The sequence below is a fragment of the Pieris brassicae genome, chromosome 11 (genome assembly GCF_905147105.1).
Source record: "Pieris brassicae chromosome 11, ilPieBrab1.1, whole genome shotgun sequence".
Lineage (NCBI taxonomy): Eukaryota > Metazoa > Arthropoda > Insecta > Lepidoptera > Pieridae > Pieris > Pieris brassicae.
This window is the reverse complement of record NC_059675.1, coordinates 7,708,589-7,831,505: the sequence shown is the minus strand read 5'-3', so window position 1 is coordinate 7,831,505 and position 122,917 is coordinate 7,708,589. Positions and strand designations below refer to the sequence as shown.

At 32.4% G+C, this 122,917-nt stretch overlaps 8 protein-coding genes and 1 long non-coding RNA gene across 13 annotated transcripts; 4 read left to right on the top strand and 5 right to left on the bottom strand.

Annotated features, from left to right (window-relative positions):
- Nucleotides 1–2,715: 2,715 nt before the first annotated feature.
- Nucleotides 2,716–8,675, bottom strand: LOC123716402. The gene is made up of 3 exons (XR_006754563.1): nt 8,375–8,675; nt 7,822–7,882; nt 2,716–3,083 (listed from the first exon to the last, which is right to left on the bottom strand). It is a non-coding gene; the product is annotated as an uncharacterized LOC123716402 (long non-coding RNA).
- A 1,448-nt stretch (nt 8,676–10,123) lies between these two features.
- On the top strand, nt 10,124–12,988 carry LOC123716401 (dynein regulatory complex subunit 5). Its single transcript, XM_045672130.1, has 6 exons — nt 10,124–10,462; nt 10,526–10,693; nt 10,857–11,412; nt 11,618–11,745; nt 12,338–12,479; nt 12,733–12,988. Exons 1-6 carry the CDS (start codon nt 10,178–10,180, stop codon nt 12,927–12,929), a joined length of 1,476 nt encoding a protein of 491 aa, XP_045528086.1. The 5' UTR covers nt 10,124–10,177; the 3' UTR covers nt 12,930–12,988.
- A 5,156-nt stretch (nt 12,989–18,144) lies between these two features.
- Nucleotides 18,145–43,557, bottom strand: LOC123716288 (neuronal acetylcholine receptor subunit alpha-10-like). The gene is made up of 11 exons (XM_045671950.1): nt 43,423–43,557; nt 36,542–36,681; nt 33,850–34,004; nt 33,074–33,257; nt 25,584–25,800; nt 24,862–24,996; nt 24,374–24,452; nt 23,121–23,220; nt 21,401–21,533; nt 20,564–20,745; nt 18,145–18,551 (listed from the first exon to the last, which is right to left on the bottom strand). Exons 1-11 carry the CDS (start codon nt 43,487–43,489, stop codon nt 18,420–18,422), a joined length of 1,524 nt encoding a protein of 507 aa, XP_045527906.1. The 5' UTR covers nt 43,490–43,557; the 3' UTR covers nt 18,145–18,419.
- Nucleotides 43,558–50,088: 6,531 nt separating this feature from the next.
- LOC123716198 (zinc finger protein weckle-like) lies at nt 50,089–52,015 on the top strand. Of its 2 annotated transcripts, XM_045671817.1 has the most exons (6): nt 50,089–50,377; nt 50,459–50,847; nt 51,070–51,204; nt 51,274–51,462; nt 51,553–51,661; nt 51,753–52,015. In XM_045671817.1, the coding sequence occupies exons 1-6, from the start codon at nt 50,240–50,242 to the stop codon at nt 51,858–51,860; spliced, it is 1,068 nt and encodes a 355-aa protein (XP_045527773.1). In that variant the 5' UTR covers nt 50,089–50,239; the 3' UTR covers nt 51,861–52,015. The 2 variants fall into 2 exon arrangements, with proteins under 2 accessions (XP_045527773.1, XP_045527772.1); XM_045671816.1 differs by having other exon boundaries at nt 50,459–51,204.
- Nucleotides 52,016–52,548: 533 nt separating this feature from the next.
- On the bottom strand, nt 52,549–58,150 carry LOC123716430 (cyclin-dependent kinase 10). Its single transcript, XM_045672176.1, has 8 exons — nt 57,993–58,150; nt 57,801–57,919; nt 57,316–57,388; nt 57,069–57,243; nt 54,512–54,714; nt 53,818–54,045; nt 53,428–53,646; nt 52,549–52,763 (listed from the first exon to the last, which is right to left on the bottom strand). Exons 1-8 carry the CDS (start codon nt 58,000–58,002, stop codon nt 52,579–52,581), a joined length of 1,212 nt encoding a protein of 403 aa, XP_045528132.1. The 5' UTR covers nt 58,003–58,150; the 3' UTR covers nt 52,549–52,578.
- An 8,372-nt stretch (nt 58,151–66,522) lies between these two features.
- Nucleotides 66,523–68,958, top strand: LOC123716228 (methionine aminopeptidase 1D, mitochondrial). Of its 3 annotated transcripts, none has more exons than XM_045671861.1 (6): nt 66,523–67,103; nt 67,404–67,617; nt 67,691–67,882; nt 68,012–68,119; nt 68,186–68,339; nt 68,583–68,958. In XM_045671861.1, exons 1-6 carry the CDS (start codon nt 67,051–67,053, stop codon nt 68,771–68,773), a joined length of 912 nt encoding a protein of 303 aa, XP_045527817.1. In that variant the 5' UTR covers nt 66,523–67,050; the 3' UTR covers nt 68,774–68,958. The 3 variants fall into 3 exon arrangements, with proteins under 3 accessions (XP_045527817.1, XP_045527818.1, XP_045527819.1); XM_045671862.1 differs by having other exon boundaries at nt 66,523–67,245; XM_045671863.1 differs by having other exon boundaries at nt 66,523–67,305.
- Nucleotides 68,959–68,961: 3 nt separating this feature from the next.
- Nucleotides 68,962–74,058, bottom strand: LOC123716229 (protein N-terminal glutamine amidohydrolase). Its single transcript, XM_045671864.1, has 5 exons — nt 73,432–74,058; nt 73,184–73,337; nt 72,819–72,967; nt 72,622–72,746; nt 68,962–71,406 (listed from the first exon to the last, which is right to left on the bottom strand). Exons 1-5 carry the CDS (start codon nt 73,539–73,541, stop codon nt 71,297–71,299), a joined length of 648 nt encoding a protein of 215 aa, XP_045527820.1. The 5' UTR covers nt 73,542–74,058; the 3' UTR covers nt 68,962–71,296.
- Nucleotides 74,059–75,039: 981 nt separating this feature from the next.
- On the bottom strand, nt 75,040–78,860 carry LOC123716230 (5'-deoxynucleotidase HDDC2). The gene is made up of 4 exons (XM_045671865.1): nt 78,531–78,860; nt 78,128–78,275; nt 77,418–77,572; nt 75,040–77,333 (listed from the first exon to the last, which is right to left on the bottom strand). Exons 1-4 carry the CDS (start codon nt 78,588–78,590, stop codon nt 77,097–77,099), a joined length of 600 nt encoding a protein of 199 aa, XP_045527821.1. The 5' UTR covers nt 78,591–78,860; the 3' UTR covers nt 75,040–77,096.
- A 4,917-nt stretch (nt 78,861–83,777) lies between these two features.
- LOC123716188 (pancreatic lipase-related protein 2-like) lies at nt 83,778–89,611 on the top strand. Of its 2 annotated transcripts, XR_006754524.1 has the most exons (8): nt 83,778–83,926; nt 84,953–85,103; nt 85,457–85,605; nt 85,916–86,161; nt 86,414–86,602; nt 87,459–87,624; nt 88,008–88,101; nt 88,925–88,970. XR_006754524.1 is itself a non-coding variant. In XM_045671798.1 (7 exons), exons 1-7 carry the CDS (start codon nt 83,896–83,898, stop codon nt 89,532–89,534), a joined length of 999 nt encoding a protein of 332 aa, XP_045527754.1. In that variant the 5' UTR covers nt 83,778–83,895; the 3' UTR covers nt 89,535–89,611. The 2 variants fall into 2 exon arrangements, 1 of the variants encoding a protein (XP_045527754.1); XM_045671798.1 differs by lacking the exons at nt 88,008–88,101; nt 88,925–88,970 and adding an exon at nt 89,468–89,611.
- Nucleotides 89,612–122,917: the final 33,306 nt, after the last annotated feature.

The window sequence follows — 122,917 nt, the reverse complement described above, 5'->3', positions numbered from 1 at the left end:
ATTACATTTTGAAAAGATTACTATTTTATTTTATAATTATCTATTATTACTATTTTTAACCACATTACTAGAGTCTAAATGTCGATAACAAAATAATTATTGTTTTAAAGCTCAGCACAAAGTAAATCCGCAGACTATTCCATTTTTATCATAGGGTTAGCTAAGGTTTTATCATCAGTGAAAATGTATTTCTACAGTTAAACATAACAATAATTATTTTATTTATATATATTTATTATTTACTACTAACTCTATCCCTATACTACAGAAATATATAAATCTGAAGCGACAAAATGTAATTAAAGCATTTCTACTATAGATTTAATTTAAGTGATATGAATAGAATGCAAATGTTGTTTTTATTTTTTACTAGCTGACCCTGCAAACATCGTTTTTCCACCTATATTATTTCCAGGAAACATTATTTTTAGTTTAATAAAAATAACCTATCTACTATAATAAAAAATAGTGGCTGATCGTAGAGGGTGATATTTAAGGGTTGTATGTATGCTGTATCTTAAAAAAATAAAAGCAAAAAAAAATCAATCCAATTGCAAGCATAAATATCATAAGCATCGGTCAAGCGGCGGAGTATGGGAACAAACATTGTGACACGAGAATTTTATAAATATAGAAATATTATGTTATTATATAATCCATATAAGTTATTGAAAGGTATCAGTTAACATTCATTCGACGTTATCCAAGTGTTATCTTCTATAATTTTATTGGGGTTAAGAACTCATAACATGTTATACTAGTTACAGGATTCCCTACTGATGGAAAATTTTATATTTTTTGCTCGGATAGTATATTAGCGACCTACTTCGTTATTAGTATTTCTAACTGTCAACATTTTAATAGTTCCTTTGGTCAATTCATGTCAATATTTATAGCCTATTGGATATTCGAATGTTTTTAGTCGTTTTCACACAGCTAACAGAAATTTAAAAAAAAATAAAGTTTAGGTACATACGTATAGTCAAGAAATAAAAATTACTTTCATTATTTATTTAGCCTACAGCTTATATAAAAGTTACAAATATTATCCTAAAAATAATAAACTCTCAAGGTATGTAATTAATTCGTTGAATGATGTCACTAATTAGTGAAATACAAAATGTTTAAACGCGTATTTTCTATTCGAAGATTCTTTAAATAGAGCACAAATTTGCAACAATACGACCGTCATTGTCAGTCGACATCCTATACATAGCCAAAGCACTCCGCTTTGTTCCGTCGAAGATATCTTGAGAGGCTTGTACTTCCATCAAAGATAGTTGAGTTGGCAAGATTTTACTGACCTTGAACTGAGAATGTCTATGAACGCGGAAATGTTAATGACTTTATTGTTTTACCGAAGCGCACGTTCGTTTTCTAACTGTTTTAGGTACCACAATCAACAAAGACAGATCTATGTCTGTGTTGTGTTTTTAAACAAGTACGTATGTTATAGGGAAATTGACCGGAAATAGAACCCATAACTTCCGTACCACGCCATGATCGTTACCCACTAAACTGCGATAGTATAATTTTTCTTTAAACATGCTGTATTCAAATTTAAGTTACAAACATCAATTATGTTACTATACATGAAGTAGGTTTTCTACTAGTTTCCCATATTGAACCGTTTCTTGAGTTCTAAACCAGATCTAAATATATTTGCGACAGGTTTAGGAAGACGGAGAGACGAATGGATTATGTATTTATTTTTTAAATAGTTCTAAAATTTGTTAGTATAAGTTTATGTATATTATTATAATTGTTGTTTGGCATTTTTATGGTGTAAAAGAAAACTAACTAAACTAAGGCTTTGATAACATTACATAGCGTACTTATTTAGCGCTAGATTTCAATCTCATTGTTTGTAAATATGTATACATGTAAATCTATAAGAAGGTCTTCAGTTTTAATTAAGTTGTTATTTAGTACAATTAAATTAAATTAAACAAACAACTATTAAATTGTCATTTGTAATCAGACAATTTGCACTATGAACCTCTCAATTACTGTAAATTGAACTGTGTACTTATTTTCGCTGTTAGCCTGTTTATATAGGCGTATCATAACAAGAAGTCATGTGTATATTTTGAGCTGAAATATATAAATCCTTCATTTTTTAAAAAGAAAATATATGTATACTGAATATTCTCCTATTGTTAAGATTTGTATAAGTTGGAATCAATAAAATTGCGACTTACAGTGCTATGAATGTCGCGTCAAAAAACTACGTTCAAATCTGTGGTTACACACTTCCAATTAGATATTGGAATATATTTGTCTTTCTTTTTTTGTCACCTTTATTAAATATCTCATTTTGAACAGCAAGATTTAATTTTACGTAGAAATTTATTTGCTATTATGTAAATTATTGTCAACGCGAGTAACAATGTTAAATGGGCACGTGTACATTTAACTTAGTTTATAAATTTAGCAGTATAAACCACTAATTATATTAGTATAAAAGTTCGGTGCCGTGACAAACGTTTTTGAATATAAATAAACCCACTAATCTTATCTGCATCACATTGGAATTTATATATTCATAGCTTTCTCAAATCACTAAGTTATTTATAATCCTTACAATATAACTTTTTTAAACTATTAACGAACTGTAAAACTTATTGAAAGTTGATATCGAAAATACCATGTTTAAACAGGAAAAGTCTCATTAATGTATTAATTAACCAATTCTTCAATAAAAAAACAACCCAAAATGGACAAATATGTATTTAAATCCATAACTTATTTACTATTTACACGCTATTTACATATAATTAAAATAAAACCTCACATTAAATATATTCAAAGGGTATGTAACATAATCTCCGTACTACTAAAAGTGGAAGTTGGGGAAGGCAAAACACTAAAAATATTGCGAAGGGGCTAAAAAGAATGAATGACCCGAGCCACGCCATCAAAAGCCATGTCGGAAGGAAAACCATTTGTTCCATGCTTATCGTCGGTACCCACAGCTCATTTTGGGATACACTTTAACAGTTTATAACCAGCAGGAAACATCTATCACTTTTGAAATTGAAACCCTTTGCAGCACTCGATCCACGTGCGGTTAAGAACGCCATCTGAAAGCATAAAAAGTTAATGTAACTTCAATAAAATTCAGCATTCATTTGATTAATGTTGGTAAATAAATAAATAAAATAAACTGTTTCTACCCATGTCGCGGATAGTAGCCAGCTCCTGACGCTCGTTAAAACATACCAAAGTAAAAACAACCTATCACAAACGAAACGTCAAAGAAATTACACTCATAATCATATAAATTTTTAAGTTTGAGCCACAATTTTGAAATATACTCATATTCATACTAATAACAAGCGATCATTGCCCGTGCCCGGGGCTGGTCGCTACCCGCAAAACTTGAAAAATTTAATACCTTCACTGTTTCTTTCACAATTACAGAAAAAGTAAACTGACTTTTAAGTCACTGTACATTTTTTTATAAAAACCTCCCTTAGAGTTCGATGAAAATTGGAATTGGTCTAGCCGTCTTCGAGTTATGCGTTTTTTAACATATTTTGAGAATCATTATTTATATAGATTAATATAATCGTAGCTACGAATCAATGTTATTAGATCATCATATCTAAGTTTGACATAATTTCATGTACACACAACTGTTTTACGATAGTATTCAATATAAGATATCACTTGTTCTAGATTTTTTATGTTTGGAAAAATCTACACAAAGAAAAATAACTTAGTAACAACATTTTCTTCTTGGACTCTAAAAAGTACTTATTTTTAATTTTGTCGCCAAAATGTTGCAAAATATTTTAATTACTTTATATTAGGGTATCTTATTATTAGTAATTTAGCCCAAAGGAATACTGCAATACTTAGAGTCGTATTTGGAGTGACCAGGTTTTTTCGATTCAATGCCTCCAAAGTCTTATATTACACATTGAAACTTCAACAAGTTTGGAATCGTACAAAATCTCTAAGTACTGCATAATAATCAATATACAATAACGAATATTACATTTTAAATGTGATTTGTGGATTGAAGCCAAAATCAAAAATCTATTTCTAACGTTTGGCATAAAAAAAATATCGATTGACATTGCACAAAGACATCGCCACAATTATTAATGTGCAATTAGGACTATCTTTTGATATACATTTATTACTTCTATGAAGTGGTTAAAAATAACTTTATTACGCGTGATTGGTTTTTAATGCAACATGATATACTACGCAATATACATTACTCATACAATATTAATTACATATGCATATGTTAATAGTTCTTTTTTAAAAACACATATTTTTGATAGTTTTGTTTGTAACTGTTGTTAAGACAAAATTATTTGAAAAGCTTAAAATTTCATTATTCTTTCGCGATTCTTTGTTTCTTTTCATATTATCGAATTCATAATACATTGCACAAAAAAACTTAACTCGATTAGAGTTATGGTATCAAGCTATTTATTGCTTTATTTAACATCAATTCAGCATCATTTGAATATGTATTTGTGGGAATGACGCGGTAGTGACTGGTTTCCTAATGGTTGTCGCCTTGTGATAACAAAATATTTTTGAATAAAAATATAATTAGTTTAGTATTTAACTTTAATTTGGCGGCATATAACCGAACTTATCAGTTTTACTCCAAGAGCTGATAACCCTTAATAAGACATATCAATGTTTTGATTATTGTAACAAAATAACCTCTTAGTCTATATAAACAAAATAAATTATGCTAACCGATGCATGCAGGTTCGTTGGTATTCAGAGGTCATGCAACACGTGCTCAATTCAAATTATCACTGTCACTTTCAGATCACTAAGTTATTTTCTTGTGTTCTAAATGTATACTGCGTTGTAAACCGAACTGGCATAGCGTGCGCGAGCGCAACCAAAGGTTTCGACATCATAAGGCGAGGGTCGTCAGCCTTATTCAGTGTATCTCGTTTACACGTGTATAATGCGTATAAGTTGGACAGAGCACGGTGTATTATTCAATGCAACTCAACCAATAGTGGTTGACCTTCTTGCAGCACCATTACTGCTAAGCTCGTGTTTTGCAATCAATTCCTTGAGCCACATTTTGAGTGTATGATTTATGTATGTAAACATATTTAAGGCTGAGCATGGTTTCCTAAACTTTTTATCATCATAGATTTGATCCTTGAACTGCTGATTTATGATATAAACAATAATCGCAATAATATTAAATGTTTATAATAATTTACTTTTATATTTTTTTTATAAAATTAAAATACGTAAATGCGGATATAAAGTTTTAAAAGTTGTTTTAATAAGAACAAAATAAAGTGTTTCGAATCTTGTTCTTTGTCTGGCTGCAACTCGTAACATAACGCAATTTAATTGTATAATTTTCTAAGAATGGATATTGTTTAAAAAGATTTTATATTCAATAATCAGTAAATATTTCTTTTTGTACATATATTTTAAGACTTTCAAACAAGATAAAATTATAGTTGATCGATGTTGTAACAATAGGAACTAGGTAAGTAGGTGAACTTTGTGAAACAAAATAACAATAAGCATTGACGTAATGACTAGGTTCTTGTTTGTTTCTATTTTTTTATGTATTTCATCTCTTAATTATAGAAATGAGGCTTTGCTCCAGGTTCTGTCTTACTCATACATAAATATAACTTATTACTATTTGCTGTTTTGCTTATATTTTTGTTCCTTGCTTGTTAGTTTATTTTCTAACATTAATGTATAACAATTTATGTATAAGTTATCCCTGAATAGTTTGTAAAATCGCTATAAGCGCTAGTTTTTCTATAATGAAAATGAATTTATATAAACTATTACTTCAATAAGTTTAAAAGTTCACGTTCTATATATAACCTCAAGATTGCGAAAATCTATATGAAATATCGAATGGCATTAATAACACACAGATATGGAGTATTTACAATGTTTTTCTTTTTAAACTAATATAATTGATTTGTATGTTTGTCAAATTTATAAAGTTATATTTTCGTGTATTTTTTATTTGTTGTAACTTAAATAACTATATTTATATCAATTTATGCATGTAGATTATTTTTAAGTCTATTAAACTGCCAAAAGACTATGCCTTTTTGCATAGTAACAAAACTGGTTAAAATGTTTGAAAGAAGAGGTCGTTTGATAGAATAGGTTTTATGAAGTAAATTATATATTGTTGTTATTGATAAATATTACGCTGATATATAGTTATCACTAGTCAGATACAAGATACTGCATACAGTTGAACGCGTCACGCTTTTAATTTTTAGATAAGAAAAGTCAAAACAACGAAATATATCTTTTCACTAGAGGATGAACAGTGCCATTATATAAGCCATATTTTTGTAAAGATGATTCTATACAATTGATTTTTGGAAGAAGAAAAAAAATGACTTATGCTTCCGCAAAGCAGTCGTTAACTAATCGGGTAATATAATCTATCGAGATAATTTTTTTAAAATAAATGTTATCATATTTTTTCCATAATTGCATATATGTTGCTGTGTTTGCTTCTTAATATGCAAAGAATCATTTATAAATAGTTATTGTTTCTTTATTTTATTATAATGCCTGTTGGCAGACCTTTCATTAAATTAACAAATAATGTATAGGCGATTCATTTGAATGGCATATGCTTTTGGCAGTTTTGCAAGCATTACCGAAAACATTAGTAGGTTATTAAATTTCCTCTTCCGTAGAAAAGCTTTAGATAAGCTGTCAAAAGCAAGAAGGGTATAAATAACTTGGATACAAGATGATACTTATCCTAACTCGAATCCTAGCTTGATTTATGAAAGGAGTAGTATCGTAATGGGTGTGTAAATTTCTTCATTCTTTTTGCAGCGTTATAGTATATGTTCGCGATATTATGTGAAAACTCTATCAGTATTTTACCGATGTATCGGATAAAAATCTATGGATTCCTGTTTGATCTGCTTGAAATACATATAAAGATTTTCCATCAATGTAATATTTATATTTTGGCAACGTCACATTAGTGCTAAATCGGCAAATTATTATTTAGATATACAAAGCCTTATTATTGCCTTATAACCTCTTAGGTTTTGGGTGCCTCCCGTTAACCGGAGTATAAACAAGTCGATGATCAAGCCTTAAGTAAATATATTATTTCAACCTAAGATAGATTATATATAATATTAACCCAGGCACTAAGGTGGAATATATATATATATATATATAATAATAATAATAATTTGCCGATTTAGCAATAAGGTGACGTTGCCAAAATATAAATATTACATTGCTGAAAAAAAAGTATATGTACATATACATACTGTACGAGCATCCTCTTTGTTTAAACATTTATGAGTTAAATCGACCGACAGACAGACGAACAGACTAATATTTATATATATATAATTTAGAAAGGTATAAAATACATATTCAAATACCAGTTTCATTGTCGTTGCTTAAGCCTTGAAATATTTCTCATTAAATGCTAGCAAAGTCCTTTACCTGACCTTATAACAAAGCAAAGTTAAATCAATAATTAAAACCTGTCCATGAAAGTGGAAAGTAGAAAAACCAAGTGAGTACTTTTTTGAATAAATTGAATTATAGTAAAAAAGTTGCGAACCATAAATTAATGGAGATATATTTAAATTATATCGTATAAAATATTGTTTGTAAAACATTTTATTGCGTATTTATTTAAGTTTTTTGAGCATCATTCTAATAAGCTTACAGTTATCGCTAACTATGTATGAAGGTTAAAGGTGTTGCGACTAATAATTATTATTTTTATTACAAGGTTGTTGGCCAATGGCATCTATAAACATAATAAGGAAATCTACCATAACTGATACTTACATCATCCAAAGATAATCCTCCGTCTTTGTATTCTGCTTCTGAACTGTACCAAATTGAGATCCTAAAATATAAAAAAGGTCACGTTTTCGTATCATTAAAGTTTTAACTTTACTGTACACAGGGAGAGAGATCCTCTTTTCATTAGATGTTTCTTTCAAGATACATTTTGAACACAAGATTTCTTTCAGTATGTTAATTATTGTTTTGGTCGGACTAAAAATTTATATACAAAGAAAATATTTTTATATGTACAAAGAAAATGGACGATACACAGAGCGTGACTTCATTCACGCATTCTACAAAATATAAAAGAAGTAATTTTAGATTAGGTACTTTAGATGTTAAGTGCTATACTATGCAAACTTATTGCTTCTAGTTCACACTTGTTTACTACGCAAATTGGCATTCTTTTTATAAATTGTAAATGTGGAATAATTATAAAATATGTATAAAAAATTTGCTTTGAAAGTCGCTTTCTACTTGGCGATGTATGAGATTTGATAGTATGGTTGTAATAAAGAAACTAGATAATAAAAAGATGTTGTTAACTCACCAGACTCAGTTGAAGTAAAAGAACAATTTGATGTTACACTATTCTCACTGTTTGTTCTTTGCCTTGAATTAAAAAATACATTCCAAGGATTATAGTTATTATTAACCTTACTTTCATTCTTAGCCTGTACTTCTTTGTTTGACGAATCCATCACGATTTTATTATAATTATTATTTTAAGGGAAAATCACAAGTATTATGAAGTTCTACAAAAAATTTAGAAACTGTCATATGTCTACGCCAAGCGGACACCAGCCGGCAAAGCGAGCCAGCAAGACATTGTTTTGATACGATAGCGCACGATGTTGTACGGAAATAAACGAAGTTCTGTTTACTAACAATGGACTTTGCACCACCGGCTGATACCAACTCAGCGCTTCTACAGCTAGATTTAGGGGAATATTGGATCTGTTAGCGCTAAATTTTTTAGCGCAAAGCACATTTAATAATTTATTTGGATTTAAAAATTGGTGCTTTGTATTATATTCCTAATTGGTTTCAAATTCCTTATTAGATTCGAAAGAGATGAGAGAAATATTGAGTCAAATTTAAAAACACTACGGCGTTTTTTTTTACAAGAAAACGGTAACTTATAGCGCTTAGTTTATTTTTTAACGCACTTTCGTAATCAAGAGTTGGCAACACCGACACCACTGCCATGTCTCGACGTAGCGTAACAGGTACACCGTACAAGCCACCGTGACCGTCATGGTTTATAGATCGTATCCTGCTTATACGTTATAATAATTTTATTATGATGGTTACCAAGGATTTTTGTTTCAAAATAACACTTTAAACTTTTTAAATTTTTTTTTCCAAAATACGTTAATGGCTTTTGCAAATATTTAGTACAAAATGTATAACAAATATTAGTACTTTGCTTTTAAATTTATACTGGTGACTTTTTTTATATAACATATAGTCTGGACATAAGTTTTGTTACAAATGAAAATGCATTTTGTTTTTCAACTTTTTAATTATTTTGTATTTGTAACACGTATATTATTTTAAAAACTTCTTTCGATTTTTCGAGTTAAAAAAATTAGCTACAGTGTATCAAGATACAGTCTTGGATCATGTTGTGAAACCGCTTCCTCTGCAATACACTTTTTAAAAATATACCTTGGACTTTCCAGCAGGATTCTGCACCTGTTCATAAGGCACGAACTTTTTTGTTTCCCCAGGACTGGCTTGAAGTCAACGTTCCGGACTTTATAAAAGCTGAAAACTGGCCCTCATCTAGCCCAGACCTCAAGCCTTTAAACTTCAAATTATGGTCAGTTTCAGAGGAGATGGCCTGCTCTAAACGACACGGCGATATTGATTCTCTTAAAGAATCTTTGGAGCAAGCAGTGGCGAACTCACAATGCCAGAAAGCTCCCAAGTGCGTTGCCAGCCGTTCTTGAAGGACTTTATGTCGAATTAGTTCGAAAATACTTCAGTGGGTAGCTGGCTCCACATAGTGGTGGTGCACGGCTAAAACCGCCTTAAGAGTTGAGATTTAGTCTGCAAATATAATTGTTTTCGTTAAAAAAACAATAGTATCTAAAATCTATAAAAGATTTTCAATAATACAATATATGGTAGAGAGATCCATGCGTCGTGGCTTGATCGCACAATTGATCATTTCCTGAATGCTTGTATCATAGAGTAGAATAAATTCTGTGATTGGGCGACGACATAAGATTTTATTAAAGTTGTCATACTTGTCTTTACTTATGACAGAAGTTGTCATTGAGTTTCAAATTACTGTCTTTGTTTTTAAAGCTTGAACGAAGCCCTTTTTTATTTAACTAATAAAAACATGAAGATCCCATACGTCGTTTCTTCAAATACCCGTAATGCCTATGCCACTGCTCCCCTGCTGCATACATCATTGGGTGAAAGCGGTCGCAAGTTGGTTCCTGAAGACTTTGAATGGGACGACGGTTTTACACCGGCACCTCTAACATTCTACGCAGCTTTGGCACTTTCACGAATCTTTCACCGAATTAACCCTCTTCACAGAATCCTTCAAAAAGACATCGATATACTTATGGATTTATATCCGGCAACTATACCTTTAAAATTTAGTGTCCGTTACATAAAGGTGAATACTGAACCAAGAAAGTTAGTAATAGTTATGTATGCTTCAATTTGGAACTTTTTCCAGGATGAACAATACTGGAAGCGATCATTTTATTCAAAATTCCCGGAACGCAAAGAAATTGGTGTAACTTTTTGGAAAGGAAAATATTTGTCTGCTTGTCTTCAAGATTATCTTGAAAATATAAAGCCTGATATTTTTATTGAAGAAGATGCGGTGGTACTGGCTTCTCTGGTAAATTAGCATTAAAGTTCTTCTTAGTCCTAATTATTTCTAGAAACAAGCAGAGTATTAGTTTGCTCTGTTTGAGGCTACCCTACTATTTAATCCAATACAGTCTTCTATAGCACCTCCTAAATTAATATAAAGTTATACAAACATTAAAATGCTTTTTTAGGTGAGTCCGTACATTTATGAATTAAGTCTCAATCAACTGCAAATGATAAGGCAACCTAAACCGGCCTTGCCATCAGAGGAAGTAGAAGATACGTGCGAGTTTAGTGTTTCTAAAATATACGATCATATACCTTTGGAACCAGTTCTAATGAAATTATATAACCTTCAAGAAATATCTTTAGTATTTGGCATCAATAACTTAGCTGAAGAGTATCTGACAAGGTATTTCGAGTTCTCACTCGCCGACTGTGAGTCTCTTTGTCGAGGTCTGGAGTACCTAATGAATTTAAAAATATTCCGCATTAATCGGAGTAATCTAGATTGTTCCAAAGTTAAACTGATTCTTCAGAATCTAGTGAAAAAAGACTGTATAGAAGAATTAGACTTTAATCACTGTAAAATCGGTGACTACGGTATGAAAGCTTTGGGTGGTTTTATTTTCATACATAAAAACGTGAAGAGAGTAAGAATTGCAAACAATAGATTTAAAGAAGTTGGTGTGCAAGGAATTGCGTACGCTTTGCAGATGAATCCAGCTGCGCCAATTGAACTTTTAGGTAAACTATTAAAAATATTAATAAAATAAGACAATGCATCATGGATGTAAAATAATACATTTTATCGATTCTATATTTTAAGTTTAACTAACAAAATTATATGTGGTAGACACTAAAGTGATATTAAATGTATATTTATTAATTTTATAATATTATGAACAACATGTTAAATATAGGAGTGTAAACTACCATCTTTTTTTTTCAGATTTTAGCTTAAATCCCATGTCTTTGGAATGTGCAACAATTTTTGCGGCAGCTTTCGTCCGATGCAAAGAAAAACCGCAGACGTTAATTGTCAATTCCTGTGGATTCTCTGGAGCTTCGGCCGAGAAGGTCAGACAGTACAGTTTGGTATCTTTGAACCTTATGTGTTGTTGACCACCAGAGTGTCTTCCCCTTAATAGAGACTGCAAGTAGTATTATTGGACACTATCTTAGGTTAATTTTAAATGATGTATTTTATGCACACAATTTATTTAAAAAATGCACTAACCCTCTAAATTAACTGCTTTTGTGAGTTCATAACTATAACATGATAATGTAGCATAATTTTTACCCACGCATCGCACGCTTTAATTTTGATTTCGGCACACTGATATATTGGTAAAAGAACCACAATATACAATTTTTAATGTGACAATAATACAAATATTAAACAAAACTATTAAAATGACAAAAACTAAACGAAAATCGTTTTTAAAGTGTGTAAGTTCATAAAACATAAAAAAGTAATGAAAAATAATGAAAATACAGTTAATTTATAAAATTTTAGTTTAGTTTCTATTTATAGTATTAGTAGCAAATTATCAATGCGTCTCAATAATATTCAATTACTCTCATTTATAAATTATTATCAAGTCCAATCGATAAAAATATTCCTGATCTCTTTTACATTGATTTTATCGTGGTAGACCTCTATTTTCAGATGGCTGGTATTTTAAGTCTTAACCGAGGTCTCACCAGATTGGATATGGCTGCCAATAATTTATGTGGGCAAGCCGAAACAACACTTATAAGTGCCTTGGAACAAAACAAGAAAGTGCTGAGGGTCGATCTACGAAGAACACGTAAGTGTCAATCAAACTTCTGAAGAAGGAAAAATTTACAATGACATTATAAACTTTAAACGTCAAAGTTTTGCAAGAGGCGAGAGCAATCCGAAAAATTTAATGATATTTATTTCAATTTGAAAAATGATAAAAGTTCGCTTATTGAAAGTGAGACTTTTTTTTAAGTTCTAAATAAGTTATTATTTTTTCATTTATTACTATAGATTTATTTGCTTCTTTCATTCATTACTTTTTTTGAAAATTTCTTAAGATATATCTGACGAAACTCAAAGAAAAGTCGACGAGCTGCTGGAACGCAACAGAAATCTAGTTGGGCAAGAAACTGAAGCGAGTGATGAAATACCACCACTGTTTCTTAATGAACCCGAGTACCTTATATGGGAATACAATCCAAATAATCCTGATTACATTCCTGGCAGGTACCCAACGCGAGTTCCTGAGATATAGGTATTAAAATATCATGGATATATTAGTTTTTTCAGCCCTTTAATATTTGATTTTATTTCATGTGCTTTTAGAAAAATATACAATAATTTTTATATAATTTTTTCTTTTACAAAAAGAACAAAAGTTAAAGGAGTCCATTCGTTTACTTATTACTACTATATAATATAATTAAGAAAAAATACGTAATTTGATAGAATGTAACTGTCGGATAGTCTGATCACGTAGACATCTAATAAAATAATTGGTTAAAAACTAAATGCTTTTTTGTAATTAATGTTGTTTGCAAAACAATTTACAGATTCACTAATTATAATAAATGGCTGGTCAGGTTCTGATGATAAATTAACGCCTAAAGATAATTATAACTAATGTTGCGTCTACGATAATTTATCATTTCACTTCTATTTGATCTGTAGTGATAACTAAAATGTATAAAATAGTAGGTAAGATATAAAAATAATACGATAATTTATTTAACTGGGTTCTGAAAGGTTCAGAAGGAGAACCCCCAAATGTAAAACCAGGTACAAGTTGCCTTTATAACGCGTTGGACATAATAGTAATATCTTAACTTGAACGTTTTAACTAGTACCTGGTCAGGTTAAAAATATACATAAATACGCTTTTGATAGTATTTATTTGCATGTTGATGTAGATGCAAGTTGCTTTACACATCAACCGCGTTAAAAAATTTGCGAAGCTCATTCGAAAGACGACCATATTAATTGTGATTTGATTAATATATATATATATATATATATATATATATATATATATAAAATGGCACCTATCGCACTTAGGAAATATCATTAACTACGACAGACGTGAGGGTGTGATGAATTGAAATAAAAATACGAGAAGTGTAGTTCTTTATGGAACATATCTATTTATATATATAAGATTTTACATTTTCGTTTATTTTCCAAAGGCAATTACTGACACAGGTGAAATCGCATATTTTGGTCTTATATATAACCACATATTGGCTGTAATTCATCAAAAACAGATAAAAGGTCCTATCTTATTGCGTTGTAACCGATTTAGTAGATTGCGGCCATTACCCAAGGAGGCTTGAATTGTACGGATTTGAAATTAGTTGTCATAAAAAAATCTGCAAAATTCTACCTTTATTTTACAAAATGTATTATATTTGAAGACATTTTGAACACATGACAAATATTAGTGTTATTGAAATTATAATGATTTTGGTAAAATCTTTCGCTTCATTAATCAGTCACGAAACCCTATTCTGATTACCTAGGACAGGTAAATAAGGAACGGAACATGGGTTACGGAAATTAAATTCAGATAAATTATATGTTATTGATTACTTTATTGATAATTGTTAATATATAAAAATAGGTACACATAGACCACGTAGCGTCAGATCAATGCTAACATATCTTAAGTATATGGAAACCATCCATCCCCTTTACTTTGACATGATAAACTTTGAACGTTAGCTGTCTCAATAGTTTTTTATGCTTTAGATATGTATCTCAAGGATTACAAATTTTAAAACCCAAAGGAGTGGGAACCAGATTTTATGTGTCTTAATTCATTTTTTATATTTCTCCAATTCGTAAAACACACGTTTGAGATCCCTTGAGTAATAAAAGTGTTGCAACTATGTTCTTAATATCTCCGCTTATGTTTACCCGAGCAGTTAATATACTCACTTCCACTTGAAAAATGTTACAATCTGTCGAGCTAGCGTGTGAGTCACACGATCTGATATAATTAATACAGTGTATTAAGGCTTGATTGGAAAGAGAACTTGGTTAAGCTATCTTTAATAGTTGGATAATAAAATATTTCTCAGGAGAAATGTAGTCTTTAACGAGTAATGGTGGTAACATTTCTTCGTTCAGCGTGAAAACTATTTAGTTTTAATTTATTTTTATTAAGCCAGTTTCCTATATTACATATCAATTGGTGTTAATTTTGTTATGATGCTCTTAATCTACGTTAGTTATTGTTATTTCCGTTTCTTTGTTTTCTGCAGTATGGACCCCGTTTTGTTAAAAGCATCCTTCTGAACTTTCCACTTGGATCTATTGTTAGCTTCCTCCATCCAATTCTCCCCAGAAACCATAACTAAATCATCAGCCCATCGCTTTCGTGGTCTTCTTATGCTTCTTTTTCCTGAAGGCACCCTAAAGGGTGACTTCGGCGGTCCATCTTTTAACTGTGAACCTTGCAATGATGTTATGGGCCATCCAATTCCACTTCGAATTTACTTTATGGGTTAATTTAATATTATTATTTTATAAGCTAACTGTTAATTATCATTGTGAACACAGTTTGTAGATCATACCGAAATAATTTAGTATACAAATAAATAATTAACTGTATGAAAATGTATGAAATATTTACTACGCCCTTTTTATAAGGTTTTTGTAAACTGTCTTGTTGCCGATAACTGTTTATCCTTATTTCAACATTATGAATATTTATAAGATGTGGTAAATTGTTCTTGTACTGGTAATTGATAATGAGTTCAAGTTATAATAGGCAAAACTTTGCCATTTATTGACATACCTACGTAAATTAATCAAATTGTTCATACATAAAGAGATGTACACATACCAAAGCAAATTTGATATTCAACATTTACTATGTAGTGTATATCATATATTAAAATAGTATTTCCAAACGTAATACGTAAATAAAAGATTTATAAAATAAATATCTGTAGAAGTAATTAAAAATCCCTTTAGAAATTATAATGCTGTGCAACTAAAAAATGATTCACGAAGAATTAATATAGAGAAACTGCCTTCCGTCAAATCTTTTATAAACACGGCATCATTATTTCATGCGCCCGTCGAATATCTCCCCCAGTAATAAAAACCTGTAATGTAGTTGGCACACAGTTTTCTTTTTTCGATATTACATGGGTGGAGAGTGTGCTTAGTCTTTTTCAATATAATGTAAGGTGCTGCATAAAGGAATAAGTAATAAAGCCTACGTAAAAACCGTATAGACATAAGATACATTTTACAATATCCTTACATATTATAAAATGGCCGGCCCCGTTTGTGTAGAAGCAGATTTTTATACGGTTTTCACCATCAAAATAATATAATATTATGATAATAATTTTTTTGTCTAGCTCTAGGCCTTTTATCAACTAGATAATTGTTAACTTTGTAGTAAGCTTTTCTAGACAGCTTTTCTTCAATACATTTATTAAATTTATTAAAAGGCAGAGATAAAAGAGCCTTTGGAATTTTGTTAAAGAAGAGTATCACTTTTCCAAATCTATCTATCATCTATCTAAATTATCTATCAGAGATTCCCTACATTTTAAATTATAGATTGCATGACTAGCCCTCTTCTGCAGGATGAAAATTGTTTCGACATCAGCAGCATGACCCCATAATAATAAGCCATTAGCTGTGAAAGTAACTAAAATAAATCTAGCTGTATAGACATCGATTAGTGCATCAATTTTCGATATCAAATAAGCGCATTCACAAAGTCTTAACACCTCATCATCAAAGTATACGCGCAGTTGTTACAATTTTTTTTGCAAACAATTTATTCGCAATTCTACGGAACCTTCGTAAATCCAGGGAGAATTTGCTGTAGAATTTCATCATTTGTAATCTGGTATCGTGACCAAGTTTACGAGGCATAAAATGAAATATTCTGCAATTACAAGTAATGTTTTATGCGTAGGTATTTCTAGGCTTTGATAAAACAGTTTTGTTAGTAATTATCACAATTACTCCATAATTCTAATTGGGGATTCTTAATTGAGTTAACTCGAGCTACTCTTGCCTGAAACGGGTAAACATTTGCTTTTTAAGAGTAATGTGGATAATTAAGAATAATTTCAAGTATAGTTAAAATACCATTAGCAGAGCGTACCAATTCTAGAAAGTCCCGCAACGCACACGCGAGTCTTCTGACATTATGAATATAATCAGAAGAGGAGAAAATTCTAATCGGGAGGCGATTAGAATTTGTAGAAATTGTATCCTTTTTTTGGGGTAAACAGCAGTAAAGACTTTGATCCACTTCTTCATTTCATTTGGCATTTTTCATCAGCAGCAATAGTTACCATTGGCATATTCTTCCAACTAAATATGGAATCGCCTTTTATTATAATACCATTACTTTCTAAAAGAAAATTATGAAAGCTAAATTAACAAATCGAGGAAAAGAGTTTTATCAAGTTTTTATGCTCTGAGCATAATCGCATTATGACGTTCAAAGGGAGAAAAACGTCTCTCATTACATAGGAGATTATTCTAATGAAAGGTACGCTTAATATCCTCCAATCTATTATGTGATCCACAATAGTATGTGATACGAGCTATTCAGTTTGTCACGATTGTGACAGTGGGCGAATAAAGCTTTGTAATTAAGGATTAATCAGTACTTGGAGGGTTATCTGAATAAAGAAATCGCATCCAGTTTTCGCTTGCCCTTGCGTTGAACATGTTTAAACCCCGACAAATATTTAAGATAATTGGTTTTGAGAAGACACATATGTTAAAAAAGCGTCCATCATGAACAGTTAGGACTAGTAGCGGATTTGCAGTCTCGGCCCCCATAGGTCACCGGCCATGTAGTGACAACTGGCCATGTCAGACCGATTACATGTATAATGTAATAATCGATATCCGAAATAATTACTGCTGGTTCGTAATGTTTTATAGGTTTTCTATACAAATGACTTTTTGGTTTTGTTTTAGAAATCATTAAAGTACTGTCATGGCTAGCAATAATGCGCGCGAGACTTTGGAATGTTTCAGTACTTTGACTTATGTATTTATTTTATATCTTCAGGTTTGTCACGATTAGGCAAAACAATATGTGTCCACCTTAGGAATGTGATTTGGCAAATTCGCTGCGAATATAATAAAGATTTTTGTGATTAGCACCGAATGAAATAGTAATAATACTTAAGAGATACATAAATGTTACAGTCTACTTTAAACTTTACTAAATCTATTTTGAAGGTCATATAGAAGAAGCCTTTAATGATAACGTTGATTTCGAGAAACTTTGGGTCTCTGTGAAAATAGCAAAACACTAAAATATTTTAATTTTATACTTTATTTCTTATACACGTAAATTTTATTGTTTAACAGCACATTTAACATTTATACTAAACAATATGTATTTACACCTTAAAATATTGAAAAATATTTGTATAATACATACTTTGTTTAAACTCATATAAAATATTTTGAACGCTCCTTGTCTGTTAAAATTTTTTTTTGCGAAAAATAAAAATCACTGGAAACCGATATCGTTTTAAATCAATGCTATTTATTTATTAGGTACTACCATATCATTAGAATATCTTTATACAAATAACACAATCTTTCAATTGACTTAAGAATTTACTAACAATATTACACTTATAACTAACATTAACAGTTGGCACGCGTTCGGCACATTGAAAAAAATAATTAACTCAGATTTCTCGCGGGCTTTCACACAGAAGCATGATGTATGGAACCATAGTAAGCCCTAAGCTGGGTGTTTTAAGGGTGTATTTCCGACGTGTAAATTCTTGAGTTGCGGCAATAGTATTGCACCCGTAGCGAGAGTGGTTACCAAAACGAAAACTGCAAGCAACGCTCGGTCCGCTACGACGGCCACCTGAGAAATTAAAAGCTTTATGTTACTCTTCATTTCATTTTAATCCATTTAGTTGTTTAAGTGAAGATAAACTGTACTGAATTAACTAATTATAAGTTAAGGGTATACGTTTTATTAATATTTTTATTTACCCACAATAAGTAGATATTTACTGTTATATATAACAAAGTTTTAGAAGAGCTCTAAAATTTAAAGGTACATAATAACTTTTTCGATTAAATTATTTAATTATCAACCAACTACCAAATATTTGTGTTAGAATCGTATAATGTAAAATGACCTAACATTTCGTGTGCTTTCGGCTGCTTGGTCTGGCTTTGACTGGTATAGTATCAGCGTTAGCTGAAATTTTCAAGTTCATTGGCTTGTTCTGTAGTTTATATTTATACTTTATTAATAACTTCGAGGAGTTGATTACACGGAATTTTTAATGTTTCTTTAATTTAATTAAGAAACAAATACTTATATGAATTTATAAATGTGAAGACGGGTGAGCTGATAAATAGTTCTCAGTATATTTCCCTTTAATAACGGTTGGCGACGTAAAATATTTTTTATTATGAAATATAAGATGCAGGTATCACTTATTCGTCGTCATTAAATTTGTATCGGTAGACATCCTTACTCATCAGCAAAGAAGACAGAGGGTGTAGGCCGAGAAAAAAGTCGGCTTAAAACTCCCGGTTAATATATCAAATCGTCATACAAAATGACTTTGACAAACATAGATAGAAGAAACCAGAAAGGAAGGAGATACGTCCGGGAGATCCGCTCTTTATTTGTACTGAATTACAAAACTGATCAGAAACCTCGCAGTCCAGTTTCCGGAAGAGGCACCTGTTCGCAAGCATGACGTGTGAGCCAGCCATCGTTTTATCATCGGTTATTTATGTATAGCATTAAGATTCAAATTCTTTGTGAGATTTTTGGTGAGCATTGTCTGGTTTAGAGTAGTCGTCCTAATAAATTTTTTTAATTTAATAAAAAGTTTCCTTAAGGAAAAGTGAAAATTTGATAATGAGATTTCTCAATAAGAGCTGTGTGTACCCTTCTAAATCTTCAATGTGTTGTTGAGTTATATTTTTAGCTCGATTTAAGTTTAAAAATTTTTTTTTTTAAATCTGCTTACAACTCTAATATGCCAAGTTTTTAATAGTTGTGCTTAAAGGCCTAGCTAAGCTAAAAAGCTATCGAGGTTTGTATCATTGGTTGAGATAACGTATTTATAATAAGAAAATTATCAACATTTATGTATCACTCACACACCTTTTTAGGTCTGGGCCTCAGATTTCTGTATCTGTTTCATGATCATTTGTTAATCTATTAAGCAAGTAAGTGATCAACCTTCTGTGCCTGACGCAAGCCGTCGACTTTTTGGGTCTAAGGCAAGCCTTGTTTACGATGTTTTCCTTCACCGTTCGAGCGATTGTTAAATGCGCACATAGAGAGTGAGAGTTGCACGCTGAAGCCACTAGGCCAACACTGTTTGACTTTGTGTAACTATTGATAAATCATTAGATAGAGTTTTAAGTAGTCTTTGTTTACCGTGTAGGTAACCTAAATATCCATGTATTAGGAGGGAATTATCGTTTCGATACAAGATAAAGTGAAGTGTTCGTTAAGGGTTCAATTGGATTAGCTGCCAAGTGCCGATAACCCTAATTAGGGCCGCTGCATTGGAAAAACCTTTCGCTATTTCCCTTAAATTGCTTTTTGCGGCATTTCACATACTAACAAAGCATATTTGTATTTTACTTATGATTTTACATTTCCATCGTCCACGTTTATAAAATCTACACATCTAAATCTACCTTACAAACATTTTATTCAACCATATTTTCATTCTATCATGAGAGAATATTGACATCATTAAAACTAATCAATTAATGATTATTTAAAATATTCTTTAATTTGTTAAAGTTGAGGTCGCAACTTGGTAGAAATGCTAAAAAATATATAAATTGAAAATTTTAGAGTCGGATAGTTAGATAGGTTTTTGAAAACTAACACACCTGCTTCCACTCAAGGTTTGCACGTTCCAGTCTCTCATTCGCTGCCACGCGCTGCTCGTGCCTTGTGGTTGCCTCCCGTATAGTGCAGCCACAGCACACGCAGCGTGGACAGGCGCCGATACAACCCATGGGAACTACGTCCCCCGTGATTCGCCCAGGAGCTGGACCCAGGTTCCCGCAATCTGAGATTAACAAACATTATAATGCTTTTACATTAGATGATAATACTAGGCCGCAGTTTCAAATTACAGTAACTTTTTAGCTCTTAACTTATAGATTAAGTCAGTCATCTTTCTGCATATGTATCATAAATTACTTTTGTTTATAGACAAGTAAGTGATCAGCGTTTTATGTTTTGTTCACAGTATTGTTTGGGCACAAGTTTACAAATTTGAGTGAGATAATTCTATTGCGAAACTATAATTTTGTTTAAGTTATTCCTATATTAACAAAAAGTAATACACGAGTCTTAATACATAATAAATATAATTTTATAAATTATTGGCTAAGGAAATTGTTTCGATTTCTGTTTGTATTTATGTTCCAACTGCCGGTAAGAATTTGTTTAAACAAAGCTAGATTTGAATGGAACAATTCCGTATTAACCTTTATAAATGAAGTCATAAAGAGCAAACTTGAGCTTATTCTGTAGACACTTTAATTATTCCTTATTATCCTAATATTAAATATCCATTACTTTGTGGAGAAGGTTTATATTTGATCAACTTGAGAAATTAACGAGTTAATGTCTGGAAAGGTAATTTGCTTTAGTTTATGTGCTTCGAATTAAAGAAATAGATGAAAATCATTTATTTATTACATATAACTCACTGAGACGGTTGTGATTGTGCCGAGAAAACCGTGGAGACGATGAAGGAGCAGGACCCTCGCAATTCACTTCTGCCTTCAGCCTGGATCCCGTTCTCGGGTTCACTTGCACCCCACCACCCGTTGTTACCATGCTATCCGACTGTAAATCAACAAACTCCTTAAAACATGAAGTACACTGTAATGTAATGTGCACTTTATAATGGTTTAGGGTATGAGAGATAATTACGAACCTTTTTTCAAATGTTAGTACTATAATATATGATTCCATAGTTCTACATCACAATAAGGTATAGTCCTAATTACTTTGTCTATGCTTCCCTTGTCTCAGTAGATAGTGTAGTTTAAATATTTAACAACGTGACATGAGAAAGCGAATTCATTAACATACCTTGTTTATTTTGATCGTATTTGGGTCGTTAGGAGATAATTGTGTTATTCGAAATACAGTGTATACTCTATATAACGACACTGAAGGGACCGTATATTTTATGGCGTTGTAGAGAGATGTCGTTAAATGGAGAGAAGAAAAACGTATAGATAGTTGACCATGACAAATAAGTAGGAGTCATGGATTATCTTATATACTACGGGTGCAAGCGCAATCCCAAGTGTTAAACAAAAGAACGAATTTCTTAGAAAGTTCGTATGCATGATGCCGACAGTCGAGTTTGTTGGTTACTAGAATAATAAAGCAACAAAAGAACACACCTGCACAGTTTTCACTCATTTTAGCAACTTAATAAGTACTTTATTACTCAATTGTTGTCGTTATTGAGAGAGGGTGTATGGAAGGCAAAAAAACCAACCAAAGCCAATTGATTGCAACGCTTTAGGGAGTTCGGCGTTAAAGCGAGTTTACCCTGTATATCTAGTATTTTCAATTCAATAGGCTTTAATGATGCGACAATAATGCTCATCTGTATGAAAATTGCTGTAGGCTGTACAAAGTTTCTAATATAACGAATTAAGCATGTGATTATAATTTTAGTTTCTCTAGATATTCATTTTCTCACATATTAAAATATTTTTTGTAAACGCCCTAGAGATTATCGTAAGTAGATGTCCGTGTATGACCCGAAAAATTAAAATACTTATTCAAAGTAGTCGGATTTGCTAAGTGAGATAGGAAACGGTCAAACGAAAACGTTTCTTACAAACTCTGCCTTAAAAATAAGAGTACTTGTATGTTTGAGTTCTAGAGCTTGATAGTGACTATTAAAAAGTCAACGACAATTGTACTTAATGTTTATAATTAAGCAACAAAAAGTGGACATTCAAAGTGGGCTCGGGTCATCTAGTCGAAATGTATAATGATTTTGAAGTCGCAGTATACAAAACTTTAGTCTTATATGATTAATTTATAACAATATATGACATCTGTCGGGTAACCCTAAAAGACAATTCAAAATAAACATAGCAATGGTGGTTGACACGAAGTTATGGACTATGAAAATCTTCAATCAATACCGCAAAGTTCGCAGGTATTGCTGGTAGATTTTTCCATTGCAAACTTCAGACAAATTTACATATTTATGTTAAATTCAACCTTCAGAGTGATTTAATTAAACAATTTGCTTCGTACTTCAAAATTTTATACAATTGATGTACTTTATTTAATTGGGATGGCCGAGGTTTTCTTGCGGAAATAACACAATTTATTATTTTTAGGCGTAAACGTGGGATTGATCAAACAAATCATAGCTAATATTAAATATATATGCGTAACCTTTAGAGAGTCTGTGTCGAAGTTGATACACAGCATGCGCGCGAGTCGTTGTAGAACCAGCTCTCGTATCACAGCAGGCACCGGTTGCCCTCTCACTCCTCTACGAACAACACTACTATTTACAAACTCTATTCATGTCATTATTACAAACAAATTGTTTCTAAAAAGTTATTAAATAAATCGATCAATGGCGATGTATCTGTTTCAATGCTTTCTGTATCTGTTTCATGATCATTTGTTAAACTAATAGGCAAGTAGGTGATCAGCCATCTGTGCCTGACGCACACCGTCGACTTTTTTGGGTTTAAGGTAAGCCGGTTCCCACACGATGTTTTCCTTCACCGTTCGAACTAATGTTAAATGCGCACATAGAAAGAAAATCCATTGGTGCACAGTCGGGGATCGAACCTACGCACTCAGGGATGAGAGTCGCACGCTGAATCCACTAGGCACTAGGATCAGTGTTTGTAAAAAGTTAGTATTAAAAATAATGTTCACTGAAATGCAATCGAACTGAACTCAAGTCGAATTTGTTTATTTATTCTTCAATTCATCCAATATCGCTTGTAATTTTCCTAAGATTTTCTTACTAAATAAATCGTGTTAAAAAAATCATTCCTTAAAGATAAGGTCTCGCATGTTGTTAATATTTTTTATAATAAGGAAGTATCCAATTTAAAGCGATGCTTTTATAAAACTGAAAATGTAGAATCAATACAAAATTCAAAGCATTATCAATTGCAAAATCTGTCATGCGGCTCAGTCTCGAATAAAACTAAGAACGCTTTTATCCACGACAATTGAATTATATGATAACCTTGAATTTAATAGCGATGAATAAAATGAATAAGCATAATATATGATCTCTTAAAGAGGCAAATCAAAGCACGTCAAACCTTTTAAAGTGACGAAATTTCTAGTAAAAAGATTTTTTGTATGAACTGCTTATTAAAAAACTTATCAGTAAAGAACTTAAATTCTGACGAGAAAAATGTTCGTGAATTCGGGATGTGTTTTATTTATTATTTATCCCTGTAGGCGTGAGGTCGTTGGCATTTAAAAGATGTAGGTACTATTCTGGGATCGCATTTAGCACTTAGTTCCAATACTATGGACTACCCAAACATAAATATATGATTGAATTCAATATGTACCCAGCTTTGTGTATGAAGTGAAGAAGTCTCCCAGAGACTATAACTATAGGTAAAGTTTAATTAAATACTTATTAAAAGTAGTATATAAAATAGTCTTACCTGTATGATATGTTAAGAGTAACAACTGAAAGGGAAGCTGAAAAGGAAACCAAACATGTGCTTACTCCATAGTACAGACCTGTTGGAAAGGTTTGGACGAATTAATAACGAATAATTATTCATTGCATTACTATATTAAATATTGGATTTTGTACAGGGAGATTGTACAGGGAGGTCTAGTCCTTCAGATTTCTGTATCTGTTCCGTGATAATTTCTAATAGGCAAGTAGACGTGCCTGACACACACATCGACCTAAGGTAAGCCGGTTTCCTCACACGGTTTTACTTCATATCGTACGAGCGAATGTTAAATGCGCACATTCCGCATGGACTTTCTGTCCATTGGTGGTTCAGGCCGGTCCAGAGCCGAGGGTGAGAGCTGCGCGTAGTAACCACTAGTATAACAGTGCAGTTTTATTTAGTACCTATACTTAATTTAAAAAAACTTTATTATATTAATAATAATGAAATATGTTCACAAAACTTACTGATTAGAGGTGTTTTCTCCGTTGGAGGTAAAGTATCTCTTATGGTCATAAGAAAGACTGTCATCGAGAGTAAAGCGCTTATGCCCAGTGTGACTTTTTCTCCTGACTCCGAGGGAACGTAGAACACTAGCAGAGCTGAAAATATTCAACAAAGTCAACCACTTACATAAAAAAATATTAGCTTAGAATCGTTTTTATTTACCAAAAGCTATCATCATTGTTCTTGAACTTTATTTTTATTGCTAACATGCTTAATATACATATAAATTAAAAATATATGACCGATTTCAAATGCACTAAAAACGCTAAAATATTCTGAGTGGTTAAATATTAAAGGACCACGTTCAACTAAAGCCCTAAACTACGTACTACAGACGTAATACAGTACAGTACACACAGTGCACGTTCCAAACCAATTTGTAGGCTTCGAAGTTTGTAGGATTTTGTTAGCGATATTCAAGTGCTACACACTGCATTTTGCATGATATTATTATAGATACTATATTATAGATAGATACTATAAAACATTTGTATTTTTATGTTAGAAATTTCATACATAAATGAATAAATAGATGAAGTAATAAATACTCCTTTTTCCGTCAGAACGAAATCAATGTATTGATATTTGTTTTTGCCTTATAAATAATTATACTAGAAATGGTACTATTACCTATTACTAAGTCAATTAAACGCAATTTCCTGAAGATAAGTTAACGACTTACCTATACCATTTATGAGAAGGCAGGGCAGTATGAGGTTGAATACGTAGAACATCGGTCTTCTGCGTAGTTTAATGACGTAGGTGATGTCAGGATATGGCTCCACACAGCAAGAGTAATATTGGTTGTGTTTAATGGCATCGAAGCTAACGAGATCGAACTCACCGTTGGTCTGATAATTCGTAGTATCGCCTGCATCAAATTGTTTCTGGATATCCAGCTAAAATTCATACGCATACATGGTTATTATGATTATGTGAATGTGTGAAACTATTATAACATTTTCCTTAACGAAAGATATTTGTTTTTATATCTTATAATGTAATCTTCAAAGTAAGTCCTAATCTTAATTATTTGAAAATCGAAAAGAACTCTTTGGTAACCTGATGTAGTATATTGCATTCATTTGTCATTTGTTTTTTGTGAATTGGCGGCAAATCTAAAACGCGAGAAAATTTTTGGTCAATGATTTATTATGACTTTCGTTGTGGGCTTACTCAACAACAAAGCTATGATAGGATGCGATTAGTATTTCTTAATAAAGCCCCATCTCGTGCCACTATTTACAATTGGTTTAACAAGTTTAAGCGTGGACGTTGCAATCTCAATGATGATCCGCGTGAGGGACGTCCTTTAATAGGGACTACTGAAGATAACATCAGTGCTTTGCCACGCATGATAGAAAGGATAAGAGAGTGACCTATCAGCAGAGACGGGCAAGCCTAGGCATTGGTATGAGTCAAGTTCTAAAAATATTACATGAACATTTAGCATCAGGAAGCTTTGTACTAGATGGATTCCCTACACTTTAACCGACGACAACAAACACTTTCGCGTGGACTGGTGTCGCCAAATGTTAGATAAGTTCAACGGCGGTGACTCAAATGCTGACATCGTAACAGTTGATGAAAGCTGGATATATTGCTACGAACCCGAAACCAAAAGATAATCAGCTCTTTGGGTGTTTCCTTTCGAAGATCGGCCAACAAAGGTAGAGAAAGGATGAAGTCAAGGAAAAAAGATGATTGCCTCATTCTTTGGTCGGAAAGGTCATTTCGCGTCAGTTGTGCTAGAAGATGGAAGAACAGTTACTGCAGACTGGTATGTCGATCGCTGTTTGCCTGTTGTCTTGAAAAAAATTGACAGCAGCTCCCTCGAAGCAGGATCCTTCTTCACCACGAAAGCTTCTGCGCACTCCGCAAAACCTGTGCAATATTTGACTATGGCAGGTGTCGAGATAATGAGTCATACGCCATACCTGACCTGACCTGGCGCCCTGCGACTTTCATTTAATCCCAAGAACCCCATTTTATCTTTAAAATTCGAGATATTCGCTTTACGAGCCCTGAAGATACGGTGAAAGCGTACGAAAATGCCATAGAAGAGGGGTCCTACATTAAGGAAGAATAGGTCCACTGCCTTTCTAAGTGGTTCCATCGAATGCGACGATGTATGGAGAGTAACGGGGATTACTTCAAAAAACAATAAAAGTATTGGCAACTTTCTACATTAAGCCGTTTTTCATTTTCTAAACATTTTCTGTGTTAAGTAATTAAAATTTAAACATTACCACCTAGGTAATGTTTAAATTTTAATAACTTCTAACCATGAGTTAATAATGCAAATGTTTTGAAAACTATAAAAGCTTTTGAAACTGTTTTAAAATCTGAAATTCATTAAGAAGTTTACTGACCGCATCAAGTAATTTAAATGTGTTGTGTAAAAACTTTCTACATTCAGTATTAAAGGAATAAAACTGGATGATGCAAAAAAAAAAAACATATACTTTTTCATCTATACACGATACAACGAAAATAACGGACGCCAACCGACATTTTGACATGAAACATAATAATTATTATAAATTAACAATATAGTATATAATATATGCTTAAATAAATTGAAACTTTGTGCTTTAGCACTGGGCCGACGGTAGAGGAAACTACCAAAGTTAGTGTATGTACTAGTTAAGTCACGCCTAATAAATTTTCTTAATTAAAAGAAAAACTAGACCCCAAATCAAATAAATAATGTAGAATATTGTATTGTATACTAGATGAAACGGTAAACTTCGTATCTCCTACATATATTTGTGTTAAAACTTTATGAAGCACACATTTTAAAAGGCATGTATAAATACATATATGACATCCAAGTGACATAAAACATCGTACACCTAGGAACATCTTTTATTGGAAAATTCAACTGTCGTTTTTAGTATTTTCCCATACATACATCTAAATAATTCACTTCGCTTTTTGTCCAAAAAATTAAATACTACAATTCAAATTTTCTAAAAAGAAATTATAGTATAAAAAAATTCGTATATCTTGTGACCTTTTCTTCTAATAAGCCAAAAATATCCCGGGGATGTGTACTTACTTATAAACTGAGTTTACAAACGGACTGTTAGTATTTCGTAGACTTGAGATGATCTCTTCAGAAATACATTTGGAAATATATCTGCAGTTAATTTAAGTTATCGAGTAATCCCAGTTATCAGCGTAAAACACATTTATTCAGTAATTAAATAAAATATAAATCAATGACGTGAGTAACATAAGAGAAAAGTGATAACAAATTAAATTGCGTTAACATCACAATTATACATTGAACTTTACACTATAAAACTGTCCCGATGCTTCGAGTAAAGTCCTCCCGAGACCTTGCTGGCGCGAAGCACTTGAAACGAAAACTAACTATGGGTCAAATGGTTTAATATTTAAGTCTTTGCATGACACTGATAATCCAAATTGATCACTAACGTTCTAATAACATAATTACAACAAAACGTGCAATGCCATGACGATCATCGAAAACGGTATTATTTGCACTTTATTGTTATTTTAATAGATGGAACTTTAAACTTTACTCATAATATAAGTTTTTTGCACAGGTTGATTAAGAATAATCTAATATATAGTTTTTGACATATTAGTGAACCTCTCCGTTTTAAGTAAATGAATAATTTAGTAAGTGAGCGTAGTTCTTTTACTGTCCATTCGTCTTTTTAATTAAAAAAGCAACAGTTAATTCATTCATTAAAGAAAGCTGCGCACATAAATTAGTATAGCTTTAAATTTATGTGCATTAACTTCTTAGAGTCTTATAAGGGTTATTCTTTAGATTCTCAATGGAATGGTAGCTAGTCTCGTTGAGGATAAATCGCTATACCTTAAATTACTTCCTAAGATAAAATGGAAATCATTTTCGTCAATTACAAATTTTATATTTATATATAAAATGTTTTCCGATTAAGACAGCGGTCTTTCAGGTGACAAATGTATTCCTTATGTATAGGAATTAGACCGAAATTAGTCATGTTAGTTAGTAATCGTTAAACTGAACTAAATAAAAACAATATTGAATCGGGAAAATATTTAATCTCTTGGCTCTTTTACATATTTACTTTACTTATTAAGATGGCAAAAGTACATAGAAAGCAATGGTATATACTTTGATTAATTGAATAATAAAAAATATCGACCTGGTTCGTCCCAAACAAAACACCAATTTTATGTATGTACATATATTGGGTCCTTACATATGAAATTGGCGTATTTCGTACTGGCCACTTTAATCACGATGTTCTCCTCTTTGGTAAGGAATTCCATATTCAAAATTTTACAGCTATTTACTCATGTATTTGTGCTTTGATAACCGTCATTCATTTGTTTTTTTCTGTTTGCGTCACTCATTTTACAAAATGGAAAACTTAAAGTATCGCATTATTTACGAGTACGAGTTCCGCCGTGGCACTAGTGCTGCGGAAACGACTCGAAGGGTGAATGATGTGTATGGAGGTCATGTTGCAAAAGAAAACACAGTTCGTTTTTGGTTCCAACGTTTTCGTTATGGAAATTTCGACCTGCAGAACACGCCCCGTGGACGGCCTGAGACCCAAGTTGATAATGAGGTATTGAAGGCTATTGTGGAAGCGGATCCATCGCAAACCACGTCCGAGTTAGCTACAGGCTGCGGTGTTAGTGATAAAACTGTTTTAATTCACTTGACGCTAATTGGGAAGATTAAAAAGCTTCAAAGGTACCTTACGAATTGACTGATGCAAACCGGCAAACGCGCGTCGACTGCTGCGTTACATTACTGTACTGTTGAACCTGTGATAAAAAATGGATTCTTTACGATAATCGGAAGCGCTCAGCGCAATGGTTGGATCCTGGCCGGCCAGCCAAATCCTGCCCCAAGCGAAAATTAACCCCAAAAAAGTTACTTGTAAGCGTTTGGTGGACTAGTGCCGGTATTGTTAATTGCAGTTTTCTCAAATCTGGCCAGACTATTACGGCTGATGTCTATTGTCAGCAATTGCAAACCATGATGGAAAAGCTAGCGGCTAAACAACCTAGGCTGGCCAATCGCTCCACGCCACTGCTACTTCACGATAACGCTAGACCACACACTGCACAATAGACGGCTACCAAATTAGAAGAGCTTCAATTGGAATGTCTAAGACATCCTCCGTACTCCCCGGACCTTGCTCCAACAGATTACCATTCGAAATTTGGACAACTTCTTGCAAGGGAAAAAATTTAACTCTGATGGGGCAGTCCAAATCACCTTCACAGATTTTTTTGATTCCCGTCCGACTGTTTTTTTTAGTGAAGGGATCAATGAACTACCAATGAGATGGCAAAAGTGCATAGAAAACAAGGGTTCATACTTTGATTAATTAAATATTGATTATTTAAAAACATTCGACTTTTTGTTCCTCCCATACAAAACGCCAATTTCATATGTAAGGACCTAATATTATGATTGTTTTACCTTTCTACTATTTGTTTGTTTATTTGGTTTACTAAAAGGAAATATATAACTGACAAAGCCACCAAAAGCATACTGTTTTACTTGAAATTAACTAGTTATTTTCCAACTTGTAAATAACAAATGGAAAATCTCCATTATTCTTGAAGGAAAATTCTAGCCCATTGTTAAATTGCAGCGTCATTCATTGTCGTCATTGCTGTTTTCACGTAGTTACGTCACAACCTTCCATTAAATATGGATGTTTTTATTGGGCTTCGTTTAATCACTTCCATTTATACCTCGTTCAATTAATAATCCAATTACACAAAATTATAATTAACATTTTTTTTAGCGTAACAGTTTAGGTTTAATTATCTACAAATTCTTCCACAAGTATTATTTTACTAATTCAGTGAACTTAGTTTTGCAATCGCGCATGCAAAGCTTATTTTGGCATAATTATTTAGGAACATTAAAAAACCAGTGGCACTACAACTCTTGGTGGCCTCAGATTTCTGTGTCTGTTTCCTAATCCTTTTATTATAGGCAAGTAGGTTATCAGTCATTAAAGGCTGATAACATACTAGTTTCCTCACCAAGCGAGCGAGTTTCATATGCGCACTTAAAAATTAAGTCAATTAGTGCGGGATTCATACCTCATAGATCTCAGAAATGAGTGTCACACGCTCAAGCCACAAACACTGCGCTTCAGAAACCAACTATGATATGTATTTAGTTAACCTATAGTAACTAGGTTACTGCATTTTTTTACGAATTTTTAAAACTATCGATGTTTAATATAACATAAAACTGATTCTCTTTATACTTAATACTCTACGCCTAAACTAATTTAAGAAAAAACGAAATTAAAAATTCTTTTAGAGTTTATAATTATTACAATATTTTCTTCATTAAAGACAAAGGCTGTTTTACTACAAATACAATTCAAGCTTTTGTTTTAATTACCTACATTTTCTGTAAACATTTCACTGATTACTGTTATAACAAGAAAATATTTAATATTTTTCTACTTTCTTTTTGTTATAATTTTAATTGAACACTGCTATTTAATCAACTTAAGTATATTACATTATGTGGTGAATTTTTATATCCATATAGGTACTAGGGTAAGATAAGTCAGGGCTAAGCGTTGAGTAAGCATCCTGTACATCAAAAACGTATTAGATTTTGATATACGAAAGTCATATATGTTATATCATGTATTTTTGTTAAGTTTTTTCTTGACAAGAGTAGACGCGACAGGTGTTGATTGTTGAGAAGTCTGGCTTCTCCTGCCAACAATCAAACAAATATAATTAAATGGACGAGCCATTTAATTATATTTAATATTAAAATAATTGTGTATCAAAAAAGCTCAGTTGGTTAAAACATTAATGTTAATATGTAAGAACAAAGCAGATCAAATTGATTCCATAAAAAAATCATACACATTGACAGTAAGTACTAAAGAACTTTACTGATCCGGGCGTGTAAAACTAAAGACTAAATAACATTTGAATTTTCTAGAAACGTCAAGATGTTTGAAATTATTACCTACATAATATAATTGAAATAAACAAACAATCACCAAAATGTTTTTATATGGTATGATATTTCTGACCAAATATACAAATTATATTTAGTATCATTATGAATTTATTTCTAATAAGAAGAAGAAATTATTATTAAAAATGTTCAAATCGTTCGCGCTTTATGCATAAAATCATAACACAGCTAATAAAGCTTTTACGTTATTGGCACGTAAAAGTTCTAAAGCTATTCTAATCCTGTATGAAAAACAATTATTATTTGGATATAAAACAGTTCACATTCGGAATTCAATGTGGAATTGTGTGCTAAGCCCCTACGTCAATAACGTGTTTCAATACTCGGCAAATATGAACCACACACATGTAACATATTCTAATACAATATGATTTTAACAAAGGCAAAACGACATGTACTATTAAAACTCTGTTTATTATCGAGTGTTTAAAGTGAGTTACAAAGTCCCTCCCAAAAACGTTTAGAAACTAATGAATTTTTAATTTACATTTCGGTCGAAAAGTAGTAAAAATTTTATTTATGAGTATGAAATATATGCTGTGTGCTATAAAATGTTACTGTATATTACTTGAAAAAGTAAAATTCTAACTAGGAAAGAGCAGTAACGTGTTATTTCCGTGAAAGTTTAGTCAAATTTTTACGAATATAAGATTTCCTTCAATCAAGATAAACATAACGGTAATTTCTCAGACGTGTCTTTCTGTATGATAAAATTCATAAATATAACTTCATCATTTTGTTTTTTTATTTTTGATTGATTGATTAGTTCTATGCGGAAAAATAATAGCACAATTTTGTCTTCCCCTGACGGAGACTGTAAATATTCAACACATTGATGTGTTAAATGTTTTCATTTGACATAAGAAGACATATATTAGAAATCTATAGTAGAATTAAATTAGGCTATATTATTATGTCGGATGATATCTCACTCAACAATTCTTTCAACAAAAATGATAGTATTCACGTAAACAAGCTTTGTATAAAAATACATTTAAATTCCTTATGTGAACCACGTAAATACGTAATATGAACTATTATTAACAAACATTAAACATACGCTTTAGTATCTAGTTTCATAAGATTATTAATTATCTCCTGAGAACATAAACCTTGTAATTCTCAGAAGTAATAAATAGTTCTAATTATTAGTATATATACTTTACCTGAAAACCATCGTAAGTCCACGAAGCCCACTTCATGGTACACAACTGTATATCAAATGGAAACTGTTCAACATTGATGTCGCATACAGATACGTAGATCCCATGACTGAGCCATGTTACCTCACCTGTGTACTTCACTATCACGTTGGTATTAATGACAGCGGATCTGTAGTTTGGATCCGCACTAAAAGAAATTGTCATTACCTTAGAAACCAAACCAAAAAGAACCTTCCGAATATGAATTTAACAATAATATAGGAATTAGTTTTCTCAATATTTCGACAAATCCAACAGTTGGTACACAAGGCATGCCTTAAGCCTTACACAACCTTGCCAAGAATGTAAGAATATCTAGAAACTGCACTTATTATCTTTAAAAACCTAAAATCAAATCCAAAAAGTAAAATTTTAATTAAGAGAACATTAAACTTAATGACATTAACATGGTACTAATGATGTAATTTGATATTGTTATTATATAATTGCTTGATTTTATGTCATTACATTTGACGTTACGGACCTATTTCATAACAGTCTTAACTAGCATAACGGGCAAGGGCCGCAGTCTATACTCAAAAATGCGAGCACACATTTTTCTGAGTATGTATAATCAAGGCAATTTAAATAGAAATTGATTTAAAAAAAATATCCGTTACTTTAATTCATTATTGCTATTAAAACGTTCAAACATGATAATTGGTACGTCTTTGATCGGTACATGATTGGAATTTACCTAATTATTTTGTAAACGTCTTGTTAATATATAATCTACTTACTTATTGTATAATATAATATCTGGTTTCCAAACTCTTTCGTACGGTATTCTTATAACACTAATGCCATCAAAGTCACTAATGTTCCACCTGAGATGATGATCTGTCCATATTTGGGTGATCCAGCAATTGGTCGTCAAAAGTTGATCCTTTTCCTCCTAAATGTAAAATACGCTTTCACAAATGTACAATGTACATAGTTATAAAACATATAAGTGCTTTATTAGCCGAAATCTCTGCTTTTGTTGGTGCAAACTGAGAAACAACGTTTAAAAATGATCGACAAAACAAAAAAAATATTTAAACGTATATAAAATTAATATGTAAGAATAGATGCGTACTACGTGCGAACAAAAACGATCGAAAAAGCTTTTTAAACGAAAAGTGAGAGTGATAAACTATTAAGCTACAATTTGAGACCTAGGCCTTTGATCTTTGCTTAAAAAGTATGACGTATTTAAGCTTAAGCTTAAGCTTTCTTTATTAGTCTTTTTATGCCTCTTGACATGGAAATGCTTACATAATGTTCTCTCTGACAAATACTTTGAGCTGTCGTTTAAGATGATCACGAGCTCGTAGATATAAATCTAGATTAAACAAAGTTTAAAACATTTAGAGACAAAATATTGTCAATAATAGTAATAATTTATTACTAAAAGGGAATGACTGCTAAAACATTTATAAAACCCTCTTCATATCCATTCCATTTGTTCCATTCTAAAAGAATCCCTGAATAAATGTTTTATGTGGTAAAATATTTCTGTTTCAACAAATTAAAGTCGCACATTGCTCAGTTTGAAGTAAAACTTATGCACTACAACAAATCGTTAAATTAAAATAAGAGTGTTCCAATCACAAACTATGCTGAGACACACCACACACACCAAAGGTGAACTATTTAGACAAAGATATAATATACATTTCAGTCACCAACTTAAAATCTTACCTTTTTTTGACACAGCTTATGGATTATATTAAATATATATCTACGTAATTTAAATTCATATTTCAGAGAATCTACCGTTTGTATTTATAATATAGCACAAACGATATAATGTTGTATATTGTAATACCATTTTGGGCCTGAAACTAAATAAGGGAGGGCTTAAACGAAATGCAGGCTCATTAATAAAATCAACTCACGTTTTTCTAATTTAAAACTAATACGTTTGAACCAAAATACAGAATTTAGATAGGAAATGTTTATAGTGATTCCGAGTTTATTGCGTTGCGTGTAGAAAATGAAATTTCCGGCGGTTTCTATGAAATTAAGCAGGCCGGAGACGGAAATTCGTAATATCCTTGAAATATTTGACATGAGTGAATGCTGCGCAAATGGATTCATTCTCGAATAGTTCCACGCTTTTTCGTTGAATACATTTTTTCGATTGTCGATTTCATATTCTGTAGAAAATTTCCGTGTCATTATAATATAAGTTTCACTTAAGTAATAACTGCGTAGGTTTTTGTAGGAATTATTTAAGAAGCAGTTACTTCTAGTTTGAGTAATAGTACCAAAATGTAAAACAATATTTGAAATTAAATTAGTTTATTGAAAGGGCACTACACTAACACTACACAGATATGTTAAGTCTAATATGCCAGCAAATTATTTGCAGGTAAAACAAATAATGAAACATATATAATAGAATAAATTTTATAGTATGAGGGACTCTAACCAAACCTGTGTATTAAATTTAAATTCAATTTATATATATGTGTGGACATGTTAGCTTGTCTCACGTTCCTCAGACTAGCACAAAAGCTGGCGCAGAGTGGAAGGAAAACAATAAACGGCTACAATATTTATTATTAAGCCAAGAACCAACTCTTGGTTCAAGTGCACAGGCGGTAATTAAATATTTAAATTGGTGACTGGTAGATGCCGATGACCCCAGAGCTGGTCCTTGCCTCGCTCAACAAATAAGTATCACAATATAGCGAGGAAATGCTGCCAGCATTAAAGGTACACTGCCACAGGGACCAAACGTTTAAAATTTATTTTAGTTTTCCATTTATTCGTTATTATTTCATTGTAGGATAAGAATATTGTAAATACTGTATATATGTGTGAAATTAGAAATAGGCATATCTCCATTAAAAATCCATGAAAGAAAGAGCCTCAGATGTTTCATGATTATTTGGTAATCTAATAGGCTAGTAAGTGATCAGCCTCCTGTGCCTGACGCACGTTGTCGACTTTTTGGGTCTCAGGCAAGCCGGTTTCCTCGCGATGTTTTCCTTCACCGTTCGAGTGAATGTTAAATGCGCACATAGAATGAAAGTCCATTGGTATTGAGGAGATCGAACCTACGACCTCAGGGATGAGAATCATCAACCCTGAAGCTACTAGGCCACACTGCCCTAAAGAGATTTTATCGTCGTAGAGATCGTGGCATTGATAATTTTGCTTTCTACTCCTAAATTTTGAATCTATATTACGATTCAAACGTTACACTAAAACTTGTCAAATTGGTACTAATTAGAAATTAAAATTAAAGAATTTAAATACAACAGTAAATACACTCTAGTACCACCTAAATATATCCGCTAGAGCAGCGATATGGTAGTAACTTAATATCAATATTGTTATATGGTTCTGTGTTGAAACAATTCACTAATTACAATTGCTTTCCACCAATCGTCAATCGTTTGCTCTGTGAATATAGTTAGAAACCAAGTAAATAATACTCACAACATCAATGATATGGTGCAAAGAAACCCCAAACGTGACCAAGAGAGGATGAGACGAGTTTTCCACTGGACGCACTGAAGGATCGTACTTGTCCATGAGATGTCGAACTAGTTGATACTCTTCATCACATGAAAATACACCTGTTAAAATTATATAAGACTTTGAGTTCGTTTGAAATAATATAAACCGTAATTTGTCAATAATAATTTAATGTTTTTTTTTTTAAATAGGCCTTTATGCAAAACTACTTAATACATTATTACGACCATTACAAAATGCATAAATTTTTAGATTTTTGTAATTGATGCTGCGGAATAAGTGCAATAAGCGAAAGTCATACCATTTTTTTTCATACTCTCTATCTGTTGTAATGTTTTCATTTCATTTTTTGTATTCAGTCTATTTCTTTTTAACTCTTTCGTTTAAGGAGTTTGAATTTGTACTGTGTTGTAGCCCTTCAGGTACCAAAGTTAATTCCCTTAGTGTTTTTTTTTTTTGGTGTTTTACTTAGGTACTTTTAGTTTATTTATATACATATATGTATATTAAGAAAAAAATAGATAATAATAATTGTATATGCCATAGAGATAACGTACTCTATATCCTATATATGTATGTACTGTTTTCCTAAAAAATAATCTCTTTAATGACAAAATTTTCTTGAATTTGTCTTTAGACCGATTATAAAAAAAAACAGTATCTAACATTTTATTTGATAAGTGTTACATAAGTTTCGGTATACTGTTTTTTCGGTGATTCCAACAAAATTTAAAGCCACATTTGCTCACAACTGCTATGGCCTAAGCAAACAGCAACTGATACTAAACCTACCTAAGTGTTTGCATTTACGAGACAAACGACAGCTACCTATCGGCTTACTTCCACGCAACAAATACTTGCGGTCATAGTTTATAAGCACGATTAGTTTAGATTAGTTTTTCTCTCTAAGCGCCAAATAACTAAATTATTGAAAACGAAAAGTTCATTATTATTTCCTTAATAAAATTGTTTAAATAACTAAGCATAAGCTAACAAATAAAATTCTTTAAAGTAAAACCTATATTACCACTTCTCACTCACAGAGTAATCACTGTTGGACTCAAGAAGACAAATGTTTTCGATTAAGATTTTTAAAGATTTTGTTTTTTATCGAAACAAAATAAAAAAGAAAAGTAGAATGAAGACAGTATTTAACAAGTGAGCCTTGATCTATACGCTGCTGTAAAAAAACTGTAAACTAACTGGAATAACGAACCTAGTAGCTCAGGGCTAACGTCATGTGTTAACCACTAAGCTCTAGAACTTAAATTACAATATATAGAATATCTGTTCATACAATTTTATACGGACTTAAACAAAAGCTTTTACAGAAACATAAATACATATATACAAAGACGAATAATAATGTTTATGTTTGTTTAAAGAACTTTATTTCTCATTACAAAAAATGTAATTATTCAACTCCAACTTCAGTCTACTAGGCTTATCGATATGTATCTTTAATGCCCTTTTGAACTGGTTATTTATATATATATATATAAATAACCATAGTACACGTTATATTAATTTTATGATGGCACAGTGGTACTCTCGGTAAGATTACTGCTTAGGGCCTATCCAGTAAACTCCAAAAAAGTACATTGTTTCTTTCCGTTTATTGTCGTCGTTTCATGAAGTAGGGCGAATGGAAAAAATATATGGTGGAGTTGAGTAGATTATGCATCCATTTGGAAATATCAATACATGATTTACATAACTGTTAACGATTTAAAAATCCAAACATAGCCAATTTTTGACACTCTGATTTCTTTTACGAAAATGTAAACATGAAATGTGAACATGATTTTGAAATTTACACGATATAATTTATCGTAAGCCGTTATTTATCCATTCCAGAAAAAATTGATAAAATTACATTAATTTAATGTTTGACATAACTAATTGTAATTACGGGCCAGCGCGCCTCAGTGTTCCAGCTCTCCACTGTGCACCGCAGGTCACCCCGAAACACTGACACTGCAATTCGTGCTGGGATAGGGCCTTAAGCCGCACTAGTTTTTCTCTAATAGGAACTTTACAAAATCTACCACCTATGCTTATCGCTAAGAGAAGTGTCGTCATGTATCATGCCTAGTGCCCTATGCGTAACAAGCCAATTATAATTTTGGTCAGTTTTACTATTTGAAAAGTGACCCATGACATTGCTAATAATTAAATCATTAAATCCGCCTAAACCTGTTTTTCATAAAAAATATTAAATAATCATAATTCATCGTTTCTCTTAATTCCTGTATATTTACGCAAAAAATGTATTCAATTAAGTGATCGACATTTATTAATCTCAAAAATACATTTTTATAAAATAAAGGATGACAAGGTACAATTTTGAATTTTTTGTTTAAGGCGGTAAATTATTATGTATTTTAAAAAACAATTCAATGCAATATATCCTATTATTGCGTACACATATTAATTAAAACGATTTATGGCGAAAGCCCCTTGTAGGTTTTCTGGTTGCCTGTGGGTGACAACTCTGAATGAGGTGTGAGGTCGACAAACATAACATCAAAGACAAATTAATTTACGTCCAAACATTAATTATAAATCATTTAATAAAGGGATCTTTAATAAATAACTTTATTTACTTCTAAATGCAAACACACATATCTTTATTGCCTATACATACATATAATAATAATAATAAAACCTACATATATTAATGTGAAATTTTAAAACCAGTCTAACGAATACAGAAAACGATTTTCCTTTGACATCACAGCACTTGAAAATGTTAAAAATTTAAAATAATTCAAGGGTTTGAAAATAAAGCAAACGTTGTGTCTTTAATTCTATAAAAACAAGCGTAAACCTCGACTAGATTTTCAAAGTACCACTGAAGAAACTAATTGAAACCCGAGCCACGGCTGAACAATCTCTCGAAAGTAAGGATTCAATAGACGAAGAAATTACTTCGCACAATGTAAATGCTTTTAAATTTCCTTTATTCGGTAATGAAACGAAATCTACGGTGTACCATTGCCCAGCAACAGTAATTCAATTACGTTTTCTTTGTATTATTTAAAAAACTCAAAAATAATTAAATAATGTGATTTTCACAATCGAAGAACACAATAAGCAAAATGATAAACTGTACGCTCACAGTTCTAAAGAAGTTACTCGGAAAGGTACAACGTGGTCATCCTCCTCTGTCAGTGATGGTTGGCATGGCGTGGTGGTGGGGCATGTCTTATTAACAAGTCACCAAACTATAATACTTTCTATACTTTTAGTGAAAAAGGAGTGAAAACTTCAGCCAAAGTGTATCAAGACACAGTCTTGGATCATATTGTGAAACCTTTCAGCAATACGCTTTAAAAAAATATACTGTGTATCAGGATTCTGCACCTGGTCACACTCAAACTTGGCTTGAAAACAACGTTCCGGATTTTATAAGAGCTGAAGACTGGCTCTCATCTAGCCCAGACATCAACCCTCTAGACTTCAAATTATGGTCAGTTTTAGAGGACCTGGCCTGCTCTAAACGACATGGCGACATTGTGCGTCTTAAAAAATCTTTGGAGCAAGCAGTTCCAAATTTCCCTTGGAAACACTGCGTAAATGCATAGATTCGTGCCTAAACAGATTAAAGGCTTGTATAAAAGCCAAAGATGGTCATTTCGAATAGAATATTTTTAGCTGACATTTTAATAAATATGTAGAATATTACATTACTTTATTAAAAAAATGCATTTTAATTTGTAACAGAACTTATGGCTAGATTAGGTACCAGTTAGTAGCTATGTCAATACTTTTTTCTATTAATACATTCGGTATATACCAAATATAATGAATATTTATAATTATGTAACAAACCATTCTAGCAGGTACCACACGCAACTACACTCTTTGAAATATTAAATTTCTAACAAAAGAAATCTTAATTTCAAAGTTATAAACAACTTTAAATCCACAAAGCGGTACTTATACTGCATCTGAAGCGGTACAAAGCGTTCTTTGAAAATGTACCGTAATGCAGCCGTTTTTTTTCTCCTTTAAGCATCTTTACACATGAAGAATCATTGAGGACCTCTAAGAAGGTCCACAGGAAAAGGCGCTTCAATAGCAATTCATTAAAGCCAAGTTTTAGAAAAATATGTGAATTTTGATTATTTTAATTCGTAAAATATTATCTTAAATATTTGAAATTCCTTTTTAACAACATTACCGCGTTTACTCGTACATTTTTAAAGATATTACAATTTATAGATTTTATATAATACAAAATGTTTTTCTTTCCTACATAAGTAATACAAGAGTTTTATTTAATAAGTAAGTAAGATAAAAAGTTTTAAATTAATAAGATTTCTATTTCCAGTAGTCGTATTTCATTCTCGATACAGACCAAGTATTAAAGTTGTATTTAAGTTTTCTTCTTAGAGTTTGCAAGGTACCTCCACCATTTGTTACTCTAAACAAGGTTGTAAAACAATAAAGGCAAGTAGCTAAGACTACTTTAAAATTTAAACCTTTTAAGGTCACTCCAGTGATCAAAGCTTTATTTAATGGTGACTCAATGTTATAACATTGAATAACAGTGTTATTGATTTAACAACTAACACACGGAGTTACAAGAAAATTAACTATTTAGGCAGTTGTGTGAAATATTAAAATCAACAAATCGATCATCCTGGAGATTACTATTTTTAAGAAGTATATCCGTTTGTTTATAGAAGGTCTTATATATTTAGATAAAAATCAAATGTAAATATTAGGTCCTTACATATGAAATTGGCGTATTTCGTACTGGCCACTTTAATCACGATGTTCTCCTCTTTGGTAAGGAATTCCATATTCAAAATTGTACAGCTATTTACTCATGTATTTGTGCTTTGATAACCGTCATTCATTTGTTTTTTCTTCTGTTTTTTTCTGTTTGCGTCACTCATTTTACAAAATGGAAAACTTAAAGTATCGCATTATTTACGAGTACGAGTTCCGCCGTGGCACTAGTGCTGCGGAAACGACTCGAAGGGTGAATGAAGTGTATGGCGGTCATGTTGCAAAAGAAAACACAGTTCGTTTTTGGTTCCAACGTTTTCGTTCTGGAAATTTCGACCTGCAGAACAAGCCCCGTGGACGGCCTGAGACCCAAGTTGATAATGAAGTATTGAAGGCTATTGTGGAAGCGGATCCATCGCAAACCACGTTACCGTTAACCGAGTTAGCTGCAGGCTGCGGTGTTAGTGATAAAACTGTTTTAATTCACTTGAAGCAAATTGGGAAGATTAAAAAGCTTGAAAGGTGGGTACCTCACGAATTGACTGAAGCAAACCGGCAAACGCGCGTCGACTGCTGCGTTACATTACTGATCCGGCACAATAATGAAGGTATTTTAAACCGAATAATTACCTGTGATGAATAATAGATTCTTTACGATAATCGGAAGATTATCGTAAAGAATCCATTTTTCATGCGCTCAGCGCAATGGTTGGATCCTGGCCAGCCAGCCAAATCCTGCCCCAAGCGAAAATTAACCCCAAAAAAGTTACTTGTAAGCGTTTGGTGGACTAGTGCCGGTATTGTTCTATTACGGCTGATGTCTATTGTCAGCAATTGCAAACCATGATGGAAAAGCTAGCGGCTAAGCAACCTAGGCTGGTCAATCGCTCCACGCCACTGCTACTTCACGACAACGCTAGACCACACACTGCGCAACAGACGGCTACCAAATTAGAAGAGCTTCAATTGGAATGTCTAAGACATCCTTCGTACTCCCCGGACCTTGCTCCAACAGATTACCATTTTTTTCGAAATTTGGACAACTTCTTGCAAGGAAAAAATTTAACTCTGATGGGGCAGTCCAAATCGCCTTCACAGATTTTATTGATTCCCGTCCGACTGGTTTTTTTAGTAAAGGGATCAATGAACTACCTATGAGATGGCAAAAGTACATAGAAAACAATGGTTCATACTTTGATTAATTAAATATACTATATTTAAAAATATTCGACTTTTTGTTCCTCCCATACAAAACGCCAATTTCATATGTAAGGACCTAATATATACTTATAACAACGGGGTATTTTTTAATTTTAAGTAAAAAATTCATCTAAATATACGTAATATGTTTTCTGTAGAAACAGTTCTTTTTATCAAATATGTGATAAATTAATTTGATACATCTAACCATTACTAAATGTGGTACGAAATATTAATGGATTCAATTTATATAACTTCTCAAGTTGAAATTCTGTTCCTAATTGTTGGGACATTCATTTTCATAGAAGCGTCAAATTGATAAATGTGTTCTGATGGAAAAATTTGGTCGCTTTTCATGGATATATATTTCTTTCTTTGCCTTTTTAAGTTAAAGCTGTATTTTTCAAAGCTCTCAGTTCTGTAAATTGTCAACGCCAAGTGATGGAAAAACTGATTACCTACATACATAAAATATTAAAGATATTCAATAAAGTTGCGTAATAATTAGGAATAGTTTTGGTGAAAATATTAAGATATAGACTTAAAATCACTCTTTACTAAACTGTGTTTAAATTGATAATCTACTTCGTTTTTTTTAAAGTATATTAAAAATAAAATCAATGCTTTGGATAATAAATGCGATATAAACATTTAATTACATTGGTCGTAGTAATAATCGTTTTCTATATTCAATTCATGAAATGAATTTCTGTTTACACGGTTTGCCTGTCTTTTAACCTGAAACTTCTCGATTTCATATTTTAAAATACATCTAATTATATATATATATATATATATATATATATATATATATATTTAGCTTATAGACATGAAATGAAAAAAAATGTACATTTCACGATTATGCAATCTAAGAAAGTTGTCTAGAATTATACAATATTTACCTGTCATAATTAATGACGAAATCATCCAAATAATAATCCACTTATACTGTGACATATTCATAAACATAATTGCAACTTAATTAAATCGTAACAGTGCACATTCTTATAATCGATACTTTAAATCACTCAAAACTTTTTTAAGAAACATTTTCTATAAATTCAGTATAGGTTTTTGTTTTATAAATAAGTAAGCACAAAAAAATAGATTAAACATTAAATGTTGTTTGTAATAAATAGTTTATGGCGTCCGTAAAATTACCGAAGCGTTTCAAAGTTTGGGCGGGCGGTTTGCGCGCGTAGTCCGGGGCGGCACACGTTGTACTGACTGACGACACATGCTCACATGCATGCAGTAATCTCCGAGGTCTCAACATTGTCAAACGCGAATGAAATGCCATTTTATTTATCTTACCCTCTCGCCAATATTGACCAACCTTCTAATGAAAACAAGAAATAAATAAACGTTTAGTGTTTATACACACTAGATAAAACTGTTTCTAAAAAAACCTACCTAAACAAAGTTTACTTTTAAACCAAGATAAGAAAAAATATTAGGTCACTAAGGTAATTTTGTCATTGAAATCAACATTTTATTCTCCAAATACGATACGCTGATTAAATTGTATACTATCTGAATTGAATATAACATACACTAGCTGATAATATTAGGATATTCGATCCAATATATGACTTATAAATATCGCTTAGCCTTAAAAGCTTAAGTAAAATGTTTCTATGATATGCGGCTAGGCTAGGTTTGTACAAACTGGATTGTTTTTTTTTTTAATTTTGCACATATCGTTATTTTATTCAATATTTATTTAACCTCGTTATAAAATATATTAAAAAACGAGTTAATTTAATAACGTACCTTGTAATGTTCATATAATAATAGGAATCATTAATATAACTCTGTATATAAATATAAATTATTGACAATAACTATAACTACCTTAAAACAAAACCTTTTAAATTAGGAAAACACTTAATATAGATGTATTTTATTTTCTAAGCCACAACTGACGAAGTAGTTTCATGTACTACCTTTTAAGTTAAATTAGCCTACGAACAGTTGGTCGCTACGGACGCTCGACGTAGCATGAATAGCCACATCAATTTATTGCTACTTCGACTGCAATATTCATTATTTAATTTAAGTTAGTATCTCAGGCTGCTCAGCCTGGTGTGCTCAGCAAGGCGAGACGGTACTTCACCCCGGGCCATCGCTTGCAACTCTATAAAGCGCAAATTCGGCCCCACATGGGTACTGTACTGTTGTACTGTTCACACCTCAGATGGAAGCTCCCCAGTACCTTCCGCTCCTTCCGCTTGTATTCAACGAAGAGCGATTCGAATCGTCGACGACCAGTCACATTCCGAGCGGCTTGATCCCTTGGCGTAGCGCAGAGATGTGGGATCTCTATGCATGTTCTCCTGCATTTACCATGGAGAGTGTTCAGAGGAGGTGTCCGGACTAATACCTGTATCTGAGTTTTATCTTTGGACGTCAAGGCAGAATACAAAATACCATCCGTATCACCTTGACGTCCGTCATTCCACAACTGAACGTTGCATAAGGCAACTTCTGCCGCGCACCACCACCATGTGGAACCAGCTGTCCACTGAAGTATTTCCATACCAATTCCACTAAGACTCATGAAAAGAGCATACCAATTCTTTAAAGGCCGGCAGCGCGCTTGTGAGCCTTCTGGCAGTGTGAGTGTCCATGGTCGGCGGTATCACTAAACACTAGGTGAACCTACTACCCGTTTGCCTCCTGTAACATAATATATATATATTACATCTTAAACTAGTATGATAGTTATTTTTTAAATGTATCTTTAGCCAGCATACTTTCTGAAATATCTACGGTTGGTTACAAAAGACCTGTTAATTGAATAAGTTTAATTAGGTCATTATTTAAACAATAAAAAGATGTACCACAAGGAGTAGTTCGTTTATGATGTCACCGCCTCACTAGATAGATTATATATACCTAGCTCAGAGCGTAAAAAGGATTTTAACTTATATGTGAATACATTCTTCTATTGTTCCTATTGCGTGATAAAGGCAATGGTAACGTTTCTTAAATAACAGGAACCCTCAATAGGAACGTAAAGTATACTATATAGGTGTATATATACTATATATATAGGAGGAAATATACTATTCTATACTAGGAGTTATTTTGGTTTTTGTATCAGTTCTACGGTCTTGTGTTCAAATTGTTTATATCTTCTCTTTTACTGAAATAATATATGACAAATATTTGATTTTATCAAATTTCCACCTAATCTTGTTGACAATAAATATGGCACGAACCTAATTGTAATGCTAATCGCACACGAAAGCTATAAAGAAGATATAAAATGATGTCTCTTGTATTTTTTAAGTACCCATGCTACTCAACAACTTAATAGGCTGACTTTATGACACTTAAATATATTTTAAGTAGGATCGTAATGTAAAGGCTACCAAATATTTATGATAAATTTCTCCCCGCGTCATTGCCTGAAATGATTACAGTTTTATTTAAATAATCACGCCACAGAGACTACGGATTTCCACTTGCTACGGTCTTGACATACTTCTCTCGCTTAATCCACTTTCATGACATTCACTATGCATGATCATCGGTTATGGGGAATATTAAGTTGTTCCTTCTCTAGAACCTTCTGGATTCAATTTGAGGTGATAAGACCTACCCAACCCAATTTTACTTTCCCAACGCTTCTCATTCTTCCGTTCTACATGGCCAAGCCACCTAAGCATTACGCTGGGATATGAAGTCCTCTATGTAGGGCCACGATTTTATTAACAAGACATTTTAAGGTTAGGCATTGTTCTGTTATTGTTCGGCAAGCGACTCCTGTACCTACTTACGTAACATCTGTCTACGGGTATCAACCCTGGGATCGGCAGGTTTTGCGCTGTAACAACAAAGCCATGGAGATGGTAGCAGTAAGTAAAACTATGTTTTCATGAATATGGATTGACACATTGTCTATATGTATCTAGTCATTGATTTGATAGCAAATCAACTATTTATTGAAAGAAAATACGGCGCAAATCTATGGGTAACAATGTGATTGCTAAAAAATAAGTAGAAAAAACTAATGGTCATATAAGTAGATATGGTTAGTTACCTCCTAGTAGCTAAGTTTTGGAAAACCAATTACAACGACAGTTGAAACTGTGAAAATTAAATATAGCATATTGGTTTCTTTTGAAGGTATTTTAGGGATTAATAAAGAACTCTCTGAATGTAACTGAGCATTATTATTTAACTTCAAATCCCCATACTTACATTTGCCACAGATGTTTTTATCCAAGAGTACTTCTCAAAGTTTGATCAGACAAAAACATTCTCGAAATATTTGAAAATCATTTTACAACTTTAAGGTTCTTGAACGCTTTAAGCCAGAAAACTGCACGTAACTTTCAAGCACACTTAAGTTATTTATGTTATAAATCACAATAACAGAGCACCTCACGCACCCTACAGAATATATATAGGTTCGGACGTGATCGCCTATTCTTGACGTATAAAAACTATATTTAACTACATACAAACTATATTTGTAAGCGAGGGGGGTGGGGCGAACAGGAGATAAAACATTGCAAGGTTGCACATTTAATGCAAATTTAGCTACGATCCTCTGTAATAGCTTTAGAGAAAAAGTAAGTTAGTCACGAATCTCGAAAGCCCATAAACCTCATTACAACACAACCCGTATTTAGTTTATCCGTAGTTGGTAACAGTCGCGGCAGTCCGCTCAGAAATATTATGGAGATCCGTTTGAAAGCTCTTTTCAACAGAAATCTTCCTCATTACATTGAAATTGTTGTTGAAGATAATATTTTATCTTAGAACTTAAATGAATATTGAAGCCCATACAACGCTACTGCGTTGAATAATCTTTTAGTACAATTTTCCTGCTTTCGTGGCTGAATAAATAATGCAAATTGCTTATGTGATTCCTAAAACTACGATTCTATGAACCATTATCAAATATAATACATATTCAAAAATAATTATATTACTAAGGGAAAATACTGCTCGAATACCAAAGTGTTTGACTAAGTTTGCAGATTTACGAAGGATGTTCAAAGGCCGATAAACCCCATTAGAGCGTATGAAACGCGAATGCAGTACGCGTCTTTGATATTTCATTAGACATATAGTTAATTGATTTGTGGACTAAAAAACGTCGGTTTCCTCGGCATTCAGGTTTTTTTATGTCCTCTTCCGGCAGTAGCGTAAAAGTATAACGCCGGCGACGTTAATTCAAATTCTAGTAAAATTAAAGTTTGTTTCGTACGCTTTATTGGTTTTCGGTTTCCAGTTTTGAGAATCACCCGTTCTACCACTAAGTTGTTCAAGGATATATATATACAATTTACTAAATGTTGAAACATTTTAAAACCTTTTGAAACCATATAGTAAAATATTATTATTATAAGGTTTTATATCTTCAAATAAAATAACCTTTTTAAACCTTCGCAAGCTAATTTACACAGAGCCAATACCGAGTTACACCAAATTAGTTTACAAAACACAAAAACCAGTTAAATCGGTATTTGCAAAGTTAAGTACTATCACGGCTCACCGAACTTATTCGTCACATTGGAATTGGAACTTTGTGTGTTAAAATACCTACATGAGACTGTGACTTGCTTGATTGGTTTAACCTATCTCTCATTAACTTCACTCCGATGTATTGTAAAATACAGAGGTAAAAATATTGTATATATAAATTCATTGTTTTTATTCCCAACTCCTATATACAAAAAAAGAAAATTATGGAATGGTTCGAAACTGGCTATATTCACAATTTTCCATATTGTAAGCTAAAAAATACCCAGTATGTGTTACAATTATGGCAAATGCAACTGTAGCAAAAAAAAAGCTATTATTGATTCTTTACATTGTATATATTTCTTCATTAAAATTCCCCACATCATATAAAATGCTATATCTACAGCATATGTAACATGCTATATTTTGTAAAATACATGATAATTATGGTCAACATAGGTTAAAAAAAAATTACACATCCATTTTAAGATTTGACTAGAAATTAAACCATGTAAAACAATTGTTAGATTATATCAATGAAATATACTATATAGACTGTAACTATAATACAACGAGAGGCGTTGAACTACTTAATAATACTGTCTGCTGCACTGTGCATTTCGCTTTGGCTATCTACATAAGTTTAACATTTATATAAATTACAGAAAGCTTCTTTTGAAAGCTCCTGTTTCTTCACACTCACTCACCTAAGTTATTTGTAAGTAAGGAATGCTGTGTATAAAAACAAATACCGAAAATGGAAAAATACGAGTAACCGATTATATATTCCGAGTAATTGTTTGCGAGCTTTGATCCGGAGCTAATTATAATATTCATATCATATTAATGTATAACTTCATAAATATCTCTATTTTAAAATGTTCACAACCACTTCCATCGAATAAATTTCACAAGATATAAAGGATTTATTAACGACCGAACGGGCAATTGCTTATGGCTTATTAAACATTCTTTGAAAACGATATTACGAATGGAAGGATTTAAATTATCTTTTTTTTATATATGATAGCGCACACTGACGAAGCAATTATTTATTTTGAGAATGTAATAGTGTGAGCGTGTTTTTTATTTTTATTTCATTGTAAATGTATGCAAGTTTCGTCACATTTCCTTCACCTAAAAGCTAGCGAATAGATGATGAATGCATTGAGATATTATTTTCTATGGAAAAATGCAATACGCATTGGGCTCGCGTGGGGACTACAAACCATTCCCTCTCTTAGGCGAGAGGAGTTATTATTGTGGCATTAGTGGGACATATACAACGTGTAATTAAGTGCGCTGAAAATAAGTTTATTAAAATTAAACTGAGTACAACGTGACGATTTTTACTGACCCATCAAAAGAAATTGCCACGGGCCCCAGATGGTATAGTTACACAATATATATATATATATATACACTGCAATCGACCAAGCATCATCTAAATGATAAAAAATCTATTATCTATGTCAAAATTTAACATTCTGTAATCACACTGAGTAATAACTCATATTTCATAAATTCATTAGAATATAGTAAATCCCTCTAAAACTAAATCAACTGAACGAAACTTTGTTCACGCGTTTACTTTACTACTTGTTTGTAGCCTTATACATACGGTTTACGTAATAAAAGAATATCTAAGACTATAATTGATTTAAAATAGTGAAACATAAAAATCGACTCTCAATTTCAATATCGCAGAAACGTCTGATGAAAAAAAAGGATTTCTACCAATTATATTTTTTTGTAAATTTTCAATATATAATCTAAGCTATTATTGAATGCATTTAAATTAATCGTTGTGGGCGTCCGGAACGTATATATTTATGTTTTATATTTAATATTTTATTTTAACCAATTAATAGGCATCCGGCTTTGTCAAAGAATTTTATAATAATAAATTTTACTTAAATCATAGTTCGTAGTTTTGATAATTCGCGGTTTATTTCTATGTTTATTTTAAACGACTTTGGTGAATGCTATATATATATAAGCTACTTATTTATTTTCATCTGTGATGACTTTAATATGAATTATAGCTAGTATCGGTACTGGCAGTTTTTTGGCATTAGGATTTTTACAAAGGCTATTGGGATGATTTGAAATGTTGTCACCTTTTATCTAAATTATTTAAGTTAAATCCGTTTTGCAATGGACGCATATTAAAATACAATAGAAACCGATCAACATTTTTGCTAAACTTTTTACAACAGATTTAAGAATTTAGGAGGTATGAACGACTTTGCAACATTAGAAAAAACGATAGTACGTGAATTATCTTGTAGATTGTGTCTTTGCAACGATGTTATCAAGCTGAAACCACTAAGTGCCGAAGTAAAGCGCAAAATTAAAAAACTATACGATATCGTTGTAAGTATATATTTTTTATTTGAATATCTTAGATGTACATACTTCATCTAAAATCACTAATAGTAATATATCTTTTCATAGATCCATACAGATGACTGCCTTCCAAAAGCTATTTGTCATGATTGCCTGCAACAAATTAGTAACGCATATATCTATGCAGTGAAAGTGGAAAGAACGCAAAAATTCTTAGAATTCCACAGAAACAAGAAGAATGAAGACAAGCAGCCAAATGAAATAAAAAATTATTCGCTTATAAATGAGTTATCAGCCCGAAATCTCGAACATGCCAGTACAGAGCTAAAGACAGTTTCTAATTCTACTACTCCGCCAAAACCAGCTGAAATTACGACAACAGAATTACAACAAGGTGACACGAAACTAGCAAAACCAAAACAAGTTAAGAAACAGTCGCCTTCTGATATGAAATATTTAGAAGCTATGCCGCTAGAAGAATTTGCTGAAGTGGAAAAGTTAGATAAATCCTTACTTAATAGCACCACGTCTGCTAATAAAAGTCCATCGCCGACTCATGAAAAACGAATAGTTGAAGATGAACTAGAGCAAGATGTTTTAGATCCAATAGTTATAATCGACGGTCGCCCAGCCAAGCAAGGCCATGCTTTAGATATGCAAATCACGCTTTTCTACAAGATGGAATGTTGCATTTGTCATGAAACTGGATTTCATTTTAGGTCCCTAATGAAACATTATAAAGACAGACACGGCGTCCCTGGCTATGTAACTTGCTGTGATAAAAAGTTTCACTACTTCTACCCGAAAAAAATTATTGAACACATGGCGTTCCATTTGCAGCCGAACATATTTATGTGTGTATTAACGTTTATTTTTAAAGATGAGAGTATTGCAGAACCTAAAAACTACACACCTTATTTCAGGTGCAAAAGCTGTCATCAGAATTTCCAGACGTCACAGGAACTTACAGAACATCAAACAAACGGGGGACGATCGGAAGGAAAGATATTGTGCCCGCGGTGTTCGGAACGTTACCCCACTTACAGAGAATTGGGCGCGCATCTTCTTACGCATCGGGCGGATAAACTTCAGTGTGACTATTGTGGGAAAACGTACGTTATTCATTCAATAAATTTCTCCAAATGTACTTGTAAGTTTACGCCTCAATTGCGAATAGGATTTCAGTAACATTTTTCTTTCAGATTAAAACATCACCACCGCAAGAAAACTGTAAACCATATGGAAGACGTCATTTTGTGTTCTCAGTGTGTGCGAACTTTAAAAAATATAGAAAAACAAGAAAGAGATATTGTGAGTGTAAATACGTATAAGCGTTTCATTGAATAATTAAACACAAAACATAGGCATTTTAATGATATTCCTAAAAATACTTTTTTTTTAGAAAGAAAAAGTGAAAGCGAAAAGTGTTGATACTTTAACGTTACAGAAGTATCAAAAATTTCGTCAAGCTATGGGACTATCCGCTGATGAAGAAGCGTCCTCAGATTAGAGCCGATGTTCACACAAAATTGCTTCTTAAACTGTCTATTACTCCCAAGATGAACCCGTTTTATACAAAACGAGCTATTCTCAAAGTTAGGCACGAATTTTATTTCCATAAAAATTGTAACACTTATAAATGTAAAATGTCAAAGTTAATATGAAAATAAATTATAATTAATGAGCATTTTTTCTATTAACACTGATAACATAATCAATCTATCAGAAGGCTGATCACCTTCTTGCCTATTCAATTTACAAATGCTCATGGAACAGATACAGAAATCTGAGGCCCAGACCTAAAAAGGTTGTAGGTATTGATTTATTTTTAACATAATCTATCGCTTAACGATTCTTCTAATATTCTTATGTAATCATACTAGTTTGGTTTAAATCGGCACTGAAATCACACTTTTACGTGAATATAATTAATTTTTTCAATTTTTTACAATTTCAATGCTTTTTTAATGAGTACAATTCCAATTTTTTTCTACTAATTTATCGCCTAAACGATATCTTCTACTATTAGTTCTTATGTTCATTTGTATAGTGAAATGCGTCAATCTCAGACTCAAAGAGAACCAGGAGCGATTTCAAAACATATTTTTGTTTTGGATAGTACTTGACGAAGGCGATAGGTTATCCAGTTGTTTATAATATTAGCGACAACATTCGACTTTGGAAATAAAACGTTTTGTTAAAATCAAAAGTTTAATAAATGCTAAAATTTAATCTAGCCGCCGTTTTTTAACCAATGATCCTAAGAGATCAGAAATAGCAGGGAGATTGTTTGTCTGATCGTTGGCACCAGTGTTTAGGTTGGATAAGGGTATGTTCAGTTGATTTGATGTTCCCTTTTGGCCTTTCATATTCCTGTGTTGAGGGAAGCTGGGCATCAACTTCGGATCACAGGCTGAAAAAAAAACAAATATAGTAGGAAAGAATTTCAAATAAAAATTCTTTAATCATGTCAAAATATGGGTTGTTTCATAGTTATAGTTATCGGTATGGATCTTGCGTTTCGTTTCATGTCCGAAACCCGATGTCAAGACTGTTGTCAATAGAAATGACATCAAACCATATATTTTACAATAATCTTGCACTCGAAAGACTAACATTTTATACTAATGTAAAGCCACAGATCACAGTAAAACTCTTGCAAGTTTACAAAATTTGATAAAGTATAAAAAGAGATGAGATTTCAATTAATTAGATTATTATAGGTAGAACATTAGGTTTGCTATTAACAGCCATAATTTTAGGCAGTAGTTTTAATGTAATAGAAAATCTGGAAGCTCGCTTTTTCATACAGACTTTTCCTACATACATCATAATATAGAAAATTACTAAGTTTCTATTTATTAAATGAAAATATTCTATTCCTTAAATATAAAATATAATTTGATATTTAGAGTTGGAATTTTACATTCACTCCATTCCCCTACACAATTTGATACAAAGCTTGCAAAGTTGTTTGCAAATTTTCTAAATAACTATTTAGCTATTTACATTTACGAATACGTTACGATCTGGTTTCAGCCACCAAAATATTTAATGAGATTTTAAAAAATACTTACGTAATGGCTGCTCTTTGAAGTAGGAGCTTTGGAGACATTCTTCAGCAGTTGCACGCTTCTTTGGGTCATACATGAAGAGGAAGTTAAGAAGTCGCAGGCCTGCAGCCGACAGCCAAGGGAATCGCTGCTTTAGGTTGTTGTAAGGCTGCTGCTTCAGTGTAAAGTTTTGTAAAGCCGGTAATGAGCTGAATTCTGGCCAAATTGCATCCGAAGGAGTCCCTATAATACCACAGTAATAATTTAATTTTATTATATTATATATTTTTCTTAGATATTTTTGTTTATTTTGTAAGTTCCAAAATGTAAATATAAAAATGATAAAAAAAACTCGCATAATTTTCTGTCATGAGTCTTAATTAGAAAATATTTTTAGTATACAAAATAACTCACCAAGCAAATCAACAATCAACTCAAGTTGTTCTATTTCACTTCTGCCCGGCAATAAGGGTTTGTTAGCCAACAATTCGCCCAAAATACAACCAGCCGCCCACATGTCCAATGCTGGGGTTTGTTTGGGTGATTGTAGGAGTAACTCAGGAGCACGATACCACAAGGTAACAACTCGAGGCGTTGCACATCTGGCTGGGGCACCTAACCAACGAGCTAGGCCAAAGTCAGCTGAAAATTCAACAGTTTATAATAATATTTATAAGCAGATGACTTGATTCTAGGCACAAATAACGGGCATTAAACAAAATTACTCATAGTAGATTTGATTATCTTTATCTTTAAATGTGCATTATTTAAGTACTCCTTCATTCAAAGAATGAATATGTATTGATCCTTCATTATAATTAATTAATAAATGGTTGATTCCAATTAAAAACACTATATTTTAATAGAGCTAAAAAATAATTGAAGTACAGCACACTGTTTGGCAGAGAGCTGTTACTAGAAATTTTATTCAATAATAATAATACTAGCTTAATGCGCGCTCTTACAGCGTAATGCAGCCGATACATTATTTATGACATATTTTTTATCATTCCTTTTCAAGTCATATATAGTGAGCACACAATAAAATAACGGAAACCTTAGACCTTAATGTAGTTATATAAAATAAATTTGAAAAAAAAAATCTCACCTATTTTAACACAGCCTTTATCAGTAAGCAATAGGTTTGATACCTTCAAATCTCTGTGCACTATGAAATTTGAGTGTAAATATTTCAATCCCTTTAACACTTGCAACATAAGACATTTAACTTGGGATTCAGTAAATGGTGATGACATATTATCAAGTAGAGATGCCAAATCCTGCTCACAATATTCCATAGAGAGAAAGATACTGAAATAATATTAGTCTGAAAATCAACATGTTGTTGTAGTTCTTAAAAACAACACATTTCCGTTATTTAGTATTAATACTCAAACCCCATGGAAAAATGCATATACTGTGTAAACTCTACATAACGACACAGAAGAGATTGTGCATTGTATGGCGTTATAAAGAGTTGTTGTGCAATTCAGAAAAGAAAATACGTATAGATAATCCATGACCCCTACATATTATTTATGGTCAGCAACAGTCTATACGTGCAAGCAATCCCAACTTGTATACAAAAGAACGAGTTTCTTAGAAAGTTCGGATGCATGATGCAGACACTCGAGTTCATTGCGGGCTAAGAAATGAAAGCGACAAAAGTAGTGTTTACTAATAAGTCATTTAAATAAGCAGCTTAAGAAGTAATTTATTACTCAATTGTTGTCATTGAAAGTGGGTCGAATGCTATGTAGGGTGTATCACCAACTAAAGCCAATGGATTTCGACGCTTAGGGAATTCATCGTTAAATCGAGGGACGTTACATACAGTTTACACTGTAATTAATGATATTACCTATTTAAAGAATGCTTCAAATAAACATTCAGGTTCAGGTCAATCCTTCCTATAACACAGTAGATTGTTGCCGCGGTATAGGAAACTCGTTGTAGGAGGATTCTCATATAATATATATAACGCGTTAGGTACAAATAATTAATGTTTAACTTTTCTAGATAAAAGGAATTATATCTAATACAATTAAGAAAAAAACCACTAAACTATGAACGAAATAATTACGTACAAATCATTATAAATGCCACAGTACAGAAATATGTATGAAATCCCCGCGTTATACGGGGGAATACCGATGTTATACGCAGTGGCGGATAAACCAGCAGGCTGTTTAGGCTGGAGCCTAGGACGGCAGGCTTTTGGGAACCGAATTTTTTTTCGCTACCTCAGAGATCAAGAATATCTCCGTATGACGGTTTTCTAATGTTTTACAGATAGAAGACTGGCAAAAATTTTGCCGATGACTTTCCCCTTTCGTTTGTCATTGTAGATTCGATGTAGGAAATGTCCATATTCCAGAGTAAAACAGCTAGTTTGCTGCCTCCCTACCACTACTTGACTTCTGCGCCTTCAGCTCACACTTTGTATGAGGGAAAAGAGCGAAATTTTAGAAAATGTCCCTCCACCCTGTTTTCCCCTATGAACCCATACATGTCAGTCCTGCAACTGGTTGGAAGCTGCGAACTGGATGGTTTGTGTTTAACTTTGTGTTAAAATCAAACCCAAACATTATTTTATGTTTATTTTCAATGAAATATGTGATAGGTCACGATTATTGTAGGGACAATAGTGGCAAAAACTTCACAACCTATACCTAGACAATTATCGGATCTATGGGGAAAAATCACTACAGCACACACACAGTGATTCTCAACAAGGCCAGATAGAATACCAACCTTTAATCCGCTCCATGTGATAAGATCGCAAATCAACACATGCTCAATAGAAGATACCATGTCCAAATGAGAGAAGAGGAATGTGGTAGATCAACCCTGAATGAGCTGCGCATATGTACCGATGGCTCAAAAACAGGGTGTGGCTCTGGCGCTAGCATATTCTCTCTTGATCTCAACATATAACCTACCCTTGGGTACATACAGCTCGATCTTTCATGCAAGTGTATCGCTCTAACCGAAGCAGCCAGAGCCGTGCAGCGGTTAGGAATTAATAACTTTTGTATTAAGTTCGTATCCGACAGTGTGTCTGTGCTGATGGCGTTAGTTAGCAAAAAGACAAACAGTCAACTGATATTGGAATGTCACAATGCAATAACCCTGACAAACAGCAGGCAGCTGTGGATTAAGGAACACAGTGGATCTCTTGGCAATGATGATGCCGACGCGCTTGCGAGGAGGGGTTCGGAAATGAGACCTGCTGGCCTGTATCTGCTCCTTCCCTTGCCTTTCTCTGTGAGCCTGGGTTCACCAAAGATCTGCGGAACTCCAACATCAACGGTGGTCGCAAGGTGCGAACAGCAGACAGTCCAAAATGGCTCTGCCAGCAGTCAACCCGCAACTTAAAAAACAACTTCTAAATTTAAGCAGAACCAATCTAAAAACAATGATAGGGACAAATATGGGCTATTGTCTCTTTAACAAACATCTTTTTGTCCTAGGCGCAACGGACAGACCCCTGTGCAGAGGCTGTTTCAGGGTAGAGGAATCAGCTACCTACATAGTACATACATACATACCTAGAAAATTTTCTCAAAAATTTTGAAAAATCTCATATGAAAATGTGTTATAAGAGTACCGTGTAATAAAGGGGTTTAGTAAAAAATAAAATATATATATTGTTTGCATGATACCTCTCAAGGGATCGTCCTACCAGCACCTCCTTAAGTTGTACCACATTTTCATGGTGACATGCCATTAATACTTGTATTTCTCTAAGACCACTAAGTGGCAATCCATCTTTTTCAACATCCATTCTGACCTTCTTTAATGCAACAATATTTCCACTCACTTTATCCTTGGCGCGATCTGTTTTTAAAAGATTTTAATTTAGTTCATTAAAAGATAAAACAAAATGTTCAATATAGGCACTATACTTACACACTATGCCATAAGTTCCTTCACCAATGCGATTCAGTTTTTCAAATTCCCCGACAAAGCGGCATCTTCCTAACTACAAATATTTTGAGAGTTTTAATAAAATGAACAATGAAATGAACATCCAGTTTCTGAAAGATCTGCTAATCAAATTTCAAATCTCTGGTTAAGTATTTGTCAATTGGATTTAGAATTAGTTTGATAATTATCATATTCAATGAATACTCGTAACATAAAGAGATTCTAAAATTTAGGTTGAATCAATACGAAGATTTCAAAGATCTTTGAACAGTTTAAACAATGTTGCTGGAGTTATATCCCAACCAAACATTACAAACGTTTTCGGCTAATGTTATTCGATTGCAACGTTGACTGTCCTTACAGAAACTGGGCGTTAATAAATTAGGGAAATATGAGATCCAAGCTTTCCTTGAAGTAACAAACTAAAAGAAAAATGATTTGGAAAATATAGAGGTTATGTCACTTACAATATCCTTTTCTGGTATTTCCATCGTCTTTCCTGTTCGAAAAGACACCAGAACACCTTTTCGAGCAGATGGGCCCGTGGGATCTGATACATCTTGATTCGACGGCGGCTTTTCTGAAGCTAAGAAATCAGTAAATCAATACAAATCTTAATTTGATAGAAATTTACATGTAGCTTATGTTTTAGGACTAACTCTGAGACATCGCTTTTGAAAATGATACGTCTGAACTGTCGTAAGAACGATAAGGTCTTAAAGAATAATGAAAAATCTATTTTTTTTTAGATAATCAAGCAATTGGTTGTGGTTGTTACTTGTAAAGCGTAATGTAATTGTAAACAAAACAATCTACAGACTAGCACTATCACATAACCACAGAGTATTTATACACCACACACTCAGAAGTAGGGCCAGCGCAATGCCGATAAATATATTCTGGCCAAAATAATGATTTTCGCGTTTATTTGGGAAAAAAATCGATATATTTTTTTATATGAATAGAATTTTATTGAATAGTTCATATCATGTAAGTTCATATAATGTTTTAAATACTATGAGTATAACAATATATTAAAGTAAGTTTATTTTCGAGATAATTCTAATCATTCTAGTCATTTATATCTCCGACATCCACTTGTAATATTTTAAAACTGCTAAATAATTATATGGCTATTGGTTCCATCTGAAGGTATTAACTATAAGATAAATAAAACGGTGGCGATTTAGATTTAACACAGATTTAAAAACAAACGTAATATATTATTATATTTAATGTACCCTTGCATCAAATGAAATTTCGAATTATAATGTACCAGAGAGATAATTGAATTAACGTATTATCTATGGAAATAATATTGTAATAATATGTTTTTTTCTTGGCGGGAAATTGAAAAAGCGCGGTACTATTTTTTTTCTAAAATAATACTTTAATTAAAATAAAGATTATTTCTTTGTAAATAACAGTATTAATAGACAAATTAAATATAAACATAGTGTATAAATAATAAAAATGGAAGGAAACGAGGCGGGCGGGCTTGACCCGCCCAACTCAAAAAAGAGACCACAACGGCGGCTCGAAGATCCCCAAAATGATTCTGATGCTGGCGGCGGAGGCGGTGAGAAAGACTCGTATATCCCATATCTCAAGCCTAATTATAAAGGACTATATCCTGAAAATTCTATTAATATGGAATTTAAGGTTTTTATTGAAAACAAAAATATTCAGGACAGGCTGGGAAATAAAAGCCCAATATATTCTCCGAAATTAAAGGCGTGGTGGCAATAAGGCGAATTAGCGCAAATAAAATTGTTGTCATATTTAAACAACATAATACAGCTAATAACTTGATACACAATGTACATTTTCTTGAGAAACATGATATGAAAGCATATGTAGGTGATTAGTACGTGTCGTCATGAAACAATAATTCGTTCTGAAAAGAACAGTTAATTGCGTTACCGTTAGGACAACTTTTTGCCGCGCCTCGATTTTATTGTCTACGCACCCTTCGCATCTTGGTACCACATGTTTACCACTAGTGGCCAGGTAGGATAATTTTTGTATATAAATCTACAGTTTTTAAAAATTAAACACATTCCACATTCCATCTTCACCTCTTCTCAACGAATTATTAGGAAGTTTTATTTTAACCAAATAAGGACCAAACAACCTAAAGTAAAACTACCCTAAACATACATTCCAGCAGCTCAAATTGAAAAAACTGGTATTATCAGATTTGTGCCTGCAAGTATATCAAATAAAGAACTATTTACTAAATTAACTTCTACAAATGAAATAATTGCAGTTAGGAGATTTATGAAAAAAATTGGCTCTCTAAAAAATTGGAAAAACTCTTTACCTGAGAGTGTCCAATATGATTTATTTTTTTACAGAGTGTTTGAATATATACCTCCTCTCCAACAATGTTTCAAATGTATGAAATTTAATCATTATGCTAAAATTTGTAATGGCAAACAGCGTTGTTCTATTTGTTCAGGTGAACATTCTTATAAAGACTGCAATAAACAAAATGAGATTTGCTGTGTAAATTGCAGTGGACCTCATTTAGCAATATCCAAAATGTGTCCAATAAAAATGAATAAAATCCTAGAAAAGAAAAATAAAATAACATATGCAAGCATTGCCAGCACAAAAGATAACAATGAGTTCCCTCCCCTTCCACCATGCTCCAACCCTGTAAATAAAAAAGTGATTAGTGTAAATAATGCACCCAAACATGTAAATAAATCTGTAAATATTAAGCCTGTCTCACAGGCTGTAAGTATTAATTATATAAAATCACAAATAATTGCAAACAGTGATGTACTTATGGCCCTGGTACAAACACTGGTTCAAATAGGTAATAAGAATGATAATGAGCGTATAACTACAACATTTATTAAAGATATACTTATTAAAAATTTGTCAATATAATGGATACACAACCATATACAACATCATCTCTACGTATTGCGCAATTTAATGTTCAAGGTGCAAATCATAAAAAAACATCTTACAAAATTCTTAAATGAAAATAATATTGATATTTGTTTACTAAATGAGACATGGTTAAAAGACCATCAATCTTTTTATATTTCCGGTTATAATTTCTACAATATAAATTCAAAAAGTCCTCGTAATGGTGTAGGAATATTAATTAAACCATATTTGAAACACAATGTTATAAATACTACTTTTTATGAAGATATTCAAACTATAGCCATAAGTATATACACAGAAAATACTACACTGTCTATTCATTGTGTGTACTGTCCTCCGTCACATAGGAGTATAAGAATGAATAGATTGCACAATATTATCAATGCACATCATATTGCTTTTGGATGTATGTCTACGAAAAGTCGAGGGAATAACTTATATAATATAATTGATGAATGTGATTTATGTATTTTGAATAATGGTAGCTTTACTACAGTAAATTATCCTACACGCAACCCCTCAGCAATAGATGTGTGGCTCCTCTTTGTGAATGGTCAGTACATGATGATACTATGGGTAGTTATCATTATCCAACCATAACAAACATTACAATGTGCATTGAAAGATACACAATTAATAAACATGTTGACAGATTTTTATATGATAAAACAGATTGGACAAAGTATAGTGAATTGTCTGGTTTGGTCTTCCATGACATGATGGTTAGCGAAGAGAGTTCAATAAAATCTTAGCAAATTCTTTAGGTATTATCATTGACCAGAAATTGTCATTTGAAGAACATATTAAATATGTATCTAGAAATGCATTAAATGGTGTTAACATTTTAAGATGTCTAGCAGGTGTTACATGGGGTGCAGATCCCAAAATACTTTCATTATTATATAAATCTATTGTAAGAAGTCATTTTGATTACAGTTCTTTAGCTTATTTAAATAGCACTCATGTACATAAATTGGATATATTGCAGAACAGAGCTTTGAGGATCATATCAGGAGCAATGTGTTCGACTCCCATAAGGGCCATGGAAGTCGAAACAAATATTATGCCATTGATATTAAGACGACTTATGCTTGCAGAAAGATACTGCCTGAAACTATTATCATCAAATAATATCCAAATTATAAATAGGATAATACCTCACCCAATCAATATAGATGGTCCACTCACTTCACCAAATGATCTCCTGAGAGGTACATCTCCAACTCTGTGCCAGATCTTCTTAGAAATACAATCTCATTATTCGAACATCAAAAAACTTTCACACTGGTCGTGTTACACTCAATCATACAGTTGTATCACTCATCCTATTACGATTTTATCAAATTCAATCGAAAATAATTCAGATTTACTGGCTTTTATAGAAGAAAATAACAAGTATTATACAATCTACACTGATGGCAGTAAAGGCAATGATTTTGTGAGAAGTGCGGTATGTGATTCCCAAAAAGATGTTGCTCAAAGCTTTGCTCTCGATAAAAAGTGCTCCATATTTACAGCAGAGGCATATGCAGTTTTTGCCGCTTTAAAATCTATAATTTCTATAAATAATTGTAAATATTTTCTAATTTTGACAGACTCTTTGAGTCTTTTAAATAGCCTTAAGCATTCTTATATTAATAATTTTAAAACTAATTATATTATTTATTTAATTAAAGATACTGTCTTGCGGTTGCATAAAAAAGATATAACTGTTGCCTTTATGTGGGTACCCTCACATAAAGGTATTACTGGTAACGAAAAAGCAGACAAAGCTGCATATGAAGGGATTAACACTCTTAATGTCAGAAATGTGGTACAGGTTCCTATGACTGATTATTATTATTATATCAATAACTCGATAAAAAATTTATGGACAACATTATGGGAAGAAGATCAAAAATTGAAAGGAAAAATTTACATATAAGACCCTGGTATGATGAGTTGAATACTAGCTGTATCGTGAGTCGTGAGTTCGTTACCACAATCAACAGATTGCGCTTTGGGCATAACACTGCACCCGCGCACCTCGCTAAACTTAATATTTTAGGGAGTTTTGGTTGGTGTTGATTCTTATTTGGTTAAAATAAAACTTCCTAATAATTCGTTGAGAAGAGGTGAAGATGGAATGTGGAATGTGTTTAATTTTTAAAAACTGTAGATTTATATACAAAAATTATCCTACCTGGCCACTAGTGGTAACATGTGGTACCAAGATGCGAAGGGTGCGTAGACAATAAAATCGAGGCGCGGCAAAAAGTTGTCCTAACGGTAACGCAATTAACTGTTCTTTTCAGAACGAATTATTGTTTCATGACGACACGTACTAATCACCTACAGGATTCCCCCTCTAGCGAAGCGTACCGGCAGGCGTATAACGCGGCCTCGGCGAGTTGTTCTTGTAGGTATTGAGGTGTTCCCAGTGTCTTGTTGTTTCAGGTTGTTGTCATTTTGATGTTTCAGGCTATTTGATGGTTCATGTAGTTCGCTCGCACTTGATGTGTTTTGCTTGTTGCAGGTACTCGTTGTTGTATCAGTAGGCACATCTTGCTCGGTGATAGTGTAGGCAGGTTTGAGTCTGTCGATAGAGATATTCATTTCACGGTTAGGTAACTGCAGCGTGAATATCTTACTGTCTCGTTTCAGCACGCGATAGGGTCCGTCGTAAGGTGCTTGTAATGGCTTCTTTACGGCGTCTATGCGTACGAATACGTATTCACATGATTGCAGGTCGCGGTGTACAAATATGGGTTTTGTGTTGCTGTGTGGTTGACTCGGCATTGGTTGCAGGTTACGTATTGCGTCGCGCAGCTGATCGATGTAGCCAGAGTCGATGATGACGTCATTGCAGGTCGTTGATAACAAATCACCGGGTAAGCGTATGTTGCATCCGTAGGTAAGTTGGGCGGCGCTTACGCCGGTGTCACTTCGCATAGCGGCGCGTAATCCGAGTAGGACGGTTGGTAGCTCGTTGATCCAGCTTCTTGCGGTCTGTAGTCTTGCCTTTAATGCGGCTTTAAGGACACGGTGCCATCGTTCGATGATACCGTTACACTGTGCGTGGTATGAAGTTGTACGCGTTTTTTCGATTCCTAGTAAGCGAGAAAGAGATGCAAATACTCTGCTTTCAAATTGGCGTCCTTGGTCCGTTGTTATTGTTACAGGACAACCGAAACGGGAAATCCAACCTTCGTATACCGCTTTGGCGACGTCTTCAGCTGATATTTCGCATAATGGGTATGCTTCGGGCCATCTTGTTGCTCTGTCGATCATTGTCACGAGGTATCGATGACCGCTGGCCGCGGTAGGTAGCGGACCAACGATATCAATGTGAACGTGTTCGAATCGTTCGGTTGGTGAAAAAATTGATAATCGACTTGATGTGTGGCGTTGTATTTTGGCGCGCTGACACTGTAGGCATACTTTTGCCCACTTGCCGACGTCTGCGTTCATTGAGGGCCAAAAGTAACGTTGCGTAATTAATTTTCTCGTAGTCTTGATTCCAGGGTGGCTAACGTTATGTACTGCGTTGAATGCGGTACGTCGGTATTCTTCTGGTAGGTACGGACGTAACTGTGAGGTTGAAGTTTCGCAGTGTAATTTGATATTTGAGACGGGCAGGTTGACTTTCTTGAAACATAAGTTGCTCTGTAGACTGAGTGCTTTAATGGTATCGCTATCGCGCTCTTGAGCTTCTGCAAGTAGATTGTAGTCGATCGGCGATGGACAGGTGATTGCTTCGACACGTGATAATGCATCTGCGGCTGCATTTTGAGATCCACTGACGTGTCGTATATCAGTGGTAAATTCGCTGATATAAAGTAGCTGTCGGGTGCGTCTCGGTGATTCGCTGTTTGTATTTGTTTTTGTGTAAGCGAAAGTTAGCGGCTTGTGGTCGGTGAATATAATTATTTCTCGTCCCTCGAACATTTTGCGGAAATGTTTGACAGCCATGTAGATGGCGAGTAGCTCTCGATCGTAGGTACTGTAGCGAGTCTGTGCGTCGGTGAATTTCTTCGAGAAATAGCCGAGTGGTTGCCATGCGTTGTTGATAAATTGATTGAGTGCGGCACCAGCTGTTTTGTCGCTAGCGTCGCTGAATATAGCAAGTGTCGCCTGGTGAGACGGATGAGCAAGTAAAGCGGCGTTTTTTATGCTCTCTTTACATGCTTCATAAGCTTGCGTCGATTCAGTGGTCCAGTCGATCTTAGTTTTGTCACGCTTTTTGACGTTGTGCAGGTAGGTATTTAACGGCGCTTGTATGGTGGCGGCATCTTTGATATTTTCACGGTAAAAGTTTATCATACCGAGAAAACGTCGTAGTTCTTCTACGGTTTGTGGTTTTGGAAAGTCTGTAATAGCTTGTACCTTCTCTTGGGGTGGCTGTATTCCTTCCGCTGTGACTTGGTGACCGAGGAATTTCACAGTTGGCTGGCCGAAAACACATTTTGATGGGTTGATGGTGATGCCGTATTCTTCTAGTCGCTGTAATACGATGCGTAGATGTTTTCGGTGCTCTTCCTCGTCGATTGATGCTATGAGTAGATCATCAACGAAAGGAAATACGAAGTCGAGTTCGCGCAGTACTTCGTGAATAAAGCGTTGGAAAGTCTGTCCGGCGTTCTTTAGACCAGGACACATGCGCGGAAACTCGAAAAGACCAAAAGGTGTGATGATAGCGGTTTTCTCCACATCTTGCTCGCTGACTGGCAGTTGTTGGTACGCGCGATTGAGGTCAAGTGTGGAGAAAATTTTCTTCCCTGCGAGTTGGTATGTGAAGTCACGTATGCGTGGTATGGGATACCGATCGGGCTTGGTTATGGCGTTGAGTCTTCGGTAATCGCCACACACGCGTAGGTCTCCATTCTTCTTTGGCACGACGTGAAGAGGTGATGCCCAAGGGCTTTTGCTTGGTCTGCATAACCCTTGATCGATCATATTTTGGAATTCCTTCCTGACCATTTCGTAACGATGCGGTGCAATGGGGCGTGGCTTGCAGTGAAGGGGCGGTCCATTTGTTTCAATGAAGTGTTCAACGGAATGTTTGGGACTAAGCTTCATTGAAGTGATTCTGGTTGTGCCTGGGAAATCTGCTAGTATGCTGTGGTAATTTTGCTCAATGTCAATACTACGAACTGTAGGTATGTCTGCAGTACTGAGTTGAGCGTTTGTTACCAGTTTTGTTTTCCCGTCGATCAGTCTTCTGTTTTTTACGTCGACAATGAGGTGGTGGTACTGCAAGAAATCTGCTCCCAGGATTGCCTTAGACACATCTGCTACGACGAATTTCCATGTGTATGGTCTTCGGAGGTTAAGATCAAGTTGGAGTGACTTCTCTCCGTATGTTGGAATGACCGTGTTGTTGGCGGCGTAGAGTTGAAACGGCAGTGGTTTTTCGCGTGAGCCTTTTGCCTTTGGTAGCACGGAGATATTGGCTCCTGTGTCGACCAAAAAGGTAAGTTTCGTTACCCTGTCGGTAACGAAAAGGCGGTGTGATGATTCGGTAACGCCGGTTCCCGCCGCGGCCAGCGTTACTTTTAGTTTTCCGACTGGTTTATGGGCTTGAAACTGCATGGTGGTGCGCATTTCTTCGCGTCCATACCGTAGCGATGATGGTAATAGCAGTACGACATTGGAGATTTTTTCCGGCTTCGATCTTCCATCTGTGACTCTCGTCGGTTTTCGTTGCGATTTGTTGATGTGTTCCGCGAGCGTGATTGTGAATGTGAATGGTGGCGAGAACGACTGTTGCGGTAGTTGTCGCGAGGTTGTGCTCGTATCTCAGCGACTTCCAAAAACAACCTTCTTATTTCACCGATGAGGGTGTCGATGGTTGGTTGTTGTTCTGGAGGTGGCACACGGAGTGACAGTGAGATACCGGAGACTTCTTGGCTCGACGGATGTGATGAAACTTGACGCTCTGCACCGGAATTTTCTGTGTTCGTCATCTTCAATTTTCTTGGTGTTCTTCTCGGGGTCACCACTTTAGGGTAGTTTTACTTTAGGTTGTTTGGTCCTTATTTGGTTAAAATAAAACTTCCTAATAATTCGTTGAGAAGAGGTGAAGATGGAATGTGGAATGTGTTTAATTTTTAAAAACTGTAGATTTATATACAAAAATTATCCTACCTGGCCACTAGTGGTAACATGTGGTACCAAGATGCGAAGGGTGCGTAGACAATAAAATCGAGGCGCGGCAAAAAGTTGTCCTAACGGTAACGCAATTAACTGTTCTTTTCAGAACGAATTATTGTTTCATGACGACACGTACTAATCACCTACAATATTATAACTAACAATATTTGCTCTTTCTGTAATAATAACGAGATCGCAGATATCAACCATATCTTTTTTAAATGCCAAAACCAAATATTCATTTTTAATAGACTAATATTGGAAAGTTAAATAATGGAAATTAGTGATCCCTCCTACCGCCAGTTATGTGATTTGCTCAAAAACAAAAAGTGTTATAGTGCATTATATAAATACATCAAAAATACCGTGGGGAAGATTTAAGAAAACAAGTGAAACGATAGAATAACATGTGAATTATTGACCGTAAATAAGACTTGGCTTAAAGGAAAAATGTAATCATATGTCAATTGTCACTTCACAGTTCACTGAGTAGTTTATTTTAAACAGGAATCTGTATAATGTGCGAATCACAAAATTCATGAGTACCAATCTACTTAATATTATTTGAAATTTAAATATCAAAATATTCATTAAATTTTTACTAAAAAGTATGTAAAAAAAATTACGCCTCTAGAAAAAAACAACCTTTGTAGACAAAATTCAAAAACATATTATTTAGTAATGCATATTTCAAGCTTGATGAGACCCATAGGTCAATTTTGGAGAACTCACCTGTAAGAGATTTGTTATATAAAAATCATAACTAACAGAAAAAATACATGAATATCTTACCTTAAGATAATACAAAAATATATTAAGAAGACTCAAAATGAGAATTCCAAGAGTACTTAGTCCATTGTATCAGATGAAATTGTTGTAAGTTTTAAATTATTTGAGATTTCGAATAGACTATTGAGACCTTATGTTAGGTACTCGGTATGTATGAGTTATTTTAAGTGGTCAGATTGTTTTAATAGGTTTGAAAAAGTTTCGTTTCTATGCCTTTCAGTTTTTTACTTTAGTTCTTATTTTAGAAAAAAATTTGGTGCTTATGAAAAAGTCTATCCAATTGAAACCACACCCAGTCGGCCAGTGCCCAATCACATAGCAAGACCTGATTATATAACAGGTCTTCCTCGTGGAATTCCTAAAATACCTGAAACCAAAGATCAGGAACAGATAAATGGAATGCGTGTTAGTTGCCAGCTTGCAGCCAGCATATTAAATAGAATGCAATCTTTTATTCAAGTGGGTCCAAGTGCAAATAAAGTTACATACTGTACCAAAGTGTTGTATTTTTAGGTTTAATTTACCGTTTCAGCCTGGTGTAAGAACAGATGACATTGATGATTTAATTCACAATTTCATTATTAGTGCTAATGCCTATCCTTCACCTTTACACTACAGAGGGTTTCCAAAAAGTATTTGTACATCTGTAAATAATGTTGCTGTTCATGGTATCCCGGATCTTAGACCATTAGTAAATGGTGATATAGTTAATGTAGATATAACAGTAAGTATATTCTTTTATGATAGTACTACAATGTCTTTATGAACACAACTTATAAAAAACATCCAAAAAAATATTTTTATTGAAACAGTAGGTTCTGAGATTTACAACTAATTAAAAAAACTATTTCAGGTTTATTACAACGGTTATCATGGAGATTGCTCAAAAACATTTTTAGTAGGTGAAGTTGATGGAAAGGGTCAAGAACTGGTTGCAGTAACTGAAGAATGCCTTTCACAAGTAAATTTAAATGTTATTTGATGCCTTGATCTATTAAAGAAATCAAAGTAATTGATGGTTTTGCAGGCTATCAAACTATGTGGGCCTGATGTTCCATTCTGTGATATTGGTTTAAGAATACATAGATATGCAAAGAGTAAAGGACTGACAGTTTTGCCAGCCTTTGCAGGACACGGTATTGGCAGATATTTTCATGGTCCACCAGATATCTATCATATGAGTAAGTTCACAAAATTTAATGAAAATAATTACAGTAATTATACCAATGAAAGATTAATTTTCCATTATTTGCTATAGAATTTTTAAAGTAGCTACTTTTTATTAATTAATCAATCAATTATAATTCACTGCCTTAAAAATTGTATTAGTAGATAATGTAAGTGTAATTTAAATGAATAATTTATATTAATTTAATGAATCTATCAATTAATAAATTACAATTTACTATCTCTTTATTTACTAGTTAACAGATATCCTGGTTTGATGAAAGCTGGTATGACATTTACTATAGAACCAGTATTATCTCATGGCCGAGCAAATACATACATATTAGATGATGGTTGGACTGTAGTTACGGAAGATGGATCTAGAACAGCTCAATGTGAACATACTATATTAATTACAGAAGGAGGTGCAGAAATTTTAACCAGATAGCACCATTTTGAAAGAAGGGAATGTACTGTGAGAAATATTATTATATTGTTCTAAATCAAAACTGCTAATAGATTAAATATGGTATTTAAATGCACTAAAATTACCTTAACTATTGGTTTAATTAGAATTATTTATTAACATGTTGTCTTCAAATTCAACCATATGTGATAAAAATAAAAACTCTTCAGCATATTTGGTGTTTTATTTACTTAAGTTATTATTAAAGAACTATTTTATTTACCACTTTAATAATAACTTTTAAATAAAAAAACATAACATAGTACATAAAGCACAAGCACATTATCACTCAGGCTTGTCAGTCAATAGATTAAATGTAAAGGCGTAGAAGGAAGGTATCGATTGAGTGTTAATCTAAATAATTAAGTGATATAAGAACTAGATTAAGGCGTAACCAGTGGGAAACCATAGCCCCTTTGCAATCCTCATACTGTGTTTACATTCTTGTTACATTGGTCCCATAATTAATCCAGCTACGCCTGATTATACAACTTTCTACTAAGATAAAGGATTTATGGTAAAATAACGCATATAAAACATGAGCAAGCAAGGTATGAGAGTAAGTGTTCAAGACATCAAAATACTTATTTTACATGCGTTATCATACAAGATTATTATAAGTAGAAATAGTAAAATCGATTATCATAAGATAGACCTATTATAAAAATTACTTTTACATAAATATTTAAAGTAAGTGTTTAACAGAATTTCAAAAACATTAAATTTAATATTAGATTCTAAATTGACTAGTATTTTTTAAACAACAATTAATAAATTTATTTATCCAGTAATATTGTGAAAATGTTTATAATAACTTATTTATATTTGCCATTTGTCATAAAAATTCATAATGTACCTAAACTTGGCTGTAGGTGTATATAGTATGTGATAAGTGTTAAGTTTATAAAATATGTGAAAAATATAGTTATTTTTTTATAAATACTGGGTAATCATTCCCTTTATTTAAAAACTTGTTAACCTATATGTTCTGGATAAAATCTAAATAAATTTGTATGTTCTGTAGGTTCTGTTTATAAGGGTCTGATAATATAAAGGTTCTGATTATACAATATCTTGTAATTCAAACTTTATAGTAAAATATATCCAGTTATAAGCTCAAGATAATGATAAGTTTAATTATATAAAAAATTAAATGCAATAATCTTTGTATATTTAACATTACGATATAATAATGCTAAGGGTGCTAGGGAAGGATAAAAAGAGTGTATAAAACTTACTATAAATTATTAAATAGACGAACTACAAGCATGCAATCTCAGAAAGCTTGTGTAGGAATATTATTACATAAAATAAAAAAAATAAATATAAAAATTTAAATAAAGGTTAAATGCTATTATTTGGTATAGACTGTTACACAGTATGTAATTTGCCTTTTGGAGGTCTTAAAATTTGACAACCTTATGAAAATCGCACACTTGTAGAGCAAATTTTAACAACATACAAAAGCTACAACGCGATCTTGTTAAACAACACCTCTAATGACTTATTATTTATTAATTATAGAAGACAATATTATTTCAAATAAATTAAATCTTATAACAGACAGTATTAGCCTTCAATATGAATTTAAGCAAGACAGCCTACCTAGTTAAAAAAATTGGGGCGATCAATACAAAAATCTAGGTATTAACATTTTTAGTTTAAAGCATAATTATTTAATTACAGTTAACCGCAACTTTTAGCTTACATATTATTCACACGCAATGTGATACGTATCGAAAATTACTGACGACACGAAACAGGTAAGCCGCATTATACATTTTATGATTTTTTTTTCAACTGGCATGTAATTTTTGTTAATAATTAAATTCAACATACATTAAAAACAGAATTTTATATCTTATCGCTTTCCGTAAAATATAAATAATAGTATAAATATAAAATAGTAAAACGTGAAATAGTAATTCATACTTACTGAAGGTTGCTTGCTCTATAAAATGCATTTTAATTAAGCATATAAATATTTTAATAATTTGATATTTATATTATACATCAATTGCTGTAATAGATACCTTTAGGAATCAAGCTAGGCCTACGAATAATTGTATTACAATATAATACATTATTAACGAATTCCCCTCTAGTTGATCCAACAGATTTAGAGGCCATGTGAATGCCATCAAAATTACCTACTGCAAAAGCTACACAAATTCTAATCAACTGTTTTATTATGTCAAATCCTGTATAATTTAGAATTAACACTGTCTGTGCACAAAATCTCATACTGTGTTATTTGGTGCTGCCATTAATAAATTTTGAAAACTTTAGTTGTATTATAACATTTTTATAATAACTGGTATAGTCTTAAAAAGCCTATGATGAAAACTGAGAGTAAATGTACTTGGTAAAAAATTCTACAGTATAATTTAAATACAACGCTTAAACATTAATTCAATTTGATAACTGAATAAAAATATCATAATAATACTATAACCAAGTAAATCTTGTATAAGTTAACATAATTACCATTTTCTAAATATATCCTCACTTTTCTATCTTATAGAATCTTTGAACAAATTCAGTAAGATTAAAAACTTGGCCAGGACCAATATCAGCATCCATGTTAATGTACTCATCTAAGTTGTGAGAAGATGCTGAAAAATTGTTTTATTAATCATTAAATACATAAGTTACTTGAGATAAACATAAAAAATAATAACGAAGTAATAGACCCGCAATCTTCATATAAATAAATATACCGAATATTCTGGCTATAATGGGATGGCGACACGAATAAGCTGAAATTGCGAAGTTTTGCTAATATTTATATCTTATTTTTACAACAGAAATAATAGCAAGAAATTCTGCAATGAGAGGTAAGGGAAAATGGAAGTCAGGTGTAACTACAGTCGAGATGTAAAGGGATTTTTTAACTTTAAGAAAGAAATAGAACCAATGGTAGTGGCCCTATTAACCATGAAGAAACAATACTAAAAACTATTAGAATAGTTTTACTATGTTTACAAATTAACACAAGAAGGAAATTCCTTAATAAATTATCTTTTACTGCATTTGTATAAAAATCAGAGGTTAAGAATTTCACAATAAAGATACGCTTACGAGCGTTAGGTAAAGTATGTTTTTATATTGATATTTATGTTTATCCCATGCCACAACTCTTAAAGTGCTTTGTAGATTTAAAATATAAAGTAGCAATGGAAATGTTGGGATTACAATGTGGTTCATAGACACAACCTTTATTTTTAATGTTCTTAGAAAATAAAAGTTAAATAAATAAGACTAGGTGTGTCCCAAATAAAATGTATATGTAATTATTTACCTATATAATATATAAGATAAAATTGGATTAATTATGTAAAATTTATTTACTGAATAGATACGTTTAAAAATAAAATTAACATGACTTATGCATGCATCCTACACATTAGCTATGTTGCAATTGTTGTCTGTTTAGCCTAACCATCAATGCAGGAAGCATTTTTAAGATAAATTTAAAATATTTAATTTGTTTCATTCATCTATTAATATTAATGTACGTGATTGACTTATATTTTCATATTATTTTGTTTATTAATGTAATCTGTTTCAGCTTTGTATATGTATATTGTTGAAGTGTTTTCTATCATAATATAGATATGGAGCTTCCAGTAAGTCTTCAGTCTTTGTAAGATTACTTATAAATAAATGAAGTGATACCTTGCAGCATTTTTAACATTTCAAATTATTAATATCCATTGTCAAAATTTGTAATTACGACTAGAGTCACTGTTTTCCATAGCAAAGATTTATTTAGTTTATTTGTCTTTTGTAGCGGTAATAATTTGTAGAATATAAATAATATATTTTACCTGATGCAGATATGGCAGAATATGGTGGTGGTGGTTTAATCCAGGAACCATCAGGTCTCTTCATATGACGTCTATCAGATGAAAAATGCTGTAAGAAATATTTACCTGGTACAACTCTAAAGAACCTGAAAACAAATTAGGCAAGTGTTGAATTATAAAAAAATATTTAAATAAGCCAAAATCATAAATCACATTACCTGTGGAAATCAGATTTTAGAACTTGATCAGTACGAAATGTTTCTGTAACATATTTATGGAAGAATGTTGGGAATGGAAGCTCAGAATCTAAGTCATAAACCAAACATGACTTCAAGTCGATTGAGTATAAGAATATGACATGGTAATCCTGTAAACAAATTTACATTTTACATATATAATAAATATTCAATGTTCAAGATTTTACATAATATATTAAAATACTTTTGGAAATAAATATTTTTCTTAAATATAAATTCAATAAACTAAAAACGCGGAATGTAAACTCAAAATATAGATTAAGCTACAGAATATAAATCAAATAATAAAACCCATGCAATGAAACATTGAGTGACTTAGTACACACCCAAATGACGAGGCGATCTTCTTCGCGCCCAGCCCTTTGTTTCCACAAAGGCACAGTGCGACAGGGATTCGATATGAATACCACAAAACATCGATCCAATTCTTCTGGAACTCTTAACGATACATCCTGACAGAGCTTCCAGACATTTTCTTCACTGCAGTGCCGCAATAAGATACGATAGAAATTCAACATCTTTTTTACCGCAATGGACAGAAAATATTGAAATAAAATTGCATGTAATTACTTACCAATAACACGACACATAAGAACATTCTGCTTGCTTTGGAAACAAAAGCTTTAAATTTTTATCACTTTTCTTTGTATCAATATTGGGTAGTTGAACTTGGCTGAACGACATTTTAAATTTTTACTTTCCAAGTTTTCTTTTTGAGTGCACTATGCTGTCCTAGCTATTCGGTTTGCATTTCACACTGTTTTTACTATTCACTGTCGGCTGTCAATATGTCATAAGTATATATAATATATAGATTTTCTTTTTAAAAGTAAATTGTAAACTGTGATATTAAAAAAAGCTTCTAAAATAGAAATCTTTGTTCTCCTTCTTTTGTAACACGGCTTCGTAATAGAATAAGAACAATCACATTTCTGAGTACTATCTATAGAAGTCTCGTGTATAATCTAAGATCCTATATTGCAATTCGTATCTCAAGTCACTGGTCTTTAGCATAGTATGTTAAACTTCATACAGAATAGATGGTTGAAAAGCACTTGAAACTATATTTAAGTTCGATTAATATTCTAGAATATGGGCATTATTAGGAGTCCAGATATCAACAGTTCACCAGCAGATCATTGATCACAGATTACTTCTTAGTACAATAATGTTGTGGTGTCAACCGTATTTTTTCTGTGCATTTGATGCTGCCATTTTGAATAACAAAAAATATCTAGAAGCTATAACCTAGAAATAGAAACGTATTATAAAACTTGTTTTATAGATTAGAATATTATGGAACTTGAGTGTTTTTAATATACCTACTTAATTTAAATATAGTACATACACCATTCTTACTTCAAATAATAACGTTATCCACATTTATTACTCAAAATAACAGGATTATTTATTTTACTGTAACAATAAGTTTGAGTATTGACTATTGATTATGGTAACTTTATCCTAACCAATATGGCCAGCTGTTGGTGAAGTCAATGAAAAGTGCGCTTTTGTTAAAGTGACGTTTTTCTCTTTTAGTTGAGTTGATATTTCTTTTTATATTGGAAAAAGGAGGGCGGTGCGTTGTCCTAGGTTTCGGCCGGGCTAGCGTATCGTCCGGTCTTCATTTCTAGCGCCCCAAACCTTACCTATTTTGTTGTTACAAGACTTGAAGAAACTAATAAAACCACGATGACTCGTAAGTTTGTCTCAGTACACATCATTAATAAAAGTTATTGATCTATTCTATTTATACCATATTTTAACATCCAAGAAAGCTCCAGAATATACACGCAATACGTTTTGTGTAGGTGTATGTTAACAGATTCGATTTCAGTAGCTATTGCTGCAACGGTCAACCATCTATCTTGTAACGGTTTATAGATCTCTAATCTATCCTAATAATATTTATAGTTTTGCTCCCAAGTCCTTATTGCGAAACGCTAAATTATATAACATGTTTTCAGACAGAGTCAGAAACTTAGTAGTTATAGTAAAGAAATAGTAAAAAGATACAGTACTGTTTTACAATAAAAGCAAGTTTATATGTGCATTATTTCAGGGGGAAACCAGAGAGACCTAGCTCGTGCTAAAAACCAGAAAAAACAACAAGAAATTCAAAAGAAGAAAACTGCTAGTGAAAAATCTGGCATGTCATTAAGTGAAAGAAAACACAGGTAAATATTTTTATAAAAAGTTTTATTAAAGAATTATAACCTCATCTAAACATGTCATAGAATGGACAATAGACTCTGGAATAGATTTTGATACTGTGATCACTGTTTATCGAATATTTAATATTTATCTGTATATATTGTAAAAGAAAATTAAATCAGGCTTTTATAATATACCCCTTATTGTATGTGCATTGTCAATAAATACCATTTATCCATAGATATAGCTTGAAACAGATTTATCTAAAGGCCTTGTTGATTATGTGTGGAAACTAAGGCAGAAAATATTAAATTGACTTATATTATGTTTGTAGAGATGCTGAATTAATGAGAGAAAAACAACGAAGAAAAGAGGAACAAGAGGCAACCCAAAAGCAACCTGTTAATTAATACAAATATTTACATTTAAATTCTAATGGACTGCTATATTTGGGAGTGATGATAAATATTTTAGAAACAAACCTAAATATTAAACTATCAATTGAAAGACCATACAAGCAATAATGTCTCAATTTCCTACATGTTTTGCATATTACATCTATTTTAATCATTTGAGTACTATTGTTTGAAGATCTATGCTATGGTTAGAATATGTATGTTATAGCATATTCTACAATTCAATTTTACTGCGAACAAGTCATGCAAAGATTTATAAAGTTGACTGAATACTTCTTAAATTTGCATGCATTGCCAACAGCTCGCTTTTTGTACAATAAAATATAAAAACACTGTGTTTCTATCTACTCCTCTACAAATAAAGGTTTAGTAACATTGCATTTGAGTCAGTACAAAATATAAGTTATGACTTGAAAGACTGTAATATTATGTTACATGCATTTCTACTTGGTACTTCAAAGTCAAATGAGACCTTATTGTATATACAAAGTAAGTTTCTGAATACAATTCAAGTATGCTTGACACAGCTTTAAGAACCCTTTTCATAAGCTCTGAACAGACAAGCATGTTATAATTTGTAATCAACAGTTAATATGAGACACTATGATAAATAAAACTAGCATATTAAAAAAGTATTTTAATATTTATAAAATAAAGATGTAAGAACAACAAACCTTATTTAGGCCATTTTAAAAGAATTTAATATACAATATCGCTAAAACAATAGCAAAATGACACTTACCTGCCTGTAAGACTGAAATAAATATGTATTAAGCACATCAAGGTTCTTGGTATTCAATATAGTTTACTTACACTAACAAGATTTTGTATGTGTCTTGTAAGGAAACTTTAAGACCAAGTGTTGGCTGAGCATTTTTTGATTAATAGTTACAAATTAATGGGGTCATTGTCATAGAAACTAACTTGGTAACTAAACTCTGTCTATCTAATAATGTTTATGCTGTGATCAAGAGACAGATAAGTACTTTAGTTATAACAAATTTATGGTTTATGTTGTATACATTACATTATTAATTTTGTTGTTAGTAGTACTAAATCAAATTGTTCATAGCATTATTTTAAAATGCCATTATTTAATAGGTATAGATAGGTTGAAACACTTCACACAAATTATGTAAAATTAGTAATCTATGTCAATTCATTCCATTCACTAGCCAATAAAGAAAAAAATTAAATCTCCCAAAACCACACCTACACACTTAAGATTTAAGTGCAATATTTTAGCTATTAGAATCGGTTTTTTATCTTGCTTTTCTGGGATTTTCTTTAAGAATACCTAATTCAAATTTTATAAAGTTAATTCTCAAGATTTTTGTTAACTTTATGTATACAACATACTTTTATTTGTTTAAAAAATATAGTTCTAATGACAGTTTCATTATAGTTATTAGTACATTAGGTCATCATTGTTGGAATCTTATGAAATATAGAAAGATATTAAAGCTATGCTAAACACAAACACAAAAAAATATATCTATAAAATACATATTAAAATATAACAAAAAAAAACAAGTATAAATAAAACCATTTGAGCAATGTAGCTTCATGCTTTTGAGTAGCACTTGGTAACATTTAACTTATATTAATTTGTAACCTATGGAGTAATACTTAAAATCTTCACTAACTAAATATAATGCTACTAATTCAATTAAGATTTGCCATTTACTAAAGCTGTTTTTTCAAAATCTTCTCTCTGTCTATATAGTTCTTTGGCCAAATCTTGAATGAAAGGATGCTTGAATTTTCCATATGTTGCTGTGAAAAATTCCTCCAACTGTTTAGGCGAATTTTCCCTTTTTTCATATTCAAATGCTTGAAGGATCATATCATATCTATCCAGATCTTTGGCAAAGTTTGCTTCAGGTGAGCTTTGGCTTTCATACTCCTGAAGAGTAATATATAACTGGTTAATTTTTGTTTTATAGTTTTTTTTTTCAACAGACATTACTAACTGGTGATTGAAACTTACCATATATAGATTATACATTCTGTCTCCAGCAATTCCTGTTAACTCTGCTATTTTCTTCATAGCCTCAGCCTCTCTTCTGTGTTTTTCATCTGGGGGCACCCCACAGTGGGGTGTTAGATCCCCAACTATACATTCAGCCAAATCATGGACTAGAGCTAGAATGGTAAAGTCTCAGTCACAATATATATAATAATACAATAGAAATGTAACTGAGCCTCAAGTGTCCACATTAGCTAGGAGATATATTTGTATCTATAGATTTACTTAATCTATTTTTTTTATTCTATCACAAACAAAAAATTATTTTTTTCTTTTGAGTTTTCCAAAAAAAACACAGATAAAAGTTTTAATTATTTTACTATTAAGAGAAAGAATTATATTTAACAATTTTGTATAAAATATATTCTTTATTAAATTTTCTATTTTACATAAATGATAATTTGATTTGCCATTTTTATTTCCAAGTCTTTAAGAATGGCTGAAGAATAAACAAATTAAAGAATTATCAATACAGTCTAAATTTATTTGAATTATACCTCTACAGTATTGTTTGAATGATAAAATTATGTTATAAAAAATATGTGCATTAAAATTTAATCTTGAAGGTGAAAAGTACATCACTTTTTATTTATTAATCTTAGATAATGCACTTGATATTGTAATGACCATATCTATTATATATTTCTATGATAAAATGTATGAAATCTTACCAATTTGAAGACATTTAAAGCGGTCCAATTTTGTTGGATTGTTTTCTTCAGTAAGTAGAAAAGTCATAAGACCCATTCTATACATGTGACCAGCAATTGTTTCACAATCATTTATATCACACAATATCCATCCTGTTCTCTTGATGTGCTGAGGAAGAAAGATTTAAAAGTTTTGCACACAAGCATATGTTGTTGCTATTGTGTTTGTTTAATGGTCATCTAATCAAAATCAGATTAAAAATGATTTAACCAATTAGGGCGAATATTCAAAAATATTTGAGCAAAATGGAATAATACTAAATAGCAAGTAAAAATATCCAATGTGTCAGGTAATTTACATTGCCTTTGGTAAACCACGTGAAAGTTTGTTTAGCCATTTTTGCAAAATGTACACACGACTTACCTTAAGGCGACCGACTAATTCTAAAAATTCAAGAATTTTTGTGTGATCCACCAATGCCATGTTAAATTTAAGAATTGCCTAAGGTGCCTACTCTCCTTTAATAACTAAAAGACAATGACATCAATTCAATCGGTTTATAAACTGCAGAAACACGAAGTAGCTGTTAAAAATTCCCTAAACAGTAAAAACTAGAAAATTCACTGCCTGAATTGTTATGAACACCACAAACTAATATTTTTTAGTATTATAGCCGCTTACACTGAACAGTGCACAAGTCAGTACGCAGCATAGAGAAATAAATAATAATATATACATTATACTGGGAATAGAGAGCAGTGTGACCAGATTTTATTTGACGAATGTACTGCTTGTGCAGGTTAAAAAGTACTGATTTCTACTGAACGGGAAAATTCCCGTTCCTTTCGGTAGAAATCTATCGGTATAATCTTATTTAAAAAAAAATTCAAATTCGTGCAGTTTTCCATGTAAAGCATGGTTAGAAAACGGCAGATATTAAGACAATTAGAACTAGATTTGGAATTTCAAGCCTTATCCATAAATTTATCGACGGAATAAAAAAGAAGATTATCCAAGCCGAGGTTCGAGTCTCACAGGCGCCCTTGCGCTAGTCGCGGGACAAAACCCTATTCTGGCCGAGCTACGCTCGCCAAAACAGCCCGAGCTGAGCTGTAAAGGCCTAAAGGCTAACAGCGAGATTAAAAAAAAAAAAAACCTTGGGGAAAAAACTGTACGCTTTAACTCAGTACTATTACCATCTTTCTGAAAAATTAATAATATGTATCTGTATCATAGTATATTGATGATAAAATGTATTAATAACGTAGGAAAAAACAAAAAATGTATTAAAACGTACGTAACATGTAGCTTTAATAATTTGCGTTGTAGAGTAGAAATGTTTACATTAACATAAGCGGCAGAGATGTCCAAAAAGGCAGCTACAATATCTTCATCACGCAAAAAACCTAAGCAAATATCTGTGGATAATATAGCTAAATTGTCCATTGTAAATTTTGACTTACGAAAACCGTATTTACTATTGGCTATTAAATTATTGATTTCTATTGGTTGTAGAGAATATATTAATATATATTATTAATAAATTGTAGTTTTTGCTAACATATTAGTTAATTATATAAGAATATAATTAAATAAATTTTATAATGTTGTTTTTATTTTATTTTTCCATTACATCGTTTTTTTAAAATATTAATTTAATGTTATAGATAGATTAACTACATAAATTATTAATAAGGCTTGTTCTTTCAGTTATGTCTTGATTTCCTTCATTAACTTCTTGACTTGAAATTGTATCAATTGTTGGAACTAAAACTTCTACCGGTATATCTACCCAATTATAATCCTTGCAAATATTTTGCATAACAGCTGTGGCAATAATAATAGCTTGAACTTTAGCAAGTGACAAATGCAATGTTAAACCGACAGTTCCATAGTCCAAATGTTCTGAAAAAGACAAATATTTTAACCTTACATCATGATTCATTTAGGTCACATATCTTGAAATATTTTAACATAGTATAGTTATAAATACTCTAAATTACACTATATGTATACCTCTCTATAGTATCCTAGTCTTAATGTGTGATTTGTCATATTGTTGGTCAGCCAGAGAAATGATGTTAAAAAATATGGTATATTTGAGTAAGCACTATTAACAACCATCCAGTGATTTCTCAGTAGACCTGTATGATATTAAGCTATACCTAATATACCTGTCAATTTAGTTGGCACATTTATCAAGTTCTACCTTCTTTTCAATTTGAATTAACTTGTAGAATTGAGGTTTCAAAAATTGTTGCATCATGAGCGGCACCAGGCCATGGCAGGCCCAACATTAATAAATTTTATTTCTGCATCACACACAGCCTGTATATTTAAAGAGAAATATCCTTTTCAATTACGGTATTATTCACCAATTACTTCACCTAAAGAAAATAATGCTGCTTATTATTATTACAACTTCATACTATAATGTACAATGTTAAAAGAAATATATAAATTACTTACATGATGATTGAATTCGTAAATGAGTGCACTCATTTCAATGGCAACAATTCTAAGATCTAGCAATTTCATGTAATTTTTCTGTACTCTGGTGGTGTATAAAAACATACTCGTCAGCTAGCTTAGCAATCGCAGATGATATATCACCATCAACTTCACTATCCCAATCGAATAATTGCATTAAAACTTCCAAATCACTATCACTAGAACTGGAGGACGACGAAAATGAACACATTTTACTAATGAATATAATGTTGGATGATCGTAATCCCGATCCATAAGCCATACAAATTTCACCGATAGCTATCCGGGATTGATTTGGCCAATATTTATGCAACTGTCAAAATGGACAGATAGGTTATTGGCATGTGTAAACATAAATTTTTATACAGAGGGCAATCTTCAATCTCTGATCGGTGCTCTAAAGGATTGGTTGAAAAATTAGATTGGTAACTCAATCTATGAATTGAATATTGGCATGCTTTTCTGTAAAATTTCGATCTAAGATGGTCAAAATTGGATTGGATATTAATTAATAGTGCATATGTTATTATTCAGCAGTCTAGAGTAGGAGTCAGTTACCAGGCAATAAAATATTTTTTTTTCTAATGTCACTATAAAAGTTAAAACTTCACAATATTATTTTTAATTTGCACTAGCAAGCTGCCCTACAGGCATAAGAAGTTTGGAACAATGTTCTCTTTTATTGGAATATATGGAAAGGTACAAAGTGGTATATTGATATATTAATTTAAATTGTATGTTAAAATGAACTATGTTGTTTCATGTTCTCTCAAAAATTTAAAGTTATAATTTTTTAAATAAATAAAATATTTTGAACCTGCATTATCGCGATATACAATAATTAGTAGTACTCATACTTTTATATTTTTAGGATTTCATCCCACAACAATTGATCTGCAAAACGAAGATGCAACATATTTAGTTACTGCTTTGAATAAACAATAGAAAGAGTAATAGGATTGATAAATAAAGAGGTTTTTTTTTATAAACCCCTACATCCTAACCTATCAGGCACGCCATCAGGCAGATATGTGACCGAGTAGCTAAGCAGCAGGAGAAATCCAAAGATCGCAGCAGGGGGGTCGACATTTGCCTTTTTAAGGGGGACATTATCAACTTAAAGGGCTGGCGTCCCCCGCCGGGCCCTGCGAATACAAGTATATGAACCACCGTTTGGTCGTTTCTGTCGTCACAGTCGCACACGGGGTTTGTCTTCAGTTTGAGTCTGTGTCCAATAGCGCCGTGGCCAATCAAGATCTGCGCCATGTGAGGAGCGAAACGCCTCGCCTTCATTTATTTGTTTGCTGCGTTTGCATCATTAGAAAATCATTTTTGTGACTGAGGCTGTTTCACCCACATAGCGCTCGTTCCAGGTGTCTAAAGTCTTGAGTATTGTCGCAAGTAGGAACACATTACCCGCATTACGCATTGTACCCTTTTCACGTCCCCGTCTCCCCGACGGCATCCCTGGCGAGTGCATCTGCCCTCACTTTCCCGGGGTGCCAACGGGCGTCTTCACCCAAAAGAGTACAATTTTAATACCATTTAAAAGCCACTCTTCCAGGTTCTGGCGAATCTCGGCAACTTGGGGATCGAGAGAGCGTCCACCCGCGATGGCATCCAGTGAAGAGCGAGAGTCGTTAAGTACAGCCGCATTCCACTTCACCTTGGTCAAATATGACACTGCGTCCCTCAGTGCAGCTAGCTCAGCCTGGTACACTGTACAGTGTACGTACAGTACGGAGCTAGCCTCACCTTTTTATTACTAGGTCTCTCGGTCCCGTCTTGCCACTCAGTCCCTCATGCCGCTTCCACACCTGCGGACGTTATACTTCCGTCTGTAAATACCTTTGTCATAGAAAAGTAATCGATTTCTTATGGGTCGTTCAGTTTTTTTAAAGTTATTTTAAGTCTTTTGTCGGGGTGTGGAAGCTCAGTGTATGGCAGTCGCATCTCTATGGCACCCCCATCCGCGCCAGATATGCGGCCACGGCCTCCTTAACGCGAAGGTAGTATCCCAGCAAGCAAGGCCTGAGTTGAGTGCCGTCGTCTTGTATGCTTTTGCTATTTTTTGTGCGAAGCCGTGCGATCCAGTTTCTTTTTAATATACACTTTTTTTACTGCCATTAAAGATGGCGATCACACAAAAACATCGACGATAAACGCTGTTTTTTTTAAATTCCATTCTTAATAATTGTAAAATAAAGAACCAGACCTTACCTATAACACAGATTCCTATAGAACGCACCTACTCCAGGAGTCATCCAGGGTTTTAGTTCGACTTTTTTAGGGACTTAAATAGATTCCGTATGGTGTTTAAATACACATGAAATAGTACCAATTGAGTCTTCTGTTAATTAATTTGGATTTTATTTCTTCCATTGTAAAAGTAAAATAAAACAGAGGAGAGAAAAAATAATATAATTTTTGGCGGGTATAAGAAATTAATCCAAATTTTTGCTTTATTCGTATATAATAATTTAGCTTCTTCCCATCACAACTGCAATGATAATTGACATTACCATTTTTATATTGCACCGGTGGCACCGGGTAGATATGCTTAGTGGCGTGAGCGTGCTACTCATCTATGAGATCGCAAGTTACAACCCCAGATTAAATTACACAAAAAAACACACACACAAAAAAATTACAAACGCACATCGACAGACAAGTCCATTACTTGCCTGTCGATGTGCGTGTGTAACACTCGTTCGTGCGGTAAAGGAAAACATCGTGAGAAAACCGTAATGCCTAATAATCAAAAACTCGACGACGTGTGTCAGGCACAGACGGCGGATCACCTACTTGTCTATTTGAAAAAACAAATGATCACGAAATAGATACAGAAATCTGAGGCCAAAAAAAAGCGTCGTAGCGCCACTAGTGCCTTTTTGGATAGGTAGAGAGCACATTCCTTATATCATTTTCTTATAAAGGCTTACGATAAAAGAACGAAAGATTTAAGTTATTGTAATTAATTTCCGAAGACAGCGCTGTCTACCTAAATTTGGTATCAGGAAATAGCATACAGCTGAATACCAGTACTATTAATGAGGTCTCCTTGATTATTATGATCAGTGAGCAAGCTAGTTGTGCGTTCTATGAATCGTAATGATCCAACCTGTACCGCTAAGCAAATTCAAATTCTTTACATCGTCCAGTCAGTGAAAATGTGGGAGTTCTTGAGGTCGGTTCGCAAATCACGTTTTCCTCCAAAATGATCAGTTTTAGATTAAATTTGTGCCAAATTAGTGTTATTATTTATTATATTTAGTTATGTTATTGAAAAAACATCAGAATGTTTTTACTGTTGTGTTTTATTTGTACAGGTTTGTTTAAATTTTACGTATTATTATTAATGAAGGGTATTTATACTACACTCATAATTATAATTCTCATTTAATTCGGATTCAATTTCTTATTAATTAGAGTTACAGTAAAACAGAACACAATTTGAGCTGTGTTTATTATTTTTAATATATTGCGTAATTTTTTTAAATCTTTCTTAAATTATATTTTGTGTAACTGAGATTGATTTCTCATTCATTCTGTTAAAGTCTATTTTATTTTTATAATGCATAATGTGTTAGCGTTATTGATATACCGCATTACTTTTACGTTTTTGTAATCAAGACTTTTAGTTATTATGTTATTAGTAACTTTGTACCTGTTCAATTAATACATAAATATTTTAATAATGTTCTGATATAAATGTTACATTTTAAATGTGCGTCTTTGTGTTGTTTTACTATTTTTGATCAAACCTCTTCGAAATATTATCGTTATGTTTTTTTTAAATACTTATGTGTTTATTTTATGTTAATATTATAAAACGAATCCTGTTAACTTTACATAATTTGTGTTCCATGTTGCCAAAATTAAGCTTTATTAAATAAGCACCCGAAGTCATGAAAATTATAAAATTCATTCGTTTTATAATTTTCATAACATGGTAAACGTTACTGTAAAATATAATCGCCCAAAATATCAATAACGTCAAAATACTTTTTATGAAAGCTCAAAACATGCAATATATTTATTTATTTATTTTGAGTTTCATATCGGTATATCGGTATCGGTAAGAATTTCTGAAATACTGAAACTTTAAACAGTTCAGGGAACAACCAGATGGCGTTTAAAGCCAACGTGATCTAGGTGACAAACCTTTTGTGACACATGCCCTCGCTTTTTGCATCTTAGACGTGCTGGTTGCAAAAATGTTTTCTTAACAAGCATGTATTGATGGCACATATAGATGGCGCTTATATCCTTTGGACTTGACACGATTCTCAGTCGCATACCTCGCAACTAAGCTAAAACAGTTTACATCATATTTCTCGACTTATGTTTTCTAGTGAAAGCTATAGAATGGGAAACGCCGACACCATATGATCCGGTGTGGTTTGCAAGTCTACAAACCCACGCGTCTGTTCCTTCCATGAATGAAACTCGGTTTTGGTGGGGTTGGGTTAACGATCAAGACGTCATGTTCAGATTATTTACGAGGTAATGCTTTTTTAAAACATTTTATTACCTATATGTATCTATTAGTATTTTTAAATTCTAAAAATACATTTATAATTCAATATGTGGGTAAAATTATAATTAAAATACATATTTAACCATAATAAATAAAATTATTTATTTAAAATGGTGAATTTGCTATCCTAATATGGCGGCAAGGAATTAACGCCACATGTGCTAAAAAAAGCGCACAGCTTTTGTTCCTAAGTTTTTTTTACATGTAAATTTCAAAATCCATATTTAAAGCTACAAATCCTAGCTATGGCTATTTATATTAATGGGAGGAAATGCTCACCGGATATTGATATCTCAGGCTCGAAACATTTCGTTTGCAGGCGAAATCCTTTTGAATACCAAATGCTGAAAATAAATGATTCATCATCATTACGCAACTCGAATTTCAATTTCAACAATAAGGTGAAAGTTTTGACCCATGGTTGGTTGAATCATGGCGATAGTCCTATGCCTGAGTCAATTAAAGAAGGTACCTATTGAAATTGAATTGAAAAAAAAAATCTTAAGTATTCTACTGGGTAAATAATATCTACGCTTTATTCATACTATTTGTTTACAAAAATAAAATATTTTATCAAAATGAAAGTGGTACAATGGTAAAATCTAGTCCATCTATTCCATATATCCAATCATACAAATCATGTTTATTAAAATTTAATCCACAAAAGTTATTACTAGTCAGTAACGACACTTCAGTCGTTGTTACTCTTTAACAAAAATACTTTGGTTCACTTTCTCTCATTGAGTTTCAGGTAATAATACTTGTTTCTATGTTTAAGCCTACCTAAACGTAAGTGATATAAACATAATAGTTGTTGATTGGGGTAACGCAGCGAATGTAAATTATATCCTGGCTAGTTACAATGTCGCCATGGTTGGGCGCGTCCTAACACAGTTCCTGAATTTTCTAATCACCGAGGGTGTTTCCATGGATAATGTGCATCTAATAGGCCATAGTTTAGGTGCACACGTTGTTGGTATAGCTGGAGCTTATGTGAATCAAGGGCCCATAGACACAATTACAGGTAATGATCCATATACATTTTATAGGTATATTGGGCCAATATACAAATGACCGATAATATTATAAGATTATTCATTGAATTTCGCTTTTGTTATTTTTCTTACATTTAGGTTATCAATAACAAATCGCCTATATGCAAAAACACACGCTATTATTACTATTGTATTACTTGTTTGTGATGTTTATGAAAATATGAAAATTGTATTTATAGGAAAATACTCAAATCATGACTTATTTAACATACGTATTTCAGGTTTGGATCCAGCATTACCACTTTTTACAGTTGGAAATAAAGATGCTCGATTAGACAAGCATGACGCGAGACATGTGGAGGTAATACACACCTGCGGAGGATATTTGGGATTCGCGTCACCCCTTGGTCATATAGACTTCTACCCGAATGCTGGCACTCGGCAGCCCGGCTGTGGAATTGACTATCGAGGTGAGAATTATAGTAATAACTTAAAGACTGTTTTAAGTTGTGTCTTAATAAAATTAAAAATGCAGAATAACGAAAAACAAATAGGTTTAAATTATACTTACCCTATAATTAGTACCTTCTACTGCCAAGTTACTATGAAACCAAAATATGGTGAACGAAAACTGCTTTAAAGATACGAGGAAAGTAATACTACTGTAGGCAGGGAAACAAAATCAACTATAATATGATACTAAAATAGTTTTTCTATATGTCTGCCTTATTTAAGTAACGTAAATCATACTTTTCCTACTATACTCGTAATATGTAATCCCTTTATCGAACATAAGTCACAATCTTAAGTTATTGCTACTAAACATGTACGCGTGATATTTCATTTACTTTAGTTTTTGTATTAGAAATAAAAGTCTTTTCTTGGTCTTATTCATATTTATAAGCACTCAAAGTTCGAAAGATCAGCGAGCCTTGTACCTTGAAGCTTAAATTACTTTTAAGGTCATAAAAACGGCCACGACTGGAAATCCCCGCAAATTAAGTTAAGAACTCTTTAACAGTTGAATACGAACTGTAAAGGAATAAACATATTCCTATCTAATAATGTAATACCAATGTTTGTAAACTAAATAGGATATTAACGTAAAGGAGAGAACCATGCTTGAAATTTTAACGCTCCACTACCACATCGGTTTTAGTTAACGAGTTTCCGGCGAAACAATATGTTTTTCAGCTCGAGAGGCAAAGGTTCATCGACTTCAAAGATAATAAAACTGAAATTTGCTCTATGCATCACAGTGACTAATAACGTTTTCCTCATATTATTGGTACAGTAAATATTTTAGATCAGTTTATATAATTTTAGGTCTATGTGCACACAATCGAGCCCATATGTTTTTCGCGGAATCCATAATATCAAATGTAGCTTTCGTTGGAGTTCGATGTAAGGACTATGATGAATTGTATTACTCGGGCTCATGCAAAGGCACTGGGGAGACGCTGATTATGGGTGGATTCGACATTCATTACGGGTAAGTAAAATTTATTAATTAACGTGACATGCGTATTTGAGGTCGAAAACCGCCTGGATTCAAGTAGATGAAAAACAATGACGTTACTGTTTTCAATGATGTTTCTGTAAAATCATAGATTATTATTAAGCTGGCAATAAGCGCCGCATTTATTCCATGATAATAGATTTTTTTAAGTTAGTTACGACTTCTATGATATGATACTTGCAAGGTCTAATAAAAAACAAATATTTTTTTTAAATACTAGCGATATTATATATAATAAATTGGTATAATTCGAAATTTAAATAATCTGAAAAATATTTCAGAAACTAAGTGTTTATTATTTTAATGCTTTATGATATACAATATTCTTTGTTTGTTTTTCTGGCGCGTATAAATAGTTTTGTTGGCATTCCGACATGGAACAGGTGACATATAACTGGCAATGTGAAAAACGTGGATTTTCAAGATTAATACCACAAACAAATAGCGACTGTAATTATTTTCTATGTATTTTATCAATATAATAACTCCGATCGAAGCATTTGTTTTTAACGATATTCATTTCTCTGACATCCTCTTTAACTATATTTGCAGCACGTATTCTTTCAATGTTATGTCAAACGCCATAAGGTTACATCAAAAAAGTTTGAATTGTAAAAGCGCTATACCGTTCGCGTGATACCGTGTCCAAGGGAAATATGGATTCATTTTTATATATAGATATATTTGGTTTCGAAGACTACGTGGCGTATATCATAATTATTTTTTGCGTAGCTGAAAACTCAAGTGTCTCGTTATTTAATTATATACGTTTCAATCACATATTTCGCTTTGAAATCAGTCGATGATTACAATACAAAAAAGCATTCTATAGAACAAGCTACTGTATGTATCCATTACATTGTTATCCATTGCAAAGTGATTTTAACTACTCATAAATATTTGTTTACTCTACCGAGCTGTGGCTTAGGGAATACCACGGTTCGAGTAAATCAATATACACTTTAAATTTGGGTTAAGACCTCCAAGGTTGTTGCAATAAAGCTCCTTCAAAGCTATGTTGATTAACTGCTTTCTACATGCCATGTACCGGATTTAATTGCTACGAATGTGTAGCGTTTACACATCTCGACTCTTAACACGGAAGACGTGGCATTGAATCCCTGCTGTGTACCAATCTCTTCATTGAATTTTATATTTTAATCTTGCTGGTACTGCAAAGTCGTTACGTGACATGTTTTAACAAATCGACGATGTTGTCAGGCAGGCTGATTAACTACTTTTTGAAATCCGTGAATATATATAATTTTTAAAGGTCCGATGAAATGAGACGATGGTTAATAACAAGTCCAAAGTAAGACTGGTATGTTGGCTAAAGATTCCGGGCCAACAAGCAAAAGTTCGAAAAATCGAATCAGGAATATATAGGGAAAAAAAATATTATTTTATACATAAAGGTACAATATGGTTTCTATTAGGACTTATACAATAAAATATATTGAAAGCCCCGATGTCTGTAAAAATGCATCATTTATGTATGCTTAGCATTGTAATCATTTCATGAGGTTTGAACTTAAACGGAATTGTGAAACGAAATTGAATTGAATATGAACTTTATTTAAAATACTACATAAGAATATTTATTGTTTCTCATTTTTTACTATGAGTGTGACAATGTATGAAATTTTAAGTTAAACATTAATACGTTAAATATATGTATATATAGTACGGACTTTGTTATATTCATACAAATATTTAAAACAATTCAACATATTGTTGAGATACATACTATAAAAATGGAATGGACTATGATGATGAATACTGTGAGTATGATAATTAAACAAGAGTTTATTTTCAGGAAAGACGGAATCTACTATCTAACAACGAATGCCGAACCTCCCTACGCCATAGTGAACCCCTCCTGATTCATACAACATTAATCCCACCGTCAAACTCTGTAAATAAAAATTTCATCTCCAAATATATCGATGCAAAAAATGTATCTAATCAATATCTGTTCATCTAAGTACTCATTCTCCTTTTGTCAAATGGTATTTGAGTTGTGATGAAAAGAGGTCTGTGCTTTAAACACAGTATATTTCCTTAAAAAAAATATCTCAATTAGTGAATATTTAGAATATTATTTATTTAATTATCATTAATGACATAAAAACTCACAATTGGTTTATGAGCAGCCAATGTCAGGGCAGGGTGTCCAAGGTTAAAAATTTATTTTGCGACAGCGAATGGGTCGCGGCCCGACTTAATAATTTACGTGGCCTGCTTTCATTTAGATGATTAAACCTTCATCAGCTCTTAATTTATACTAAAAAATCCACTTCAATTATGTTCGTAATATTTTACGTTTCATAATAATTCATGACGTTGTATATTTAATCAGCTTCTTGGAATAAAACTTATTTTTTATCTTGTAAAGGGAGATTATTTATTTTTGCTTTGTTTAAATTTTACCGATTTCAATTAACTTCCCTTCTGTTTGAAGTTCCCATGTTTTTGACGATATGTTGGAAATAAATGTTCAAATCACCATCGCATAAATTTCTGTATTTTCTACACTAATAGTATAAAGAATAAATTTATATTTTGTAACGAATAAATTAAAGAAGCGACGGACGCAATTTTAAAAATCTTTTATCATTACTAAATGATCGCTGAGTCATAATAAGCTATTCCTTTTAAAAGTCGAAAAATTACAAACGTTCAACGCTAAGGTCAGACAGTAAAAAAATAAAGTATAATAACAAAATAATAATAAGCCTAACACATTAAAATTGCTACTTATGGTATATTTAAGGTGGGGAATAATCTCTAACATGCTTCTCTAAGATAAAATGGCGATATAAGAGTTTGAAAAACACGTGGACAAATAAACAATCACGTACAAACTATAAAGAAACCCGAGCAAGCTGCCAAATGCTGGATGTATACGATTTGTATTCCCCGTGAGGTTGTTCGAGAGCTTCCTCTAATATCAACGTAAGAAGTAATGTGGAATAAACTGCCGCAGTGGGACGTGCTGAATGCTTGCTTCCGATGCACTTCGAAGCTCCTTGTTTTCTCTTTCTTCGAACATTGAGTATATCATATCATGTTGATAATATAAATTAAAGAATCTTATTATTTATGAGGAAACTTAGTGAAGCATATAATAGGTGGTGTTTTGTGGTCGGAAGCGGAACATCTTTAAGAGTATAAGTATTGTTGTTTACATAATTATTATTAGTACAAATGGCTTGCTATTTAAATATTACTTACGTAAAACCAAACGATGCATATAAAGTCCTGCAGACGTTCTACTTACGATTGGTTCTAAAGTTGTAATTGGTTACGAGTTGTAGGTCAGAAGAAGTTCAGCTTACAAACGTGCTCCTATGGAAACATCGAAGATTCGCAGAGTCGTATTCTGGGTTTAGAATCAGTCGGTTAATGTACTTAATGTTTGTTTATCTACAAATAAACAAGGTTTAATTTAAAATTATTCGTTAATTTTATTTCCCATCTTGATATAGAAATATCTGAATTGCATTCAAATACTGAGGATGGAATGTTATTGATTCACAAGTTCTGCCCATACCACGAATAAATAACTAATATTAGGTCCTTACATATGAAATTGGCGTTTTGTATGGGAGGAACAAAAAGTCTAATATTTTTAAATATAATATATTTAATTAATCAAAGTATGAACCATTGTTTTCTATGCACTTTTGCCATCTCATAGGTCGTTCATTGATCCCTTTACTAAAAAAACCAGTCGGACGGGAATCAATAAAATCTGTGAAAGCGATTTGGACTGCCCCATCAGAGTTAAATTTTTTCCCTTGCAAGAAGTTGTCCAAATTTCGAAAAAAATGGTAATCTGTTGGAGCAAGGTCCGGGGAGTACGGAGGATGTCTTAGACATTCCAATTGAAGCTCTTCTAATTTGGTAGCCGTCTGTTGTGCAGTGTGTGGTCTAGCGTTGTCGTGAAGTAGCAGTGGCGTGGAGCGATTGACCAGCCTAGGTTGTTTGGCCGCTAGCTTTTCCATCATGGTTTACAATTGCTGACAATAGACATCAGCCGTAATAGTCTGGCCAGATTTGAGAAAACTGCAATGAACAATACCGGCATTAGTCCACCAAACGCTTACAAGTAACTTTTTTGGGGTTAATTTTCGCTAGGGGTAGGATTTGGCTGGCTGACCAGGATCCAACCATTGCGCTGAGCGCTTCCGATTATCGTAAATAATCTATTATTCATCACAGGTAAGTTCGGTTTAAAATACCTCCATTATTGTGCCGGTTAAGTAATGTAACGCAGCAGTCGACGCGCGTTTGCCGGCTTGCTTCAGTCAATTCGTGAGGTGACTTTCAAGATTTTTAATCTTACCAATTTGCTTCAAGTGAATTAAAGCAGTTTTATCACTAACACCGCAGCCTGCAGCTAACTCGGACGTAATTTGCGATGGATCCGCTTCCACAATAGCCTTCAATACTTCATTATCAATTTGGGTCTCAGGCCGTCCACGGGGCTTGTCCTGCAGTTCGACATTTCCAGAACGAAAACGTTGGAACAAAAAACGAACTGTGTTTTCTTTTGCAACATGACCTCCATACACATCATTCACCCTTCGAGTCGTTTCCGCAGCACTAGTGCCACGGCGGAACTCGTACTCGTAAATAATGCGATACTTTAAGTTTTCCATTTTGTAAAATGAGTGACGCAAACAGAAAAATACAGAAGAAAAAAACAAATGAATGACGGTCATCAAAGCACAAATACATGAGTAAATAGCTGTACAAATTGAATTTGAAATTCCTAACCAAAGAGGAGATATTTGAGGTCAAAGTGGCCGTACGACAAAACGCCAATTTCATATGTAAGGACCTAATATATAATAAGCAGTAAGTATATGAATGTTGTTTCGTTTATTTCTAGCACGTACTAAACTTAAAAATACACACTTGACAAGGGGAGAAAGTACATAGCTTTTCTTTTTCCCCTACGTTATTTGAATCACCTTACAACAGGAAACTTACGACGGAACCAAAGTACCGTATATCAAAGTTGAAAGCGAGAAATAACCACTGTTTGCTAAACGTTTAAACATGGTATAAGCCACTAACTTTATAGCCCCTTTCTCTTTGGATAATTACACGTGGTTTCATTACATACATTTCAGTTATGTGAATGCTAACTTTGATCCTGTCGGCTTAAATTTAATTTACAACCGCCGAAACTTCGACAATTTCGGAAGTAGATATTTTGTGTAAACATGAAACTGAAAGCGATGTTCTTAATAAATATAAACTTACGTGATATGGTTTAATGTATGTCTTTAATTAATGTAACAAGTATTATTTAGAATTTACCAGATCAGAATAGTGAATTAAACGTTACATCGTTGTCTCTGGAAATGCTTTTAGTGTTAGCAGCAGAGCTAAAAGGTATATAAATATGACAAGACTATAACTATATATGAGTAGTGAAATTTAAACGTCCCTAAAAGAAAGGCAAGTAGATAAGTGCACGTATAAAATAATAGCATTGTTAAAATTGTACGGTATATATTATATATTTTTAGAGAAAACATTTTATAGATTTGTAAAAATAAATTTAAATAAATATTTTTTTTAGAATAAGCATTTATCTGGAAAAACAATATACAATACTACTTCAGTTTTATAATAACTTCTTGGAAAAGTATTGGACGTTGTGAATCCGTAATATCTTAGTGAATATAACTACGATGATCACCCGGCTGTAAAAAAGTTATTTTGCTGCGGTAAGGCCGCTCGTAAAAGTCATCGTAGAAATATAGAGCTTTTCTTTATAAGAGATATAGTTTACATTGTAAGTATAGGTAGATAGAATGGCAATTATATTACTAGTATAAGGTAAATATTATTTAATGTTTTGAAGGCGTACGTAAAACACTAATGAACGTAATAAATGTTTTAACAGTAGTATCCACATCTTAATAAAGTGATATAGTACTATGTGAAATAGCTACGTACTTTTATTCGCTGTGAGGCTGTATGCCAGTATGTGTCCTGTATTTAAATCGATATGTAAGGGGTGTCGAGAAGCTGAACGAAGAGCCTTACACATAATGCACCTTTATTTCGAAACCGTTACTGAACGAAATTTTTACTAAATATAGTTATCAATGCCATTTTGTTTAAATTGTCAAAATCTACACAAGGAATTTGATGTATATTAATTTCCCAATATTTTGGTAGATGGCGCTAAATCTAAACGTTACTGAACTGAAATTTAAAACATAATTATTACGAAACCTTACACAAGTTTTCATCTAGCATTTACGGAATTGACAAAGTTTATAAAAAAGTGTAACTATTTGTTTAGCTACGGCAGATTTTGACATTAATGTAAATTATTTATTTATATATATTTGATAAAGTGTGTTTTTTAGTTTAGTCACAGTTTATTTTTATACTATTATGATATGAATGCTAGGGGAATAACATTTAGTTGAATTTAATATTTAGATTTTTTGTTTAATTGACCTGTGCATAAAATATCGTTAAAATAAATTCAATTCAAACAATCCTTATAATAGCTAGAATTTTATTTTAAATATAGTAACATTGTTTTTAAACAAACTTTCCATAATTGAAAAGATAATGATTTCAAAAGTGTTACTATAAAACTTGAAGATCCTATAAAAATGTAATCATATAAAATATTAAATTATATAACTTCAACCTTAAAAAAACTACTATTTAACAAATAATCTCAAAAATATCTCTGATAAATTACTTACTTTTTTATAAAGACATAAATAATGATGCAAAGATCGTAAATTCTTTCTCCTGTAAAGTTTACTCTTTTTGTTTAATAACGGTTTCGAAATCCAGGTGCATATATATGTTGAAGAAAGCACAAGTCCTATCCTTGTTCTTGGCTTTACGTTCTACATCTTGCACCCGTCTGTGCACACACTGTTGATTTTTGATAGCAGCAGAGTAAGTGTTAGAAGGTTAAATCGATTGGTGTACACCGGCGTGTTCTGTTCCGTTGTTCTCTGTGTCCGAGATTCAAACAAATGACATTAGGGTTGAGAATTGCCATTTGGGGTTCGTTCGTGGTTTGCCTTCATTTTAGTGGACAATATTTAAATAAATACGTGATGCCTCCACTAAGAGCCCCAAGGCAATTATCGGAGTTCTAGAGGTCGGATCAGCGGTTTAGGGTGATAGGATTTTCTCAAAGCTAACGGCGTACCACTTTGATAAAGGATTTGACGCTATCATGCCGCTATGATAGGATACTTAAATTAAGTCATCGAAACTAATATACCACAGTCGTTTATTAAGTATCACAATAAAATCGTCTTATTTACATCAACTACTAAAGCAAAAAGCTATTATACATTCGAAGTTTTAGAGATTTCGGTGGCTTACGAACGGCTTTGCCGACCCACAGGCATAAAACATTAAAATATCTTTGAAACAACTCAATAACACATGAAAAGGTTTTTAAAACTGAACGTTATTCACGTGTGAATATTATGATTGGTTTAACCTAACAATTAAAATCAAAATCAATGTGAGAAATCCTGAGCCCTCTGTTTATTCTTATAGGTTTTGCCTCATACAATAAGATTTATATTTTATATTTATGAGAAGTATTTAATTATACTAATTGATATTACTTATAATTAATGTTAAAATATGTTTTCACAGCGGATTTTCACGCAAGAATGCACAATGGGATTGGGTCGGTAATACGGCCTTAAACTAAAATGACATAAGGTTTCAATTTGATAGCCGATAGTGAGGGTTTCGGTAAGTTTGATTCATTTAGAGGTAATCCAAACGTTCTTCCTCTACTATCTCATTAGTCGGCCAATTTGTTCTCGGATCAAGCAAAGACTTTAATCTCAAGGTTCGCTGGGTCGCTCGTCAGGATAAGTATATACTTGGAAATTTTTAGTGATCGATTGCCGAACTTTTATACACTTCTGGGTTAATAGTCATATTCGATAAATTTGTAATGTAACATCTAAAAGTTGTTAATTGTGCGTTTTATTTTTGAGTTATACAGTGTGCGCAACAACCATGAGGCAAATCATATTACCAAAGATAATTAAACGAAATAGACAAATCATTGGAAAAGTTGTAACTCTCGTGGGAATTAAAATATTGAAGTTGGATGCTATAAGCAGTATCAAATAAATTATTACATTAGATAATCTTACATTCAAAATGTTTAGAAAACCGAGATTTAGCTTTAAATCTTGCCTACGCACTGATGCCTAGGCGTGGTTGCCAATCTTTGAATAGCGGCTGAATGCAACGTCGCAAATGTTATTGGATGCAGCACTTACGATAGATCATTAGTAATTTTAAGTAAATTTTACAAGAGCATGTAATAATTGGAATATAACTTGTGCCATTTTTTACATGACTGTACATTCAAGTAATAACATGAGACAATGTTGCTCGCTATTACTAGCTGTAGGATCTAAATTCTGAGTCTTATTCTTTATTTTTAAGGCAAGCTTTGTTTACCTAGCAACTTTGACTTATAGTGAAGAAAAGTATTGAAATAAATACTCTTCTCCTTTAGCTAGATATACGATACGTTGGAGGCATAGTGTCTATCACCTATAGTATCTATCTGTCATCTAGTGATTCATTGTAGGCTAACACTATGACGGCCAATAAGTGAAAGTCGCACTGCGGAAAAATTATTTCAGGTAGAAAAAGTATTACTAATAAAACCAATATCACAGAGAAATTTGCTTAGAAAAGTTAGCAGGTTCTGAAATTCTCCACACAAACGACGTTCGACGGTCAAGCGGGCGTCGCATTAATTAAAACTGTAATTTATCTCACTTAGCGCCCCAACTTGCTTCACTTTACCAACTTTGATATTAGAATAAATACGAAAGATACACTCAAGTTGAAGAACATTATGATAAAAAGGAAAACTTGAAGGTGTCTTTAGGCAGCAGCTGCAAGTAGACTTTTTAATTCCCTGTTATATATGTGTATTTAGAATTAAACAGTTTATATTCTTCATTATTATTCAAAAAGTTTAGAAACCTTTAGTACAATATTATTTCCTTCTACATTAATCACAATATAAAATTTAAGGTGATATTATTTTGTGGATAAAAGCAGAACAGTTCGAATGTAGCACTGCACGGGCCATTGCATTTACGGACAGTGGTTTTCGTAAATTAAACCTTGCTTTTTGTTCGGCGTGGCATTGAGTACCTATCATGTAAATAAAAGACACTTTTACAGCCGCAACATCCATGGCTACTATTATAAAAATCAACAGTACACATTTCAACAAATTACGATCAAAACTATTATAACTTTCTACAGTTATTACTTTCTTTTCACTACTATATAAAGTCGTACTATAGCCGTGTTTCTACAAAACAGAAAAGTTTTAATTCGCTGTGGGGAAGCAAGCGACTCAAACTTTATAGTTTTGCACCTTTACAAGTGTGAGGTGCAATTGTTGAATCAACGTACCCCGTACGTAACATACAATACCTTGTTTGCAAACTTTGCACTCTGCTTAATAATTTCAAAATCGGTACGCAAAGTTGTCATACACGTACTGAACTAGCTAACGATTTCTAAGTTAAAACAATTGTAAATTAACCGCAAGCGTTGGTAACTACGATAATTACAATTATTATGATTTCCACAAATCAGTTGAATATACAGTAATTAAAACCATTTATTAAGCACTCCACTTAAACATAAAATTGTCTATTGTATTTATTAATAAAGCCTTAATTAAGGGTCTGTCCCAAGTGAAAGCCGTCACACATATTTAGGTTATAGAGGGCTAAGTAACACTCAAGTTAACATCCGCATAACAACATTAAGAAAACGATGTAGCAGCAATGTCGTGCGGAGTTAGTCGGGAGTAAGCAAGGGACGGAACAGTCATAATTAAGTTTTCAATGGAGCTGAAATGTGGTTTTACAGCAAACAGTGCAGGACAAACTGGCCTGTCACAAGTCCCCGGGTACTTTACCCTCGCCAAGCTCGCTTGATTTAATATGCAGAATTCCTCGTCTACACTGTTCGTGTATACTTAACTAAATTGGTTTTGCGTTACGTTTGATAATTCATAATCTTCTAAAGAATATCTTTTGTCGTAATAATTAAGAGCTAATTGCGTGTCACCGTACTTGGAACGTTTTGAAATTATCATTATTTTATAATTATATATTATTATATAATCTTCTTTAAATCTTGTAATTTATTCAGCTTCTTGCAGATTTAGTAATCCTTCGTTATTTTTTAAGAGACAAGTTCAACTAATATAAATTATTTGATATCCTCTAAAATCATTAAAACATTTTTTTAAATTGTTACAACCACTGCCCAATGCCTTGTCGCATTATGCGGTTAGTGGTTGTGTATTAATCGTAAATGAGTTTTTTTTATAACATTGTTTAGCCTCTATCAGCAGTAGGCCTGGCAACACCAACAGTATATATGTAAATAGTTTGTTTTTGTCTTTTGTTGACATAGCTTTTACACATTGAAAGAAAACAACTTTTAACCGGATTCAAGCTATATATTATTATCGTCGGAAAAATTTAAATTATGTAAATATAAGTTTATAGTAATAATACATAGCTTCAATCCGGTTAAAATGTGTTTTCTTTCTATCATATACGTAGTTAGTGAAATCGACACGAAATCTAAATTAAGGTAAATCGTGGTTCAAATTATAAATACGCACTATAATACTCAAAAAGCTATTTAAGAAGAAGCTCCTTTCTCCTTTTACTCTGTATAACGCTCTAGCCATTATCTTAAAACCAGAAACTAGAAGTAGTTAAAGCTAAATTCATTAAGGGCCATGTCGTATATATTATTCAGTACGATGTTGTCCCTTCTAAAATTTAGTGTGGGCGGTAACAATGACATGCTCGGGTATTGTATCCTCTTGCAAGTTGCTAATAATTTTACTGAAATGTCAAAAACAACTGTAAAGAGCACCTAAGAGGTAAAAGTTTTGTAATGTAATTAAATTTGAATTTAATATGCATGAAATATAGTGAATTTAAAGTTCGGTGAAAATGTATCAGAAACTATTATATTATTGTAAATCAGTTTTTTATAAAATGTGTTGTTACGTCCCTTAGTGGGTCTGTGTAGTCTGTGCTTGCTGTCTTAAACTAAATTGATCTTATCTACTTTATTAACACTACCAAAGACAATTCAAGTATATGTAATGTCTTCCATCCTAATATATAACTCAAAAGATGAGATTCATGCGCCTTTTATATTTTGGATGATAATCAATAGTTTAGTTATCATTTATTGCCTTTTAACCTTTTTTATTGTTTTTCCTAACTAAGGTTATAAGTATATTAATAAAGTAATTGATATTAATTGCTAATAGTTTTGTAAATACCTCTAGGGCATTCTTTAAATCAATCGAGTCCTAGTTGTTCTTAGCTTTATATTTTATCAAACAAGAAATCTATCTTCACATTTAGAATGATAGTTTGATAACTTATTTAATATTTATCTCATTTCGGATAACGTTTGATTGGAACAGCCACACGTGCCTAGTAATTTGAACGTAGTTATTAACTGTCTAGTCTCCCTAGGGTATAGCCATATATTGGTTATCGAATTATAATATTATGTGGACAGAAAGTAATTAGTTGGTCCTATTCCAATCAGAATCATACTATAAATTTATTTGGTACATTTCCGGTCTATTTACTTAGGTCAAGCAAAGTTTCATAGTTACTAGAAGTGGCTCAACAAATAATAAAGTTGCGTTCAACATAGACCACGCTGACACACTAGCTAGAATAAATATAATTTAGATGATCCAATTATTTTGACGATGGCTTTTAAAGTGCACTTGAAACGTTTACAAAGTAAACGACATTGTAAAATTTGATATGTTACGAGATAGGAATATTGTTTGAATACAGCTTTAGAATATTACTTAGTTTTTTTAAGTTATATTTCTATAAGTTGTAAACTTATTGATATAAAAGAAATATTATTGATATAAAATCTATGTTAAGTTTTATTGGTACGAGTTATAGTAGCGTTTGCCATTTGACATGCATTTTTAATAATATCAGCTTGTAGCAATGACTGTATTTCGTTGTTATTCATGTAGAAAAAGCATTTTATACGTTTTTAATAATTGGATTGTTAATTAAATTATTAATAATTAGTGCTATTATCAATCTAATGTCGAGCATTCGAACCACTACTATAGACCTATATATATTTATATATTTTTTGTATCTTTGTTAGCAATTATATATATCGATATATATCACATCGCATAATTTTGACCATCGCTAGCGTCATTCTTGCGTAAAGCAGCAGACGCGCAACGTAATCCCGACAACGCGTTATACATTGTACATTGTAGATAAAGAAGATCCGTTTGTTAGACCTAAAAATAGACCACCTGTGTCGGACACAGGAAGCTGATACTACTGGCCTCTTTTCTGGATCATGATACCAAGAAATCTGATATAGAACCTAAAATATAAAGTCCATAATATATTCTGGATTGACTTAAAGTGTTAAAAACACCTAGCGTGAAGGAATATTGCGATTTTGCCCTTAACTTCACACTTATCTTTACGTATTATGATTTAGTAAAATGGGAACTTGAAATATTTTACTTTAATAAAATTAATTAAAAATAAAATAAAAATAAAAAGTTTATCGTATTAAAATATCTATAAAATCTGCTACTACGATCATACAAAAAAAAAATCAAAATTAAATGTCAGTTTGACTTTTTAATTTCTTTTCGTTTCGTTGAACTATAATCAAAGACCTACCTACCTAGTGGAGAATGTTTCGTGATCCGTGATTCAAAAGGTAAACTTTTGGGTACATATCTATAGGATTAATAGCTTTCCAAATTAATATCTATATATTTTGAGTTTTTTATAATAATTACGTATGGTAAATCTTAAGAATATTTTATTGTTTGAATAAAATTAATTAACCATAAGCCTAAATTATATTTTAAAACTTTGAAACCATTTAATTTATTGTTATATTATGATTTCACGTCACTTCCATCCCTTCATCTTGTCTCCGGTTTAAAAATACGTTTACCTTTTAAATGGAATTTGAATAAATAGACTATAGAAAGTTGCGGTCAAAAGTAGAGGCTGATTTTTTTTAATTTAGTTACATTTGAAGTGTAGGAGTGACTTACTTTAAAAAAAACGTAGTAGCTTCAAGTATAAGGGCAAGAAGCTACTGAACACTAGAAATTTATTTAAAATAATTTTATAAATTGTAACATTAAGCCTTGTTTTTTATCTTTAGTATCCTTAAAGCGAATTGCGGCGTACCCTTGGTACACCCCAAGTGTCGTTATAAACGACAGTCATCCAAAGGGTTTTCTTATCCCATTTACCGAGACATTGCCTGGTTCTCGCTGATAAAGGATCAAAATGTTAACACGGCTTATAACTGTGTATTTTCATAACCATTTACATAATCAACAAGCAATTTTGGTAATTATTTCTAACTGTTATTGAAATTGGAAATTTGAATATAGACAATTTTTTGTGTTTTTTGTGAGCGACTCTTTGCTTGTAACACTTTAAGACTAGATAATAGTGATAATCAAACGTATTAAAATAAGGCAATATTTGGTTCTTCAGCTTATTGAAATATAAGCCTAGTCAGCTATGCAAAATTTTTCAATTTTAAAATAGGATATTCCGTTTGAAATGACCACCGACAGGTTTGGGAATCTCCTTTGACATTGTTCGCATGAACGAGTTTAGCCGTCAAGTGAGCACAATCGACTCTAACGCGAGTGTGGTCTTTTGACGAACCAACTGAAGCGAGAGACGATAGCCCATGAAAAATCCACGGATTTATTCGGTTCACAGATAATATTCTCATGATTTTTAGGTTTAATGTCGCCATCAAACGTTTCGCGTTCCGTAACGCTCATATTAATTAATATTAAGAGTTACGACTTACATTGCCCGATAATGTGCTATGGTTTATATCCATCCTATCCATGGTGATTAACATTAATTTAGGTTTAATAGATATTTTTTAGAAATAAATATTTATAAAATTTGTTATAAGCACTTAAAATTTCTCATAAAAAGTTCATAACCAATTTCTCAAATAATCATATTTTTCGAGTTAGATGTTGGAGTAATATGGATGGATAGGTCCTAACGCTGTGCAAAGACCAAGATGAGAAATTAGACTTATATAGTTATGATGGGTATAATTTTATCAATAAAAGACGGCATTACAAGAAATTAAATCGTTTTGTAAAGCACCCGATAGCTTAATATTCAACGTGTTTAAGTCATACGAATGGAAACATAAATGAAAATAATTTGGTTGACGTAAATGGAGTTCCTTTGTGCGCGGAAGGAAACGAGCCCTGCGAGTGTTTGTTTGGTACAAACAATGAATCTGCAATTTGCGGCCACCGACTTCGCTATGTTGACGTGAATCAAAATCCCGACAAATTACTCGAAAACTGCGGGTAACTAGTTTAAATAAATTATGATATTTTAAATATTTATATTCTAGTCTTGTTTTGTTTTCGTGTGGTTTTTTTTCTTAATATACAAATACAAAATACAAATGTATTGGTTTATCAAAAGAAAGTACGTAAACAAAAAGCTACCATATATTTGAGAAGCGAGCCTTAATGGACAGCAAAAGGTTTTCTGTGGATTTATTATATAAAGTAGTTTTATGATATTTTATTTTTGAAAAATGATGAGATAACTAAACTATGGAATTTAGATTTTGTATAGACTAGCAATATTAATATGGTTTCCTGCCTGTCTATCCCATTCTTGCGATGTCCCCGTGAAGCTAGTGTGCGATGGAATTAATGAAGAGGAAGTCGTCTAGTATGACAGGACTTATTTTATAACTGGGGACCTCAATCGAATATTATGTGTGTCAAATATAGAGTATTAGGAGAACTAATGCAGCAACTATTCACTACGCTTTACAATTCGGTAGCAGGAGTATTACGAAAAAACAAAACAACAGGCGAGCAAAATATGACTTACGAGTATTATGTACCTTCTTACATTATTAAGCATCTTATTTTTAATTATTATTTTATTTAACAGTTTATTGATCTTCTTGTTTGAATATGTCAAGTGATGGCATGACGTAATGTTTCCAATTCCTTACATTTTCCATCCAGTTCTATTTGCCCGCTCTACTCACTTAATTTGTGAATTTGTATTAGGTGTTAATTTAGATCTTATTTTTTTTCAAATATTGACCTGCATTAGTATGTATAGTTACGTAAAGAGTGTTGCTAATGCGGACTTTTTACATTATATAACATTCTATGAATAAGATCAAGACAAAGGCGTTGTTAGACACCTATAAACCACATCTAACAATTACTGTAACATTCTGGTGGTTGGCTGGTCTTATGTCGTATTAAACTTTATACGATTTCCGGCAGCTAGAAAACCCAATTAGCAATATCATCCGGTCTGAGAGCGTAACGTGGCCTGAGTGGCAATATGCTCTGGCGACAGTTAACATACACCTAATTGCTGTTAAATTTACTTAAACTTTGCAGCATCCACTTTAATACCATGAAGGTAATAGAATATCTCATGTTGACTTGTGCAACTACTTTCAACTTTAATTTAAGGATAATAACTTAATTAATTATTGTTAACTTCGTGATACCGTAATGTTTAATTTGACAATTATAAAGTTCCAGCCACAAGTAACAACTTATTTATATACTTATAAATGTAATTGGATGGATCATCAAGGAAATTTTCCAAGAAATCGAGATGAATGTTATGAATTAATAAAGAATATTCTGAATGTCGTATAAGGGATTGGATTATAATGATTTTTAGTACTTCTGTTTTTGTTTATTTACACGCGACGCGACCCATGTAAGATAAATCACTATTAGTTTTTTTTTTAATATTTAGAATTCTTAGAAAAAAAGTCTAATAATATACTTAACGAGTCCATAGTCCGAGAGTACTAAATGTTTGTCCATTACAAAGCTATTCTCATTTACTGCCAAATTATATCAATACGCTAGTATGTGATCACGCATGCGTTTTTAAAATTTCCATTATTGAATTCACTTACAATATCATATCACTTAGCACAGACATCAGTAGACAACGCATCTTTGGAAAATCGCAGAGTATTGTGAGTCAGTTCTGTTCAAGTTCACTTACGATACCTCAATTATAAGTTTGACAAAGTAAGCTAAATTAAAAAAGAAAATTGGGTACGTTGAAAAATATTTCTCTCAGATTGTATTTCAGTCTTTATTTCCGTAATATTTATGTTATGGTAACTATGTACATGAATGTAATCCTTGGAAAGTTATGTTAGCTTGGGACTGTTTGGGATTGCCACACATTCCCAGTGAAATACATTTTGCTTAAAGTTGTTCAATGTTATAAAAACACTTAAAAAATTAATTAACAAACGCATTTTATTACTGTTTAAAGAATTGTACACTTTACTAAACTAATAATTAAATAGCAATCAAGGTCCTCAACTTATAAGGCGGATTTTAATTATGTGCGATGTCAAATGCACGTTTGTCACAAAATGATTTTCGAGCAGAAATAGCAATAAACGAGCTTTACAATGAAACTGGTCTGTACCTTCACTACAGCACTATTTTAAAGCTCTGACATGAAAGGGAAGGTCGTTATGCTCGATCCGTTTTTATTAGTTTGCTTGCGACTTGTTTATTACTTAGCGGTTTCCTCTTTTCGCACGCTTAGTCCAGTTCAAGATTTAGTTGGCAATGCGTATAACCTTGAAGGTTCGACATTCGATACCCACAGAAACAGTAATTGTTTTGTGTTTCACAGGGTACGTGTTTAAGAGACGCCTAGCCTTTTAAGCAAAAGAGTCTGAGTATGAGTCTCCTGCCTAGCTTCTCGAGCATGCCTTAAATGGCAATAAGCATATTAATAAGGCCTTCGCGTTAGTGTAATCGCGTTTCCCGAATATAGTTCATTATTATGTTTTAATATTTCTATATTATATTTACGAAAGATCTCAAGTTCAAATCCCGAATGAGGAAAACAAATTACAATACGCCATTTCGATATTATAAGAAAAAAAAATCGCGGTTTTTAAACACTCTCGTGTCTCCCATGAGCACATCATGCTACCGGCCTGCAGTCTCATGATTCTTGGTCATGTCGGACATCCGTCAACATCGTAGTATGAGATTGTAGAACTAGTCCACTTGTGTCCACGGCACCCACATGAATACCATATATAATGAATATTTGTGGCCGCCACAAGAAATAAACGAGCTGTTGTTTTAAAAGAAAAAGAATGAAAGTTATTATGTATTTAAAAATTGCAAAAATATCTGCAAAATTCTGTTTTGAGGGGTTAGGTTAGTATAAGTTTTATCGAATGAACGAATACGAACCGGACATCTAAAAATTTGACTTATAATAAAATCCAATTCGGGATCCGTACCACTACTGCTATTGGAAGTCTCAGGGTACTGGCCGAGGCCCGGAAGTAAAAGGGGGAAAGTTATGTCTCATGGAACACTTAAGCTACATTCCTTACGTTAGGGTATAATAATAACAAATAATGAGATCGTAAGCACAACTCTTTTAAAAGAGTAGTAAATAAATGTGGACCTTTGTTCTGTAGACGCGATGATTCCTGTACTAGGCCCTCTGTGGGTTTACCCACGCTATATCTGAGTTGCATTGTATTATTGACAATTCACATTGCAATTCTGCATGCTTTCCCTATCAAGTAGAGGTTTTGTATGGATTTCCAGCATTTATATTATCATCTTTTATTTAAAATAGATAAACGTACTTTTTTTGTAGGCCGTATTCGTAAATAAACATCCAAAATAATTCCGATATATTTTTCACCTTTCCCTATTTTTTTACTATTTGGTTTTTATTATTGTTCAATCCAGCTGTCTAGGGCATTTTTAATAGTAAGTGAATTTAGACACATAAAAATCTATAAACGAGTTGGATATTGCTTATTAACTGGATAGCTTTAGGAGGAGGGTTAATACTCTTTTATTAATCTATATATAATTTTTCAGGTTAAACAGGACAGAGTTCAAATGAAACCTAAATAATTGTTAACACGGGAAAATTAACGACCTTTAATCATTACTAAAATAATAGTAACCTAATAATTAAAATTATTTAATGACAAATTTCCATTAAGTCAAAATGATTAGAACGTTATAGTATTTAAGGTGTGTAATTGGATCGAAGGCACTTAGTCGTTGAGTGCGTAGGAAATCAATTAATTCAAAGTAATTACGAGGCTTTATAGCGAAGCTCCCTGACAGCCTCCTGAATGGGCTAGCTGCTACATTTAAGCACTCTGCTTTAATTGAGATTGTAATCATTGTTAACATGTTATATTTCTAGAGTAGGCCTGAAATTCAATGCATTAAGCAAAAAGTTATTTTAGTATAACCAACTATTTCCTTTAAGAAAAACATTTCTTTATGACGCGGGCCACCACCCGCGTGCGTTGCGTGCGTGCGTTTGCGTGTACGTCCTGTTTTCGTTCTAACCTCTGGCTGCGCGTAGACTGCGATTCTACTCGTGCCTAAAGGCTAAGGCCATGGCAAAATATCAAAATATGTACTTACGTAAATACCACGATGTCTAGTCGCGATCGATCACATGAGCGCCGTGTCATCGCGTCTATGGGCGATGACACGGCGCTCAGAGAAAAGTCTCCAAGACGCAGGCGAACGCGCGCTTTAATTCGTACGTAACATTCATTTACTGTTCAGTTAATGCGCGCTCTGATCGCGATTACACGTGTTTTTGTGACTTGTTTTCTTCTTCCACGTCCATTTTCTAACTTCTATCGAGGCAGACTCGTTAGCTCTCGCGAAGCATTTTCTTATAATTTCCACTCTTTATAAATGTGATCGCGCGACCTGGGTTAACGCGCGTTACATGTGTACCTGCCCTAAAATGACTGATACATCGAAAATACCCAAGACACATTCCGATTCCGAGCCTTGAGTCTGAGTAATAAAAAGGCTGTGTGCTATTCCCGTCCCAGTTTTTCCTACATATATATGTTGCAACTTAGCAACATTCAACGATATGCGGTTAGCACTGAGGATACTCTATACACCGGCCCTGCAGGTATTTCTCGAGCAGTAGTCAGTATCAGAGCAAACAGAGTCTGAAGTCGAAACTCTACTACGTGGAGTCTCGGACTGGGTTAGACTAAACCTAGTCCAATTTAACCCTAAAAAATAAAAATACCCTTTGTCGCTACTCCTCTTTTCGAAAACACTCTTCTCGAAGCCACAGCCAGCATCGGAATACTTGGCGTTGACATATCGAACGACGTTCAGTTTCGCGGTCATTTGGAGGGAAAGGCTATATTAGCCTCCAAAAAGTTTGGTGTGCTCAGCAAGGCGAGACGGTTCTTCACTCCGGGCCACCGCTTGCAACGAACTTGCGATATTTGTTTTCAGCCTCAGCAGGTCCTCCACTCGGTCGAGCAGCGGAACCTAGGACGACCTTCTGGTCGCCAATCACTAGGCCACCTCAGGTTAGTCTTCTTCACCGCCTTATTTTAGCCCAAGCGCCTGATCTTGGCCAAGGTACTCCAGCCAACGCAGTGGATTGGCTTGAAGGATCCATCGAAGGAGCACGTGAAGATTTTACATTTCGGAGGCCAAGACACTTTTCAAGTTGCAGAGTCAGCGGAGTGAGTGAGATGTTTTGTTTATGGATATTTCGTATTACGGACTTAAGGTACAGGTCTGTTTTTAATATTTGTTTTACTTTTCTCAAGAAAATTTAAAAAGATTAAGCTAAAGAGATAGTCACTCTACACTCATTCACGTAATACTAAACGCTTACGTACAAATTTAAGAAACAAGATAAATGAACTCAGCATCAAGGGGCTATAAAGTAGAAACATTGTTAGAAAAACTTTCTCCGCTATTTTTTGCTAGGTTCAAGGAATTCTTGGAGTAAGAAATAAAGACTAGAAAATATCTAAATTTTGCCTTTATATTTTATGTCTATATTTTTGCAAAATCGAGCCCTATTAATGGGCATTCTCCGATATTCCTTCAAGCCGTTTTCCTGTAAATCGAATCAAGAACTTCCAAGATGTACGATCTCAGTTATTTCAATACAAAGGAAGTGCGGCAATTTCTCTCCTTAAAAATCTAAACCTAAATCAAGAAAGCGATACATGTATACGAGTACGATGTTCGATACTGTCACTTGTCGCTTGTCAGTCGGGTCCTAGAAATATCTTCTTTCAAAATATATATTTGTATATGAGTTGTTATCACTTTAAAATCATTACATACACAGCGAGCACATTTAAATATTAGCGTGTCGCATTGTTGCTGCAGTGAGCTGTTAGTCAAGGGACAGGTAGATTCGTATTTCGCTCGCGGCGTCAATAAAGTGGTACCGGTGGATGCTTGCGACGCGACGGATACAATTATGTTATTGCAATCTGCTCTACATTGTATAAACCATAAAGCAGACTGCGTTGAATGTTTGATTTTAAATGAATGCCACATTCATTTACAATACAATAACTGACAATGAACTCTGAACAAATAGAGGTTTGAGGTTCGATTGTAAGGTCTTTGATTATACGTGTTAGCTTCGATAAAAAATCTTATGAGTACACTGATTATGTCAAAGAGAATTGATAAACACAAAAAGGATTATAAGAATAAGGAAAGGATATTATACTTATTAAAGGCTGACTACAATAGGAAGAGGAGCAAAGGAAATATGTACAAATCGATACGCATCAATAATTAAAGTTAACGGGCCTAGAATAAAATCGATCTTGATAAATTCCATTATTTATATAAATCAAACAAAATGGACTGATACAATCACTAGTGTAATTGAGTGAGTTCACGGAAATTTTCATTCATTCGTAACACTTTTATTTATTTTAACTGCCATTTTTATTTTAGGAAAGTTTGATTGTATACGAAAAAAAAAACTTGGGTTTTTAGTATAAATTTTATTTTGTTATTATACAGTACAACACCAAAAATTAGTAAGAGGTTTACTTGGTAAATACGTAAGTCATACGAATGTTCCCTTCTAATGAACAGGAAGCTTGTACAAGTCTTATCACCTAGACATTTGTTTTTATTATTTGGATTTTTAATAATTTGGTAATTGTGAAATTTACATGCCAATTCAGAGGCTTTAAGTTTAAATTTCACAAAACGTATAACAGTAAAAATTAAATCTTATAGCCATCTAGTAAGATGGCTTTAACTAATAGATTAATTAGTAAATTAAATAAAATGTTAAAAACTACAAATGTGAGTATATGAAAATTATTTTATAAATTTTATCTGTACACATGTCTAAACAGCGAAATTGTACACAGTCTATAAGTCTGAGTTTATAATAACTAGGTACAAAATAAAAGGAATTCTGAAATATTACACAATTTTATCATAAATACGATACATAATAAAAAGATAATTTGGTCTTTATAACAAGAATCCAAAATACAACCTTAATAATTACGATGTCGACAATCACTCCAGCCTGCAAGATATTTCAATATAATAAATGTTTATTTGCTGTTTAGTTAGTCGGGGATAGGCAAAATCAATTTATTCGAATGTTCATCTTAATTTCATTTCAACTCGGTGACATTGTAGTCAATAAACAAGACGTTAATTTAATATTAAGTTAAGCAATTTCATTTCAAGTATATTTATTTTTAAATAAAACGTAAGCGTAACGTAATAAGTTCATACTTAAAACATAGGACTACTAATTATATTTTTATTTGAATGAACTTGCATGAAATATAAACTAAACTTATTTTAGTGATAGTATTGACGGCTTAAATTAATGATCAAGCTCTGGATTTATTTTTATTGGGGGAAATCTTGTCGAAAGTGACTAAAATAAGTGTAGAAACACTTAGCGATAGAAGGCTAGCTTAACTATATAAAAAACGTTAGAGACAACTTCACTTATTGGGGGTTTCATGACATTACTTTTGCTCGTAAAGACACCATACATACCTTCAATGTATAAAATTACTTTTCATACATAATATTATTAATTATCACCAGAACTAAAGGTGTATCTTCGGATCCATACCGACTAAGGTACAATATAAATTACTAAATAGTACCTAAACAGGACAACTGTGAAACCGTTTTAAACGAGCTATTTAATATTGATTGATACGAAAGTTAATATTGATGAAAATAAATTAAATTTCGATAACTTCATTACAAATATTTATAAATACACGTAGTCGTGAAAATGTAAACAAAATACTTCGTATGTGGCGGTGCGGTGTCGGTTTATTTTGGGTATAATTCATTTTATGAACCAGTCACTGTATGAGTTTAGCATTAAATATATGAATATTTCGTGGAAATTATGCCAATGGTTATTAGGCTTATTGCTCTTTCTAGCAAATTATTAGAAATATCATTTAGTAGTAAGTAGCAATGATTATTGATTTTTGTCTGTATCTTCCTTCTTGCTAATAATAGAGCAAAAACTGAGTACTAAGTGATTTGTAAAACAAAAAACCATTATACGAAAAGTAACATAAATATACGGAGAGTATCAGATCTAAACATCAATTATTAATGAATAAACAGGAGTCCTTTAAAAATAACAGAAACAACATTCTTAATTCTACGCATAACCGGAACAAATAGAATCACATCGTAGCACTTGATATAAATGTTTAATAAAATTCTATAAGCCGATGCTGCTCAGGGGAAGGTATAATATAAAAGGCACATGCTGAAATATCTTAAAATGAAAAATCTCTGATCCAAATCTTCAAACAAGATTGAAACGAAACGAAATCCGTCCTATCGTCAGCCTGTATTTTCTTTGACCAATTCCATTGGTAATAATGGCTTTGGCAACAAACTGGATATATCTGGATGAAGCATGTAATGATGTAGAAACACGTGAGACGTTTCTTTTCAAATATAGGTATAATATATATAAAATACCCAGGTATGATATATATATGTAATTTGTTTATATCATACAAACTTTAGTTAAAATAAAATCTATCTAAACGCTTCGTTCCCATTATGTCAAAAAACAATGGCGAACCAAAAAGCAACATCTGCAAATTCACACTAATTTTATTCGTCAATTAAAATATCGTAACAGTATCTAATTTTTTTTACAATGTATATCACAAAACACAATATTTTTATTCCAACAAATATTTCAGTTCGTGTCATTTGTTTATCCAACACTATTAAAAATAGATCTCCGCGGATGGGCGACTGTCAATATTTTGAAACGATATGGATAAACTAGCAAGCAAAGCTAAAATAAAATCCAAAATAAAATAAAACCATACACAACGGTATGGAAAGCTGCCCAAGTGATAATTTTAGTATGTGATATCTTATAAATCTATATTGATCATTCATCATTATTGTTCTTCCTTATTATTCCTTAATGTTCAATGTTTGAAGAATGCCGTAAGAACTTAGAAGTTTTGATAAGCTTGAAACACAAAATACTGTCTTATTTTAGATCAATATATTATAATAGCATAATAGACAATTAATTAGCGCTTATACACTTAATTTATAAGACAACTGTCTAAAGTAATGGTTTTGGTAATCCTGTAATGCTGACTTTTAATTTGCTTAAAGCGTTATACTTTTTGGGTCCAAAAAGTCACGAAGAGATTCATTTTAATTAAGTTTTCCACGAGAAATAACGACCCAGGGACGTACGACCTTTACCAATCTTCATTACCCTCATTATTTCTCTGCAAACTGTTACCTTTAGTAATTGTGTTTATGTTAAACTTTATAAGTCAATTGAAGACTTAGTGATGTATGTCGTTATAGCGACTGATTTATTGGGTAAGCTGTCGCAGCCGTACGCTCTCTCCGAACTTGTAGAGGCATAAATCTTTAACTAGATACGAGAATCTATTTGGTAGATGAATAATTTTGGTATCATCCAAGTTAAAAAAATATTTTCACTTATTCCTAATGCTACAGCTAACATACATTATATATAACCAAAAAGAAGTATACTAAATATATAACCAGACATGGAATAAAAAATATATTCAAAAAGGTTCTAACTTTGAAGAAAGGAAAAGACAATAAAAATTATTTAAAACTTTTAACTAAGTAATGCCTATTTCGACTGTGTTGTTTAATGGTGTGAAAGAGAGGGTATGCATGTGACGGTGTCTATGTGGGATGCGCTCATGATTTAGCGCTATGGATGTTCTTAATGCTTCTCTTATACCGTGATATAAGCTATCATATCAATAAGTCATGGCTTAAATTTGAAATTCTTTTTTTCATTACATTAGTATTATTCGATTATTATGTTTTTTTCGTAAAACGAACACATCCTATAATGGAATACTTTAAAAAAAAAAGGTGATGTATATGAAAGTTTTAATTTAGAAACAAAATACACATACGTTTATTATTATAAATGTTACGTGGTAACGTCTTTGTTTAGTTATGAAAACAAAAAAGTTTGTATGGCAAGTAGTTTGCCCGAACATTTTATGTTTAATTTTTCATGTTTTTATCAGAAACTTGTGACAATTTCAGACAGTGGTGTTCTTGTCTATTAGATTATGATAACTATATTTAGAACTTTATGTCAATTATACTTAACGCAATAATTGTTTGAAGGTCAGCTAAAAATGAATGACACCTCTTTTATCTGGTAAAAATTTATATTTTAAATGACTGATTTAACAAGCTAAGTGTGTATACGTTTTATGGCATTCAATTGCTTTTTGCTCATAAAATACTAGGCGAAAAGCTATGTCAAAGTAGTTTTCCATTTATAAGTGAAATTTTTGCTGAGCACTTAATAAGATAGCCATTAAAATTGCGAAGAAAATCTAGTAAGTGGTCTTTATAACTGACAGGGCTGTTGAGGGCGTATAATTGAATTTCCGGTGGCTGATTCCGAGTCGGCAAAGACATTCAGTATCGTCTAGTCGTGGAAAAGCTTCGTTACTTTCATTTCCAATTAGTGCAATTCACACGTTTACCACATCTGCAATTTAATAATTAAATTACTCAGTTTTACGGCCAAATTTATAATTATCAGTCACCTTCAGCAAACCACACTAGACACACTAGATTATAACAAAATGAAAAAAAAATGGTTTTAATGATGAGTAAATCACTATAAATTTTTAGCAGATCTGCATCAATTTTCTTTTACATCAATTTTCTGCGGTATTTGTACTGTACTGTACACGCAGATTTTCATCGTCCATCTAATGTTCAATCTGTTAATTGGTATAGAGAATAAAATCCATCCATCGGAGTTTAAAGGCACAACCTCAAGGTGAAGCACATTTTTAGCTTAATGCTAATACTGCTAAGCTTAGCTCTGTAATACTAGTAGAAATAAAAATGTATTTAATGTGTGAATACAAAATAGCGCCTCAAGCGATAACATCTGCAATCAAGCAATGTTATTACCATGGAATTGACAGTTTTTGATAAATAGTAGTAATTTTAAGTTGCAATGACGGAGCCGCACGTGTACTGAACAACTATTTTTAATACAGTTGCGAAAGAATAAACAATTTAATAAAACTATTTGCTTTTTTCTCTTCTTTCGTCTTTTTGACCTTTCCAGTAAAATGTTCTCCGAAGCATTTTGTGCGATTATACTGAGTTCGGATGGTGTTAATTAAAATATCGTCGGAATTACTCATTTTATGCAACAAACAATTAAACTGGTAAAGAAAATTTTTGGAAAGTGGCGCCAACCGTGAAAGAATACTACGTATTATTAGTAGCAGAGATTTTTCTTTGTTTTTTTCACCCATTCTGGGTAGGCAAACCCCCATACAGCCAAGTCTTCAGTAGAATTGATATGAAATGAAATGTTATGAGATGAAATGAAACATAACCTAACTCATTGAATCAAATCATTAAATCTGATATGGAGACAAATTAGTAGATCCTTTTTAGAAAAAAATCCATGAATGATAAAAACTGCTATGAATTTGTTTTAGTAAAAACTTCATGGTAGATTTTTCTTTTTTATAGACATTGACCAACTGTCAAAAGAAAGGAAAGAGAACGCACGAGTGTGTAATAGCCCACATCCCGAACGCTATATGGCCCTGCCATACGCCACTTTTTGAGCAACGGTATTAAAGTTATATTATATAATCATTGCTAAAATATGCAGATCCCATAAATAATAGCTAACTAGAGTATAAAATATAAAATTAATAGAATTGTTTATCATTCCCGTAATGTTTGAGTAAATTACTTGATAAACTGTTTAATATTTATGCTTTGCTAATAAGTAATTAAGTATTCAACGTACTTAATAAAATAATTAATCACATTTCTGTTAACACTTTACAATTAATCCACATACAAATTTTAATTTGACGCTCTCTTACTGACACTTATTTCTTTGTGAGCGACCGTGTAACTTCTATTTTTATGTTTTGCGTCAAAGAATATTTATAAGGGATATATGGAAATACGGATGTACTCATGAAGTCGAAAAATAAATGTACAATTTTTAAAATACTGAAACGTACATTTAAAACAAATAAGGCAAACCACGTATTTATTCAGATTTAATTATTTATATTTTTTTTAGAAAAGGAGCTAATTTCGGACGCCCAAAAAGGCTTTCGTAGCCTATGCACACCCATTTCAGTGGTTGCCGGTGCGTCGCCTGCCTTTGAGAGACCAGTGTACACTGGTATTTTTTATTATGTGGTGATTTTAGGATAGGGGGACAAACGAGCCCACGGGCTGCCCAAAAAAGGCGTCGCAGCCCATGGTCACCATTAATTTAAGACATGTGAGTGGGTGCGTAAAATGTTCTTCTTCTACAGAATTTACGAATTTACGACTGTAAAGGCAACATACTTCTTTATACCCAGGTATATGTTCATTGATAAAGCCTCGTAGATGTGAACACTAATTGGAACTTATAAATTTTTTCCCGAGAAATATCAGAGTATATATAATTTATAAATAATAACATTAGTATTTGAACTGATACGTTTCTTGATAAGAAATAAGAAATTTGTCATATATTGGTCTCATAATTTATAGAAATTAATTTTAGTACATTCTGGTATTATCGCGAGAAATACATGTAGCATATATATTTTTTATTAAAGTTTATATCTTATACGATTCGGTGTTATAATTATTATATAATTCATAACATCATAGTTTCTGAGTTGAATGGAATGGAGGAAAATTAATTATCTAATTAAGTATACTTGTTGTTACAAGACAGCAAATAATGCTTCTTAGCAATGGAATCTACGTACACTAGTGATTAAGTTGGTCTACTTCAAAAATCCTGCGCCTGTCTTTACGGATGCAAAAGTGGATGGATCTCCGAGTGTTTCTCGAACCTTTTTTTATTGAAATTGATATGATGAGATTCTGACGTCGATCTTGATGCGTTAAGGGTATTTTTTAAAGTCATAGATTTTAGTGAATACTAGTTTATTTTACTGACTATACCTACTAGTACTGTGGACTCAGTTTCTGCACTTAGACGCACATTTGGTCCGGTACCACAAGTACGTTCTGCCCTGTGCCTGCCTGCTCAATGTAAACGTGATGATCGTAAGTATTTTAATGTTGGCGAAATAAGATTGCCTGGCCACATTAAAATAAAAGCTTTGATATCCAGCATCCTACTTAACTATATAATAAAGCTGACTTTATTTGAATTTTACTCGTGGTCAACGTGAAATATTCTACAAGTAGGTATTCCTGGTAACTTTTCCTCTGAAGTGCATTATGACTGTTACAGCCTTCTTTTGTTATGTAAGTTTTAATTGTCATTTTAATTGTGGAGACAGGATTTAACGGTCTAGTACGTTTTACACGTTGTAATAAAAAGTCTTAGTAGTTGTTGCCGCGTAGGACAGATGGCGTGCAGGTGTGCACATGGCGGCATCGTCATAACGAGCTGGGAATTGCTCAGACAATGAGTTATGTGGCCGACTGTTGGCTAGACTATTGCGATCGTCATTTGTCTGAATACAACTGAAGAGACCACTTTATCTCGTTAAGGGATTATATTGAATCGATTCATGGTTAATTTTGTATTTTTAGTTTGGCTTTGATTAATGAATTTGAAGCATACGCATAGCATTTTAACTTAAATTTACAGTTATGTTTAAAGCTTGGTTTTGTAATAGCAAAAGCAATATTATAGGTATTGGCCTAAAAATTTATGCGATTGCCAAATCATCAAAATATGTTCTATTTTTAGTTAGCACGCGAAACGTCGGAGAAATTTAATATATATATATATATATATAAGTGTATAATAATAATTAACATAGCTATCGATAAAACACATGTCTGCATGTATTTCACTTGACCATCGCTAAACTTGAAATTAAAAAGGAAAATTATTTCGTCATCCTTCGTTTGCCAAGAAATCCATCCCCTTTTATTATAAAGCGCGTTTTTTCAAAAGGTTTCATGGAATGCGCACTGTGTCAGTGGCTCTAGCATCAAAGCCGTGAAATCCTGTCCTCCGTACCGGAACTACCCCTGTGGGATCCGACAGCCTGTCATAAAGGAAATTATTCGATTGCAGCTCAAAGCGATTTTAGGACCTGGATTAAAAACTGCCTGCATTTATTTGTCCCATTGGAGTCTAGCTTTGAATGGCTATTAATAAATGGCGAGACATTTCTTTTTGATTCATTAAATATATTAGGAATTTAAAATGTCCAATTAAATAATTAAGTTCATAAAACATTTGCATATTATATTGTTATTTATAAATAATAATATAAAATAATTTAAATACCTACCCACACGTTCCTCGTTTATTATTATATTTTATTATTGTTATTTATTTTTAAAATCTATATTTTATATCTATTTAATATTGGTTTCCCTTATTCAAATTGTTTTTTGTATAGCACAAGTCATACCTCTATAAAAATAAAGTAAATCTAGTCTTTCTTTTCGTTAAAAGAAATATATTTAACCTTTATTTGTTATGAAAAGTAAATCATATACGAACTATGTAGTTAATTTTTTTATACATAGGCTTACATTACATTTTATCATATTTAATATATGTATATACGTTACTACGTCCCAGAGCGGGCCAATTACAATATTTTTTTATGTTCCTTACGTCGTGTAACTTAAGCAATTATTAATCTCCATACTGTACCATAAAAAAACAAAAGCTGTACAAATAGTTCTATCAAAACAAAACAACATGCATCTGAATGCACAAAATATTTTACTGAATTGTTTCTATAGGGTTGAATAAAAATATCTGGATGACGGCGATTTACCCAGTACAGAAGCATACACCGTTTTAAACAATTTTGATTGTGACTGCTTATTTACGAAGCTTTAATATACAATCTGCAACATAAATTCCACCGGCAACGTCCGTCGATCGATGGACATTTAAAAATGTCTGCAAGTGTAGTATGTGGTGGTTCTATAAGCTAGGGGCTAAAGATTTTAGTTATATGTTGTAATACACATTCTACGTTCAAGACGTCAACATTCTGTAATAAAATTCCTATGACCATTCCAAAGTGTCGCGGCATAACTACGTCATAGTCAAGATTTAATCAATGTATTTAACATTTTTCCACGTTGACATTTATCGCTCACCATCGCCATCTGAATAATAAAATCACACGTTGCAGCAATTTTTCTGCCTATATTTGCCTTATACATCCAATAATTGACTGGATTTGCAATCTAGAACAACTGTCCTAAACAAATACGTATTGACAACTAAGCTAAGCATCATGTCTGAAAAATTCCAAGTACATTTGAACAAATTTTTATCACTGATTGTACAAAAGCGCAACGTTAAAGGCAATTTGTATATTTTAGATGATTTGATTCAGAAATACTGCAGCTGGCGATAAAATTGTCAGGATTATTCACTATATTGTAAGATATGTATTCCATGGAGACGCGTATCCCGTGTGAATCAAGCATATTTGACGAATACATACATACATACACATACATAACTTCCCACGAAAAATCCCAAACGGGATCAGAATATCAATTGATTTCTATCCAATTCTCCTGCAAATTGCTCAGAAATTTTGTTCCCTGATATTTACATTATTTGCATAATGTGTCGAATTGTAATATCGAGAGAAAGTTTGGTGAAAATGACGCAACAGGTGATATTTATTGTTGTGCGTTACGTTTTATCTTTACAATTGCAATATCTTCGAGATGTCACATATTCCCTAATGAGGCAATTTGAGTACAGTAGGGTGGGGTGACATATTTCACTCTTTCTATTATGTTTTTGACTGTACTAGGTTCGATCCCCGGCTCGTTCAGTAATGCTATCAATCCATGTGGGTATCTCACACTCGCTCGTCAGATGAAGGAAAACATCACAACAAACATTGCGAGAACCTAAAAGTTACGAATAGATAGACTGGATTATTATTACTCAAGTTTTCGCCCAAAACACAAATGTTTTTGTTTCGAATTAATTAAATTAAGCAAACTTTTAACGTTCTTACTAAATACTTCATACTAAAAATTGTATTTCACCTACTTCAAGGAGATTTTAAGTGACAATTGACGTAAAATTGAAGAATAAAATTGTCTCTAAGATAAATAAAAAATACGGAAAGTTTCAAGAGTTGGCCAATTATTATGTTAACAAAATTTTATATTGCCATTTCTTTGTAATTGTGGTGAATACTTTTTTCCCTTCTAAGAGCCTAGAGTAAAATAAGTTGTATAGTCGGATATTATTATTATTTATAAAGAAGTTTGAAAGTTAAAATCCGACTGGCATGAGGGTGTCCCAGGATGGGCTATTCGACATGATGAGAAATCGAGTGTCGCGGAGGATATTTCCGGAGAAGGTAGTTTTCGCCACGGTAGAAGCTTCACCAGACCTAGTATATGCAAATAAAGTCCCTTTTTAGGAATGATCCTAATGATGAAATAAGAAATTTTAAAGAGTTTTTTTCTCAAACATTTTAGTAAGCTTATTAGGAAAGAACAAAAATATTGATATCAAAAAAATATAATTATAATTTAATTGGTTCTAGTCGGATTTATTAAGATTATCTTTTTTTAACAAGCACTTATATTAAATCTCCTCATCTCCGTTATTAAATGTTAAAGAATCAAAACAGATTAGATCATTAAAATTATTGTTGATAAACTTACTAATGAAGCTTTTCAAGTTTTAACTGCGGTGATTAATTAAGGGAAAGTTACGTTTTACACGACGGCAGATAAATTATCTTGTACCTTCGTTGTCTTCTTAACATGAAATCGTATTTGTGTTGTAATAAAAAAATTATGGCATTGAATATAACTACAATTAAAATAAAATAATAATAACAATTATAACTGAATACAATTTTAGATTTTATGTTAATCGGTTTCGAGAGCTTTTATTATCATAATAATTTAATTAATTTCATTTCAAAAACAATTATCTTTGCTTAATTACGAAGAGATTGGAAATAAGCGCAATGTAAGGATGTAAATCTCTGTAACATTTCCAAGTAACCACTCCGCCTGAAATATGTGTTAAGGAGAATATATCACCGTTTCGTTACAGATGTACAGTTTTATGAGTTTGCTAAATGTACTAAGAGACTAAGAGCTCCGTAGAGCATTCACAGATTACATCGTACATTTTTGTTAAAGTAAATCTCAAAATAGTGCCAAGTTTTTAATTTGTATGAAGGATTTTAATTTATAACAAAAAAAATCAATTGTAAATCTTACAACTACATACACATCATTACAAATATATTCGTGTAAAATATTTAAAAAAGGAACCTTAAAAATGTAGTCTTGTTCGTATTTTATAATAAAGAATAAATAATTTATTTATGGCAATAATCAATTAAATTTTTAACTTTCTAATTTCAGTAATGAAATTGTTATCGCTAAGCTGGAGTGTTTATTCGTCCACTTCAGTAAATGAGTGTAAAGCAATATTCAGATCATGAGTCGGCACTCAGCAGGTCAGGGTTGCCACATAGTTACGTAAAAATATGATGCTTAAAACGGAGGCAAACCGCTATTGTGGAGTTCACCAGTACGAGTAGGTTCACCTTTGGCAGCTGTAAAATTCAGTTGCCCTATCACTTCAATTTCAAAATTCAATAGCGAATTAGATCTAAATTTTGAGTTTTCTTACCAGGTAATGCCTAGTCGCGGATTCAAAACATGCCGGTTTCTTTGCGATGTTCTCAATCAACGTATGACTAAGTGCTGTTTGTTGAGAGTTGGATGCTTATGCCAATAGCTAGTGCCCACGCGATACACCATATTAAACATGGCTGATGTTATTTCAATTTAACCAAGTTTGTGCAAAGACAACATTTTCTTAATAATTCTTAACTGATATAAATATATGAAGCATGTAAAATGTGTTAGCCCTGGAGGTGGGTATTATGAAAACCTCTTGACGCGGCATTTTTTAGTGTGTCAAAAAACAGCTATATCACTTTGAAGACAGCCCTGACAGTTATTAAAAGTTCTCTCATTTTTAATTATCGCTTAAAACATAGTTGAAACCAGTATATTACGACCAATTAATTATGATGATTTTAATTGTCATATAATTCTGTCGAATTGTTCGCGAAAAATATAGCTTTTATGGAGAAATATTTTTAGAGAATGGAGAATTACTTTTAGATTCTACAATCACCTTAATTTAACATAAACTTAAAATGTTACTTTATAAAAATTAAATTAAAACACTAGTGCTGAAAGGAAATAAAGAATAATAAAAGAATAACGAAACTTTAATAAGGTATTCATTTAACTAACAACACCAACTATTTCAACTATTCATAGCACTGCAATTAAAACGTTCAAGGAGGCGTTAAATTGCGAGAATGCTTCTTATTAAGAAGTAACATCTTTTCTCTTAAATACTTATGAAGCAACTAATTTGTTTAATTATACTGTTTATTAAAATTTAACAGTTATACAATCTATAGCGTAGGCAATCCCGTTGCCATGACTATGCTCAAGAGCTCAACGATTTTAAATGATTTTCAAAATTCGAATTAAATCTGTTACACAGTTTGGACAAAATAATATTTATTCGTTTTACAGCAAACAACATATTGTATATAGAAAAAATACAATGGGTAGGTTCCATTGACAATTTGTACAAGGACGTTGCCATTTTGTGTTACGTTGTTGTGAGAAAAGAAGGTAAATATCAATCTAGTAGCAGGTATAAGACCCCGTGCGGGCTATGTAAATGCCAATGAATTTTCAACGGTGTTAAATTTTCTGCAATTTTTTTGTTTCTGCAACTCATCGCAGATAAAAATTTAGCTTTATCTATTAAATACTACTACTAAATATAGAATAAATCTAGTATAATACAATTTTATAATATAACATTTTATATTTTTTTACTTTAGTTACTTTACTTATTAAATTGTTGTAGTACATTTACGATATAATTATGCCAATTTTAATTATTAGGCGATAATTTTTAGATTATCGTTGAAAAATGCGATGCGATTGAAGCCGTTAAAGGCCATCCGGAAGCTCACTTACAAGATGCAAATATGCTCGAATACAGCTAACGTGACAAAAAGGGCTAAGTCAGCGCCTCCATAAGTTAGGTGTCCGGTAGGAGTGAGCCTGGTATTCTGAGAAATTTATAGCTCTAGCAAACTGGCATTTTGATATTGTTTTACGCCAAACTGACTTTGATTACCTCGTTAAAACTTTATGAGAGAGTATAACAATGCGATAAACGAGTTTTTAATGACAATTTACGCGCGCACTTTAAATCGAAAAACAAGGTTATTTAAATCCAAAAAGTCAATTTACAAACATTTCGAAGTCAATTATAACTTACGTTAATTTTGAAGGAGCAGTAAACATAGAGGAAGAAGACAACGAATGACTCTCATTTTTATATTATATTTTATAAAGTTACTAGAATCTTCGGTATTTCTATTTATACTATACTATACGATATACGTTTTATAGTTAATTTAAAACATACATTTAAATGAGGCATATAGAAAAGATATATTTATTTTTTACTTACGCAGTGAGTGACTGCTGTGGTCTGTGCTCGCCCAACGAAATATTATGTGTTTTTTTCAAGAATCATTTAGCAAGTGTATATATTTTATTATTGTTATATATAACTTACTAAATAACTGCTCAAAAGTTAAATTATATAAGAAGAAAAGAAGTTCTATTATTTATAGGACAATTACTCATATCCAATCACTGATTTTAACTGAAATATAATAAAAAGCAATAAATTTAACACAGCTTTCCAAGCGTTTACACCATCTTAATGAAGATTTATCGCATAAAAGGAGCATATCCAAAGTTAAATGTAATGTATCAAAGCAATAACGTGTCTGTCCTACGACGCTTATTGGATTGTAGATCTTTGTGCTCGTAACGACTCTGGGGCATCTCTTTTATTAAAAACACGTCTTCCAAGTCAGTAGTTGTACTTTTAATTAAGTATTATTGCACAAAATACATAGGTGCTCTGTGAAAATGCTCTTTTTTAACTCTAAACCAATCCATATGATGAAGCTAAATGCTTTTATTACATTGAGATGTATATAGTTACTATACAATATATAATTTAGTAGTGTATAAAAAAGGTCTTTATTTAGTTTTGAATACTAAAATAACAGCTTTAAAGGTGGCGTTACAAATCTCGCTCAAATATGATCGCATCCAAAACACTTTGAAAGTCCGAATCGCTGGAATTATTGGTGAAACGGTGACCCGCACTACTCAGCCATTAGATGGGCAATTTGTTCGGCTACTGCTGAGTAAGCCTTTAATCTCGCATCCCACTCGGCTTTAAGTGAGACCCTGGTACATTCAAATAAAGCGCTCATTTTCATTTAATTTTTTCCAAAAACTGTAACGTTGATACGCCCGGAGCGAATGTTCACATTTCCTATTTACGGGGGATTATTCGAATGCTATTATTTTATGCATCTATATCAGTTATATGTACGGTGTAATTCTTTATTTCTCGGGGTCTTACTATGCTTATATTATATTATTTTACATGACCTTTTTTCGAACGGTAGTCTTCTCAGTAAATTATGGCAAAATTATGTAACCAATTATTAAATCAGTATAGAAGAAGGTCCGGCTAAACTGAGATTTTATTAGCGCTTAACACTGGGTACATCCTAAAAATCTTTTTAAAATATGAGATTGATATATCCGTGTTTGTTTCTCGTTACCATCTAACAAATA

Coding starts and splice junctions, on each gene's coding strand:
- LOC123716401 (XM_045672130.1), top strand. CDS start 10,178: ATGAAGATCCCATACGTCGTTTCTTCAAATACCCGTAATGCCTATGCC. Junction 10,463..10,525: donor TTAGTGTCCGTTACATAAAG/GTGAATACTGAA, acceptor AACTTTTTCCAG/GATGAACAATACTGGAAGCG. Junction 12,480..12,732: donor GGTCGATCTACGAAGAACAC/GTAAGTGTCAAT, acceptor AAATTTCTTAAG/ATATATCTGACGAAACTCAA.
- LOC123716288 (XM_045671950.1), bottom strand. CDS start 43,489: ATGTTTATGAATATGTCACAGTATAAGTGGATTATTATTTGGATGATT. Junction 34,005..36,541: donor TGCACCATATCATTGATGTT/GTGAGTATTATT, acceptor TTTTACATTTAG/GAGGAAAAGGATCAACTTTT. Junction 24,997..25,583: donor CCTTCTCATAAATGGTATAG/GTAAGTCGTTAA, acceptor GAATATTTTCAG/CTCTGCTAGTGTTCTACGTT.
- LOC123716198 (XM_045671816.1), top strand. CDS start 50,240: ATGAACGACTTTGCAACATTAGAAAAAACGATAGTACGTGAATTATCT. Junction 50,378..50,458: donor AAAAACTATACGATATCGTT/GTAAGTATATAT, acceptor ATCTTTTCATAG/ATCCATACAGATGACTGCCT. Junction 51,205..51,273: donor TTGCAGCCGAACATATTTAT/GTGTGTATTAAC, acceptor ACCTTATTTCAG/GTGCAAAAGCTGTCATCAGA.
- LOC123716430 (XM_045672176.1), bottom strand. Junction 54,046..54,511: donor TAAAGGCTGTGTTAAAATAG/GTGAGATTTTTT, acceptor TTGAATTTTCAG/CTGACTTTGGCCTAGCTCGT. Junction 53,647..53,817: donor GTTGATTGTTGATTTGCTTG/GTGAGTTATTTT, acceptor GTGGTATTATAG/GGACTCCTTCGGATGCAATT.
- LOC123716228 (XM_045671861.1), top strand. CDS start 67,051: ATGCATATTTCAAGCTTGATGAGACCCATAGGTCAATTTTGGAGAACT. Junction 67,618..67,690: donor GAATGCAATCTTTTATTCAA/GTGGGTCCAAGT, acceptor TTACCGTTTCAG/CCTGGTGTAAGAACAGATGA. Junction 68,340..68,582: donor ACCAGATATCTATCATATGA/GTAAGTTCACAA, acceptor TTTATTTACTAG/TTAACAGATATCCTGGTTTG.
- LOC123716229 (XM_045671864.1), bottom strand. CDS start 73,541: ATGTCGTTCAGCCAAGTTCAACTACCCAATATTGATACAAAGAAAAGT. Junction 73,338..73,431: donor TCTTATGTGTCGTGTTATTG/GTAAGTAATTAC, acceptor GCGGCACTGCAG/TGAAGAAAATGTCTGGAAGC. Junction 72,968..73,183: donor AAGATCGCCTCGTCATTTGG/GTGTGTACTAAG, acceptor ATTTGTTTACAG/GATTACCATGTCATATTCTT.
- LOC123716230 (XM_045671865.1), bottom strand. CDS start 78,590: ATGGCATTGGTGGATCACACAAAAATTCTTGAATTTTTAGAATTAGTC. Junction 77,573..78,127: donor CTTTAAATGTCTTCAAATTG/GTAAGATTTCAT, acceptor TTACCATTCTAG/CTCTAGTCCATGATTTGGCT. Junction 77,334..77,417: donor GAATGTATAATCTATATATG/GTAAGTTTCAAT, acceptor ATTACTCTTCAG/GAGTATGAAAGCCAAAGCTC.
- LOC123716188 (XM_045671798.1), top strand. CDS start 83,896: ATGTTTTTACTGTTGTGTTTTATTTGTACAG. Junction 85,104..85,456: donor ATGTTCAGATTATTTACGAG/GTAATGCTTTTT, acceptor TTTCGTTTGCAG/GCGAAATCCTTTTGAATACC. Junction 87,625..89,467: donor GGATTCGACATTCATTACGG/GTAAGTAAAATT, acceptor GTTTATTTTCAG/GAAAGACGGAATCTACTATC.